At 50.7% G+C, this 123,505-nt stretch overlaps 4 protein-coding genes across 6 annotated transcripts; 2 read left to right on the forward strand and 2 right to left on the reverse strand.

The window, feature by feature from the left end:
* The first annotated feature begins 16,840 nt into the window (after positions 1–16,840).
* DELE1 (DAP3 binding cell death enhancer 1) lies at positions 16,841–81,953 on the forward strand. The gene is made up of 11 exons (XM_077786743.1): positions 16,841–16,916; positions 63,903–64,063; positions 64,151–64,292; positions 64,590–64,733; positions 70,995–71,050; positions 72,799–72,892; positions 73,609–73,751; positions 74,582–74,740; positions 75,553–75,645; positions 78,933–79,089; positions 79,922–81,953. The coding sequence occupies exons 1-11, from the start codon at positions 16,841–16,843 to the stop codon at positions 80,176–80,178; spliced, it is 1,482 nt and encodes a 493-aa protein (XP_077642869.1). The 3' UTR covers positions 80,179–81,953.
* A 1,290-nt stretch (positions 81,954–83,243) lies between these two features.
* Positions 83,244–92,929, reverse strand: PCDH12 (protocadherin 12). Its single transcript, XM_021543096.3, has 4 exons — positions 90,065–92,929; positions 89,569–89,663; positions 88,285–88,460; positions 83,244–83,608 (listed from the first exon to the last, which is right to left on the reverse strand). Exons 1-4 carry the CDS (start codon positions 92,927–92,929, stop codon positions 83,244–83,246), a joined length of 3,501 nt encoding a protein of 1,166 aa, XP_021398771.2.
* Positions 92,930–100,061: 7,132 nt separating this feature from the next.
* SMIM33 (small integral membrane protein 33) lies at positions 100,062–100,445 on the reverse strand. Its single transcript, XM_031505999.2, has one exon. It carries the CDS (start codon positions 100,443–100,445, stop codon positions 100,062–100,064), a length of 384 nt encoding a protein of 127 aa, XP_031361859.2.
* A 2,633-nt stretch (positions 100,446–103,078) lies between these two features.
* On the forward strand, positions 103,079–121,555 carry ECSCR (endothelial cell surface expressed chemotaxis and apoptosis regulator). Of its 3 annotated transcripts, XM_021543116.2 has the most exons (11): positions 103,079–103,226; positions 112,959–113,000; positions 113,835–113,885; positions 115,189–115,305; positions 115,761–115,814; positions 117,658–117,726; positions 118,211–118,309; positions 119,046–119,144; positions 119,683–119,719; positions 120,831–120,930; positions 121,453–121,555. In XM_021543116.2, the coding sequence occupies exons 1-11, from the start codon at positions 103,160–103,162 to the stop codon at positions 121,459–121,461; spliced, it is 744 nt and encodes a 247-aa protein (XP_021398791.2). In that variant the 5' UTR covers positions 103,079–103,159; the 3' UTR covers positions 121,462–121,555. The 3 variants fall into 3 exon arrangements, with proteins under 3 accessions (XP_021398791.2, XP_077642889.1, XP_031361874.2); XM_077786763.1 differs by lacking the exon at positions 121,453–121,555 and having other exon boundaries at positions 120,831–120,957; XM_031506014.2 differs by lacking the exon at positions 121,453–121,555 and having other exon boundaries at positions 103,079–103,211; positions 120,831–120,957.
* The last annotated feature ends 1,950 nt before the right edge of the window (positions 121,556–123,505 follow it).

Consider the following 123,505-nt stretch of genomic DNA (forward strand, 5'->3'; position numbering starts at 1 on the left):
CCTGCCCTATGTTGCCCAGGGCTCTTCACTCTGTAATTCCCAGAATTCACAACCCTGCAAGGACCTGTTGCCGTGATTCAGGTTTGGGAATCATCTCCACAAGGATAAAAGCAGCCCTGTGGCTTCACCTCTCTGTGCTCCTGTGGTGGAGCCTCTCACTTCCAGCTCCCAGTCTGCCTGGGATGCCACAGAGGAGATGGGACACAGAGGTGACAGGACAAGGTCCCTGGCAGGGGATGAATACAGACACTCTCAGCTGGGGCAGTTTGCAGTGCAAGCTGGAAAATTGGATTTATCCAGGGAGCTGGTTTGGGCATCCAAGGCCAGTATGACCAGAGAGTGGGGAGGTTCCTGTCCCAGATTCCCCTTTGCCTCTGGCAGAGGAGTTTTCCCTCCTGAAGGGCTGGGAGGGCAGAAAGCCCGGCTGACAAACAGCAGTGGGGTTGCAGGAGCACCACAGCTCCATGGCCATGCCCAGATGTCAAACCTGGAGTTTTCCACCTCTGCCAGGGCGTGACTTCCACAGGAGACCCCTCAGACCTATCCATGTCTGGGAATTAAGTGGGATTCCCAAAATGTCACCTCCTGGGGCACCACAGGCATGGCACCACCTCCTCTTTTGCCTGGCACTTGTGTCTGCAGGCTGCCCTAGGAGCTGCAGGACTGGAGTTATTTTGGGTGCTGTGCCTTGACACATTCCTGCAGGGAGCCTCCCCAGCACCCTGCCACTGGAGAGCTGTCGAAGAGGAGCTGTTAATTAGCCAGGATCCCGGGAGCTCCCAGCAGTGACAGCTCCAGCTTTGCTCTTCTGTCCTGCCTTGTTTTCATTGAAACTTCCTGGAGCCCTGGAAAACGCACAATTAGAGGCTGTTAGGTGATTGATTCCTGGGCGAAGGGGCCTTTCCTCCTTGCCTGGAAGGTCTGGATGGTATTATTTAAAGAGCTAATGAATGTTAATGGGCATATTATTTGCAAATCTTGAAGTGGAATATTAGATCAGGGCTCCTGTGTGTCATGGTAATCAGCTTTCCCTCGCCCGATCTGGCTCGGGGAGGAGGAGGAACACCCTGCAGTTGCTTTGTTGTGTGCTTTTCAGATTAATATCCTTTTTCCAATCCAGCAGCTTTTCTCGGGGTGCTGGAGTCGGAGAAGCAGATGGTTCACATGCTGCTGTTTGATGGCTGACCCAGGGATTGTCCTGCTCCAAACCGCCCTGCTGCGAGCACAGAGAGAACTCCTGGCTTTGGTCTCTGCCGAGAGGGGGAAAATATCTGCGAGGAGGCAGGGCTGGGCTGGACCCTGCACAGCAGCATCCTGGCATGGAGAGCAGGGCTGAGCTGCTCAGAGCCCACCCGCATCCTCCTCGATGGGCACCGAGGGCAGCTCACAGCAAGAGCCCCAAGCTGCCTTTTCTCCAGCGCTTCCCAAATTTCACTTGGCTGTTCCTCCTGCACTTCCATCCATGGTGATGCCTTGTGCAGGCTGACCTAGAACAGAGGCTGGACAGAGTTAAAGAATAAAACAGGGATTTATTAAAAGGATCTCCTCATGGATCCACCCTGGGCAGCACAAGAGCCCAGCCAGGGCTGCACCCAAATGAACCAAAATGGCCCCAAAATGCACGAGCGTTCCCGGGGGCTCTCCCTGGGATCAGTTCTGCTCCATTGGCACCTTGGAGTTCATTGTCCCATTCCAGCTTCAGCCCAGGCAGTCCCATCCTGCTTGTTTTTCTCTCTCCAGCCCACGGTGTTTGTGCTCCTGGGCTGAGATTTGGATCATTTGTCCTTGGTGCCCAGCTGGAGCAGGAATTGTTTTGTCTCCCTGCTCTGTGCAGAGAGCTCAGCATCCCATAAAAAGAAGCCCAGACCCACACACTAAAGTAGCACAGAATCTGAAACACAGAAAAGCTCAAACTTGAGGCATCCATGTCCTCCTCCAGATTCCCACATCCAGGCCAGCCCAGCCCTCATGCCCGGAGAAGTGGCTGCTCCTGGGTGCCAAAGGTGAGATCTGAGTCGTGTTTTCCACAAGAACTCGCTGAAAGGTTCATGCCCCACATCTGGATCAGGGAGCACAGCCTCTGCCAGTTGTGACCCAAAATGCCTGGCACACCTCTGGATAGCAAGCACGTGGTGTCCCTCAGGAGGCCAAATGAAAGGAAAGAAGAAGTCACAGGGGATTTTCCAAATGTTTGTGCTGGAACCTTTCCTGAGCATCGGGCAGGGAAGAGCTGCACAGAGAGCAGCACAGCCCTGCCCTGGCTCAGGAGGTGCCCAAAGTGAGCCACAAAAAGGGGAGTTGGGAGGCTGGGAAACCTGTGGGTGACAGGAAGTTGTGACTCAGGTGTTCCACCTGCTGAGTGCTGCTCCCAGGCAGGGGATCCCAGTGGGAAGATCCCAGCATCAGGAACTGTGTGGTAAAATTCCCCCAGATGCAGCACAGGTGAGGGATGGGGGAAGGCTCTATTCTGCCAAAATAAATGAACAAATTGAAGATGAAAAAAGATTCATCATCTGCTTCTGTATTTCCAGTCTCCTTCTGCATGAATCCAGCAAATTTCTGCCTCGCAAGGGGAAGATTCCTGCTCTGTCATGCACCTGCTCTGCTGCTCCAGACTCCTGAGCATCCACCCATCCTCCTCAGCTTGTGGTGCCAACCTACTTTGTATTAACAGTGATTCAAATGTTAACAGCTGCTGTCCATGTTCGTCAAAAAGCAGCTTAATACAAATATATGATTATTGTATGAGCATTGTATAAAAGATACTTGGTTGTGTCTTAAGCTAAAACAACAATATACACTTTTATCCAATCCTGATACGTTTATAAATATATTTAAATGGGTATAAATATTTATAAATAGTTTCTGTAATCTCCTGTAATTAGGCTCTAAGCTCTGTGACAGACAGCATCTGTTTGATCTGCGGGTGCTCTCCGTGTGTGTGTGTGGCAGGTCTCTCCAACAAAAGTGGTGGAGTCAGGAGATGCCTCTGAAGGGAGCCAGCTCCTTCCCCTAGGAGAAGGAAACCCAGACCTGGAGCAGCTTCAGGTGCAGGAAGAGCCGAGCCCAGCCGGGAGGGTGCAGCCAGAGCAGGGGGATGGAAGGATGAGCAGCCCAGGGCTGATGCTGGAAATGCTCCGTGAGTTATTGGCCGCTGGAAGCTGGGCTGGGAGGAAGGAGCCACAGCGAGGACGTGGTGGGTGGGAAAAGTGATCATAAACCCTTTTTTATTTCTCCTCATAACTCTCTTCATTTCCTCTCTGTCTGACTGTCGCTTTGAGCTATCTTTGTTCCAGAAGGAGAGGAAGTAGCCTAACACAGAGTCAAACAAAACGGGCCCTTTCTGCTCTAAAAGCCTTTTGGGAATGCTCCCGACACAGAGGAAATGGGGAGGATTTTCTCAGGACTTTGGCAGCAGCTGATGAGCTTGGTGGCAGCAGGACAGGACAATCCATGGTCACACAAAGCCACCAGGAGCTCCCACGGGTGGGATTCAGGTCCCAGAGCAGCTGCTGGGCCAGCTGGAGCCTGTCTGCACTGCTCCACACTCATCCTTTTCCAGCTCAGGGCAGACTGACGTGGCTCAGGGGGCTCCTGGGTACCCCTGAACCCCCCGTGGCACAGGGGGGTCCTCAGAGCATCCACCCCACACAGGGACCCCACAGGGGTCTGGCAGGACAGAGGGCACCGACCCTTGTGCCAAGGGCTGCCTGGGTGTGTTTGGTGAGAGAAACAGAGAGTGGGCACTGCAGAAGCTTTATGGGACAGCCTTCTTGGCTGGAGAATGGTTTTTGGGGTGATGGCACGGGTCACACTCTGGGGAGATGCTGCTCAGTGGGCACCAGTGAGATGGGCAGGAGGAGGAGAGGCAGAGTTTGCCTGCTCCAGTGGTGGGTCCTTGTTGGGGAAGATAAAACAAGAAAGCCTTATAAATATGATTGCCTGGCTAAAGATTTAAAAAATACAGAGACTGAGATGGTAACAAGTTTTGAGATACCAGACCTTAGTTACTGCACAACTAGAAAACAATAGTACAGCCAGGATGAGGACAATCCCCCTTCTGGTTGGACAATGCCCTTACCTACAGTAGGTCCAAGGGTCAGATGGACTGTTCTATCTCACCCCAATGTGTGCTTCATCCCACACCTGTAACCCTCCCCTGGAGCATCAGGAGTCTGTGACCCCACTGGCCCAAGTCTTGTTCCAGCCCACCTTGAAGCCCCTGACAAGGAGTCCCTGAGGAGCCAGACGCTCCCTTGGAACTTCTGTTCTCTTGGAGCTGCCCCTCTCCTGGAGCATCCTCTTATCTCCCCCTGCCCCTTGCCTCTCCCTGCCCCCACACCCTAGGGCCTGCCACGGGTCACGTCTGGTGACTCCAAGCAGGACCTTCCACCCTCTCTAACAAACCAGATATTCCAAGAGCAACCTTCAGAGATCTCTGGTCTCCATCCACCCAAACCGTCCTGGAGCCCAGCATCCCCGCAGATCCTGATCCAGTTCAGCTGCTCATGTGCCAGGCTGTGTCCCTGGCACTGCAGAGATGTCCTGGCTCCCATGGGCACCGCTCTGTGCCTGCACTGCCCACTCTGGGGGTGGTGGATGTGTTCCCTGCCCTTCGACCAACCATCCCCGCTATGTTCCTGCTTCAGGTGTGTGAGGAGAGCCTGTTGTGCCCGTGGGGCTGGGGGAGAACCTGCTGGAGGAGATGGAGGCACCTCTGCTTCCTGCAGGCTCGGGGGGAGGAGGTGGAGAGCCATGGAGAGAGGTTTGCTGTGTGGGATGGAGACAATTGCTGGGAACGGCAGGGAAAGGGAAAGTGGAGCAGAGCAGAACAAAGGCACACTGAAGCAGGAGCCTGGGGCTGTGCAGGGACTGGGAGAGAATCCAGCAGAGCTGGACTGGCTGTGCCAAAACCCTGGGAATTGCTCTGACTCCACTCTGGCTCTCCATGTTGAGCCCTGCTCCTGAGCTGGGCACTGTGCTGCTCTGTGGCAGATGATTGTCGTTCCCAATTTCTGTGTTTAAAAATGCAGGAGAACAGACTGAAAGAAAAATAATCGAATTGCCAAGTGCAAAGTTGCAGAGTGATCTTTGCTTTGCAGCTTTGACTTGGGCCCCGGCTGTGTATCTTTAATCTTCCAGAAGTCTTTAATCAGAAGAAAATCTGGCTTATCCCTAAAGCCCAGGGTCTGAGCCTGTGCAGTGCAAACAGAATCCTCGGGAGCCTCCAGGAGGGGATGGAGCAGAGACAAGTGGAGATGTGGCTGTGGCTGCCCCCTGATTCCAGCAGCACCCAGCAGCTCGAGGCAGGGCAGGAGAGGAGATGCTTGAGGCAAGAACAGGGGGAAAATGAAACTGTGACATCTGTGAATGAATAAACAGGCTGGGGGTTTAATAGGGAATCAGGGAAATGTTGGGAAATGTTGTCTGCACTCACCTGGAGTAAAACCTGCTGGGTTTTGTAAGCCTGGATTTATCACAGAATCACAGGTGGGAAGGGACATTAAAGCTCATCCCATTCCACCCCTGCCGTGGGCAGGGACACTCCCACTCTCCCAGGGTAATCCAGCCTGGCCTTGGACACTCCCAGGGATCCAGGGGCAGCCACAGCTGCTCTGGGCAAGCAGAGAAACCCCACTGACTTAGGGGTGATGCTGAGGATTTAGGGGTTTTTAGAAATAGGGCAGAGACTTCCTACCAGTTTACAACAGATTATTAAGAACCAAGAGGAAATAGGAGAATGCAGTGGAGCCTGTGCTGCTCCTGGGACAGGAGCAAAGCCAGCCCTGCCTTTCCTTTATCTATCTTGAACTTCAGGACAGATTTTTCTGGCATGGACAAGGCTTTTCCCACTGTCTTTAAGGACAGCAGACTCACTTTCCAAATGTCTCCAGGCAGACCCAGCCAGGGTGAGTGGCTGCTCCTGGATTTCCCTTTCCTCCTCTCCTGCCTTGTTGAGTGTTCCTGGCACTTTTCAGCTGTGCTAAAAGCCTCGGAGGAAATGATGGGGCTTGGGAACAATCCTGCTCTCAGGCTAGAACTTGTCAGAGGGAAAGGTGCTGGGATTGTCACCACCTTCCTCTGGCTGGTCACACATTCCTGGCTTTCCTGTGGTAAATGATGGGATAACCTCCTTCCCTGGGAAGAGCTCTGGGGGATGAGAGAGGCTGGGAGCGCTCCTTAAACTTTGTCATTATCATCATAAACTTCTCATTGCTAAAATGAGTTATTTGGTGCTGTTTTCTCATGAAGATTTATTTGGCACCACACACAAATCCAGGTAAAGTTGGATGTGTCCATTCTGAGGAGCAACAATCCCAGCTGGGGTGGGAAATTGTCCAGGAAAAGGGGTATCCTGGAAGTCCCTTTGGGCCAGGCTGGGATCTAGTGAGGTTTTATCCCAGCTTCTGGCTTTTCTGTGGAAATCAGAGGGACAAGGCCCCAACCCATGAGAGCCAGGACAGAAAGCAGCAGTGGGGCAAGTGCAGGGGAGGGTTGGGTGAATTAGTGCACTAATTAATTATTGCAATGATCAATTAATGAACAATTAATATTGGAAAATAACTCACTCTGTGAGTTGAAATTCAAAACCAAAGCAAAAGGTGGAGGCCACGTCAGCACCCACCTGCCCAGGTGACTCTTAACCATAAAAGTTATCAAGAATCTGGGGCCCAGGGGGTGCAAACCAGCCCAGAACTGGGGAGAATTCCAAAAACTCTATGGAAAAATGGATAGAGACAGCCCAGGAGAGAATTCCTCTTTGGGACAGCCAGGAGAAGCAGTGCCAGGTTTAATCCTGAGCAGGCCACAGAGCTGATTTTAAATGCTGTTATTGAAGGGTTGCTCTGTAAAAGTGTCTCAATGTTCTTAAACTCGGTAACATTGTAGGAATTTAAAAATAAACCCACAAAAGTTCATCACAACTTCATTTCAAAAAGGCTCTCCACATAAAAGGGGAGAGACTTGTTAAAAAGAAATTAAAAGCAGCCACCAGAAGGGTGACATTTTTCCAGGGGACACAGACATTGTTTAAAGATCTTCTATTAGAGGATGAGAGCAATCCTATACAATTATCAAAAGAGACCTTAAAAGGGCAAAAAATTAGCAATTCTCATTAAAGAGCAGACCAAAGGAGGTTGTCAGAGGTAAAACAGTATCCTTCAAAAAGTGGAAGTCATGTTCAAAGGAGAAAAATGAGAAAAGGAGTGTGAGAAGACAAAGCTGTGACAGCAGAGAAAAACCCTTTTTTGGAAGAGTTGTAAAAATTTAATATTAAACCCTAATAAATCTAAAACTAAACATTAATAAATCTAAAACCTTGGAGCAACCTGGGATAGTGTAAGGTGTCCCTGCCCGTGGGGTGGAATCAAATAATATTTAGGGTCCTTTCCAACCCAAACCATCCTGGGATTCTGGGATTTCAGCTGAACCAGTCACAAGCTTTAACCAAGCTATAACTGCTCAGGAAATGTTACTTTTTCCTTGCATGCCCACATTGCAGATACAGTTAGGGGAAAAAAAATCGCCTCAGTGATCTGTGATAGCCTAAAAGTAAATTGAGTGTGGAAATTTTTCGGGGGAAAAATGTTAAACAAAACAGAAGAGATCAATTTGTCATTGCACAGATCAATATTTCACCTGCTACTTAACTACTGTTTGCAGATCTGTTCCCTCCACTGGAGGAGAAAAAAAAAAAAGACAGGGAAAAAACAACCCTGGGAAGGAGAAAAGATGGAGAGAGAAGTGGGGAAGATAAGGGTTGAGGAATGTCTCTGCAGGCAGAGATTTGGTGGATTGAGACTCTTCACTCCGAGCAAAGTGTGAGTGATGGGCAGGGCTGGCACAGGGGAGATAATTCACACTTCCTGCAGCTCAGAAACTGGGATATCACACGGACCAGGACGTCCCACACGGGCAGGAAGAACCTGCCTTGTTCAGATTTTGTGTCCCTAAAGTTGTTCCCCACAGGATTTGGCCAGGTTGGTGTGGGCTGCAGGATGGCCAAAACCTGCAGGGAGAAGCAGAGAAGTTGGTCTGTGTTGAAGCCCACCCTGGGTCAGGGGTGGCTCCGTGTGGTGGAAAAGTCTCTCCTCCAACCCGAGCTTCCAAAGAAAGGCTCAGCAGTCTCTGTTGTTCGGTCTCAAGGCAGTTTATTGCAAGTTATCTAAAAGATTTTCTCCTTGAGCTGCTGTGGTTTGCTCAGAGCTCAGGCAGAGGCACACACACACCCTGACATCCTCTCTGACCCCGACTGCTTCTTCTCTCCCCGCCCAGGGCTGCTGCTGCTTTTATATGGTACATTACGTGTTACATGGTTACAGTTTTCCACAATGCCTATTACCTATATTAACTGGTGATTTTCTATCTTTTATATGGTACACTACGTGTTACATGTTTGCAGTTTTTCTCCATGCCTATTACCTATATTAAATGGTGATTTTCTATCTTTTATATGGGACATTACGTGTTACATGGTTACAGTTTTTCCCCAATGCCTATTACCTATATTAAATGGTGCTTTTCTACTCTAAACCGATCTGTGAGTGCCAACATCACCAAGAACACAGAGGTGAGGAAGAAGAAAGAGGGAGGACAGGGCAGGCCCAGATCCCAAATCCATCTTAAAACCTCTGACCCCCATGTACAAAACCAAAACCCCCCTGTACAGCACTCAGAAATTCTTCCCTTTACTTTGTGACTACTTCTACTCTAATATCTAAACTTTTGTGACTTCTTATTCTTCCTGCAAGGTTGGTAAATCATTCCATGGCTCAAACCCAAAATCACAGCTGTGTCCAGCTGCCTGCCAGGGTCTCAAACGCTTCTGACCAGGGCCTGGAACGTCCAGAAATGTCTGAGGGACATTTTGAATTCCAGCAGGTCTGGGCCTCCTTGGCCTCCCCACACCTGTCCACGTTTGCTTCCCTTCTTTCTCCTCCTTGTTTGGAAGCTTCAGCTGGGAATTCCTCAGGAATCTCCGGGAATGGGTGGGCTGAGCTCTCACTTGAGGATGAGGATGGGTCTCATGCAGAGCTCTGTGTTTGTCTAATTCCGACTGCAAACGGAGCCTGCCTCGGTCTGAGGGGGCAGAGTGGGCTTTCCTCATGGAGCAGACATTCAGCTGCTCCTCCAAGAGCGTTCCCCACCGCACATCAGCTCCCCTTCCTCTGCGGATCTCAGATTCAGTCAAAGAAAGAAACTGAGAGTTTCTGGACAGCCAGAAGCCTGGGAAAGAGCTGGAGAAGAATGTAAATAATTCTTTATCTCTCTTGTTTTTCACATTGTTTATAGTTAAGTTCTATCACTGTGCGTCAGGCACTTTGCACCAATGGTGGTGGGTTGTTTTCACTTCAGGACCAATAAAGTTGGTCCTCACAAAGCTCTGTATAAAAGAACAGTATATTTTGAATAAACCAGAGTTTTACTCTCAGGAGCTGGTCCTCACAAAGCCCTGTATAAAAGAGTGGTGTATTTTGAATAAACCAGAGTTTTACTCTCACAGCCTTCTGAGCCAGAGTCTCTTCATTCCCGTCCTGCCTCGACAGTGACATTCCACCACTGTGAGGGCATGGTCATGGCTTAAATTCTTCAACAGCCTTGGAGGAAAATGATTGAAGATTCACCTCACGCTCGGGGAGAGCTGCAGGGCTGAGCAGAGGAACACGGCTGGAGCTGCACCCACGGAGGCGTCTCTGGGATCACCACCATGGGATCCTGCATGGAGCAAAGGTCATCAAGCACAGCCAGGGCCAGCAGACAACAGGCCACGGCTTCAAAGAACATTTCTAAACCCCAGCAGGACTCAAAGCACATTTCCACTGCAGCACTGGGGGGAAAAAATAAATATATTTTGTATTTTGCTTTCAGTTCTGCCACGTTCAGGTTGAAACCACGGAGCAGTGGTGCAGAAAGGCAGAGGCAGAATTTGTCATTCCACTGTCCTGAAAATGGTTAAAGCAGCATTTGTTCAAGGTTAAACAACCCAGCGAAAGTTCCTCTTGTGCTGAGTAGAAATAGGCAGATTTTCTGCATGAAAAGGGAAATACATAAAGTTGTGAATGCCTCGCATTGGAATGGAAATGCTGAGATGCCAATGAGGTGCTGGGAATGGGGAATCAGCGCCGGGAGCGGCCCAGGCCCGAAAATAATTTATTTTCTCCAGTGAAATTTATTTCATGAAAAGTCATTATTCAAAAATCAATGTAAACAAACCAAGGGACAGCCAGAGCTGCACTGCAGCTGGGGATGGCACAGAGCTCCAGGGAAAAGGTCTGCCTGGCTCCTCCTGGCCTGGGGGACACTAAAAATCCCATTTTTCCCAGATTTCACCCACTGTCCTGAACCCCCACAATTCCAGCCCTGCTCCGGGCAGGGAGGTCATGAACAGCTGGGGATGGAAGGGACCTTGGAGCCACCCATGGGCAGGGACACCTTCCACCACCCCAGGCTGCTCCAGAGCCCAGCCTGGCCTTGGCACTGCCAGGGATCCAGGGGCAGCCTCAGCTTCCCGGGGAAATCCACTCCAGGGGCTCTCCATCCTCCCAGGGAGGAATTTCTTCTCAATATCCCCTCTGAATCTCTCTTTTTCCAGCTTAAAGCCATTAAAGATGTTGAGTCCTGTCATGCATCCACCCCTGCAGGACAATATGAATTCAGATTTATGGATTTCTAACCACTGTAAATCACGATTGAGGAAATTGAGGGGATTTTGGGGGCTGAGACCAGGGCAGGGTGCAGAGCAGCTCCTGCCATGTGCCACAGAGTTCCCAAAGATTAAAAACCCCATTTGGATGCAGGAATCAGGCTGAAGCCCACGGCAAAATCTGCTGGGCCATCCTCACACACACAGCAATTGTTAAAGCTCTCTTCCCTGGCTTCACTGGAAAGCAGAAATTTCTCAGATTCTCCCTGAAATAACTGGCTTTTGTTTCCCTTCCTTCTTGGCAGGAGTATTTATGGTGATCACAAAGGAAAGATCACAACACATCCTGGCAAAAAAAAAAAAAAAAAATAAGCCAGAGGAAAGAGCCAGCCTACAGATAAAAAGTAACAAATCAGGAAAGGGAGGAAGATAATGGCTGTGATTAAAAATTAGACACTGGGAAATAAAGAACAATGGATGTGAGAAGTAAAAGTATCCATTAAAAAGAAATCCATATCCAAATGTGTTATGGACAACAAGAAAACATTTTACATTAGGCTGGAACAAAAGAAATTCCAGCAAAATTGCCATGTTATAGATCCAGGTTTTGACAGGGCAGGAATGCCATCAATAACAACGCAGATGATGCAGAAAAGCCCAAAAATCTGCTCTGGGAAACAATAAGGGAACAGATTTCCAGCTCTCATCCCCCAACATTTTCCATCCCAACGGCAGCAGCTCCCAAATTGTTCACAGCTTAAAAATCTGTGAAGCTGCAAGCTTAATTAAGTGAAATAATTATTAATTTTTAAAAGCTTGCAATTAATTTTTAAACCAGTTTTCACCTGCAAGATCAGCCAAGTTGTTTGGAAATTTGTGGAGGGAAACCACTAAATATTTTAGAAGAATAAAGCTGGTGTTGAGGTGATGGTAAGAGGGCGAGAAATGGGGCTGAGATTTGTCACCTGCCCCCACTTGGAAGTGCCACTGTCCCCTAAAACTTCTCCTCCCTCCTGCTCTTTATCTTAGACTGGGCCTATCCTATAAACCCCATTCCTTTGTTTTCCCCTTGGCATCAAACATATTTTTTATAAACTGGGGAATAAAAATTGTTTCCAAAAGCATCTTGTGATCCTGGGGGTTCTCTCTGCTGCTGAAGTTGATTGTCCTTGTTATTCCAGGAAAAGTTTGGAGCTGTTTAATTTGTTGGCTCCCAGCAGGTGGAAGGTTTGATGCAGGATTTGTGGGATTAAGGATGATTTGGGACATTCAGGGGTTTGCTCTGAGTGAAATCACCACAGCTCCAGCAGAATATCAGCAAAATAAAGTTGCAGGGTCCTTAATTAAGTGCCCTTAATTTTATTATAAATCTTGAGGCCTTACAAGTGAATTGATGTTTAATCAGGGAAATGATGATTCTGCCTCTGGCTGTGAAACCAGCAGGAGCCAAAGGGAAATCCAGGGGATTTGGGTTCAAAACTACTGGTTTTAAGGAATAACTCCCTTGAGCCTTCATGGAACACCAGAATGGTCTGGGTTGGAAGGGACCATAAAAGTCATTGAGATCCACCCCTGCCATGGCAGGGACACCTCCCACTGTCCCAGGCTGCTCCAAGCCCTGTCCAGCCTGGCCTTGGGCACTGCCAGGGATCCAGGGGCAGCCACAGCTGCTCTGGGCACCTGTGCCAGGCCTGCCCACCCTCCCAGGGAACAATTCCTAATTCCCAATATCCCATCCATCCCTGCCCTCTGGCAGTGGGAGCCATTCCCTGTGTCCTGTCCCTCCATCCCTTGTCCCCAGTCCCTCTCCAGCTCTCCTGGATCCCCTTCAGGCCCTGGAAGGGCTCTGAGCTCTGCCTGGAGCTTCTCCTCTCCAAGGGAGCACCCCCAGCTCTGCCAGCCTGGCTCCAGGGCAGAGGGGCTCCAGCCCTGGGAGCAGCTCCGTGGCCTCTCAGGATTTGCTCCAGCAGCTCGAGGTCCTTCCTGTGCTGTTCCCCCCAGATCTGGAAGCAGCAATCCAGGTGGGATCTCTTTTCCAAGCATGTCCTTCCTCTTAGCACAGCACTTCCATCATTCCTTGGGCAGGCTGGGAACGCCTTGCTCCAGGAGAGAGGTGAGAAATTGCTGGCAGGATTTGCTTGGTTGGGAGCTTATTTGGGTGGGAAGAAACATTTTGCAATCCTGGACCTTCCTGTAACAACCTCAGCATGATCAGTGGAGTCCAGCTCCCAGAAGTTATTTAAGCTTTGCTGAATCCCAGCCTGACTGTGCAGTGACCTGGACTGGAAGGTCCCTGCTCTGCTGGAGGAGGGATTGTCCCTGCTGGCACCACACCCTGAGCTGGAGGATTTTGGCATTGCTGCCCTGTGTTCCCAGGGCTTTGCACAGCAGTGGCCTGGCAGGAATGGAATGGAATGGAATGGAATGGAATGGAATGGAATGGAATGGAATGGAATGGAATGGAATGGAACTGAACACCATGGAATGCTGGGAATGGCTAGAGGGACATCAAACACCCCCAGGGCAACTCCAGGGCTGCAGGAGGGAGCTTTAAGCTGGGAACGCTGTGCCCTCTGCTCCTGCTGCTCAGGAACCACGTGAAATCCCATGATTTTTGAGGTGTTTGGCAGCCTATTGTTGTAGAATGCCTTCAGATTTTTGGGAAAAGCTTAGTGCCTGATCCAGCCTGTGGCTGTGTTTCCCATTTGCTGGATTTGAAGCTCCCAAAGGAGGCAGATCTCAGGCTGTGGAACTGGGATGGGAAACTGCAGCTTCTGCCACAGCTGTGGATAAACCCCATGGCGAGAGGGGCTCTGCTCCAGGCTCGGATTTGGCAGAAGGAGCTTCAGTCCAGTGGAACCTCCAGCACCCCCCAGCCTGTGGGTTCGGGGTGCAGGTGGAGCCAGGGACAATCTGCCTGTCTGGAACTGCTGACAGCAGTCACAGGGTGGAGGCAGGAGGAATTTCAATTTATCCCCCCATTCCCAGGAGCTGCAGCTGCATCTCCCACCCCATGGCTCCAGGACACTCAAGGGCAGGATGAGGGATACATCCCAAAACTGTCAGTAACACTTGCTGGGGAGGGGAAAGGCAAAGGGTGAATTTGCTGTAGTCAGGGTTTAACAGAGAAGGGACTCAAGTTAGAGACAGGTATAAAGAAATACAAGGAATCAATTTTTTAATGGATTTGCCTGTGCTTTAGACTGGTTCCAAAAAGCATAGAGTAAGCCAGGGAACAAGGTAATAAATTGTTGATATATTTGCAGTGCTGAACAGGGCTGAGGTCTGGTGAAATCCTTGGCTTGGGAGGTGAGGAATCCTGCAGAGAAGCTTCCATTTCTTCCTTTGTGGTTATCATCAAACTCAGATTATTTTTTCCCCAAAGGTTTCCCATTATTTCTAACTCAGTGTTTATTCCCTAGGGTATCTGCCCTGCTCCAAAGGCAGTGAAGGCTTTTCCTTGGGGAGTTCCAAGATTGAAAACCAATCTGAGGGAAAGGACCATCCTGCTGAGAAAGATAATTTCTTTCTGTCTCACTCTGGATTTTCTGTAATTGATGAGGTTCAGGTGCTCTGATAACCCCAAACTCACAGTTCTGGGCTCTCCCCATGGGGTTTGCAGTTGGGAACAGGCACAGAAATCCTGGGAATGAAACATCTCTGGGACCTGCAGGCTGTGCTGCTCCTCCAGCCCTCCAAGGGAAATGGTTGCAGTGTCAATATTGAGCAGGAGCTGAATGAGAGCGTGGAGGCTGCAGTTCTCCAGAGGTCAGGTTTGATGGGATTTTGGCCAGCTGGAAGTTCTCTGTGTTTGCATCTTCCCCTGGAAGTCTGTGTTTTCCTGGTTTCTGTGCCAGTGCCTGAGGTTTCCTGGGATTTTGGCTGTTTGAGGAGGATCTTTCCCACCCCTCTGCCCAGGGCTGGAAACAGGAGACCCTGGACCCCCACCCAAGCCTTTCCCAGCCCCTCTGGCTTCCAGGCTGGAGAAACCTGGATCCAAACCTCAGATAGAACAAAACTATTTAAAACACACAGGAAAACCCCATTTTATGGACAGACCCTTGAGGGCAGCAGGAATTTCTCCCATCTCTCCTCTGTGGTGCCTGGCTGGTTGTGCATGTGCAGCCAAAGCCCCCAGGCACCTGGAGGAGGATTTTCAGCATCCACGATGGTCTTGCCTGTTTCCAGTGTACTTCCTGCCCTGGGAAATGCTGGATTTGTTCCTGAAACCCTGAAAACAACAGGTTTAGGTCCTGCCAGGGAAGTCAGTGCTCTGGATGACAGGAAAACACCACAAGGTGGTTTTCCATGTCCTCAAAAGTGATACCAGAGCTAAAACAGGTGGATCAGAAGTCTTCCCAGCTGAAGAGCTCCTTTTCCAAGCTTTGGATTTCAGATTTATTTTAAAAATCTCTGTCTGAGGGGAGGCAGGAGTATTTACAGTTCAGTATTGTCCAAATCAGGAATTCTTCATTTAAAATAACCACCACAGACCCTCTGGAGCAGCCCTGCTGTGCTCCCTCCTCACAGGAATTGCCAGGACACCTGGGAATCCAAACACTGGATTGGGAAACCAACTCTCCATCTCCACTGAGACTCTTTTCCCAGCTCAGGTTCCTGTCAGGCCCTGTTTGCTTCCCTTCTTTTCTGCCCAGTGATTGTTGCTGTCAGCTTGCTCTTATCCCATTTCTTATATAGGTTGCTTTATTTGGTTTTATTGCTTCTTTCACCTCTTATCTCATCAAGGTGCATTTCTTCATTGCTTCTGTGATCAGCGTGGTTTTCAGGAACACATTTAGGGCATCTTTTAAAAGAGTCTTCGACAACTCCAAATTAATCACCCCAATCATTCTGATGATTTTCCTGCCAGTCCCTAAATGTTTTCAGCAGGGCCTTTCCCCACAGATATCCCAACTCAGGCAGGGATTGTGTTTGGGCAGAGCAACAAATCAGGGCCTGGTGGATGAAAAAGGGGTTTGTTTGGTGATCAGTTCACCCTAATCTGTTGGAAAAGGGGCTGAACCGGCAAGATTGAGAAGGTAAAAAGTAGTTTGAGCTGGAAAGTAATCAGGGCGTGTTTGAAAAGCTTTGAGGATTGTGGTGAGGAGGCATCCACGATGCCCCAGGAGCTGTGCCTGGAGCCACCACAGCTGGAGTCTCCTTATCCCCCTCCAGCTACAGCAAAACTGGAGTCAATCCCTCTCCATCTCCTTGGGTACAGCTGGGATGAGGAGGGAAATCCTGCTCCTTTGGAAGAGGTCCCCAAAACCCCCAGCCCGTGGGTGGAGGCAGAGGAGCAGTGTCAGGAGCTGGGGGCTGGTCCTGTGCCTTTCTTGGAGGGCAAACAAACCCTGAATTCCCTTGTTTCCATTCCAAATAAAGCTTCAGGCTGGCTCTGATCTGCCACGGTGCCATGCTCCTGGGAGTGCGTGGAGCCTGGGAATGCTGGCTCTAGGCTCCAGGCTGACACTGCAGGGCTCTCTGGTTGTTTTCCTACCATTCCCTTGTGTTCTCAGAGCATCATCAAGAAGATAAACATGAAAGCAGGCAATTCATAATAATAAAAATAAATAAAAGGCATAATAATGTAAATTATGCACATCATTAACCCCAACTGTTGCTCTAAAATGGACAGAGATTCTGCAGGAAAATCATATTGAGGTTGTGCCATGACAATTTTCTCTGAGGGATGGGAATCTGTGGTGGACACAGGATGGTGGTGGACACGGACCTGTGATGGACATGGACCTGTGGTGGACATGGACCTGTGGTAGACACAGACTTGTGGTGGACATGGCCTTGTGGTGGACACGGACCTGTGGTGGACACGGACCTGTGGTGGACACAGACCTGTGGTGGACATGGATCTGTGGTGGACACATACATGTGGTGGATATAGACCTGTGGTGGACACGGACCTGTGGTGGACATGGACCTGTGGTGGACACGGACCTGTGGTGGACATGGACCTGTGTGGATGTGGACCTGTGGTGGACATGGACCTGTGTGGACGTGGACCTGTGGTGGACTCGGACCTGTGTGGACGTGGACCTGTGGTGGACTCGGACCTGTGGTGGACATGGACCTGTGGTGGACACAGACCTGTGGTGGACATGGACCTGTGGTGGACGTGGACCTGTGGTGGACATGGATATGTGGTAGACACATACATGTGGTGGACATGGACCTGTGGTGGACATGGATCTGCCACCCTCAGCTTGTCTGTTCGAGGCAGATGAACTCTTTGCAGTTCATCTCCTGCAGCAGGTGCCAGGTGAGGGCAGGGGAGCTCCAGTCCACCCCAGAGTGCCCCTTGTCCCCTCTGGCCATGGAGGAACCCCACAAGTCCAGCTCAGGTCCCTCACTTCACTGTTCAACATTTCCACAGGGAATCCCAGGGCCACATGAATTTTTTTATTCTTGATTTTTGAGGAATATAAAGGAGGGGATCGGGAGGGAACTGGTATTGGATGTCTCCTCCCTTCCAATTCCTCCCCTTGTCTCCTCCTCACTCTTTTCCCTTTTCAAAGAAGAAAGAGTCACTTTAAATTCTTTCATCAGCTCACCCTCATCAAAGGCAAGTGGGCTCAGCCTGAGTGGGATTTCCCAGCCCCCTCCCATCTCCCAGATTCCTAAAGCTGCTTTAAAGCGCCTTAAGCCCTTCCTGCGTAGAATTTTTCCTTGCAAAAATTAGACCTCATGAAAATAAATAATTCCCAGAGGAAATTTCAATTTGATTACAAATATTGACTTGCTTGAGGAAAGCTTTTTTTAAACAAAAATCCATTTGGAATCAACATTTTCAAATTAAACATGTATGTTCACTCTGTCAGAGTACTTAACTTGGAAAAATACCAATTTTCTTTCCAGTGGTTGGGGATTTTAGGAGTTTCTCCCACCCATAGTTTTTTCAGCAAGAGCCGAACAAAAGCGAGGCCTTGAAATTGGGAGAAGTCGGGAAAAGATTTGTTTTCATTTCAAGGGATTAAAAAAAATGCAATGTGAAATGTTGTAAATCATTTTCATGCTTCTAAAAAAAACCCCTACAAATGCAGAAATATGGGGATTAAAGCTGGAGCTCCAGGAGATGCCTGAGCTGAAGGAACACCAGGCAGAGCTGACACAGCGGGTGCTGCAATGTTGATGTCACTTGGATGGTCCCCATGAGCCCAGTGCTCCCAGTTCCAGAAGTTTGGGAGGGATTTTGCAGGAACTGGCAGACAGGAGATGTGGGAGAGGAGCAGACAGGTGGGAAGAATTTGGTGGTTTGGCAGCTGAGTGGTGCCATCAAGCTGTGCATTGGCTCTCCATCATTTTTGGGCTGAATCCAGAGGGTCCATCAGCATCGCACAGATGTTTGTGCAGAATCAGGGACTCCCAGACTGGTTTGGACTGGGAGGGACCTTTAAAATAATCTCATCCCACCCCAGCCAGGGCAGGGACCCCTCCCACTGTCCCAGGCTGCTCCAAGCCCCTTCCAGCCTGGCCTTGGACATTTCCAGGGATCCAGGGGCAGTCCCAGCTGCTCTGGGCACCCTGTGCCAGGGCCTGCCCACCCTCCCAGGGAGGAATTCCTTCCCATATATCCAACCTAATTTTCCCTTTTCATTTGAACCCCAAATTCCCAGTTCAGTGACCAGTATGACCAGTATGAGTCACTGAACCCAGCTTGGGCTCCACACCCCACCAAAGCAGCACTTCAGATGCCCCTTCTGGTGCCCAGCTCCGCCTAACAAAGCTAAACCCAACTGCTCACAATGTGAATCTTTGTGGTGCTCTCCCCCAGACTCTTCCTGTGCTTTCTGTGGTCGCTCTGCTCCTGGAAACAGCGGAGTTGAGCTGAAACATTTGGGGAACCTCCCCCAGTTCAGGACAGGGAGCACTCAGGTGTTAATGTGCTGCTTTTGCCACTTTGTGGATTTAAAAAAGGCATGAATAAATCAACTTAACTTTGTGCAATGTAGGAGCTGTCAGGGGAGAGGGTAAATTGTTTTTTGTGCAAGAACCCGGTGTCCTGCTGATTTTGGGAGGGGAAGGAAGAAGAAGGAGCTGGAGAAACAGCAACTTTCTGACGTAGACAAAATTTCCACACACTTGTCCTGGGAGAGGTACTGAGGGAGCTTAGCCTTCAGCCATCGTCCCTGAGAAAATAAGACACATCCATGAATTAAAATAAATCAACATCAGCATCGTAAGTGACCCTGGCAAGAGCTGGGGGCTCTCCTGGAGCCTGAATCAGGGGGCAGAGGGGGTCCCCAGCAGCTGCAGCTTCTCGGGACCCTGCTGAGGTGAGGCAGCTCCAGCAGAGACTCTGCTCACCGGAGGCATCCAGGCATCAGCCAGGCACGACTCCAGGCACTGGAGGGGCTTTTAAGGAGCACTTTGTTAATAAATGCACATGAGAAATGGCTGGTAACAAGTGCAGCAAGCCCTGGGACGCCAGGCCCAGGCAGTGGCCCCACAGCCATTAGGCCCAGCAGGAGCTCCAGGAGCAGCATTCCTGCCAGGAGAGCCACACGCCCACATTAAAACAGGGAAACAAATGCTGAACTGTTCTCTGTGCAACCCCAGCACCTTCCCAGCCACATCTCAGCAGGTCCAGCAGTGTCTGAGCCTGGTTTACCCCACAGGGGCCCAGCAAAGCCTGAGGACTGCTGTGACCCCCATGGCTGGTGCTGGCCCACCACTGTTTGCCCAGAGGTTCCTCGAGCCTTTTCCCAAATAATTGGGTTTAAACAACACAGGCAAACATGCTGAAGCTTCTCAGGACAATGGATGTTGCCAATGAGGACAACTTTTCTTAAGGTTAATTAATCATTTGTAAAGCGACCTTTGAGGGGATGAATTATTCATCAGTGCTTCTCAACCAACACAACACAGAACTTTCATCCAGCGTTTTTTGGTCAAAATTTTCCACTTTTCCATAACTGAGGGACAGGGAGAACTGTGCCCCTGGCTGTTACCTCTGTGTGGGATGCTCCTGCTTGTCCAGCATTTAAACCACAGCCAGGCTTAGGTTGGACCAAAGCCCAACCACTGCTGCTCTTCCCTACCTGTATTTCTTCCTTAAAGCCTGACTGACCTTAAATTCTCTCGAAGACTCCTCTCCAGGAGCTTGACATTTAAAAGTGCAGTGACAGAAAATAACTTCTTCTAAAAATATGTGTAACTTATTTACCAGCAACCAGGAGAGGAGGAGAGGAATTCAAATGCAGACATCACACTGCTGGTTGTGACTTCTCCTGGGGGCAAAGCTGCTCCCTGGGCATTCCAGGCCTTTCCACCACATCCAAACCTGGGAATGGCTGGGCAAGGATCAGGCAAAAAGGGATCCGTCCCCATTTACCTTTATCCCATTTCCAAACCTGGGAATGGCTGAGCAGGAGCCAGGGATCAGGAGAAAAGGCATTCATCTCCATTTACCTGTCCCCCACATCCAAACCTGGAAGTACCTGAGCAGAGATAATGAGAAAAGGGAGCCCCATTTGCCTTTCCCTGTCGTCGTCAAGGCAGGACGGGAATGAAGAAGACTCTGATTCAGAAGGCTGTGAGAGTAAAACTCCGTTTATTCAAAATGCCCCGCTCTTTTATACAGAGCTCCACAAGGACCAACTCCATTGGTTCTGAAGTGAAAACAACCCACCACCATTGGTTCAGAGTGCTTGACACACAGTGATAGAACTTAACTATAAACAATGTGAAAAACAAGAGAGATAAAGAATTATTTACATTCTTCTCCAGCTCTTCCCCAGGCTTCTGCCTGGCTAGAAACTCTCAGCTTCTTTCTTTGACTGAATCTGAGACCCACATTTCCCCACATCCAAACTTGGGACTGGCTGAGCAGGGGCAAGGAGAAAAGGGATCCATCCCCATATGCCTTTCCCCCATATCCAAACCTGGGAGTGCCTGAGCAGGAACAAGGATAAGGAGAAAAGGGACTCCTCTGTACCTTCCCAGGATGCAGGGAAGAGCAAGGCTCCAGTTTTGGGCAAGACAAGGAGCTGATATAAGATCCCACAGCCTCCAAAAGTGGGAAGCAGGAAAAGACAAGCCACTGTTTATTGGGAAAACATCCCATGCATCATTCTTTGTCAGGTTAGAGAAATGAAGGAATAAAAAAGAGAGAAAAAATAAATCAAAGACAAAACACAGCACAAATCTGGGAACTCAGTACTTGGAAAACTGCTCATTCCCATAGGGAAAAGCCTTCTTCACCCCATGTCCCCCAGGAGAAAGCAGCTCCTACCCAAACAGGCTCCTCACCCCCTTCCCCACCCAAAACTCCAGCACAACCCTGGGGGATTCTCCTGAACGTGAGGCGTTCATGTATCTTTAATTATTGTTTCAGCCACATAAATCCATGCAGAATTAAAATTCATGATGGTTCTAGGGTACAAGTGCAAACAATTTGTTCGGTAAACTTTGCTCTAATTGGCATTCTGAAAATTTCCTGTTAATCAAGCCCCCTGGGCTCGGTTTACCAGTGTAGCTGTGCCTGGGAACGTCGGTGCTCGGAGGGTGCACGCGCCAGTGCCGCTTTCAAGGGTCTTTAGATGATATTAACTCTCCCACTTTGTCCTCGCGTTAATTTGCAAGTAATTTTTTGACAACCTTCCGTGGCCCTGCCTTTTATCTCACTGCTTCGTTACTCGAGGCGAGCGAGCGGGAGGGAGAGCATTTGTTAAACCTGAGACTGAATCACACCTGGAGCCCAGCGTGGAACATCCCCAGGGCACCTGGGACTCCTCCCTCCAAGAGGCGCCTTTCCAGTGGCTCTTGACTCCAAGCGGCCACAGGAGACACAAAGAGATGTTTGGGCCAGTGTGGAAACCTCAGGAGTGTGAGGCAGAGACCCCAAAAACGGGGTATGGGGGTGGGGACACCTTGGGCCTCTTGAGCCGAGGATGTGAAGGTCCTGAAGATCCAGGGCATGGGCAGAGCTGCTTTTCCATCCCAGCCCACGTGCAGGGAGAACAACAGGAGATGCCAGGCTCTGGCACTACCCACACACAATCCAACATAGAAAAATCAGCCAATTTTGGATCTATTTCCCCCAGGGAACACTTTCCCCACTCAGGGTCGCCATCAGGATTTCAGGAGCTTTCAGCCATCCCCTCCCTTCAGTTTTGCAGCGATATCAGGCCAGTCCTTAACTCACATCCCAAGAGATTTGGGAATAGGAGAAGCGTTGGATCACCTGAGCGTCTCTTCGCAGCAGCACAGTCAGGTGGGATGATAGAAATAACAAAATAATGAGCAGCTGACAGAGATCAGGGCTGTGCTGGAGGAGCTCTCCTGGATGGGAATGTGCAAGAAGGAAACGCAGCAGCTCCCAGAAGACACCAAAGATGGTGCACAACAACAAACTGCTTCCCAGGAAAGCTGATAAGGAGCATAATTAGATGGAATTATGGCAGCAGCGGCATCTAGGAGCTGGAAAAAATCATGTGGGGAGTGGAAACAGGCACATTCCTGGGGGGAAAAAAGGGATAGTACAGGTTCACACAGTGGGAGCTGCTCACAAGGTTTTGGAGGCAACCAAAAGAGGCCACAAATAAATCAGATGTAAAACAAGAACAAGAAGATGTGGAGGGACCTGAAAGTTTGGGGAGAGAGAACAGACTGAGCATTCTAGGCAGGGATTTGTCCCATCTCCATTGCTTCAGTCTTTATCCAAAGGTTAATTGTAGATAAAACGTAATGAAACAGCTTTGAAGGGAATTGTGGGGAAGGCCACAGGAAGGGAAGGAGTTTGGAGCCATTTGGATGTGTCAGATGTATTCAAAATTATAGAATCTGATGAAAAACACCCTGGAACATTGAACCCTTGGTGGTTATCTTCAAAACTGATGAAGGTGCAGAGGTCCCTGGAGATAAGAGAAGCACCTCTCTTTGAAGAGGATACTTAAAATTAAAAAAAAAAAAGTTAGAAAAAAAAAATCTGAATAATCATCTTAGTCTAAATTCCCTGAAAGAGACTGGAGGAAAGGCTTAAATGAGCAACTTGTAAAAGGATGAATAAAATCAAAGAACATGGGTTTGTCAAGAGCCAGTCATGTCAACCCCACTTAATTTCCTTCTTTGATAAGGGAACAGGAGGACTTGATGATGGAGAGCAGCAAACACACAAGTGAGGAGGATTTTTGCATTTTCCCACTAAAAAACCACTCTCAAAATCCAATCAGAGCTCAGCTGGCTCTGAGAGACACCACTCCTGAAGAGGAGGGATCAGGGCACAAGGAGATTGTCCAGCCCCCACCTTGGCCCTAGAGGAGGGGCTGTCACCTTCCAACCTGACTTTCTCCAGCCTGGCAGTCCCCAGCTTTGCCCAGGAAAATTGAGACTTTGTTGTGCTGGTTTTTAGCCTCTCATGTTGGTTCATCCTTCATTTCCCCACAACATCAGCATTCCCATGAGCATTCCAGCAGAACCACCTTGATGTGGCATTATCCCATATTAACCTGGGACACTGGCAAACAGCAGGGAAGGTGCTTTTGGTGGAACTTCAGTAACTCCAATCCATTTGGAGAAGGTGCAAATCCCCACAAAAACAGCCTGGGAAACCTGAGTGGGAGTGTGGAGGCTCCAGAGCTCCACTCCTGGAGGGACAGATGGACTGAGGGATGGAGACTCCTGCCCACCCCAGCCAGGGACTTTGGGAGCTGCAGGAATGGCTGCTGCAGGAGTGGAAGCTTTTGATATAGTTTCAAACAATGTGTAATTATCAGGTAGCTGAAAATTAGCCCATCTGTGCCTCGGGAAAAGACAATGGGAAGTTGTGTGTTACTAATGGCTGAAAAGCGCTGGCAGCACAAGACAGGAAATTCTCAGGCAACTTTTTTCTGCAGGTAATGTAATTACACGGCATAATCCCCAAATCTCCTGACTTTTTGGTGGGGTTTGATAAAGCTTAGGAGGTCTTCATCTCCCTTTCTGTTTCCTCTCCTCGCTGCAGCAGCACAGCTCTGGGGATTGTGGGCCCTCCTGGGCAGCAGCAGATGTGGGTGACATAAAACTGCCTTTAAACAGCCAGCTAAAGACAATCTCAGCTTTTGCTAAAGCAGATTGTAAATTCCCACCTGCCTTTGCCACAGCTGAATGCAAAGCACAGAGCTTGTAACATTATTTTGGATAAAATTTCCTTGCTGGTAGTCGGTCAGAGCCTGATCCAGGTCATTGCACACACAGGCAGCAGCTTGGGTCACATTTAGGACCCCTTTTGTTTTCTCTGCTTTTGGGCCCTGCTGATGCAAAAAAAAAAAAAAAAATAATAATCCCCCAAGTCCCTTGATTTCTTGAAATGCCTCGAGGATCCGGTGATGAGGTCTTTGAGGGTCGGTGAAGCAAAGCTGGAATGGCACAAACCTCGTGCAAACAGTCCAGGCAGGGTAAATAGCCGATGATTTTTTATATTCATACTTTTGTCTGAGGAATAACTGGGAGCAAATTGCTTTTCCCTTGCCTAGTTGGAATTATTCAGAGCTGTTTTTTTCTGCTGATTTTTGCTATTCTCCCTTTCGAGAGGTTTGCTCCTGAAGATGGCTCAGCCCTGAATGGAAAGCAAACGTTGCCTTCACTTTCAGTGAACTTTGAAGCGATTGATTTTCACCGGGCATGAAAGAAAAGCTGAGAAGTGACAGCTCGTGGACTTTGGGAGGGTGAACGTTGCCATTTCACGCCTGTTGGTGCAGGAGGACTCGGGGCAGTGTCCCAGCACGCTTTGACTGATGCTCCTTGGGCTTCTCCAGCCCCAGCCTCTCCATACGGAGGGTCCTGGCCCAGCCCAGAGCAGGGAGGGCTCGGAGGAAAACCATTCTTGCTGGCTTTTGTCTGGTAATCTGAGGTCAGGAAAACAAAGTGCTTCCTCCCAGCTCTCCCCAGCGCCGTGGTGGGAAATGCAGCCAAGCTCCAGCGCCGAGAACAAAGCCAGAGCTGGCACAAACACAGCAGCTCCTTAAATGAGTTTGCCATTAGCCGGAAGGGCTGCAAATTGAAGCGAAGATAAGCCCCTTAGCATTTCCCTTCTTTAATCCCAGCCTCATAAAAGCAGAGATGTGTTCCTATTCAGTGGGCTTTATACAGAGGCAGGTATTTCATTTACCCAAAAAACCCCTGGATCGGATAAATTATTAATGTTATTTATAAAGGCAATTCTGCCATTCAGCAACTTCTTTTGGATCCCTCTGCTTAATCTCGCTGCTTAGCATAAGATACACTCCAGTTAAAAGGCAAAATCACATTCCCTTACAAGGCCTGCAAAATAAGGGAGCGCTGAGGTGCCTGGAAAAGGGTTGTAGTTGAAATTCTGCTCTAAAGATTAATACATTTATCAGTGGCAAACATAAGCCCTGATTTCCACTTGCTCGTACCCTCCCTGCGTGAGGACGGGGCCGCACTCACACGCAGCAAGAGCTGGTTAAGCTGCTCAGCAGCACCCTGGTGCTCCCAGAGCCTCTGGGAGGCTGCCTGGGGGCTGGGTGGAGCCCTAGGGGAGAATTTCAGAGTCACTGGGGTTGGAAAAGCTCTCCCAGACCATGGAGTCCCAGCTGTGCCTGATCCCCACCTTGTCCCCAGCCCAGAGCACTCAGTGCCACCTCCAGCCTTTCCCTGGACACCTCCAGGGATGGGCACTCCAAACCTCCCTGAGCAGCTCCTCCCAATCCCTGAGCCCCCTTTCCATGGGGAAATTCCTGCTGCTGCCCACCCTGAGCCTGCCCTGGCCCAGCCTGAGGCCGTTCCCTCTCCTCCTGTCCCTGTTCCCTGGGGCAGAGCCCGACCCCCCGGCTGTCCCCTCCTGTCAGGAGCTGTGCAGAGCCACAAGGTCCCCCTGAGCCTCCTTTGCTCCAGGCTGAGCCCCTTCCCAGCTCCCTCAGCCTCTCCTGGGGCTCCAGCCCCTTCCCAGCTCCCTCAGCCTCTCCTGGGGCTCCAGCCCCTTCCCAGCTCCGTTCCCTGCCCTGGACACACTCCAGCCCCTCCAGGACTCTCTGGCCATGCGGGGCCAGAACCGGGCACAGCCCTCAGGGTCCTCATCTGTGCCCAGCAATCATTTCCTGGTCCTGCTCCCAGCCCCTCTGCCCCAGCCCGAGAACTCCTGGGGTTGTGTGACCCAAGGGCAGGAGCCAGCAGAGCAGCTCTGTCCCCCCTGTGCTGTGTCCTGCAGCACGTCCCACTCTGGGACACCCAGAGCCACAAATCCAGCTCTGCAGGCTCAGCCCTGCACCCACCCCATGGGCCAGGCCGTGCCAAGGGCAGCCAGGCACCAGAAGAACCGTCCAGGAGGTGAGAGGATGCTCAGAGTCCCAAAAGAGGCCCAGGAGAGCTGCCAGCACGGTGGCACTGAGGATCTCAGCCCCAGCAGAAGCAGTGTGGCACAGAGCCCTGAGGAACAATGGGATAAACACAGGAAAATGGGGGCTCTGCTCAACACCCCCACTGCAGCTCCAGCAGTGGCACACGGTGGGGCAGTTCCTCCTCCCAGCAGCAGGCCAGCCATGGCTGTTTTGGGGTTAAACACCCACCCTGGGGAAGTGCAAAGCCAGCAGCTCCCATGGGAGATGTGCTCCACCCTCTGAGAGGGGAACAACAGCTCCTTGCTCCCACATCAGGTAATTGCACAGGAATGACCTCCATCCCCTCCATCACCCCAGGAACATTCTGGGAGCTGCCACAAGCCACCCCCCAGATCTGAGGGCAGCGCTCGTGGGGATGCAGGGAGCTCTGGAAAAATCCCTCATGGGCTGTTTCCTTCTCTGTCTGCTCCCCAAAATCCTTTTCCAGCACTTCCCTCTCCCAAGGGCACACAAGAAATGGAGCAGCCAGCGCTGGCTGAGGTTTTGTTGCAGCGCAATTTGAACCCAGGCAGAGCATTTCTGTTTGCTAAACTCACCCAGCCTTTCCACAGGAGGGTTCTGACAGCTGTGTGTGTTTTCCATGTGTTTTCCATGGATTTTCCATGCTGTTTCCCCAGCCCTGGGGATGTTCAAGGTGTGTTTTTCCTCCTGGGCTGGGTGTGGGGACAAGCAGGGGCTCACGGGTGGCACCTTTGATCATTCCCTGGCACCGAGGGCTCCTGCAGCTGCACTTGGAGCTGGAGATGTTTCAGCTCTGGGCACCACAGAGAAGCTCACTTTTATGTCAAAATGCCTCCTAATAAGATTTTAAGTTTGTTCAGGGAGCTGGAATGAAATATTTAACCACGGCATCACAGCAGCATTTTATTCTCATGAAAATGCTGAGATGCCATTTGCAAATCAGAAATGTTTTCAAATTTTGCTTTGAAATTGCAGCGTCTTTATACAACTGTTTTGTGTGGGGTTTTTTCCTTTTTTTTTTTTTTTTTTTTTTTTTCCAGGACAAAATAAATCATGGGGAAAAATAGCTGAGATCTTGAGCATTTGTTCACAAAGTGTCTGCTCTTGAGTCTGTCCTGGTGAGGCTCTTTGGAGCCATCATTCCCACTTGGAGCAGGGAGAGGCAGCCCCTGTTGTTGCATCCAGCATTCAAATTTCATTATCTTTGTTTCTTGCACTGACAACTAGACATTTAGGTTGGAGAACTCCACTGGGCATTAGTGCTGCTCTGAAGGGTTTGCATGATTTGAGATAAATGTCATAAAAGAAATAGCAAGTTCTGCTAGAAAAGCATAGCTGTCCTACTTTTATTATTATTATTATTATTATTGGGGCAGTTCTCCCTTTTTTTTTTTTTTTTTGGTACAGTTTATTCACTTGCAGTTCTTTATCTCCCTATATATAAATTATATCTTGTTAAGCACAAGAATCCAGCTTGGTTCAATCCCTCCTCAAGACTTGGATACTTTCTTATCCCACTCCTTTCCCTGCTCCAGGCAGGTACCCAGAGCCATCAAAAATCTCGGAGTCTGGGTGATGTTTGGTTGGTGAGTGGCTGAATTTTGAGACATTAATTAAACTATTTCCAAAAGGAAAAGCAGTTTTTTAGGTAGTTCTGTCCACACACAGTATTTGAGGCTCAAATTGTTCTTAAAAAAGGGTTATTCTACAATAGTGACCAAAATATTCTTGAAATTAGCATCTTAGGATCAAAAAGCCCCAAATCCTCTAAGATGTCGTCTGACTTAAAAAAAAAAGACCTTGTGATTTGTACACAGTTTATTCATGGGGGTTTTAATACAAAATTCAAAGAACAGCAAGGAGAAAATGTTGGCAAGCAGCATAAAAAACTGCTTAAAAATAACATATGAAAGTGTCAGAAAGAATGTGTATCATTTATTCAAAACATCGAGGATCCAAAATAGCTGAGAGGAGGGGAGCAGGAATCAGAAAAATCCTCCCCAAGCCAAGGCAGGTCTGAACACAGAGAGGAGCCAGGGCTTGTCCTGGCCAGTCACTGCACAGTGGGGATGCCAGCGTGGTGCAAGATTTTAAAGCACAAAAGGCATGGCAGGGACAGAGCTGGGAATGGTCTGGCTCTGGGAAAAGCTGTTGTGGTCCTGGAGGGTTCTCCTTGGATCCAGCTGATCCATGCAGAACCAACTTTAAGGATGGCAGCAAATCCACAGCCTGCAAACACTGCTCTTCGAAATCCTCCCTGAGATTTGGGCCAAACCAGGCATTGGGAAGTCTCTCAGGAGTTGGAGATGCACTGGAAAATCAGGAAATCAGCTCCTTTCAGCAGTGCCATGACCAGGAGCTCGTGTGGCTCCAGCTGATCCTGATTTCCCCTTTCACAGTTCCCTGGTGTTTCAGGTTCTGCTCTGCTGCTGCTGGAGCTCCCACAGCCCCTTCCAGCACCCACAGCTGCCCCAGCCCCTCCTGCTGCTTCTCCCAGAGCCACCCCAAATCAGAGGATGCAAGGGAAATCAGTCTGGAGAAAAGAAGGATTTGGGGAGACCTTGTAGCAGCATTTCAGTCCCTTGGGACTGAATTTGGGGAGACCTTGGGAAGCACTTCAGCTTCCCAAAAAGATGGAGAGGGTCTGGAGAGACAGGACACAGGGAATGGCTTCCCACTGCCAGAGGGCAGAGATGGATGGGATATTGGGAATTAGGAATTGTTCCCAGGGAGGGGGTGAGGCCCTGGAATGGATTTCCCAGAGCAGCTGTGGCTGCCCCTGGATCCCTGGCAGTGCCCAAGGCCAGGCTGGACACTGGGGCTTGGAGCAGCCTGGGACAATGGAAGATGTCCCTGCCCATGGGACTAATCTTTGATGTCCCTTCCAACCCAAATCATCCCATGATTCCATGAAATCTGGCTGGGATTTCTTCCACCCTAAAAGCAGATCCTGCTTCATGGTGTTCCCAGCATCCGGAGGGATCAGCACTTCCAAGGCAGCAATGCCAGGGGAGCTGTGCCCGCTGCTGCCTTCCCCCCTCAGCGGAGCCCTGCAGCTGCCAGCAGGGAGGCAGAGCCCCGGGAGCACCTGGCTCCCACCGCGCAGGGAATTGCAGCGCCGAGGCTGCAGCTCCTGCCCGGCTCCTGGGAAGCTGCCAGGGAAGGGAAGCACAGGCACCAAATGAATAGCAGAAGAGATTGCAGGTAATTATGTTTCTTAAGCTGTTAACAGGATTGGCCATTTGATAAATGAGAGGATTTGGGAATGTTTTGTCAGTGACAAGGCATTGTGAGATCCGGGTGGGAACGGGAGTGTTTCTCTCCCACAAGCAGGAAACTCTCCCGGGACGCTCACGCACCGTAAAATCCATCTGAAACCTGCATGCCAGCACATGGAGGAAAGAGGACAGATCCAGGACTCAAGTTGAAAAAACCCCACCAGGTCTCTCACATATGGAATTAATGTGGGTTTGGTGCTCCTCCCGTGTCCCTAGAGGCTTCTGCTCTTTCATGGCGATCCCCCATGTGCTTCCATATGGATTTTGGTGCCACCAGGGCCCCTCAAATCCCTCCACCTGCTTTTCAGTGCTCTCAATCCCTCTGGTTCCCTCTGCTTCCCTCAGCTCTTGGTTTGCTTTTGTGTTCCCTTGATGGAAAGGGAAGAGGAGAGGCAAGAGGGAGAGGCAAGAGGGACACCAGCCCTGCTCTGTTTGTCATGCTCCAACTGTGCCCCTCGGGAGGATTTGGATACCCCTGGAGTCCCTCTGTTTCTTTTGCAGTGCCCACAGAGACCTTGATGAGATTTTCAGGGTGTCCCAGTGCTCTCAAGCTGATTTTCCCTGGAAATCTGTGCTTTGGTGCCCTCAGGAGCTCTGTGTGTGTGCTCTGTGGGCTCTCAGGAGCCTCAGTCCCATCCCACAGCAGCGAGGCTGGGGCAGGGCCCAAAAGAGCAGAGTTTGTGCTCTCCCAAACCTCCCCCCCAGCTTTTTATTTCTTTGCTTTGGATGTCTTTTTAGGAGCCAGACTGCTGCAGGAGCTGTGGGACAGGCTGAGGATGAGGAGCAGGAGGGCAAGATCTGCTCCAGAGACCTGTTATGAGTGAACAATGCATTAAATAAAGCAAAAATCAGCTTGGTTCAGCCTGTGGCTCGCTCCACTTTTGATTTCCAAGAGGAAAACTATCCCAGCATGGTTGGCTCTGGCTCAGGCCTCTCTGTGTGTGACTCCCCAGCGAGGAGCTGCTTACAGGAGCCTTTCCCCCCGGGCAGCTCCTTCAGGGGGAGATGAAGGCAAAATCCAGCTCCTGCTCCTTCGAGCAAGCTCTCTGCAAAACAAGGTCACTGACTCTGTGCAGCTCCAGCTGAAGTCTGAAACGCTGGCCCCAAGCAGCTTGGAGGGTGGGCAGGAGGTGAACCAGCAGCTTGTTCTTAGCAATCAACACCTAGGAAATGAGAAATAGCAGCAAAGACACTCCAGGCACTTTTCCTTTACAAACAATAGGACTGAAAGCTCTGTTTTCACCCAGCCAGGGACAGATGTCAATGCTGATTTGTGGATTTGTGCCCCTCTGCTCCAGCCCAGCCCAGGCTTCCCTTCTTCAGCAGGACACAGAGCTCCAGCCCAGCTGGGCAAGGCCAAATCTCTGCCAAAGCTCAGCCCGAAGGCCAGGGCAGCCCAGGGCCACCATGGGCACCTTCAGTGGGCTGTGGCTCCAGCACAGAGAGGTTTGTTCCTGCCAGCACCCCCAGAAAAGGAGAGATGGGTTTTTAACCCACTGCTGTGGGTGGGTGAGAAGACTTCCCAGAGGCCTGAGCCCCAGAGGCAGCCTGAGCCCTTCATTAATTCCCCAGTTAATGGCTGTCCCAGGAGCTGGGCACCACATCAAAGGCAGCTCTGAGTGATGGGCAAGATCAGACAGGAGAGAATTACAATTTCATGGAATCATGGAATGCTCTGGCTTGGAAGAGAACTTACAGTCCATCCCATTCCATGGGCAGGGACACCTCCCACTGTCCCAGGCTGCTCCAACCTGGCCTTGGGCACTGCCAGGGATCCAGGGGCAGCCACAGCTGCTCTGGGCACCCTGTGCCAGGGCCTGCCCACCCTGCCAGGGAACAATTCCTAATTCCCAATATCCCATCCATCCCTGCCCTCTGGCAGTGGGAGCCATTCCCTGTGTCCTGTCCCTCCATCCCTTGTCCCCAGTCCCTCTCCAGCTCTCCTGGAGCCCCTTCAGGCCCTGGAAGGGCTCTGAGCTCTCCCTGGAGCTTCTCCTCTTCAGGTGAGCATCCCCAGCTCTCCCAGCCTGGCTCCACAGAAGAAGAGCTCTCCAAACTCCAGCCCCACTCTCCAGCCAAGGCTGGGAAGGACAGGACCATCCTTGGGCACCACAGCACTTGAGAGAACAACTGAGAATTCCTGGTTAATCTACTGGAAAGAATTTTGGAGCAAGGGGAAGGAAGGCACATGAATATGCAGCAAATGCAGTGGGAAGCTGCTGGCTGCTGCAATGGCTCATTAGAGCTGCACAGCCCCAGCCCAGCAGCGCTGCAGCTCCCTCTGAACGTGTCACCCCAGATGGGTTTGCCTGGAGAGGCTGTTTCACAGGATGGGCCTCACGTTTCCATGGAATTTCCATATTCCCCAGCAGCCACCTCGTGTGAACCAGCAGAATGCAGGGGACTCGCAATTAAAAATGGATTACAGAAAAATAATTGTGAAGTTCAGACTGGAGAAGAAGGATGTCTGAAATGTTCTCACTGGAATCAGGTTAGAGCATCTTAACTTTCCACGGGATGTTTTAATGGTGAATGTCACTCACAGAATAATTTTATGTACCTGAATAAAATTAATCAAAACCAGTGGAAGAAAAGCAGCGCAAGATTAAATATCCAGAAAATAAACCCAGAGACCTCTTGGCAGGAAGGATGGGAGGGAAGGACTGGGACTCACACTCCATCTGCTAAATAATGAAAATGAAGAGACACAGTGGTGGGAGAACAAGGAAAGGTTCACTAAGGAAAAGCCCTGCAGATTGGAAGTGCTGCAAGTGGAGCTGTAAGAAAAGAAAGCCGGGGGCTTTCAGGTGCAAAGAACACAAAAATCCTCCAGCTCAGACAAAGCAAAGGACCAGGGGCTCTTCCTGCTCACATCTTGTGGCCTGTAGTGAGTGCTGTGGGAAAGCCTAACAGAGAGGACAAATAAACACACTTTTCCTGGCTAATTGTCTGATTATCAGTTCCTGGCCACCAACATCTACAGCCCAAGGCAAACACCAGCGCAGCGAGGGAGAGGACACAGGGCTCTGTTGGCCATGGAGGAGCAGCTGCACACATGGATCTCTCTCCAGGCAGGAATTCTGCCCACCCACCCCAGGGACAGCACAGGGAATCAGCCAGGCCAGGGGGACACGGGCTTGGAGCACCCTGGGCTAGGGGAGGTCCTTCCCATGGCAGAGGGTGCCACTGGAGGAGCTTCAAGGTGCCTCCTGCCCAAACCTTTCTGGGACTCTGTGACTCCATGAGGAGGCTGCTGGGGAGAGGAGATAACAGCTCTGATAAAGGAATGAGATTTGATAAAGGATCTCTGACAGCTGGGGATGGAGCACAAGGCACTGGAGAGCATGGGGAGCATGGAAGGGTTTGGAAAGGGATCACCTGAACATCAGGGATGATCTCCTGTACCTGCAGCCCTGCTGGGGATGGATCAGGATGCCAGGGGCAGAGCACAGCCCTGAGCTCTTCCCCACACGCTGCTGAGAGGAAAACAGCATTGCAGTGTCCCCATCCCCTTCTGTGGCCTGGGATCTACCAATAAAGGGGGTTCTGAGACCAACAGGATGTTGTCACCCTCGATAAAGACTTTCATTTGGCCAAATCTGGAGGCACAGGGTGGTGCTGGGCTCCATCCCACATTGTCAACAGGCATCACATGTGGAAAAGCACCGATTTTCCATCTTTACACTGCAGATTCTCCCTGGTTCCACCTGTGCCTTTCCAGCTATTTGTGTGTTTCTTCCTACCTTACATCTGTTTATCTTCTAAATGCTCCCTCCTGCCTTGGCTGTGGGCTCTGCTGGCACATCCCAGCTCCTCTGCTCTGCCCTGCAGGGCAACGCTGCTCCTGCCTCCAGCCAGGAACGGGGATGGTGTTGCACAGGGGCTCTGTGGATCCAGAGCTGAACATCCACAGACTGGCAAGGAGAGAGCCTCAGAACATGGCAGATTTCAGAGGACAAGGGAAAAAATTGCACATTTTTTACTGGGGTTATTCCTTTTCTAAATTTCAAGCCTTTAAATGTTAAGACTGTGGCTTGGCAAATTTGGCATTGCTATTGGGGGGGGGGGGGGGGGGTTATTTACATAATAAATATAAATAAATCTATTAAAAATGGAATCACAGAATCACAGAATGGTTTGAGGTGGAGTGAACCTTAAAGCCTACCCAGTCCCACCCCTGCCATGGACAGGGACACCTTCCACTATCCCAGGCTGCTCCAAGCCCTATCCAGCCTGGTCTGGGGCACTGCCAGGGATGGGGCAGCCACAGCTCCTCTGTGTGAGGGCCTCCCCACCCTCACAGGGAACGATTTCTTCCATATATCCAACCTAAATTTCCCATCTTTTAGGCTGAGCCCTTGTCCTACCACTGCAGCTCCTGATGGATAATACATAATAACACATTATACAGAGATAGATATGTATCAAAAACACTGGGAAAATGGTGTCTTTTCCCTAATCCTCTTGCCATTTCACCTGACACTTTAAAAAATATCACAGAGTCAAACACTCGTCGTGAAACCTTAAAAAAATTGACTGGCGTGGTGAAAGTTTGGTGGTGACATCAGCAAAGGAAAACAAAGCCCCAAAATGTCAAACATGGCTATGACATCGAGCTGGTTGTAAATCAATCGCCAGGAAAAACTCCTGACCTACATGAACAGAAGCAGGAAACAAAGAAACCTCAGAATAAAATCCATGGCTGACAGAGCTTAGCACAGGGAAGTTGTGTTTGCAGAAGAAATCCTAGCAACAGTACGGGGTCACTGCTCGGTGCAGACAGGAGCATTGGGAAGGATTATGCAGAAAATGCAGAAGGGTTCAAACAGACTTTTAGTCGGTATTTGGAAAGAAGGATGATTTTCTTTCGTTGCTCGAAGATGATGAAATACTTTCCAGTCTGGGAGGAGCAGAGAGGGATGTTAGGATCTCTCAGCAATGAGGAGTTTGAAACCAGCACCGCTGGCAGAGGCGCTTGGGCCCCGCTGATGCTGAATGGGAACAGCAGCGGATCTGGAAATGCCCAACTTATCAAAATCTGTTCAAGCAGAAGGGAAGCAGCAGGAATCAATGAACCGTGGGAGGAAGGAGCAGCTCTGGGTCACAGCAAGGGAGGGTTTGTTCTAGCCTGTCTGTCATTAGCACGGGCAAGGGGAACTTGGAGCCACGTGGAATCAGGGAATCACAGGGTGGGGAAAGCAGGGAGGAACCTCAGGGCTCACCTGACCCCCCGCTCCAGCAGGGTCACCCCAGAGCTCAGGGCACACGACTGAGCTCAGAAGGTTCTGGAGTATCTCCAGTGAGGGTCCAGCTCTCCTGACAAACTGGAGCCACCCTCTTGCCCAGGCTGGTGGCTCTGAGGTACAGAGATGCCACCTGGCACTCACTCAGACCAAAGTTTTCTTCTCCATAACAAAACTTTGAATTCTTGGTCAGCTCACAACTTTCTGCTGGAGGTAAGAGTCAAACAAAAAAAGCTCTGGGCTCAAGCTGTGCTCTGTTCTTGCCCACATGCAGGAGCAGGATCTGTATCCAGGATTTTTGTGAAGCTGTTCTTGGCTGCACACTGGTCCCAGTGACTGTGCAAAGCTGGTTTGTGGCCATGAAATGTCCCAAAATGGGCACACAGAGAGCCAGGAACCCTGTGCTGTGGCTCTCAGAGCCAGGAGCCCTCCCTCTCCCAAACCCACACCTCTGCTGGCTCCAAGTGCCAGCTCCAGAGCTGCTCTAAACAAGTTTAACTCCTGTTTTCTCCAGCAAGAAGTGAAGTGAATTAAATCTCTGTTCACTTTACACCCCTCTGTAAGCTCCAAAGAGCTAAGGAGCTGGAAAGATTTAAGAGATCCCAGAAGCTTTTTCTGCTTCAGGGTAACACCAAAGACCACCCCAAACCCAAACATTTTGGGCGCAAAACTTCCACTTTGCAACTCCCTGATGTTTCCAATCCCCCCAAAATGCGTTGCCCTAAACAAGGTTGTGCAGAGTGGAAGTTGTAAAACACTGTTGGGTCTCCCATTAGCGTAATGAGGCTTCACCAAAAACAGAAGAGCAAGAAAAAAAGATTAATCAAAACCCTACGTGAATTTATTTATGGATCACAAAAAATGTTTCCAGAATATCCAAGACATAGTCGAGGGATAAAGTTAGATGAAGTTCGGATTTATCTCGATTACCTAACCTGGCATTAAAATCCTTTCCACTGATCAGCAAACAGAGGGATAAAAAGATTTTAGAGACATTATGTAGGTCTGGAATAATTCCCAGTACGAGTTCCTATAAGAAGAGGAATTGTGGGAGGAATACAAATATTAATCAGAAGAAAAGGTTCTAAATTGGGAAACTGCTCTGGCAATGAGACAAAAGTCTAAGTCATTAGTGTAACAACCTCTAATCCCTATCAGAGCAGCCAGTCTCATGACAGAGATGGACGTGAAATGGCTTTCTCCATAAATATTTCAGGTTTGATTAATTCTAACTTTCTATGTCTGGACGTAACAAATATGTTGTGAAAAATATCATGAAAAAGCAGAGACATTTGGCTGAACAATCCAAAACCGTGTAGAAACTTCATTTTCTAGGAAATGGAGAAACACATTTTAAAGCTGTTTTCCTCTTAACTCCATGCAGAAAATTCCCCAGTGTCCAACTCTTTAAAATAACTTCTCCCCAAAAGCAGCAGCCTATCTAATTAAGTCCAGAACCATGCTACCAGTTTGACCCCGATTTCAATTGGCAACTCCCTGGCAGGCACCAAACTACCTCTATTAATTTTTTTTTTTTTTTTTTTTTTTAGGGATAGCAGTTATGATTTATAGGAAAAGCAAAAAAAAGAAGTAAATATTTTCTAGGTCAGGCAAGGCGAGAAATGCCAGGCACGGTCCTGCGGTGCCAGGATTCACACGGAGCATCAGGCAGGAAGCTCAGAGTCCTGCTTTGGTGACAAGTCCTCATGTAAAGCAGATCATCCCCACCCAGAGACTGAAGCACATCCATATGCATAGCAAAGCTCCGAGATTACTCCCAGCGCTCCCTTTTTCCCAGTAATTACAAATCTTTTCCTTTCAGAGGCTGTAGAAGAAATATTCTTCAGCATAAGAAGCTCCCCAACACCCCCGCAGTTGTGACAGTTCTGCTGTGTTGGGGCTACACCAGATGAGGATGGATCCCACCCATTTTTGGGGGAAAAGGACTTTTTGGGCAGCTCTGTCTGTCCCAGGTTCCTGGGCAGCCTCGGCGTGGTCAAAGGGGAATGGGCACACAGTGAAAACTTGAATTTCACCCTGCAGTGGGAGAAAGGGACCTGTAATGGTGGTCTTTGGCTGATAAATAAAAAAGAAATAAGTAACTATTCCTTAATAAAGCAGGAATTTCCTGTTTTCCTGTGTGACAGGGAAGCTGCAGTGTTTTCCTACCAGGCTCGTAGCCATGAGGTGTCCTAGGAGAGGTTGGTACCTCCTCCATCAGCACCAGCACAATGTACAGGAACTTTACCTTTGAGCTGATGGATAGGATCCCAGAATCCCAGAATATCCTGAGTCAGAAAGGACCCACAAGGATCATCAAAGTCCAGCTCCTAGCCCTTCACAGGAAAACCCCAAGAATCCCACGATGAATAATTCCTGCCTTAAAAAAAAAATATATCCTCAAAGTACTGAAGGATTTTGGAAAAGCAGAGGGACAACTCTCAGCTCTGCTCTCTGGTACAGGGACAGCATCCAGGGAAGAGCTGGAGCTGGGCTAGGGCAGGGCCAGGCTGCATTTTGGGAGGTGGTTCTTCCCCCAGAGGGTGCTGGGCTCTCCCAGGCTCCCCAGGGGATGGACAAAGCCCCAGGGCTGCCAGAGCTCCAGGAGCCTTTGGACACTGCTCCAGAGATGCACAGGGGGATTGCTGGGCAGAGCCAGGGGCTGAACTGGATCATCCTTGGGGTTGGACTGGATCATGCTTGGGGTCCCTTCCAGCTGAGGACATTCCTTGATCCTGTGGGTTTAGCATGTTGCAGTTTGACCTACTTTACAATAAAGTTGCCATCCAATTTCCCTTCATGTAAAGGTTTCCACTTCTGATGTTATAATGGGCTCCTTATGTAACACTGGAGTGCAGTTTAAAGACAGCTGCATTAGATCCCAATTTTGCTTTTAAGTAGTGCTCCCAAACTAATTAAATCATCATTGCCTGAGTTTGCACCCTGCAGATGAGGAATTCTGCTTCCCAGAGCACTCTGTGTCCTTCCCAGCTCCCCGAGCCAAACCCGTGGCTGCCCAAGCACACAGCAAATACCTGCAAACACTTCGGAGCAGGTGGAAACACCCTGGGGACAGCTGGCACAGAAACTCCAAACAGAAACAAGTGCTCCTCTAAAGCATGAAATGAAGGATGAAAATACAGCTGAACAACATGGAAAATGAAAGCAGGATGGAAAGAGGGAAGTTTGGGATCACTAAACACAGTTTTAGACTAAACCAACTGAGCTACAGTGGCAGCCACATCCATAATTCAGGTCTCCCCCATGTGGAGGAGCTGGAGATGTTCTCCAGCCTTACTCTCCACAGCCCTGCACAACTTGTTAGCTGCTCCTCTGAGCCAATCCATCTAAAATCTCCATGTTTGGATCATTCTGGATTGTACTCAAGTTCTCTTCAGTGACAGGAGCTTTGGGACAGGGGTCACCATCCCTGGAAGTGTTCAAAGAATGAGAAAATGTGGCACTTGGTGATGTGGGCATGGGGAAGTTCAACCAAAGGCTGGGCTTGATGACCTTGGAGGTCTTTTCTGACCTTAATGATTGAGTGATTCTCTGATAATGAAACACTGCTCTCCAGAGAAACCAGGGAGTTTGGAGAGAGGGAGATAAACTGGGCTGAAGGTGGGTTTGAGCAATTTCAGTTTTCAAAAGGCACCTGGCAAAGCCCGGAGTCAGCAGGTGAGTTCCAGGGCCCGCATTCCCAGCTCCAGGCTGGGAATCCCTGGGAAGAGCTGCACTGCTCAGGGATGGTCTCAGCCCCAAGGTGCTGCAAACACTCCTGATTCCACGGTCTGGACATTCTGAATCCTGATTCCACGGTCTGGACATTCCCAAGGAATGTTGGTTTATGGCTGTCATTGGTCTTCCCTCCTTTTCTAAAACTTCTCCACAGGATTCCTCTCTGTGCTTTTCCCTCTCCTTCCCCAAAGTCTGTGCTGGAGCATCCCACACTTCCTGCTCCTGAGATCCAGCTCTGCTTCTCTCGTCCTGGTGCCCCACTGCTGGTGGGATGCTCCCCAGTTCCTCACTCACAGTGTCTGTTCTACCCCAAAAATTGCCTTTATTTTCATCCTCCTCACCTGCTTCAGGTCTTTCCCAGGTCCCTCTGCTTGGCTTTTGACAGCTGAAGGAGCCTCCCTAATTCTATTTGGCAGGACAGTGAGTCCCCATCAGCCTCCCGGGAATTCTTAATTCATTTCTACTTTTGACCTACACAGCAGCCCGAGGCAGTACAATTTATTAATCAGTTAAATGAGAACATCTGACTTTCTGATTTAGACCTGATGCCTCATAATTTCATGGGATATCCAGAACTTTTCCTATTCTTATTTTAACTTTTCCCATTTCCTCTTATTTTTTCCTAGCTAGGAGATCTCAAGGTTTCTGACCCATGCCTGACTATTTCCCATCCTGTTGCTAAAACCTTTCTGTCCTCACCTACTTTCTGTGGGTGGAATTCAGATTAAAAAGCTTTGATTTCCTCTTGGAGTTGCAATACCTCATAGATTGACACCTCCAGGTAGAAACCTAAATTTAGGAGTCTCAATCTCTGAGCTAAAGAACTCCCACCCATCCTTTTTAACTCTGTTTTATTCTTTATGGAGACAGGATGAAGAGAACTGCAGATATTAATCAATAGGTGGGTTTGCCAAACATTTATACAGTGACATGATCACATAATCGTGTTTTCCTTTTTTTTCCCCTTTGCTAAAAATTTCTTTCTCATTCAGCTGGAATATTTTAGTGCTGGGGCCACTGCTCCAATGTTTTCATGGAGTTTTCCTACAGGAGCTTTATTTATGAATGATAATCATACTCTTAAATTTAGTATAAAATAGAATTGAATAGACAAACTATTCTGCATTTCTTAGCTCTGACTTCCATCTGCTGCTCCTGACAGCCACAGGAACCATCTGCTTCTCTTCCCAGGGTCACACTGGACTATCCCATCTGATTTTGTGTCACCCCCAAACCTTGCCAGTGCCACCTTCACCCTCCTCCCAAATCACTGACGAGTTCCTGACCATGGCCAAGCTGCAGAGCTCCTTTCTCTGGGGAAACAGAGTTTTCCTCTCACTTTTTGCCCCATTTTATCTCAATCTTATTTCCCTACAGAGGACATCTGATTACCTCAGCTTAACCACTTGAAGAGTCTTTAGAGAAAGACTTACTGGCATTTGTTTGGGAGTCCATGTGCACTTTATCAGCTGCACCAGCCTTACCTACGAGCTGGGTGACATCTCCAAAGAGCTCCAAGAGATTGATGAGACACTGCCTCCTTCTGCAAGAACTGTAATGACTTCTTCCAAATAAATCACATTTATGAAATTGCCTCCTGGTTCTCTTCTTTATTATTGTAGTTTTTACCCACTTATTCAGGCTGAAGGGAGATTTACTGATCCCTGCTTTTCCCCATTTGTCCTGGAGACCTTTTCCTCAAGGCTGGAGACACATTTGCCACTGTCCATCCCTCTTGCAGTGTGGTCAACTCAAGTGACACTTTTCATGCTACATTTAGCTTTCTCTTAATCTACTGTTTGAGGTCTTTCAGAGCTCCTGATCGAGTATCATCTTATCTTGTTTCTTTCTGACTGCTCCTTTTATTGATTTGTTCCAAAATGTCCTCTGCTGGAACTTCATTTAGGGACAATTCCTCATGCCCTCCACTGCTTCACCACTAATGCACCCCTTCCCAGCCTTCCTCTGTAATTTGTTCCCTATTATTACTGTTTCCTATCCTTCTGCCAAGTTTCTGAGGCATTTATTATGTCAATAATTTCCTTTAAAATCAGTCCAGTTCACCTCTTTGGGGCTCCAGAGTTACAGCATTTGTATAGATATATTTTTACATTTTTTATTGATCTCATTGCCCATTTTTCATGGGACCTGCTTAGCTGGGACTTTAATTGCAGGGCCCATTCTTTGCTATTTCCTTCCTTGATGTTATTGATTTCAGCTCCTTCCATTTTTCTAAATCACGTGAATTTTCTTCTTTCTCTTGAAGAGGAGCTGTGATCTGGAGCCATGTGCAGTTGTTTATTTGGTGAGTTTCCACAACTGCCAGCTATAAAAAAAAAAATCCCTCCTTGCTCCGGAATGTTAAAACCTAGTTTGCAATGTTGATTTATATAGCTTATCTCTCCTGTAAAAACTACCTCACCAACGACTCAGAATCTGCCTGTCTGCTGCTGTGACAATTTATAACTCAGTGATTTCACTTCCAAGTCTCTTTCCTGCTCACTGCTGACGTTGGTACCCACATCACTCACACCACCAGCTCCCTCTAGTACCAAGTGTGGACACAAAAGTCCAGCAGAGCTCAAAGCACTGCAGAAAATGAAGCTTTTTTTCTCCCCATGTTTCAGTAATACATTTCATTAACACCTCCTGGTTTGAGACTTTGGTGATTGCTCACTCTTGTTAAATTTTTTATTTTCTCTAATTCCCATGTCTGTTCCTGGCACGCTTCAGGCAGGCAGTTGGATCTTTTTTTATATGTTTTGGTATCTGTTTCCTCTTTCATAAATGTGGTACAAAGCACTTGTTTCTATTTATCTGTTGATTTTTTGATCACTTTCTTCTCCAGCTTAGAAAATCTGATCCTGACCTTCAAGGTGCATCCTGCTTTTACCACAGCCTTTGAGCGAGCTCTTTGTAAGATCACATCGATGATTAATTAAACAACTGAACAGAACACCGGGACACACCAGCAGGGCTCCAGCCCAAACTCCAGCCTGACAGGGCACCCACATTACAATAAAACCCTCTGCGTGAGGAACTGCCGGCTCTGAGCTGCCAGGACAAGAAATTTGGCTGGATCCAGGGCTGCCAGAGGAGCTGCTGTGGGCAAGTGCAGCCCAGCCTTGCTGGGTGCCCACCCAGTGCCTCTGCTCATGGGCTGCCCTCCCAAAAGCAATAAATCCCTGGCCCAGGCCCGTTGCTGTGCCTGCACGAGGCTCTGACATCCATCAGAGCAGGGGCTGCAGCAGATGGGCTCTGCCTCACACAGAAACAAGGTAAGTGGCTGGCCCAGCCAGAAATGCTGGGCACACTGATCCAGACCATATTTCTTTAGTCTGCTTCTCAGAGAATCATGTGGAACAGTTTCAAAAGCTTTCCTAAAGCAAAATATGTCCCATCTGCTGCCTCCTCTTCATCTCCTAGACATTATTTTCTCAAGGAAAGAAATTACAGTGAGCTTGCATGATTAATTCTTGCTAAATCTTTGCTTTTCCATCTCTTATTTCCTTTAAATTGATCACGTAATATTTTTTTTTTTTGTCAGACCTTTTTCTGGGAAGAGTGGTCCCTCATTCCATGGTTTGTCTTTTTCAAAGGAGTGAACTGTGTTTGCCTTTGGACAGAGCTCAGTGATCTCACCTGCCTTGCAGGAGCTTCCAGGGCAGCCACTAATGCTTCAATAATTGCTTCAGCTCCTGCCTGCCCTGCCCACATGGCTCTGCCAGCACAGCCCCAGAGCAGTGTGAGGCCAGAGCTGCTAACCTGGAAAGACAAAGAGAGAACAAATCTAAAGCACAGCCCCGGAGTGAAAGGACGAGAGGGACGAGGCCTCGCTCACCCTCTTCCCTTCTCTCACAATAAATAGTTTAGCCCAGTGCACAATCATGCAATGGTTGGGTTGGGAGGACCTTGAAGTTCAGCTTGTTCCACTCCCTGCCACGGTTCCAACCCTTCCAGGCTGCTCCAAGCCCTGTCCAACCCTGGGCACTCCCAGGGACGGGGCAGCCACGGCACACGGTGTTAAATTAGCAGGAAGCTGCCTTCCAGCTGAGGAGAAGCAATCTGCCAGCTCCAGGAAGGCTCTGGCTGAAAATCCATTTGAAATTGAGAATTTTTTTGCCGACTGTGCTGCCGGGGATTGAAACACCGGGAGCACAGAGCAGCTGCACAAGTGCTGACAGATCTGCTGACTTCCAGGGAGAGCACAGAGGGGCCTCTCCTGAGACACCTGGCTGGGAAATGCTGGGGAGGAGCACCAGCTCCTGCTGCATGTCACGGATCCCAAAGGGAAATGCAAGTGAAGGATGCTGAGAGGCAAAGTCAGGCTGCTGGCTGCAGATTTAGCCCCAGGGTGCTGTTGGCAGTTTCTCTGAAACGCTCCCAGTTCCACACGCAGCTCCAATTAGGCACAGGGGGAGGAGATGCTCTCCGGAGGTGATGGGCTCCATCAGAACGTCACAGAAATCAGACTTGGGGAAATCAGGCTCAGGAAAACGTATAGGATGTGTTTAATTAAGTGGGAGCTGGGGGAAATCTGTCATGAGCTAAGGGTAAACAGATTGCTGAGGGTTGGTACAAGTACTCAGTGTATCGAGCCAGTGCAGAGAAATAGCTTAGTACAGATAATAGGTGAAATTTTACATCTCAAAATGGACTAAAAAAAACTAAACAAAGCTGCCCCCTTAATTAAGAACTATAAGTGCATTTATATAAAAATGGGGCAGTGTTAAATTAAAGGGGAAAAAAAAGCTAGATGAAATAAAACGCAAGTAATAAAATCAGCAGCAAACAGCAAATCCCAGTGACAAACCCAACAGAGTGCTAAAATATATGGCCATAAACTACAGAAAAGTGAGTATAAGTCATAAAAGTGAAAGATTCTTTTTTTATATCGAAGAGAATGTTTTAAGGAATCTAGTCAGACTGAAATTCTTACTGGAAAAGACCATACACTGAAAGTGTCTGGCAGTGAGAATGTAAATATATGAGCAGAGCTACCCCATCAGTCACCAGAGAAAGGAGACTGAGTGCTTAATGCTGAGAGGTGAAATACCAAACACGGGCCCCTCTATTATTCATAAAATAAATGGATATAATAGCACAAAGGGGGAAAAAGGTTAGAGAAGCAATTTCCAGGAGCAGAGGCTGCTGTGCAGAGCTCGAGCAGGCACCGAGGGGCTGCTCCTGCCTCATCTCCTGCAAAAGGAGCCAGGGGATGAAGCAGCAGAGAGCTTGGGCTGCCCTTGGAGCACAAAACTGCCCTCGGAGTGCACACCTCAGAGACCTCAGCAGGCACTGAGCTCCCCACAACTCCAGGTGAAGCGAGATGAAATGGCAGGAGAGGTCACAAATAAGGAATTCACTCCCCCCAGCAGCATTGGAAAAGAATTCCACAGAATCAGAGAATTCACTGGGCTGGGAAAAAAAACCTTCGAGACCATCGAGCCCAACAATGAAAGCCTCAGTACATCCAATTCTGGTGTTCCCGTCAAACACTGTGGGAAGATTGGATTGGGGGCAGAAAAGAGCCATAAAAAGGATATGAGGAGAGGAGAATGTGTAGCTGGGAAGCTTAAACAGCTCAATTGTGGGGCAATTCCATAAGAACTTTCACAAGGGGGAAATATCAACCAAGGCTTTTTAATCTCGCCGAGACAGAAGAAAGACTGAGGACTGAAAAATGAAAGTGATTCAAAGCAGAAATGAAACCCACATTTTTTAACAGCAGTGATGATTAAATTTGGGAACAAACTACCACCTGAAGTGATGGATTTTTCAACTCTTGACATCTGGAACATATGTTCCTGTGAAAAGTTCAAGTTTTGATAAATAAGGATTTTTTTCTTCCCTGAAAAATAATTTTGTCAGAAAATTCCTCGCCACTGTTCGGGTTTCTTGTCTACTTAAAAAAGATAAAAGATGAGACAGAGAAACAGCTTTGTACATTGAAAGTTGGTCAAAATGATAATAAAAGCAGAATAATGGAATTCCTAGATAAGGAGTATGATATGGCAGGAGTTAATTATCACAGCGACTGTAATGAAAATTTTGCATCACTAATATTCCAGAACTATTTGAACATTTCTTTATAATCATGATCAAAAGGGAACTGCTTGACATAATCTACTTGAGCACTCGAGAGCCTTCAGATAGCGTTTTTCAGGCAGGGCTAATCCCGAGGAATGCTGAAATTGTGGATGCTCCCAAATGCAAAGAGCAGACAGGGCACCAGGCAGAGCCCTGGTGTCACCAACTGGAATTTCCTCCCAGCCCGGGCTCCTCAGCAAAGGTGTTAAGTGGCATCGTTCCAAGGATCATTTTTAATTGCAATCAAGGCACCAAGAACTCTTGCACAAGTGCTTTTAATACACTACAGGAATGAAAAATGACACATGAGGCGCTGACAAGTTGTGGAGCATCATTAACCACACCACAGCCATTAACAAATGTGCCAAGGCAGGCTGGTACAGCTTCGTGGAATTCAGGAGCTGGGCTCCACATCCTTGGAATTTTTTTAGTCAAATACTTCAGAAGAGTGAAGCTCATCCTGAATCAATAGGATGTGAAGCATCACTGAAAAAAAAAAGAACCCACATCCTCTGGGGATTTTTTATTGGCCTGAGAATTGTGGCACTCCTCAGTAAATGTCAGGCTTATCAGCATTGTGAGTAAGCATCAGTTAGCTCTCAAACGAGCTGACTCTGTTCATTTTTCTCAGAACTGTGTGTAATATTCTCCTGGCAAGGAACAGCTCTTTTAGTAGACTGCAGCACAAATTTGTAAAAGGAGCTTGTCTCAGCTCTGATCCAAAAACCAAAAGAGATCCAGATTAGATGCCTGTGGAAAGAGCTGCTTTTTGACTACAAAGCCCAGATCATTTGGAGTTAAAGCGATGCAAGAAGTACAAATTTCTCCTTTTCAGATCACAACAGATGCGCCAACTGTAAGAAAACTTTCTTCCCTAGACTTGTTTACCTACTTCAAATTACATCAGTAGCTTCAAGTGTATTTTTGACCCGTGAGTGGTTAATGACATCAATCTCTCCAATACATATTCATCCCTTTCTAAAGACCCTCTCGTTATTTCTCCCGTGTAGCTTTCCTCTTTCTAGTGCTCGCTGAGCTCCAGCAGCCTCGTGGTGAGATCTTCATTAGCATTCAAATAAAAATTCATTGTTTGCCTGTGTAGTGGGGGAGAGGAGCCATCACAAGTGTTTACATTGCGAGCCGCGTTCCGTTTGCTCCTGACAGAACACAACAAAGCCCAGCAAAGGCTGCGCTGGGTCGGGGAAGGTTCCCCTGCTCCAGCAGCGGCTCTCCAGTCCAGATGCTCAGGGAAGGGGTTTGGGAGCGCACCAGGAATGCAGCAGCGCTTTCCTGGGATGTTATTGTGCTTCCCAACAACGTGTGCCTTGGGACTTTGCGAGTCACAATCCTTTGGTTTTACTGTCAAACAGGTTCTGCCTTTAACTTCCCTCCATTAACTTCTCCCGCTACCCCCGGAGCACAAGGAAACTCCGAGCATCCATAATATCCCATGGCAAGGGATTTTACAGCTCCACCACAAGGTTTGTCAAGAACCATCAACCACATTATGCTGATTTTCAGTTGTTGCTTTGCAAGAGACTCTAAAGGGGCTCCTCAGTTTGGAGAGAGTGAGGAGGATGTGAGTGAGACTTGTAAAATTATGGTGAGGCCACCACTCCTGTCCTGTGCCCAGGTCTGGGCAGCAACCTGCCAGAGAGCCCTGGAGGGGCTGGAGCGTGTCCAGGGCAGGGAACGGAGCTGGGAAGGGGCTGGAGCCCCAGGAGAGGCTGAGGGAGCTGGGAAGGGGCTGGAGCCCCAGGAGAGGCTGAGGGAGCTGGGAAGGGGCTCAGCCTGGAGCAAAGGAGGCTCAGGGGGACCTTGTGGCTCTGCACAGCTCCTGACAGGAGGGGACAGCCGGGGGGTCGGGCTCTGCCCCAGGGAACAGGGACAGGAGGAGAGGGAACGGCCTCAGGCTGGGCCAGGGCAGGCTCAGGGTGGGCAGCAGCAGGAATTTCCCCATGGAAAGGGGGCTCAGGGATTGGGAGGAGCTGCTCAGGGAGGTTTGGAGTGCCCATCCCTGGAGGTGTCCAGGGAAAGGCTGGAGGTGGCACTGAGTGCTCTGGGCTGGGGACAAGGTGGGGATCAGGCACAGCTGGGACTCGATGGGCTTGCAGGTCTCTTCCAGCCTCAGCAGTTCTGGGGTTCTCTGGTCATTTCTAGGACAGGTGGAGAGTGCAGGCAGAGGAATCATGGTCTCACCCATGAGAACATTTCTTGTGTAGCTCTGAGTAGGTCTTTTAGTGCCCTTTCAGGATCCTTTCATGAGCTTCAAACTTGTGAACTGTGGTTACTCACTAGAAAAAATTTCCCAAATATGTTGGTGTTTGTCTATTTATTCTGTTTCTTCCTTATCATTTCTCCTCCCTTGCTCAGCACAGCCTCCACTGTGCCCGTCTGCAGTTCTGCATTCACTCCTGGGGACCTTCTCCAGGATTGTTGTGACATCTCCCAACTTCCATCCCTCCTGCAGGGAAACTGATTTAAGTGACAGGTTACACACTATTGTAGCTCTATAATTGCATATTTGTTTTCCTCCAGAGCTCTTGAGTGATTACCAGATGGTCTTGGTAATTTCTGACTCTTCATCTTATCAATTAGTCCTAAAATGAATTTTATTGTCATTTAATTTGAGACGGTTCCTTACACTTGTCCCCATAAGTTTGGTTCTCATGGGAGAACAACCTCCCTCAACTACAGACAGCACCAACACAAAGCTCACTTTACTTTCCTCTCCTACAGGAAATCCTGTTAGAGACTGCTCATCTGTTTACCAAATCTCTGGAAAAATAGGATTCTGGCAATTTAGAATATATTTTTACACTATTTTTATGATTCCTTTAGTGAGTTTTCACCTTAAAATTTTGCCTTGCCTGCCCTACAGGTTTAGCTTCACAGTTAATGGTCTCTTTTATTTTTTCCCCCCATAGTTTCTTTATTTGCTCAGAAACCCCTGATTTTGAGTACTCTCTTTCCACTCTGCTGTTAGAATATTGCCTTTTTGGTCCCTTGTAGAATTATTTCACTTAGTGATATATTGCTCTGAGCTTCAGATAGGGTGGGTTTATCTCCTTTCTCATCTCCTGCATCCTTAGAGCAGCTGCTTTTAATTTCCTTTTAGGAAGCTCCTGCACTTTTGAATAGGTCTCATTTTTAAGTTAGGTGGTACTGTGAGAGTGTTGGGGGGGGGGGGGGGGAATCAAATATTCCTCAGATAACGTCACAAATCCCTCTGGAAAAAGAGAGGGGTTTTCACCAAAGCTTCCAAAGGAGGGAGGCTGGGGAGGAAAGGATGTGCAGCACCTCCAGCTGGAAAGGGAAGGATGGGGAGGACTCTGCCCTGGCACTGCAGGGAACAGGGACCTGGATGCTGGGAGAGGTGGGCAAAGGAACTTCCAGCACCAGCATCCAAAAGGGCCTGGTGAAAGACAGGGAGGGAATCCAGAGAAGCAATTCCCAAAGGAAAATTCCTGTTCAGAAGCAGGGATGCGCCTGTGTCAGCAGGATGATGTGAGCTCAGCGTTCAGCTGGAAGGATCTCCTGTAGCTCCAGGTTCCCTGCACTCACAGAGAGGTGTCTGGGGCAGAGCTGGCACATGTGGCCTTTCCTCAGCATTCCAGGTCTGCTTTAACAGCAGGATCTGGGGGGGCTGTGGGGAGCTTGGGGTGAGAGCCTGTGTGCACCCCCCACACCCCAGCACTCAGGAATTACGGTTTCACAGGGACTCAGAGGTGCTGCAAAAGCACCCCTGGATCTTTTCTGTGTGATAGGCATCCAGGAAAAAAACAATCTCCCAGCAACACAAGAGGATGCAGTGTGGACCACAGCCTGCTGTCCTGGTGCCTCGTGCCTGCCTGGATGTGACAGCAGCTGGCCACACTCAGAGTGCTTGGGACCCTGGCACTGCTGGAGTGTTTGATTCCTTGTGGGGAGGAAGTGTGTGTATATTTAAATGAAAGTACAATAAAAGATGTGTCCAGGCAGTTTTGCCCAGAGCTGCAGGTGCCCAGCCCTGGGGACAGGCTCCCTCCTCCTGCAGACAAAGTTCCAAGCTGCAGTGGCCATGGCATAGCAATTGAACAGCTGGCAGATCCCACAAACAAACCTGCCAGATGTTCAGCCCCACAAGGGAGCCACTCTCCTGTCCTGCTGCAGAGACTGTGCTGTGCCTCCTGGTGGGTTGGCTTCTTGCAAAGAACGCTGGAAAACAGGGCTGGCTTGACAGCTCCTCAAAATTGGTGCTACCACAGGTTTGTGGAGTGAGCAAACATCAACAAGGAATAAATCAGAGCTGGGAGAAAGGCTGCTCTCCACTCTCCCTCCAGCGTGGCTTGTTTACACTCTGCACTGCAATCTGAAAAATGCCATCTCTAATGAATACTAAATAGTGGGAGGCTTCTCCTCAGCAGCCTGGTGCTGAGGCTGATTGCTGTGCAGCAGAATGTGCTGCTGAGAGTGGGGGCTTGGCTGTGGCTCTGTTTCATGCAGTCATAGAAACTGTCAAGCTCAGGTGCCTCTGTGATCTGCAGGCAGCCTCTCTCCCTGCACCCTTTCCTGGCTACCCATTTATTTTTAAAACGTTCCATTGTTACTGTCGCTCAGGTCTTGCAGCCAATTTTCATATCATTATTATTTCTGTCGCTTTAAAATTTATCTACTTATGCAATTTTAATCCTTTTTTTTTTTTCCCTAAACCAATTCACAGTAATATGTTAACAGCTGCCTTGTAGTGGAAGTCACTGGGAGTTAATACTCCCGAGCCCTCTCTGGTAAGAACTGACTCACCTCAGTGTTATAAATCTATTCTACACTGCCTTGTACCCCTCTCCTCAGAACATTCACATGGATCTGCTTCATCACCAGCAACATTCCCGACCCTGACTGTGCAGGGGACATTAAAAAAAAAACATACCAGCAAGCAGGAACACTTCTTCACAAACAAATGGCATCTAAAATACTTCTGCAGCTCCTTAAGCTGTGAGGCTGAGGAAGCAGAAGGGGATCTCTATTGCAGAAGATGGGGAATACAAAAGGAAGCATCATAACTGAGCCCCTGTTCACATTTCAGTATTCCTGCAGGGAATATATCTGCCTCTGTTTTGGGAGTTGAATGACATTTTTGGTTTTTCTCCTCCGCCAGCAGTTCCATCTTTCCTGTGAGGGTGGGAGGTGCTGAGGTTGCCCAGAGCAGCTGGGGCTGCCCCTGGATCCCTGGCAGTGCCAAGGCCAGGCTGGCCAGGGCTGGGAGCAGCTGGGAGGTGTCCCTGCCATGGCAGGGGTGGCACTGGATGAGGTCCCTTCCACCCCACACCAGTCTGGCATTGTGGGGTTATTCCAAACAAGGCATTCCTGTGGTGATAATTCCACATAACAAAAATACAGCACAGGAAAAGCACTGACCCAAAGGCTTGTTAATGCACACATAGCTAAGAGTTTGTTGGGTGATATTTTTTTGTAAAATACTGAATTGAGGCAAGATCAGTGTTTCTGGTTAACAGCAAATTGTTCATCCCAACTGCAGTGGTTACTCTTTCTTCCTCCACTCATCTGCTGGAGTGTTCACATAAATATGCATGCACTTCCCACCCACACAGTATCAAACACTCCACAAGTGCTCCAGAGCCCAGGATAATCCGTTGTTTTGGAAGGATCAAACCTGCAGCCACGTGTGTGCAGTGAGCAGGAGATTCTAAAGCCCAGCACAGGGGCACTTCTCACTGAGCTGTGCAAAGGTCACCCTGTGCTGTGATTAAGCTCCTGTCAACACGGAGCCTGTAGGAGAGTTCAGAAAACACTCTGCAAGCAAGAGCCAGGTACTCTGGGTTAAAAGGTTATGAAATTTAGTCTAATCTCTAGTTCTATTTTCTTAGATGTTCACTATCAATCTATTATAGCAAAAAGCCAGTGCACCCCAAAATTTGGTTTCACAACTTCTTCTTTCACAGCTTCTTTCACATCACCCTGGCCATATTTATTGTAGGATCCCAGAGTGGTTTGGGTAGAAGGAGCCTTAAAAATCACTTCATTCCACCACCTGCCCCGGGCAGGGACACCCTCCACTAGCCCAGGTTGCTCCAAGCCCTGTCCAGCCTGGCCTTGGATACTTCCAGGGATCCAGGGGCAGCCACAGCTTCCCTGGGAAATCCATTCCAGAGTCTCACCACCCTCACTGGGAAGAATTTCTTCTCAAATTCCAATCTACCAGACAATTTCTACAAGGCTGCTCAGACTTGCAGTTCAAACTGTTCAGAATTCTCTCAAGACTCCCTTGAAATCTCTTTTTTAAGTCGTGCTGATTTGCATCATCATTTCCCAGACTGAAATGAAATAATTTCTTTTTGTCAAAACATTCCTTCCACCACTCTCTTGAAAACCACTTGTGACTCTGTGAATTATCACAGGAATTTCACATTTGGCACAGCATTTCTCCCAGTGAGAGGTTTGGATCTGTTGCCTTCCCAACTGTCCACAAAGTTCTCACACTTTCAAACACTGGGAGTTGTCCACAAATCAAACAGGACAAGTAAGATATCAAAAGATTTAACACCCGGGAGAAGTAAAACAGCAGAATAATCAGAATGTTTTCTAAGTGTACAGAAACTAACAGGGAGATGAGTCCTTGCCTCAGGAACAAAACAAGCTGATGCAATCCAATTCTGCTCTCCAGTGGATGAGACGTTGTGGATAAGGAAGAAGCAGCAGATCCCACACACCTGAGGCTCCTGACAGGGTCCCACCTGCATCCATAAGTGATGAATGCCTTGGCTGAAGTCCTGACACAAATCTGGTTGGAATCTGCAGTCTGAGAGCAGTTTCCAATGGCTCACTGTGAAATGCAAAGGACAAATTGAATGGTTACTCAGCTGCTCAGAAGATCCATTCAATATTTTATTGATAGCCTGGATGAGGGAATGGACTTTGTGTTTATTAAATCTGCCAAGATTAAATCTGAAGAGCGGCTACAAATACATGGGGGAAAGCAGTATTAAAAACTTTTGACAACTTGGACAAGTCTATAAATACAGAAGGCATCTCACTGCTAAAAAGCAGAGTGGTTTCACTTGGACAGGAGTAAAGTGCACAAATACAGGACAAGATACCAGCTGGCAGAAAGCAGTCTGGAAAAACAAACAATCAGAAGGTTCTGCTGGATCACAGGCTGTCCAGGGTTATTATCCTGAGCAGAGAGAAGGTTATTATCCTGAGCAGGTCTATTAGCAGAATTACCTGCCAGACATCTCACAGGTCCTCTGCTGTCTTCTGAAACACCTGAGCGCAGAGGCACGGCCAGGTTTGGGTGCTGCTCCTCGGGAAAGGCTGACAGGCGAAGCAGCAGGACAAGGAAAACATGGCCTGAATCAAGAGACTGAGAACAGGAGGTGCTCAACAGAGAGCAGAGCATGGAGAGGGGCAGGAACAGCCCTGACAGAGCAGGGCTGGTGCACAAACAGCCTGGTGTCAGGTCAAAGTCTGCTAAAAATGCAACTGAAACAACTGCTCTGCACAAGCAGCTCTGATTCTGCTGTGGAAGGAGGAGACGGACTGAGTGATCAGCTGAGTTCATCCAGCTTTACTTTTCAAGGGTTCTGTGCCCAGCTGAGGCTGATCAGAGTTTGTCTGTCCCCAGTTTGCCCAGATGTACCCCAGCAGCTTCGCACAGCATTTCTATCATTTCTGCATTAACATCATCATTAAGGTTAGTGGTTTATGCTCATCTTACCATCTTAGGGCTCCCTGTCTCACAAACACCTTATCAAAATGCTATTTGCCAGACCAGCATGACTCACAGCTCATCCATCAAAGGCCATTTTAATAATTAGTCCTCAAATACTAATTCAATAAAATCTTTGGACCTTGATTTTCCTTCCCAAGCAGAGCAATGGGCAAAAGGGCTCGTCATCCTTGGCACTGCTTCTCTCACACACACAGGATGCAGAGCAGAGCTGCTGGTGCCAGTCTGCCATCCCACTGACAGAATTTTAGAAACAACTACAATTTTAGCAAACATTTTAGACACTTGGGTGTCTCAGCTGCAGATTCACAGAGACACCAGGTCACTGCTGTTGCCTCCAATATCCAGACCAATCCCTGGCACAAAGGCAGGATCAGCTCTCCTTGTGTCTATTCTGACATCAGAAAAAATCTTCAAACACTTTAATCTTCCCCAGATTACCCATTTCAGTGATTCTACATCCTACATCAGCCATGTATCCCTGTTGTTAGTGCAGTTCAGCCTGTTTTCTCCAGCCATTTTCCCACAGAAAGCAGTTTAAGCTGCAGTGGCCAGGCTGACTAACATGACACCTTCTGAGCCAGATGAATTCTCAGGGTGTCAGGGAAAGCAGTCCTGGTTTATCAAACAATTATAATCAATTATCAATATTGATCAGAAGCAGCTACAGCTGAGCTTCCTGCAGGATCCATTGAATTAAATGGCTGTGCTGGAAGAAGAGCAAAGATCCCTGTGAAATTGTGCAGGTTCTGAGATTTATGAAAGCACAGCTCAATTTCATTGGCATTCAATCAGTTAAATCAACATTATATAAACCCTTATATATAGGGGTTCTTATATAAAAGAAATTGTGCAAGTCACAGACCTCGTTAGTTCTGTGTACCCTTCTACCACTGCTAAATTGAGTTGATATGTCAGAGAGTAGAAACCCAAAAGATTCCTGATTTATCATCTTAATTCTTTACATCTCCTCTCAAGAATTCACAGTGCTGTCATGCTCTCCTCCATTCCCATTACCTTCCTTGTAACATATTGGCCTTCTTACTTTTACTGAATAATTCCTGGTCTATTATATCTATAATTATACTAATAATTAAGCATGCCTTTTCATCAGCTAGCAGCTAATTACTTCTGTTCCTACCCAGCTTGCTCAGAAAACAGTCAATTCATCTGTATCCCCATCACTCTCCCCGTTGCTAAGCACTCAGTGCCACTCAGCAGTGCCACTGTCACGGTGTGGGGTGGCTCAAGGTGCTCTGCAGTCCCCGGGTGCTGCTGCCTTTCACCCTCACAGGGGCTCCTCACCTGAGAGAGGCTTTCCTCACCTGCCTGGCATTGATGCTGAGCCCAAACAGCTCTGGAGCTGTCCACGAGCAGCTCCTGCTTTCTGCAAGGAGCAGTCACTGCAGAGACAAAAAGAACTGGATTCCAAATCATCCTGTACCAGCTTGTGGGTCAGAGCATACCCAAGGCTGTGTTAGATGGCAACTGAAGTCATGAAGTCTAAACGCTTGATTATTTGGACTTATTCTGAGGAATGGAGCACTTCTCCCGTGAGGAAAGGCTGAGGGAATTTGGATTGTTCACCTGGAGAGGAGAAGCTTTGGGCTGAGCTCAGGGTGGCATTGCAGGGCCTGGAGGAGCCACAGGAAACCTGGAGAGAGAGAATGGACAAGGGATGGAGGGACAGGACACAGGGAATGGCTCCCAGTGCCAGAGGACAGGGATGGATGGGATATTGGGAATTGGGAATTGTTCCCTGTGAGGGTGGGCAGGCCCTGGCACAGGTGCCCAGAGCAGCTGTGGGTGCCCCTGGATCCCTGGCAGTGCCCAAGGCCAGGTTGGACACTGGGAGCAGCCTGGGATAGTGGGAGGTGTCCCTGCCACGGCAGGGCTGGGCTTTAGGGTCCCTTCAACCCAAAGCAGATTGGGCTTCCATGGTTCTGTGATCCTCTGGTGTGAAGAATCTCCTGCTCTCACCCTGGATCATTCCTGATCTGCTGATGTGACAGCTGGACATTGTCACTGTGTCTCTGCTCCTTGCTCTGCCTCCCGCCGACACCCTGCCCCAAATCACTCCCGCCAATTAGTATCAAACTTCAGTGACTTGGTGATAAATCAGCTCAGATTGGTTTTATTTCCCCAATTTTCTGTCATTTGGTACGTTGCAGGCTGCAGACAGAAGTGGACGTTCCAGGGCAGGAATTTTCACCATCGCCAGCTTTGGCAAGCTGCTTCCTTGCCTGCTCCTCAGGTAATGAAATCAGGGAAATTACCACTAGGGAAATGTTAATGGCTGGTATTTCCAGCCTTCCCAGAGACTGGGTTAGGCTAAACCCTTAATCCTTTTATCTGACTCATGACTGCATCCTCTGAAATGAAGCAATGCTGGCAAATGAAGTGGTTGTGCCTGATTCCAGCAAAATGAAAATTGGAAAATGAGTGAATTTGTTACAGAAAAGACTCAGAGTGGCAGCCAGAAAGGTAAAATGTTTTCAGATGGCAGGTAGACTATTTTCGGATTTTATATTGGAGGCTCAAAGCAAATGCATATAACCTGTCAAAAAAAAAAAAAGACTTGAGAGGAAAACAAAAAGCTTGCATCATAAAACAGCAGGATCAGGGAGGCTCTTGGAAGTTAAAAGGTATCCTGCAAAAAGCTGAAGTTGTGTCTGAAAAAGGAAATCTAAAAAGAACATAAATTCTGGCAGTCTAAATGTAAAAGCACAATAACATAGATGGAAGAAAGAGTTTAGAAGTATTTTGCTAAAGAAATAGAAAAGAATGTTATAAATCCTTCTTGAACACATGAGGAGCAAGGGGCTTGTAAGCGCCACACAGGTGTGGAAGGAGCATTCAGAAAACACGATGCAATCACAAAAAAATCCCAAAAATTCTTGGGGTGTTTTTCAAACATCTGTTCACCTGGAGAATCCTGAAAACTCAAGAACCAGGATCATGTTTATAACGCCTTCACAGAAGGCTTGTCTTTATTTAAGGGTGTAAAGTGGTGATTACAAAGCAGATAAAAAGAATAACAACATTTCACTGGATGCCCGATGGAATTCACACAAGGTTTTTATAGAATGTTAAATATGAATCATCACTGAGTTAATACCCTGAGTACGTAACCTTTTGCTGAAAATTGCTGTGATTATCAAAGGACTGGAAGATAACTAATAAGAAATCATTTTTTAAAAATAAATCCAGTGGCAATTCAAGAAGCCTCAGACCACTAAGCCCAATGTCCATATGGGTCATGTTGGCTGAAGCTCCAGTAAAGAACAGAATTAGTGAATACATTAATAAAAGTAACATGTTAAGGAAAAGTAAACATGACTTTTGTAAAAGGAATCCAAGCCTTCTAAATCTGCTGGAATTCTTTGAAGGAGTCAAAAGCATGTAAATAGCAGAGCTCCAGCTGAGAATTTTTCCCTGCATTTCCAACTCACCCCAAGCTTCCAGAAACCTCATGCATAGAAGGTCTCATCAAAGGCTTTTAAATAAACTAAAACAGCCAGTGACTACAGGTAAGGACCTCACAGAGTTACAATTTAGCATTGGAAAAAGAAGATTATCCTAAAGGATGAGTTTTCACAGTGGAAAATGATCAGCAGTGGAGTCCCATGGGGATTAAGGTCCACGGTGTTCAATGTGCTCAGAAATTATTTGAAAAGTTGGGGGAAAAGTGAAGACGTTTTCTGATAAAAACTAAATTAATTAGGATAGTATTTACTGCAAAAAGTTCAAGATGCCACAACACTGAGCAAGCCTCATGACAAGGTGGAAGATAAATTTCAGCCCTGACAACTAGTATCTGTTATCCACAAAAAGCAACACTTTACACGCAGAGTGATGGGCTCTGAGCTAGTTTGCACAATTTAGGAAATGCATCTCAAAATTATAACAGCTGTTCTATGAATATATGACCCCATTGCTCAAGAGCAAGCAAAAAAAAAAAAAAAATCCCAAAGTTCCTAGGAGAGAAAAGTACAGCCCTGCCCCTGTTTACATCCACGGTGGCTCTGCTTCTCCAACAGGCAGCACATCTCTGCTCCTCTCACCTGAGACAAAACGAAACTCTAACAGCAAAAAGAGAAGCTACATGGCAGGATGACAAACATGGGGAGTACGAAAGTGCTTTCATGTGAGACACAGAGTTAGCTTGAATGAGAGGCTGAGCAGGAAGGGATGGCTTGGCATTTGTCGTTGCCAATTGTGCCGAGCAGGCCAAGTGCCAGCAAGGGGAGACGGACACCGAACACGAGCTCTGTCGTGTGCCTCTTTGTTCAGCTGCTGAAGCCTTCATATCCTGTCAGGCAACAATTCCGAGGGTTCTGGGAGGACTGTGACAGCTCCGTTTCCTACATCATCCCAGCGTGCTTTCAGGGAGATGTGAGGGGAAAGGAGGAATGAAAGGCTTGCAGTGCTTTTTGTGCCCATTACCTCAAAATCGTTGCTCATTAGAGGTCTCCACTTCCTCTCCCAGCTGTCCTCCCCCACCCCAATTTCAGAATTAAAATAAATAAAAGTAATAAGCCCCTCACGCACACACTTAGGCTGTGTTTACTAACATCTGCCTACGGTGACCCAGCTGTTTCTTGCCAGCCTCTTCAGGGATGTGTTTTAACAAGGCTCCTCTCACCTTTTCACACTTCCCTCATTTCCCAGCTCCTCTGAGCACTGTGAGTTCAGGCTGTTAACTCAGCTCTGCCTTTCAGTCACTTGTGCACTGACTTGTACCAGTTGGTCCCAAACCTGGTAACAGCCTCAAACTCCTGGCGAGCCATTAATAATACACCAGCAATCATTTTAATTGCAGCCGGGTGTCTGGAATTTTGGAGCTGCAAGCAGAGTTCCTTCTCCCCACAATATTATTGTCCCATTGTGCATTTTGGAGTTTAGCTCTCATTAAAAGTAATAGAGGGAAATAGTCTGTGGCAAAGTGAATGTGTTTGTTTTCACAGTTCACCTCCTGCTCCTCTGCACTCAAACACACTCTCACTCAGTGACAAGACCACAGCTGCTGCCACCGTTTACTTACCTGAGGAGTGCAATATTTAGCTGGAGGGACACTGGAGTTTTCTGTTTGTTAGTTATCAGGTCAACAACTCTCACCTTATCACTTCAGTTTCCATTCTGTTGATAAAACCTGTCAGCCTTCCTTGAGTGCTTCCAGGCCCTCAGAAGAAATCACATTAAATTGGCACAACCAAGTAAATCTGTAAAGGATGTGCTCCTGCCTAACCAAAGGGAAGGGGGGAGGGCTTGGATTTCTTTCCCTCTTCCTCCTTGCACGGTTCCAATGTCCGAGTGCTCGGAGCTGTGTTGAAATCCTCCCTGAGGATTCGGCAGTTCAAGTCAGATCAGGTCTTTGACTATGGCCCAGAGGAGATGTCTGCGGAGCCGAAACTGATATGTTTAAGTGCAAGAGACAATAATCATTTCTTCAAGTAGAAACTAAAAATACCCACAAGAAAGTGGTATTCATAATGGAGATTTTAAAGATCTGTGACACACCAGAGCCTGCACAGGAGTTTTAATGAGAGAGAGGTCAATTTAATTGGTCAGGGCCGGCAGTGCTTGGCTGGGTGAGGGGCTCTGAGGTCTCACACTCGCCGTGAGCGCCCGGAGCGTCACTGGACGAGCCGGTGTCACAGCCAGGGACAGCCTCCATCACCAACAGCACACGGCCCAGCCACGAGGAGAGGGCACGAAAAAGAGGAGGCAGGAGCAGACAAAGGAACATTCCTAAAGGTAATTGCAGGGCTGACCATCTCCATGTGCGGTTTGTTTCATTATAGCTCTGGGAATGCAGCTAAAGCAGCCTGTTAAGTTTGAAAGTCTGTTAGGGCTGACTTAACAAGGACTTGCTGAGCACCTCCGTCTGAATTCACATCCCTCCCCTGTGAAAACTCTCCTGGAGTGCTTGTGGAAACCCAGAAATAACTTCCATGGACCATTCAATTACAGACAATCACCAGCCCGAGCTCGCTGTCCTCGTGGCACGGCTCATCAATCAGATTTGCTGTCACTGTGTCTCTTCTCATAGCAGTCACCAGAAGGCTCTGAGCTCCCTCCGAATCCATGTGACATTTACTGTCAGGGGCTGTCAACACCAAGAGATTCTCCCAGGGCCTCCGAGTTCATCACAAAGCAATGAGATCTATGCCCAAAGCTGCTCCCAGTCCCAGCTCTGGATTACAGTGACTGACTGAGGGGCTTTGCAGCACGCTAGGAACAGGGAAGCAGCAGAATGAGCCACACCTTATGCCCAAACACCTTTATTTTCTTATTATCTTCTCTTTTCTTATTGTACAACTGCTTAAGAGAGGTCTCAGGTGTGTGATTAATTAGCCTTCCTCAAAAATATCCCTTATAAACTTATTAAGAGAAAGCTGAGATTGTTTACTTGGAAATTTTGCCTGCCCATCTTTGGCATTGATCCTGCCTTCACTCTCTGTTTAACAACATAGTGACCTAGTGGAAAAAATTTATAAAACTTAATAAATTGCAGTTGGCAGTATTGACAGAGTGTGTATATGCACATTTGAGTTTGTAGGAGCGTATTATAAGAAATCTAATAAAGTAAAACAAACACATTTGCTTTGTCTGTGAGCTGTGAAACGAGATAGCCCCTGTAATTACACTGTTTGAAGTATATTTGGTCAAAGGGGGATGGCGAGATTTTTGGTCATAAATTTCTGGGTTTAACTTAAAATAACAACTATTATCTATCAAAGCTTACATGGTTTACATGGTCCACTAAGTTACTTTTCCCAAGATGTAGAAAAATAAATATGCAGATGAAACCTTAAGTTAGCAGGAGGTCACTATAAGACAAGAGGAACCAGCTCCAGAGAATAAAGTCCAAGTGCCAAATGTGCCTCTAAAAAAATAATCAAAACCTTGGAAATACATTCATTTTTTTCTGCACTTTGAGGGGGAATGGTCATTAGTGACTATCCAAACCAGTGACTGGAAGAGTGATTTCAACTGCAAAGGGTTTTAAATGAATTCATAATGTGTATAACCTTCTAGAACTATGTCTATTTTTAGCTTGCTTTCCACAACCAGCCTGGTTCCCTCTTCCAACCAAAATAAATATATTTCTTAAGGAGCACAGTATTTATTTCCCTCAGGAGCAAAGTATTTATTTTCCTAAAATTATCATGATAACAAGCAGAGTTTTCTCAGCCCCTTCTGGTACGCTCTGTGTGCTGCTAACCCAGTGCTGACCAGCAGCTGAGCCCAGCAATCCAGGCTACTTTCAATCCAATTTATAGCCCATTTACCCCATGCACACCTCACCCACAGGGCTGGTAAAATGGCATCTTTGTGGCAGGGTCCAGTAAACAACACCCATTGCTCTCCCCTTATGCTCTGAGCCAATCTCATCACAGAGGCAATCGGGTTCCTTTGCATCATTGTCCTTAAATCCATCCTGCCTGTTCCCAGTCACCATCTTGCTTTTTTCGTTTCCAGGAGAAAGTTCCCCATCACCTTCCCAAAAGTCAAGTTAAATCAAATGTTTTAGAATTGTCCAATCCTTCTTCTTACCCTTCTTGTAAAATGCCAGAATGGTTTGGGCCATAGCCACCCCTGCCATGGCAGGGTCACCTTCCACTGTCCCAGTTGCTCCAAGGCCTGTCCAGCCTGGCCTTGGACACTGCCAGGGATCCAGGGGCAGCCACAGCTTCTCCAGGGCCTCACCCCTTCCCAGGGAAGAATTCTTCACTGAGTGTATGCTGCTTGCCCTTTCTCAGTCAGCAGAATCCTCTCCTGATTGCTGTGACCTTGCCAAGGGGCCCTGCAGTGACATTGGCCACTTCCCCCACCACCCCTGGGTGCACAGAACAAAATCCCAGCACCAGCAGGCAGAAAAGCTGCAGCAACACACTGCACCTGCAGCAGCTCCTCAGGGCTGGTCACCTCCTGCTCCTCAATGTCCCTTCCACTCTGCCTTCAAGGACACGAACTGGCTGAGCTGGGCAAGCCCAGCAGCAGAACCTCAGGTGGAACTGTCTGAACATTCTCCTGCCTCAGCTTTGAGAGAGGTCACTCTGTCTTCAGCATTTCCTCCTTCAGCCACGCTCCTGCTCAGCAGCCCCCAGCTCTGAGCTCTGCCAGCTCCACCCTGCCTTGCTCTGGACAGGTCCCTGCACAGAATCCAGGGTGGGAGAGGCTGAGGGGCCACAGGGCTCACCTGGTGGCACCTCCCTGCTCCAGCAGGGCCATCCCAGAGCTCAGGGCACTCAGGCTGTGCTCACAGCTCTGCAATGGCCCCAGCAGGGACAGCCACAGCCTCTGCACCCTCTGCTCAGGGCTGGCACTGCCAGGGCAGGAGTTCTGCCTCCTGGGCAGGGGCAGCTCCTGGGCTCAGCCCTGCCCGGGGCTCCGGGGCCATCGCTGGGGCTGGAGCAGAGCCTGGGGCTGCTCTGAGTGCTGCACACAGGGACAGACTGGGACAGACTGGGACAGACTGGGACAGACTGGGACACAGGGACAGACTGGGACAGACTGGGACAGACTGGGACAGACTGGGACACAGGGACACACTGGGACACACTGGGACACACTGGGACAGACTGGGACAGACTGGGACAGGCTGGGACAGGCTGGGACACAGGGACAGACTGGGGAACATGGGGACACTGGGACAGACTGGGGAACATGGGGACAGACTGGGACAGACTGGGACAGACTGGGACAGACTGGGGCAGACTGGGACACAGGGACAGACTGGGGACACAGGGACAGACTAGGGGCACCCAGGGACACACAGAGACAGACAGGGAGAGACTAGGACACATGGGGATACCCAGGAACACTCACAGACATACAGGGACAGACTAGGGACAACACAGGGACACACAGGGACACAGGGACACACAGGGACAGCCAGGGACAGCCAGGGCTGAGGCCCCTCTCTCTGGGCTCCTCTCCAGGCTGAGCAGCCCCAGCTCCCTCAGCCTTTCCTGGGCACGGAGATGCTCCAGGCCCTTGCTCAGTTCCAGGAGCTCCTGGCCCTGCTGTGCTGAGGGTCCAGAGCTGGGCACAGCACCCAGAGGTGCCCCCAGGGACAGAATCACTGCCTGTCCTGCTGGAAAAGCACCTCAGGATCCCACTGGCCTCCTTGGCCACTTGGTCCTTCCCTGCAAAGCTGCTTCCTCATTTCTCAGCATGCCCTCACCTTCATCCTCTCACCTTCAGCCAGTGATTTTCCTTCTCCAGGGTCAGACACCAACCCACAACTGCACCATGAACACTGCAGGTCCTGGGGAATTCTCACAACAGGAATCCAAACAGAGCAGCTCTGCTGATGCCTTGCCAGGCACAGAAAAGTCAGAGTATCCCTCAGCACCTGGCTGGGGACTTGAAAGGAAACCAGGACCAAAGCATTAAAAATTCAGTGATCAGCTCAGAAGATGGTGGATGAACCAATACCAACACATACAGGTTCAGTTTTTGGAGCATTAATTAGTGGTATCAACCTGATAAGCAAGAAAATTAAGGCAATATTATAGAATGGAGATGCTGATATTTCTATTTTGCATGTAATTTTCATCCCCAAACAAACTGTAGTAGCTTAGCAAACACTAGTCTACTAACATGAGACAATTACAGACACATTTAGTGAAACAGGCAACTAAATGACTTTGTAATTACACTATTAAGCCAAATCTGGGGTGAAAAGGATAAAGGATTTGTGTCTCTTATGACACTACCAAAAAAAAAAAAAAAATCAGTGGAACACCAAGAGAAATTTGGTAGTTTAAAGCAAGTGTTTAGGCTGATGAAGGAGAGCAATTATGGATCTTCCACAGCTGGAATTAAACCTGCAGCCATTCAAGCATAAACCACAGCTAATACTGAACAAGAATTCGAGCTCATAACAGGAATTACCTGCACAGAAAACATCACATTCTCGAAAGAGAGATCAAGCTGGAATGACCAAGAATTTCTGTGCCTATAGAACAAAGAAATAAACAAAAGTGTTTAGCTGGAATGAGCAGGGCAATATTCCTACTCCTGGTGGAAACCCAGGGTGAGGAGGACATGAAGCTGTTTGGGTTTTTTTTTTTTTTTTTTTTTCAGGCTGGCATGGTATGGTCTCTGTTGGGTTCAACTCTGGGAAAGGAAAAGACACTTTATCCAGTTTATAGTGCAATAACAGGAATCCTTCAGCACTCCCCACTGTTGAGGTGGTTCCTATATTTTGTCACCCCCAGGGCTCAGGGAGCACTCACAGTCACCCCAAAGCTACAGGAACAACCTGGGTTTGAGAAGCCTGGGGCGTGTCCCTATCCATGCTTTTCCTAGGAGGAGTTATCCCCCACCCCACACAACAGCAGATCCCCAGGGACTCTCCCTGTTAGCCCAAAACAGGTTCTTTCCTCTGTGCAAGAGGCTCATCCACACGGAGCCGAGGTATTTGATTTATTTAGTTTACATTTTAGCAAACAAAGGCATCAGTGTTCACTGGCTACATGTCACCTAGTTCTCCTATTAATTAGGATTCTATCTTCTATTGGTTAATGAATCTCTCGCTTCTCATGCTAATTAGTCCCACACTCAGTCCTTCTCTTTTGGGTCAGTGGTTTCTTGGGCCATGGGTCATTGGTTGCGACCTGCCCCTGCTGGAATTACCTTCTACCCAATTGGAGCTGATTTCAGCCCGGCTGCTGAGTTGGCTTTATCACATTCTTCCTTACCTTGTGGGTTCTGCCAAATGTCCTTGTGTCTATAAATTCTGCCTTGTGTCCACCATCAGTGGCACATCCTTCTTTACAAGCTTCCTCATCCTCCCTGGGGTCTGAGGTAATTGAAACGTGTCCAGCCCTAAACCTTAGCAAGGCAATTCCAAGTAGTTTGTCCTTCTAACACCAGGACATCACTTAAAGCTTGTTAGGTGCTATTTGTTCCAGGGATTAAATCTCCCTTCTTGTTGATGTGGCTTGAAAGCATACAAAGATCAAGCATCAAAGAACATCCTTCCTTATTTTTAATCCATTCCACATTCTACAATAAGGCAGCACCCTGTTTCATAACCCCCTTCTCATTCCGTGTTACACTCTGGACAAGTTGGTAACTATTTCTAACTCATGAAATGTCAGCGTCATTAGCAAGGTCACTCTACCCAACAAGTCTTTCGAACACCTGGACATCACTTAGATCTTGTGAGGGGCTGTTTCACGGACACCATCACTTAGAGCTTGTGAGGGGCTGTTTCACGGACACCATCACTTAGAGCTTGTGAGGGGCTGTTTCACGGACACCATCACCCTTGCTGTTGATTAGGCTGGAAAGCAGAGATCCAACACCCTTGATCCAGAGATGTCTGACACGCCGCACGTTTGGCGGAGCAGCACCCGGCGCCGCGCGGACCTCCCGGCCGGGCGGCGCTCTGTGCGCGCTCCGTGGCGGCGCGGCCGCTCTGCCCGCGCTCTGTGGTGCTGCGGCCGCTCCGTCCTGGCCCCGCGCCGCCGTGTCCCCTCTGCGCGGCGATGCAGCCGCTCCGCCCGTGTCCCCGTAGCCGCCCGTGTCCCCGCCCGTGTCCCCGCCCGTGTCGCCGCCCGTGTCCCGCTGTCCCCTGTGTGCCCGCCGCCCCCGCCGTGCCCGCCCGTCTCTGTGGCCGCGCGTTCCGGCGGCGCGGGCGGCATGTGGCGGCTGCTGCTGCCGGGCCGCGGCCGCTGCGCGCCCGCCCCGGCCCGCGCCGCCTGCGCCCCCGGGCTGGGCGGCGGCCGCAGCCCCGAGCGGTGAGTGCGGCCCGCTGTGCCCCGCCCCGGGCCGGCGGCGGCCGCGGCCCCGAGCGGTGAGTGCGGCCCGCTGTGCCCCGGGCCGGCGGCGGCCGCGGCCCCGAGCGGTGAGTGCGGCCCGCTGTGCCCCGGGCCGGCGGCGCGGCCTCACGGCGCGGTGTGTGCGGTTGTTGCAGGGAGCCCGCGTGCCGGGATGGGCCGGAGCGAGGAGGCCGGCGGCGGGCGCTGCCCGGCCTGGTGCCGCGCTGCTCCGTGCGGGAGGCCGTCACCTGGGTGAGGAGCGGCGCGGGGACCCCCGAGCGGAGGCGGGGGAGGGCGGGCGGGAGCGGGGCCGCTCCTGACCGTGCCCGCTCTCCGCAGGGCGCGGCGGGCGCGCTGCTGCTGCAGCTGCTGCGGCAGATCGCGGGGCTCAGGTCGCTGCAGGACGCCCGGACAGAGCGGAGGCTTGCCCGGACAGAGCGGAGGCTTCCCCGGCGCTCCCCGCCGCCCCCCCAGCCCGCAGGTCAGCGGCCGGGCCCGGGGAGGCGGCGGGGCTGCGGGCCGGGCTGCCTGCCCCGGGGCGGGCTGGCTGAGCCCGGGAGAGCCCGAGGGCCGCTCCCGGGCCCTGCCGACAGTGGCGGGAGAATCTCTGCTTCTTAACGCTTTGCGGCAGCCCCACTCTGCGTGCCCTTACCTGTGTTCTGGGTTCTGCTGCGCGAACTTTCCTCCTGCCTGTCTGTGTGGTCAGAGGACGCTGAGGCCGTGCACAGACCGAAGTTGTCACCTGGAGCAGACACAGCCTTTGTGCTCTGTGTTACAGTGGTGACTGAAGCCTCAACCAGCTGTCCTGGCGAGCAGCTGGGCTCCCAGCTCCTGCAGAAAGCAAGTCCAGAGGCTGTAGCAGAGAATTCATCCTCAGGCATCCCCTCGGGGCTAGGAGACAGGCAGCCCTGGGCAGAAGCAGGTATGTGCCATGTGCTGTGGGGCAGGATACTCCTGCCAGAAGGGCCTGGGACTTCCTCCGAGGCAAGCTCGGAGCCACGGAGTGTGTAGCCATTTGTTGACATTAGAGGAGGCAGGTGAGAGTGGAAAGGCAGAATTTCAGAGAGATGAATCACAGTCCAGAGACAGGAGGAAAAAACCTCCTGAAGGCAGAGACAAGGCTGTGCTGTAGCTGCAGGTGACAACAGCTTTCCCAACAGTGCTCTGCCTTAGCAGACTGATTGCAGCATCCAGTCCTGTTCTTTTATTGTGGACAGATGTTTGCAGCCAGAAGGATTCAGGAGGATGCTGCACCATTGATCTGGGAGACTGGTGTACATGGTGTGAAACTGGAGGAATTATCATCCTGCAAGATGAGGATGCATTTCTGAGCTCTTATGCCATAGATAAGACAGTGGAAGGAGGTATCAAAGACATTATTAAAATGAGTTTTATAAAAATAGAAAGATAGACTCCAACAAAATTGAAGTCTCGCCCAGGAAAGCGTGTCCTACATAGGGAATTTAAAGTCACACCAAGGAAGATCAGATGAGGCCTACAGCTCGCTGGATATAGAAACCCTGATAATGGCCTCAGAAAAGCTGTTGGAAACAGGAAGCCTGCTGGAACAGGTGGTTAAGGGACAACATTCAGTAGTGGTGTAGAAGAGACACATCAGGAAACCAACCACAGATGTTGGCTAGATCACAAGATCACAGACTGGTTTGGGTTGAGAGAGACCTGAAAGCTCTTCTTGTTCCCTGCCAGGGGCAGGGACACCCTCCACTATCCCAGGCTGCTCCAAGCCCCGTCCAGCCTGGCCTTGGGCACTTCCAGGGATCCAAGAGCAGCCACAGTTTCTCTGTGCCAGGGCCTCAGCACCCTCACAGGGAAGAATTTAAAAAATGAAGGTGCTGCAGAAAAGGTCAGAGCTGTTCCCCATTTTCTGCTTTCTCTCAGAATTTTGGCTTCCTTCTGTGCTGATTTCAGCTACTGCCCATCACTGCTTATCAAACCTTTTCCTGCCAGAGGTTACCATTCCCATCAGTTGGCAAATAGAGCATTTTGTTTCCATGTCTCCTAATTAACTCCAGGAAAACAGCCAGGTTAATTTACCTAAACTGCCAATTAGACTGTTTAACCCATCTGCTTTAGCCTGGAGCATATTAAGAAGCACTCCAGCACTGGCAGGTGACTGGACATGGACCTCTGGGAGGAGTGGTGGGAAGGAGTGGAGACAGCAGTGCCTGCAGTTGGCACAGCTGAACGTCCTGGAGTGACTGTGTGTCTGACAAACAGCTCCTACTGAGAGTCAACAGGAAGAGCTTTTGGGCAAACTGATAAATTGAACAGTGACAAGTCACTAAGGCCACGTGGCCTTTGTTCAGATGTTCTTCAGAAGCTGGGAGATCGCTGAGCCTCTGAGGATGAGCTGTAATCCCATGCTCATACCTGCTTTGTGGCCAGGAGAATGAGCACTGACAGATTGCACAGCTTGAAAAAGGGGTGGGTGGCTGTTGGTTTGAGGCACAAAGCTGCAAAAAAGGTGATTCTAATTTGGTAGAAACTCTGTTACAGGAGAGAGGTGTCAGATGCTGGGATGAGTGGGCTGTATCAAAGGTCTTGGAAGGATTGAGGAAGCCATTTCTCAGGCCAGTTTGCTCCCTTGCAGAGACTTGAGAGAGCTGTAAATCTATTAAGACTTCTTTGGAGAAGTCAACAGGCATGTGGAGCAAGATAATCCAGCTTTTAGCTTCCTGAAAATCATCCAGACAGGACCTAAACCAAAGCTATCTAAAGAAGTAAAGCTGATGTGAGGGAACATGGAGGGGTTACTCTTGGGCTGGTAACCTCTTAAAGCACAAAAAAGTTTTAACAGTGGAGAGCCATTACTGTAAGATTCCCCTGTCCTTTGTTAAACCTGCTCTGTTCAGCACAGTCAGCGGTGATTTGGAAAAAAGAGGTGATGAACAAGGCAGCAGAAGCAGCAAATGGTACAAAATTCTCCAGGACAGTCAAATCTGAAAGTCACGGGCAAAGGCTGCACAAGAGCCAAAGCCAGGGTAATCCCCAGGTGGGTTAAACGAGTGTGCATGGGGGAGTGTGGCTGTAAATACACATGCAGAGTGAGGAGTGTCAAATTAATAATTGTCTTGCAGAGGGAACATTTGAAGTCACAGTGGATGTGCTTTTGATAAGGTTAAGTCAGTGCTCGGCAGCAGTGAGGCCAATTAAATGTTAATTATGGTGAAGGAAGGAGCTGAGGACAAGGCAGTGCCATGGGTTCATGTGAGTCTGGGATGCCTGAAAAACAGGGACAAAACTGCAGAGAAAAGATGACAGGGAGACAATTACATCCAAACACAGACTGACTCTTCAGCTTAAAAAAAATGAAGTGGCAAAGAATGTGCTGGTGCTCTGTGAAACTGAAAGTGTCGAGAGAAAGAGAATAAGGACACTCTTTTTCATAATGCTGATATTAAAAGGCAGCACAGAAGGGTCAGGTGGCAAGTTTGGAAAAAAGCAAAAGGCATTTTGTGTTTGGCCAGTGCCCAGGTAAATTGTGGAACTCACTGCTACAGGCCAGAAGTACAAGTGCGTTCCAAGAAGTGATTAGGTAAAATTACACATTGAAATGAGACTTAATTGGTCCAGCCAAGCTTCCTGCTCAGATCACAGAACAGCTGATTGCTGGAAAGTTCTGCCAGGGAGAGCGTGACTTTATAATCCCTGCTCCTCACCCTTTCTGCCCAAGCATCTCCAACTGTCACTTGTCAGAGATAATATATGTCAGAAATAATTTGATTTTGCTCCGTACATAAGTCCTCGGGTTACATTCCACATTTTGTTGTGCCTCCATTTTGTGGGAATTTATGGAGAAAAGTCAGGAGGAAGAGATTTGGTAATCTGCATTGAAAAGGGGTGAAAAAATGAAGGGTTTTGTCATGTGAGAAATCCTGGGAATCTTTCCATGGAAAGTGAAGCTTGATGATTGCTTTCTTTCACTACATTTTGCTTTCTACAGAAAAACCTGCCTGAGGTACAGGATTTTTTTTTCCCTGGTGTTTAGCTACTGAAGGAGGGTGAGGCTGGCAAAATGAGGATGCAGCAGGAAGCTGGGGAGAGCAGAAGGAGGGGAAGGGCAGACGCCTGGCAGATGATGCAGGGGAATCTGGTAGCAAAGCTTTGCCATGAGAGAGCAGAGCTCAGAGTGCAGCAGAATGTACCTTCCCTGCTCCAGTTTGCTGCTGCCAGCCATGGCAAGGGATCTTCTGGAGAGAATTCCATGTCCTTCCCCTTTCTCTGGGTGTTTCAGTTCATTTCCACACTTGCTGGTGCTGGTGTCCCTGCGCAGTGACAATCTGCTGTTGTTGTGGCAAAGATCTGTGGGATGGATCCCAACATCTCAGCTTTCCACGAGAGCCATCCCAATTTTATTGGAGCACAATAGGATCAAAAGCTATTCCTTTGTTTAAAAAGAAAACTTCAGGAAATTAACTTAAAACTTGCTTTAAGTAGCATTCTGGATATTGCTACCAGCAAGTCCTCAGCTCTGTGTTCACATCGTATTTTTTTCTATGCAATTTCTGCCTCACTCAGAGGCTTTTTGCTGGAAGTTAAAGGCACAGAGTGAGCAAGCAGGTGATTACAGCCAGTCTCAGTGTTACAGCAGCTGAATGATGCCCTGGGGAGTTGTATTTTACCCCTGGCAGAACTGTAAAATTCGTTATTTCAATTCTGAGATTACAGACATTGCAAAAGTGTGTTTTCATTTCAAAGCACAATGAAACCAATTGGAAACAGTGAAATTTTCCATGAGGCAGAAATGCTGGATTTTGGCCAGCTCTTGTTGTGACTTCGTTCTCGTGGATGTTTTGGGATGAGCAATCTAGGCTGTCTAGGAGAAGATTATTAATTCCTCATTTGGAGCTAGCTGTGAGCAACACTTGATTAGTCCAGGATGAACAGTGGAGAGAGACAAAAATATTTATTAACTGGTGAAGATGTGAGCATTGGGCATCCAGAACACTGAAAGCTGCAAGACTGCATGGAAAAAAGAATGTGCAGTCATGTTGCATCATAGCATGGGTTTGAAGAAGTAGAAATAAAGTTGCACAGAAAATTCCAGCTGTGATATTCCCATCTTTTAAACATAACCTGAAGAATAATTTAGCTTGCCCAGGCTCAAAGGTGATTCTAAGGGAATTCAGGTCTCCCAGAGCAGCTGTGGCTGCCTGTGGATCCCTGGAAGTGTCCAAAACCAGGTTGGACAGGGTTTGGAGCAGCCTGGGATGCTGGAAGGTGTCCCTGCCCATGGCAGGCGTGGCACTGGGTGAGCTTGAAGTCCCCTTCCAGCCCAAACCATTCTGGGACTCTGATCCTTCAGGTCTGGGGCTGCGTGTCGGGATAGCTTGGTCCCTGTGCTTTTTTCCAGATGTCCTCTGGGATTGGCCCCTGATCTGTGGAGATTGGAGGAGAGGTTTCCCATGGTAGAGGGGCACAAAGTGCTTCTGCAGGCTGACAGAATTCAGAATTAGTGGCTGTTTATTTTTCATGGTTCAGTGGTTTGTCCAAATTGCAACATTTTCACAGTAAACAAGGAGTCTCTGATTTAGGCATAGACACCCGTGCAAAATGTACAGTTCCTTTAAAGTGTGGATGTACTAATGCTGTTTAAACAAGTAGTGGGAGAATTCCTGATACAGACCATTTTTTTTTCCATGGGATTTGCAGTTGTTTGTGTGGCAAAAACCCAAATTACATCACAAGGGAGATACACGATAGAGCTTTACACTGAGAAATATCAGATAATTTGATGCCTGCTCTGCAAAGAAACAGAAAGCACAACTAATAAATTCACAGATTATACTACTTTAGGTGGAATGCTGCATAGGAGTCATGTTTGCCACAGTGATGTTGCTTGTTGGGTGAGTGGGGCCTGTTCAGATAACACACATTTGAATACAGCCAGGGGGGAATTGTTTGTCTGGGAATAATGAGGCTGCAGCTGGCACACAGGCCAGGGCTGGCTGCGTGCTGTGCAGTACAGGCACTGCAAGGAGCACTCCTGCCTGCTGCACACCTCGTTGCTGCTGCTCCTGGAGCCAGACAGGGCCAGCAGTCCAGGAATCAGGCCCTAAAAGGACATTTTGCTTCACTTGTGTTGGCTCTCACATAGCTTGAGAGGGACTCACAGCTCTGGAGGCTCCAGCACCTGGAGGTCAATGTCCAGTGGGATCCAGCTGCTTGTGGTGACCCAGGTTAAAAGTCCTTGGCCTCAGGCTGCCTCCTCTTTGTGGACATCATTGTCCTCTTACAGTGGCAGGAGTGAATGCCACTGTAACCACTGCCAGCACAATCCTGCTCTGAGCAAGGTGGCTTAGCTCGGGCTGGAGATGCTCTGTCAGACAATTCTGATTGAAACTGGTGACAAAGTGCTGAACATGTGGCTGTCCCAGTGTGCCTGAGAGGGCTGATCATCCCCTGGCAGAAGCAGGGCTGTACCCTGCAGAGGAATTACCTGGAGAAGGAGATGGGGAGGCAGCACCTCGGCTGAGGGTTGGGTGTGATGCCCTGGGCGAGCTGGGAGCTGCAGCAGTTCTGATCCAGGCAAACTGGGCATGAGGAGGCAATGGCACCCCTCCTGTGACACTGCTGAGAGGGGCTGCACCTCAGTAACCCTGTTGGAAATTCAGGAATAGTAGCAAAAAGTCATAAAATTAACCAAGGCTGGTAGAAAAGTGCTGCAGTTGAAAGATATGAATGGTGCAGTCTTTTTAGAATCACAGACAGGAATCAAAAGGGGCTGATTAGTCGTGTCAGGACTTTCAAAAGGAGGAATTGGCTTTTTAGTAAAGAAGAAAAAACCTAGAAGAGTCAGTGCCTGGGAGCAGAAACCCAGAGTAGAAGTACTTTAATTTGAAATGAAGCACAGGGGTTTAAAGCAGTGATTACAAGTTACTGGAACATTTAGGAAAAGCAGAAGATTCTCTGCTTCCAGTGTCTTCAGATCAAAACCAGAGGCCTTTCTGGAGGAGCTGCAGCCACAGGGCTGGATTCCAGAGCTTGCTTTTGCTCCAAAGCTCAGATTGGTTGGGATTCCTTCTGTTCCTGATGTCCCTGACTGAATGGGAGATCAGATCTTTAGAAAAGAGCTGTGGAATAGAGGCTAAGAAGAGGCAAAGACGCAGCACTGCTAAACTTTGCTTTTTTGTTGGATTTTTTTTTTTTTTTTTTAATGCAGGGGAGTTCCAAATCCCTGTGAGCTCCAGGGTGGGGCCAGTTCTCCACAGTGCAAAGGTAAGGTTTCATTTTCCACCTCCTCTGTCTGCACCTTCCCTGCAGGAACACATCCCAGAGCTACCCCAAGCACAGGCTGAGCAACACTCACACACAAGTGTGGGGGGAAAAAAAGGGAGATGGGATATAGTGACCTCTGCTATAGCCAGAAAATTCCAGGATTTACAAACTGTCATCCCCATCCTTTGATGTATCTCTGTAACAGGCTGCTGGCAAGGAAGCACTGAAAGAAAATGGTGAGAAACACCAAACCAAGCAACCAAACAAAAAAATAAATTCAGCAGCGCCAGTGTGTTGCTGTGTATATGCATTTTGATGCAATCTTTCACTAGGTGATTACATGCTGTTGCTATTTTGGTGTTTACCAGACAACCCATGACTGAGGAAGGTGGTGTCACTCCAAACGCTGCAAATCAGGGCTGGCTCTTGTCTGGTAAAGAGGGAAGCACTTGGGGCTTGAAGAGAGTGCATCAGCTCGAGAGTCACAAGGCCATAAATTATATTATTGTTCTTGTTGTGATTAAACCTGCCAATTTTTTGCAATTCACATCTTAGATGCAAATAATTCCCATTTTAAGATAATCACTCGGCTGAGCAATCGCTCAAGGACATTGTGAGCAGAGTGAGGTAAATTCAGTTTTTAGCAGTGAGTTCCTGCAAAAACACCAAGGATGAATTTGCTTGATCTGCTGAGGGGGTGAGCATGGATCTCTCCATCCTGGGAGGTGCTCCATGTGCAGGGCTGGAGGAAGAGCCTGCAGCTGGGTCTGGGGGGGGCCTTGGACCTGTCTTGGCCTCTTGGGAGCTCAGCAGTGGAGCTGTGGGTGCCAAGGGGCATTTTCCTGATTCCCTGTGTGCACTGAGCTCTGCTGCCACTCGATGGCACTCGGGGTGTGGAGCTGGGCTGGGCTGAGCCTCCTCCCACATCCCAGGCTGTTCATTGCCCAGGAGGAAAGGATTTGGCTGTGCCCTGCAAAGTTTCAGCAGCTCTGGGCAGCTCAGTCCAGCTGAGGGGCAGCTCCACTGGAACTGGGTAAAGCAAAGGCGTGAGGGTGTTTTGGCAGGGACTCTGCTCTGAGCATGATGTGGGAGAGGGAACAAGGGGTAATGTTATTTTTGGAGGGTATCTTAAGATATCTTATCTTAGAATCATGAAATACCCTGATTTGGAAGGGATCCATGAGGATCATCAGTCCCAGCCTTGCCCAGACCCCCAAAGAATCGCCCTGTGCATCCCTGGTATCCAAAGGCTCCTGGAGCTCTGGCAGCCTCGGGGCTGTGCCCATTCCCTGGGGAGCCTGGGCAGTGCCAGCACCCTCTGGAGGAAGAAACTTCTCCCAAAATCCAGCTTGGCCCTGCCCTGGCCCAGCTCCAGCCGTTCCCTGGGTGCTGTCCCTGTCCCAGAGCAGAGCTGGAGCTGTCCCTGCTCTGCCCCTCGGGAGGAGCTGCAGACTGCTCTGAGTAGGATCAAATGCAGACTGCTCTGAGTAGATTCAAGTATTTGCTGAATTCTGAGAGGTCTGCTGGTACCTGAAAGGCTGCACCAAGCTCCTGGCCAGAGGGCAGGGGAGCAGTGTCCATACAGCTTCCCCAGCAAGGTGGCTGTGTAGGACAGGGAGGGTTTTGTGTGTACACATGACCTCACCCTTCTAATGACTGAACTACCATACAAACAGGTCTCACTGCTTGGTTTCCAAGCAGTGATATGATTTAGCTGTTTTTAATAGCTTTTCTCTCTGACTCCTCAGGGTGACCCAGCTCAGCGAGGGCATTTGGAGGAAGCCGCTTTCCAGTTGCAGCAGATTTTCCGAATTGATATTTCCATTGCATTGAATATCCTTGGTAATGTGGAGTTGGTTTTGTTTTGCCCTTAAACCACAGGTTTCTCATTTTGGAGGACCTCCAAATGGTTGCAGGTCTTGTGAGAAGGCAGGGATGGCAAATACCCAAGCTGAAGCCTCCTTTCAGCAATTTTAACTGTGCTTGGAGAGATTTATTGCCCTTTGTCCCATCGTGCCACCTAATTTATCTCAGCATATTTCAATCCAGACTTGCTTGAAGCCTGCACTGTTGTCCTGACATCTGTAGCTGGAAATTAAGCCATCTCTGTCTTTTTTGCAACACAAGATGTCATATCCTTGTATCCTTCTTTTATTGTCTGAGCTCACAGTTTTCCTGGCAAGCTGAAAAAGCAATTGCAGGATTGCAACTCTAAGAAAAGCAGAAAGAAGATGCAATGAGCTAAGAAAAGTCCCTGCCCTATATACACCACTAGTTGCAGCACCGAAAAGCAAGTTGTTTCTGTGTGAGCCATACGTTGTGTTAGCCTGTGATCCCTCTCTGCCTTGAGCCCAGAAAAATCCCTAAAATGCAGTGTTGCCATTTTTCTTACGGAAACTGTGGAGGGAGGGTTGGTGAGCCAGCTGGAAGTGGCCCAGAGCACTTGGTGTGAGCCAAGGAAGGCCCAGTGGCTGTGGGGGAGGTTGCTGCATTGGAGGCTGGGTTGTGGCTGTGTGCTTTTCCCTGTTTTCCATGGTTTTAGGCTGTGTTTTCCTCAGGGATCGAGAGCATGAGGGCGGGGCACTGCCGGGCAGCCTTCACCTGCTTCAAGCTGGCAGCAGATCGGGGCTACAGCAAAGCCCAGTTCAACGTGGGGCTGTGCTACGAGCACGGCAGGGGCACGGAAAAGGACTTGGAGAAGGTATCCAGGGCCTGCCTGGGGGGTGGGTGTGGGCAGCACACATCAGGAGAGGGACCTGTGCTGGGTGCTTGGAGCTTTATTCCTTTACATGGCTGGGAAAGTCATGCAATGTCCTGAACTTTTGGAGGGGACCCCCAGGGATCATTGGTCCAGCTCCTGGCCCTGCCCAGACACCCCAACAATCCCACCCTGTGCATCCCTGGGAGTGGTGTCCAAAGGCTCCTGGAGCTCTGGCAGCCTCGGGGCCGTGCCCATTCCCTGGGGAGCCTGGGAGAGCCCAGGTTCTGAAGACTCAGTAGAAAATGCTGGAAATAATAAAAACTGCAGCTTTGCAGAGCTGCTTTCAGTGTCACCAATCCCCTCAGAGAGGTGTTCTGAGATCCCTTTCCCACAGCTTCTGAGGGTTCTCCAGGTGCACAGGCTGTGCTACCAGCACCCAGCGGGGTTCCAAGGAGAAACCTGTCATGTCGCTGTATTTAAGACACCACTGCACATCCCAGGGCTTCTCAGATCTCCAGTTTGGCTCCCGTAATTCCAGCCTGCCACCTAGTGCAAGCTGGCCAGCAGCTGCTGGAGCTGGGAAGAGCTGCAAAGGCAGCTTGGTTTGAGCCATGGTTGGCCCAGTGCCACCCCGTTCAGCTCGGGCAGGCTGGTGCCAGGGCTCTGGGGTACTCGCGGTCCACTGTCTCACCTGGCCTAGCTGATGTTCTGCTGTGGGAGGGCTCTGGGGTGGGATGCAGCTTGTGATGGGTCTAGCTGAGAGTTGAAGCTTGAAGGGAGCCATGTCATGCTGAGGGCATGCATCAGCTGGTTTTCTCTCTCTCTCTCAGGCAGGTTTTTATTACTGCCAGGCAGCCAGCAGCCGTCACGCCATGGCCCAGTACCGCTACGCCAGGTACCTGCTGCAGCACGGCCCTGGCAGCCTCCAGGACAGGCAGCACACGGCTGTGGCACTCCTGGAGCAAGCAGCAGGGGCTGGCATCACAGAGGTTGGTGTCCACAGGTCAGACAGCCCTGACTGAAGGGTTGGAGCCACATCCTAGGCAGCACTGGAAGGGAAAGCCTTCAAATGTATTTATGCCTGCTCACAGCACACAGATTGGAACTAGAGGATCTTTAAGGTCCCTTCTGACCCAAACCATTCTCTGATTCTCTGTTTATATTCCTGACAGTGTCTGGGAGACAGCCCTGCCCGCAGACAGAGCCACCGTGCCACACATTGGCTGGCTCTTGTCAGTGGGGCTCTTACATTAAACCTTTGGCTGGGAGAGCTGACCTGTGCTTGAAAACACAGCTCAGTTTTCATCTCCTCTCAATTCCAAGAGTACAGGTCGCTGTACTGGAGCAACTTCCAGTGCTTGAAGCAAGAACAGATTCCTCATTTTGTATCTGTGACTTTCTGAGATGACTCATCTGTGCAGATCTGTCTCCTGCCTTCCTTTCCCAGTCCAGGAGATGCATTTAGGCATGTGCCATCTCACCCTGGGAATGGCAGGCTGGCAGTGCCTGTGCCTCCTGGAGCTCACTGGCCAGTGGGTGCATCTGCTGGATCTTGGGTACAGGACATGAGTGGGAGCCATTCCCTGGCTCTGATTCTCAGAGGGAGTTTAAAATGATACTCTGGTCTCAAATGTGAATTCTTTGTGTTTATCCAGTCATGCTGATTTTTCTTAGGGCAGCTCTGCCTCTCCTAAAAGCCCCTGTCACAGTAACCCCAGCATTTGAGCAGCTTCAAAATCAGTTAAAAAAAAAAAGAATAATTAAAATCCTGACTGATCTGGACCATGTGGTTTTGTTGCAGGCACAGGCTTATCTTGGAGTGTTCTACATGAGGGGGCTGCAGCCTCAGGAGAAAAGAGGTCTGAAGTACCTGCTGCAGGCAGCAAACAGTGGGGTAAATAATCCTTCTGCCAGGGATTGTCCTCAGCTTGGGATCTGCAGGTGGAGGATTGCAGGGTTTCTAGGAAACGGGAGCGAGTGTCAGGATTTTACTGCTCAGTGTGGAGGGACAGAGTGGAGGGTGCCTCTTGGAGAGGAGATAGGCCCTGGGCACAGACCCTACAGAGAGAGCCCTGTTGGGCAGGAGAAGTTCCTACAGCACCAGTGCCTGCATCCAGCTTCCAGCATTGTACAGCTTTCCCATTATGGAGCATCTACACCCTCTTCAGTCAAAATCTTTCACTACTGCATCACTTGGAGAACTTCATTGTGTTTATCTCAATTCTGTTCTTCAAAATTGGCACTCTTCTTTTATAGAGAGGATGGAAAGACTGTTTCTGGATTTATTTTTAAATTCAGGCACCTTTAACGTATTTAAACACTTGAATCTCCATTCAGCCTTCCCCCAATGTTCCTGTTTCTCTTCACAGGTCATGTTAGATCCCCAAGAATCTTCTTGCATGCACTTTCCCCAAGTGGCCCAGGCTTCTCTTTCTTGAAGGGCAGTGCTACAGTGTGGGCACAACACTCTCCTGAACCCCCACCAGCATTTAGAGGAGCAGAAGTGTGGATCCCATGTCTTGCAGCCAGGTTTCTGCACCCCACAGTTCTGTTTCTTGCCATTGTCCTCTTGTTTTCAGCTGCATTGTAATGGCCAGGGCTTTTTTTTTTTTTTTTTTCTTCTTTTTTTTTTTTCCTGAAGAACTTGTTCATTTTAACTCCAGTTCCCACAGCTTTTGTGCAATGGAAAATAATGAATAGCTATTGCCTGTTCTGCTGGCTAATAGTTGTGGTTATGGTGCCCTTTAGTTTGTCCTCTCTGAGTCATTTCTTTTGCAGGCTGCAGAGTGCTGGTTTAGTTTGTGTCTCCGTGTAGTTAAGCTGTTCTACTTTGCTTGTCAGTCTTCTGTCTATTTTTCTAATTCTCCTTTGACCATTTTAAGATGCTTAGACTAAAAGTGGACTCAGGATGGAGGTATGCCATGGATCTCACATAATGAGCTCCTCTGCTTTGTTCTGCATTCCCTTCCAATAATTCCTAGCCCTGCTTGCCCTTTGCCTGACACTGAGCAGTGATGAGATGGTCTCAGGGAACTATCACAGCATGACACCCAAATTTCTTGCTATCAGCACTATTTTGCATCTGGAAATTCTGTTTCCTTTGTGATTGTGTTGTCCACTCCTTAGATGTGTGAGATCTTCTTTAATTAATTCTTTATAGTAAGTTTGACCATTTTGAATGGTCATTTTTACATCACTGTAAACTTTGCTGCTTGGGTTTTCCCCCTCTTTCCAACATGGAGACACTCTCAGTCTGGTGGGACAAGGCCTGACTTGCCACAGCAGCTCAGACATCACAGTACACAGTATTTCGTTCTAAATCTGCTTAAGATCTCTCCTAAGCTTCATCCTTGGCTTTGTTTTTCCAACCTGGAGTCAGCAGTTGATGCTGAACAGTATCACATTGAGCTATCCCATTAAGTAGATGATTGGCATGTACTGGTAGTGCCTTAACAACACAAAATCTGTCAGGTAACTGCAGGTCCTCAGGTGCACCCCTGGCATGTTTTGGTCAGAGTTCTCAGATCCTAGGCATCCTTCCCCATCTCTGCTGCTCAGCAGATGCAGTGGATGCTTCAGAGCCTCAGCCTTGGGGGCAGGCTGATGGTGGGCTGCCTGGGATGTCCCCATTTCTTAGGAGAAGGGCTCCATAGACAGGTTCCCTTCCCATTACCCTGCACTTGGAATTTATGTTTAGTTGGCTGAAAGAACACTGGGCATGGATGAAGCAAGGACAGCATAGCTTAGTACAAATCCAGAAAAAGGAAAACAGCACAAAAAGTCAGTTTCAGCGTTTCTCTGGTTGTTCTCTCTGCTAGAGCTGAACTGGGAACTCTGACAAGTGTTTTTCCAACACCAGAACTGTGTTCTGCTTTGTTTCCCACTTTTTATCCTCCCTGATTTCCTACATGCAGCCACAGAATATAAGCCCCTAATAAAGAGTTCTGTTGGAGAACTGAGCCTGACCTGCAGATTTCCAAGGGTGTCTCAGTCACTTCTGCCATGCTAATTTGGGGATCTTCCCTCGCTGCAGTCTTGGCTATGAGGTGTTCATCCTGTGAGAGATGGTGGTGCAGCTCTCCTGATTGAACCCTATCTCTTGTCACAGCTGAAGTGCCAATCCTTCAATGTGTTTATCTCATCTCTAAAGGAGTTTATTGCTGTCATAAGCTGAGACTTGCAACATTTTGCAAAGCACCCACTCACCAACTTCTTCACTTGCCTCTACCAGTTACATCCTAGACAGCAACACTTGCAATATGTTCTTTTCTAGTGCCTTTATTAAAACATGCTACTTAGTTGGGGTTTTTTTGGTTTTTTTTTTTTCCTTTTTCTTCCTTTTTTTTTTTTTTTTTTTTGCAAAGCCTTGTTTAGATAATGTTTCTAGCAGTTGCACTCTTCAGGCTTTGTTGTTGGAAAGGTCTGTGTGACCACAAGTCTTTTTAATGTCTTCAGGAGTGTCATCCTGCTTTCCTGCTCTCTGAGAACCTTTGCCTCCCATTGGATCTCAAGGATAAAATGCACAGCTGACACGTAAACATGTCATGGGTTTGCATTTGGCTTCACTGCAATGCCAATGTTTGCTTTCCAGTTCGTTCCCAGCAGCTACATACGTCTGAGTGGTTCAGGTGCTTTTTCTCTAGTGCGTATTTGCTTCATTTACTTCATTTCTGCTGCCTGAGATTTCTTCTGGAATAGAATGAGGTGATGCTGAGCAGAAGAGCGCTGCACTCTTGTGTTAAAGGGGAATTTGCCAACCCTTGGCAGCAAGTACCTCTGTGCCATTTGTGATGTTTTCACAAGACTTGGGCTTGAACTCTCTTAGGGCAGTCTCAGGGCGTGCTCAGAGTTTGGGTGGGATCAGGATGTGATGCAGTCAGGGCTGCCCAAGACATCTCATCTCTGACCTCTGAGACAACTGGGATGCTCTGCAGAGCCAGCTGCTCCTTTGTTCCCCCTCCACAGCCCTGGGTGTTGAAGGGAAATCAGTGAATTTAATTGGAAAGGGATGGGAAGGAGCAGAACCAGAGATTATGCTCCTCTCCGGGGGACTAAACTACTGGAGATACAGCCTGAGGGATGGAGCAGTAAACTTAGCAAGGTGACCAAAGATAGAGCGGTAAGCTCTGAAGAAGGTGCTGAAGACTCTGTGTTTCCTTTCCTGTGTGCTTGCTGTGCCAGGATGCCCAGAGCAGGTTCCACGTGGGCGTTTGCTACGAGCAGGGCCTGGGGGTGCAGCAGAGCCTGGCGGAAGCGCTGAGGCACTACCGGCAGTCGGCGGCCGCGGGGAGCAGGCAGGCCCGGGACAGGCTGCGGGCATGGCAGCAGCAGCTGCAAGGTACCAGCGCCAGCAGGGCACCAGGGGCTGGGGCACTGCACGGCGGGTGGGCCCCTGAAAGTGGGGCCTGTATTGCCAGAGGAGGGCTCGCACGGGGCCATGGCACAAGGGAGTTCTTTGTGCTGAAGGGAAGGCACCACTTCTCCTCAGTTCTTTCCAGTCCAGCTGGAGAAGCTGTTCCCATAGTATGATGTGTCACAGAATCATTTCTGTTGAAAAGACCAACTGGGCCAGGAGGGGGTTGTCCTCTGTTCTGCACTGTGGCAGCCTCACCTCCAGTCCTGTGGGCAGTTTTGGGCACACAGTATAAAAAAGGCATTAAGCCATTAGAGAGTGTCCAAAGGAGGCCACAAGGATGGGGAAGAGCCTGGAGGGGAAGCCTTGTGAGGAGCAGCTGAGGGCACTTGGTTTGTTCAGCTGGAGGAGACTGAGGGCAGGGCTCGTCAACATCCTCCTGAGAGGCAGCATAGGGCTACCTCCAGAATCTGCTCCTGTGCCCAGGGACAGGACCTGAGGGTATGGCTGGAGCTGTGTCAGGGGAGGTTCAAGCTGGATACCAGAAAAAGGTTTTTCACCCAGAGGGTGGTTGAGCAGTAGAACAAGCTCCCCAGGGCAGTGCGTACAGCACCAAACCTGGCCGAGTTCAATAAGCATTTAGACAACGCTCTCAGGCACAGGGTGGGATTGTTGGAGTGTCTCTGCAGGGCCAGGAGTTGGATTTGGTGATCTTTAGGGGTCCCTTCCAACTCAGGATATTTTGTGATTCTATGGTTGTGTGATCAAGTCCAGCCTTTGCCAATGTCATTAATACTGTGTTTTTCTGTACTTTCAGATGTGCACACAAAGCATCCATTCCCGTCAGGATTAAGAGCCTCCTCCTCCAGCCCTGATTTCTGGACTATTGAGCCTGTGTCTGCAAATCTCCACAGCAGCCAGCCAGGACAGTGTGGCCTAACGCTGCCCCACTGCTGGAGCACAGGCACACTGCACATGATGCTGCTCAGCAGTGCAGGGTGGAGCTGTGCCTTCAGAGCCAGGACAGTGCCAGTGGAGCTGCAGGGCTGGGAGGCCCAGCACTGCTGGCAGTAGAGCAGGCAGTGAGTGACACCAGCAGGCAGAGGGCAAGGCAGCCCTTGGTGTGGGCTGGAACCAGGCTGGCAGTAAAGGGAAAGAGAAAGCTCTCTGTTCATGGGACAGGAGGCATCTTTAAATACCTGAGCTTTGAGAATTAACCTTGTGATATCTCCTACACCACCAAGTCCTCTACCTTCCATACAAGGATGTTGCTTCTGCACCTGCATTTCTGTATTAGAGCCAAGCTGTGGCTGCCCTTGGATCCCTGGAAGTGTCCAAGCCCAGGCTGGGTGAGGCTTGGAGCAACCTGGGTTAGTGGAGGGTGTCCCTGCCATGGCAGGGGGTGGAATGAGGTGAGCTTTGAGCTTTTTTCCAGCTCAAGCTATTCTGTGTTTCTGCACCACAGTGGTTTGATCTGGGGTTCTAATTACAGAAACTTTGCATGTCTTGCTCATGGTCCCCCAGTGAGGTTTGCAAGCCACCATGTGGGAACATTGGCAGCTAACCCTGGGGTTGTCTTGGCTCTCACCCTCTGAGGCAATTTTCTCCAAGGCAAGTCCCCTCAGTGCCCCTGCTACCAGCACAGTGTAAGCTGGCTCTGTGTTGCATTATGGCAGACCTGGGCAAGCAGGAGAGTGAATTCTCATAATTGAGCAGATTTTTTTTATGGGGTGTGACAGATCCACCTGTAGCAGTGAGGTGACAGCTGTCCCCAGCCATCCTGCACTGTGTCCATGTCCTTCTGTCCCCACTCCCCCTCCTCCTGCAGCCCTGGCAGGGAGCTGCTCCCACGGGCACACCTCTCTGAGACACCATGAGCCAGGTTTGCTTCAAAATGCATCGTGTCCCTGTTTGCTGAGCACGCCAGCTCATTTTCAGCAGAGTGGATAAGGGATGCTCCCAGCGGGAAGGCACCACTGGCAGGCAGCAGCAGCAGGCAGCTGGTGTGATAATTTCTTCCACTGGGGCAGCTGAATCCGGAAAAAGGCATTTGTTCACACCAGTTTAAACTGGTTCAAGGGCATCTGTGCAAGCTGCCCAGCTTCCTGTGGCCCTGCTGCTCTGTGTAGATCAGGGTCTGCAAAACAAAGGCAATGGCCTCATCCTGAACTTCTCCATGCAACAAGGGAGGGGTGCAGCCATCCCTCAACACATCTGATTGTTCTTCTGGTCTGCTCTCTCCTTCTGCTCAGACCAAACTTTCTTAGACCATTTCCTTTATCAAGCAGGATACAAGGAGCAGGAAATTCCTGGGGTGGATTTCCTATGCTGTGATAATCCAGAGCCTGCTTACGCGTTGGTCAGGATGGGAGACGGGCTGGGGGGGCTGAAAGCAGTTTGCAGAATCAGGAAATTGAACCAAGAGGGAGGAATTTGTCTCCTTTTAAACCTGCTTGTTATAAGGTATTTTTGTGTAAGGATTTTCCTCTGACAGGAACATCAAAGCAAGTTTGCAGAGGGAGATGTGAGGTTGTGCTGGCTGTTTGTCCCTCTGCCTGTGCTCCCAAGGTGCAGAGGACTCCCACAGGGCTCAGTCACAAATGCCTCTCTCATGGTTTGCACAGCTGCATCTCAGTTAGAATTTGGCTCTCTGACTTTGTTTTGATGCAAGAACCTGTTTTGTTTGTACAACAAACCAGCAAGTGATTTGTGTTAGCAGAAGAGCAGCACGAGCAGGCCAGGCCAAACCCATCCGTGGATGGATGCCAGACATGGGTTCATGTGCACAAGCATTTTGGAAACTCAAAATAAAACAACATTTTGGATATTAAAAAGTCCACCTGGGGAAATCTCATTTTATTGCTCTTGTCATTTAGCCCCAAGAGCAACAGAAAGGGGTAACTTTCTCATTTACTCTGTTTTAAATGATCTGTGCGTTTGTCTGGTACTGTGGCTAGGGTGTGTACACACCTGAAGCTGGGAACTGTCACCTCCAAGTACGTGGAAAAGAACAGGGGTGGGATACCTGAGATGGTCCAGGACAGCCCAGAAACCCTTACCTGCCATCCCCACAATGCTGCATGAGCCCAGGGTCACACTACCCTTGCCTTCTCCAGGAGTGCAGAGGCACAGACACCTGTGTGCTTCTTCCTTTGCTCCAGTATCTTGGTTTTCCCCACCCATGCTATTATCCCAAAACTGTCTTACAGCTCCCAGACAGACAGATCAAAGTGAAAACCCATAAAAAGGGTGAAGCTTGTGACTGAATATTTCAAAACAGTGTTTTCACACTTCCTTTTTCCCAGGTTACCTTTGGCAGACTCCAGCCATCTGGTGTCTGCTTTTGGATAAGGACTGTGCTCCAAAATCCAGTGGCCTCAAAGGAGAGAACAGAATAGAATGGAATCATTAAGGTTGGAAAAGACTTCTGAGAACATCAAGTCCAGCCTGTGATTGATCCCCACCTTGTCACACAGCTCAGAGCACTGAGACATTATGGAGCACATCCAGTCATTATGGAGAAGGAAGTGGTGGGCACTTGGAGCAGCCATAGGAGAGATTCCAGTGCTGATTTTGGGGGCTTTTACAAAATTCCAGCTTCCCAGTGGCAGAACCACAGAAGCTGGAAAGACCCATGGGAGACAACAGGCTCATCTCTCTTTCCCCAGCTGCCACTTCAGGCTTTCTGCACATATATTATGTCAGCTACACTGCTGACAGAGAGGGTTGTGTTAGAAAAAAAATGTTTTATTTAAATAACTGAAACCCTGGAGCCCAGCTGCAGCAGTGTCCGTGACAGGTATTTTCACAGTCTGTGATCACATGGATGTATCTCGCCGTGCTGTGGTTGTTCTCACAACCCCCTTGCCTGGGCCTGTCCTGGGAGGAAAGGCCCTCCTGCTGCTGGGTGGGATGGGAGGCTGGCAGAGCACTGGGAGAGCAGGGTGGGAGAGGAGGAAGGCAAGGACAGGCAGGCAGAGGGGAGCTAAAGGTGAAATCGGTTGTGGAGAAATTTGATGGAGCAAGGCAAAGGAAGAAACACCTGTCTAGGCATGGATCATACAGTGATTCTGCTGGGGCTGGGGACAGGGCTGGGCGCCCCAAATCTCTTTTCTCTCCCTGCCACAGCCACCGAGCTGCTAGAGCCCTGGAGCAGCGTCCCCCAGGCCCAGGCTGTGCCCGCGGGCCGACAGCTGCCGCAGCAGCCCCGCGCCCGCCTCGCCGTGCGCCTGCACCTTCTGGGACAGGATCATCTCAAACAGGGTGCTCATCTCCGACAGGAAGGTGCTGGCCAGCCTCGTCCCACTGCCACCGGGGTCAGCAGCAGCACCTTTGCCAAAGGTCTCAAAGGTCCTCGGTTTCTCCTGCCTCGCAGCCTCCTCATCCTCGGGGGAGCACGGCGAGTCGGGGCAGAAGACGTTGTCCTTGTAGCTGCTGGTGAGGGGCAGGGACAGCCGGGCCACCCACGCTGGGTCTGCAGCCGTCAGCCTCTTGAGGGCCAGCTCTGGGGAGGGGCAGCACAGCAGAGAAGAGGGGGGTGGGGAAATAAATGGATAAAAATATTGATAAATGAACATGGGTAAAACCAGCTGAGAGGCATAATTGTAAACAGATCACCATGCAAACCAGCTGCTTAAAAAAGCCAAACAAAATAGAACTGGTTTGAAACTATTGGGGGTTTTGTTTTGTTTTTAATATAATAGCCATTAGAATCACTGTACAGTCTCATTTGTTCCAGTCTCAATTGGCACTTCACTAAATTGTTAGCAAAGCCTGAGAGAGGGAGGGTTTAGTACTGGCTGAAGGGGAGCAGACAATGAAAAGCTTTCCAGGGGGAAGTGTTGGACACAAAGATAGTGGACTTCCCTTCAGGGTCACTCCAGGGTGGGAATTTGCTGCTAAGGAGGCAGATTGAGACCGAAAAGAAATGGGTTACTGTGAAAACAATAATACCAGAATCAAATTCTGGATTATAAAATGCACAGCTGGATGGCTGGAGACTGGGACCAAAAAATTGAGCTCTAAAGTAGTTGTTCCTCGATTGGAAACAGCTGAGGAGCAGGGGGAACCTGGGCTGGGGGCTGGGGCAGGCTCGTTAGTGCACCAGTAATTTGATTGTGGCCCACAATGGGCGACTGGAATCATACAGAGGACTCGGGGCATTCCCTGCTGGTAGAAGGCACAGCCAGGGTGGATTGTTACTGGGTCTGATTAGGGTAATTACGCACAAATCTGATTATCCATCTCTGGAAGAGGGAGCTGAGACGACACCAGCAGGGAAAACTCTGGAGATGGAACCAGGAGTGATCCAGGCTGACACAATGGAGACCCCAAGAGCTGGGGGTTGCTGCTCCTAAGGAAGCAAGTGCTCTCCAGGGATCTGACTGCAACCTGTCATTATTTTGAGGAGATACGCACCAGCAGAGGAAATCTTTATGCTTAAAATAGTGTTGGCAAGAGAAGAAGTGATTATAGCTGTCCATGAATAAACATCTGGAAAATAAAGGAAGGACCCCATAGCAGGGAGAGCCTGGAATAGCTTCCTCGTCAGACAACAGGAAGGGGAACAGGGATTCTTGTTTTTTGAGGTAGCTGGTAAACAAGAGTCCGTGCTGTGGTGCACAGAGGCTGCATTCCAGCTCCTCATTGTTCCTTCCCAAAGCACATCCCAGAACCTCACAGGTGTTCAGAGCAACCAGCCAGTTTAGGAAAGGTGTTGGGAGCAGCAAAACCTCACTGGTAACAAAACCCAGCAGTCCCAGGGTGGCAAGGGCTGGTGTCACTGTAGTAATAATAATTGTGTGGCCCTGACTAAAAAGTGGCATCTGAAAGGAGGGTCCCCATTCCAATGCTCTTATCCTGCTAATTCCAGAGGGTGGTCAATACCCTGCCACAGCTGGGACCTGGGATCTGCAGTCAGTGACTGAGACAAGGCTCCTTCCTCAGCCAGCCAAGCAATTGCTCCTTCTTCTCTGGAAAACAACTGTCCTGGTATGGGCTGGGGGCAAGAGCTGGGACTCCAGCCTGGGAAGGAGAGAAGGGCAGGTACATCCCTTAGATTTTTGTTTCAGCTGGAGCCCCAAAATTATCTTTTGTTGCTTCACATCCAGGGTTTCTTTCTGCAATCTCAGTATTTGAGTTGCAGTGACTGTTCCGTGAGACATCACCCAAGTGTGCTGCAGGTTTTGCTGTAAAACATGCAGTTTTTTCCTCTCCAGTCTGCAAGAAGCCACCTCATTCCCTGAATATTTGGCTGCCTCAGCTCTGGAGCAGGGCACAACTGGTGTGCTCTCTGCAGGGAGAGCTGGGCTGATGCTCCCGTGGCCATGAAAACCTCATAATTAGGTATGTTTAATTTGACCAATAACTCTTTACTGCCTTGTTTTAATGGTGTTTGGGGAGCAGGGGTTGTTTTTATCATCCATAAAGTTCTATCTCTCATCTGCTGCTGGGAATGCTCTGCTGGGCTGCTGGGGGATCAGAGCTAACAGACGGTGCTGGGAGTTCATCCCACAACATCAACAATCCCAGAGCTGCCTGGGATTGCAGTCCCCCCGCTGGGAGCAGCACAAAGGCCCAGCCAGCCTCAGCCAGCTGTTAGGATGCTCCTGAGCACCAGCAGTGCTTCCTTCCTCCCTCTCAGGATGCAAGTCCACGGCTCTGTTTGTGTCTGGGAGAGGAGGAAGGAGCCCAGCAGCTCCGGCGGCTGCGCTCGGCCGCCTGTGTGGGCAGGTCTGGGCTCCTGGGGAAGGTTTGGCAGGTCTGGGCTCCTGGGGAAGGTTTGGCAGGTCTGGAACAGATCAGCCTCTGGGCATGGCCAGCAGGAATCCACAGAGCCTCAGCATTCCCTGCTGGCATGGAGCAGGCTGCCCAGGGAAGTGGAGGAATCATCACGCCGGGAATGGGGATGTGGCACTGGGGCATGGCAGTGCTGCGGAACAATGGTCTGGGAGGGCTTTTCCAGCCCTAATGATCCTATGGAATTCCAGGACTTTGGCCAAAAGGATTTTTTTCCTGTGAGATCCAAGGATCACGGGAGATGGCGTTTCATGGATCAGCCTCACCACAGCCCAGATTTTCTATCCTTGTGTGGGCAGGACTGGATCCAGAGCTGCTGGGCAGCTCCACCATTCCCTTTTCTGGGATCAGGGTGTGTCAGTGCACTGGGATGGAGCTGGGATCCCCTTTGCTCCCTGCTCTTGGCTGCAGGACCTCAGAATCCAAGGAAATTTTTATGTCTCAGCCTTTTCTTAATTTGCTTCTTACTGCAATAAAAGAGCAGGGAGGCAAAGGGGGAGAAGCAGCAGGTTCTGTCCGAAAAAAAGGGCACCAAAAATGCCCAGCTCTGGTATTCAAACCACTCCAGCAGCAAAGCTCATTGAGTTTCCCTTCTGTGGAGGAGCAGAGAGGCTCCACAATGAAATTTCTGCTACAGGACATGAGTCAGCCCAACTCTTTCAAATTGAAATGCCAAGAGAGGAGATTTTTAGAACAAATCAATAAAAGGAACATGTAGAAAATGTCAGGCCCAGATGGTATTCACCCCGGAGTGCCAGAGGAACTCAGTTATGAAATTGCCTGGTTTATTAGCTGCTGTTCATTAACTACTGCTTCAAATGAATGCAGGATCAGAGGGAGGGGAGGTGGAAATGGTGACAGGAGTTTTTAAGCATGTGAAGGTGAACCCAGCCCAGGCAGATTCAGAGAAATCCTTCAGTGCAATGCTCAGCACAGAGAGCCATGGAGCTGCTGCTCCCAGAGGAACCACCTGACATTGTCACATGGGGAATTGTGTTCTGGAAATTTGGAAGGGCTGCATGGAGTCCTGGATGACTTTGGACAAGGGTCTGGAGTGCCAGGACAAGGGAATGGCTTCCCAGAGCCAGAGGGCAGGGATAGGTGGGATATTGGGCAGGAACTGTTCCCTGGGAGGGTGGGCAGGCCCTGGCACAGGGTGCCCAGAGCAGCTGTGGCTGCCCCTGGGTCCCTGGCAGTGCCCAAGACCAGGCTGGACATCGGGGCTTGGAGCAGCCTGGGACAGTGGAAGGTGTCCCTGGCATGGCAGGGGTGGCATGGGATGGGCTTTAAGGTCCTTTTCAACCCAAACCATTCCAGAATTCAATTCTGTGAAGGCAAAGTCACCTGAGCTGATGGAACAGCACCAGCCAGGCTTGCAGAGGACTTGAGCCATGCCTGAATTTACAGCCAGGTTCTGTAGGGATTAATATGTGTTAAAAGCTGGGAAATGAGGGTAGGAATAATTAATCTTCCTCTCTAAGGGAGGTCATTAGCAGAGTCCCAGAGTATCTGCTCAACACAGTGAAAAATGATATGGCAAGGGGACAATGTTGGTGTTGACTCCACTGAAACACCCAAAAGCAGAGGGCAGAGCGTTGCTGAAGGACCTGATAATGCTGAGTGCCATGAGCAAAACATGGCTGGTGAATTTCTGTGTCACCAAGGTCAGATAATTGTCCCAGGCAACAACAACCTGTCATGTGTTGATGGCTCTTCCTCCATGCAGAGGAGGGATTTGGGAGTCCCAACAAACAGGGCTCAGAATGGAGCTTGGGCAGGACAGGAATGAGGAACACACCAGAAAACCTCCTTGTACCCCCAGTGGATCCTAAACACTGCGCACCATTCTGGTCACACATCTCAAAAAAGACAAAATTAGCAGCAGGTTGGTCACAGGAGATGAAGAGGAAGGAGGACCCAGTGGGACTCTGAGGGGTTTGACAAGGACAAGTGTCCACCTTTCTCACTCTGCATGGACCAGGAGACCATGAAGGAAGGGCTCAGGCCAGCGTGGGAAGCAGTTCACCAGCTGCAACGTGCAACTGGACCTCACCCCTCGGCAATGACAGAGGCCAAGCTCACACATCACTAAAGCCTAAACCTCAGCATACACATCCATGGCAGGGAAGAGCAGCCATAACCACATGGCAAAACCCGACGTGAAGCTCAGCAAGTCCCTTGGCCTGCTACCAAGAGCCTGGGATGTTCCAGACATGCTGCCCCAAGCAGTGCCCCTGCCAGAGCCGCTCTGGGAGGCGCGATGTGCCGTGGCTGCTGCAGGCCAGCAGGACCTCCTGGATGGGGTTAGTGTGGGTTACCTGAGGAGGAATCACTGCTGGAGCCCCCCAGCCCCACCCTGTCCCAGCAGCGAGGTCACCTCACCTGCCTGTGGCTCCAGGAGGGTCTCCAGCTCCTCTCCCACGAGCTGCTGCACGGAGAGCTCGAAGGCGCTGTCGGAGTCGCGGTCCCCGGCCTCGCTCTCGCCGTGCCCGCTGTCCTTGGTGCTCAGGCAGTCCGTGTCCAGCCCCGTGTCCAGCCCCGTGTCCAGCCCCGCAGCCCTGCCAGGGGTCACAACACCCAGGTCACTTCAGCCCCAGTGAGCCCTTGGAAGGGTCTGTATCTCCCCAAAATGCCCCAGAGATGGGCTCTGGGCACCCTCCCCATGCATCACTCACAACACCAAAGGCACTTCGAGTGCCCATCAATTAATGAGTTTTGGGAGGTGGCTCCACATTTCTTGCCTGAAAGGGTTTTTATCCTTCTGCAGCAAGATCAGAGAACCACAGAAGGGTTGGAAGGGACCTGAAATCCCATCTCATTCCAACCCCTGCCATGGGTATGGACATCCTCCATACCATCCCAGGTCATCCAAGCCCTGTCCAACCTGGTCTGGAACATTTCCAGGGATCTAGGGGCATATCCTGAGCAAACAGGGGCCTGCTGGCTCCTCCCCATTAATTCAGAGGAGCTTCCCCCTGCAGGACCAGGTGAGGAGCACCCCAGACACCCTGGAGCTGCTCTCCCTCCTTCTCCATCCTCTGCAGAAAGGTGCAGGAAGCTGTGTCTGCCCTTGGCCTGGCCAGGTGAGGACAGGGGGACGTGGCAAGGCAGTGATGAAGCCTCAGCATCCTCAGGAGTGTGCACCCAGAGCACACAGCATGATTTAATGGGAACACCATGAAGCTTGGGGATATCTTTGGCACACAGCTGGGATATCTCAGTGCCTCCAGCCCTGCTGCAGTTCCTCACTCATCTGCCCCCTGGCACAAGGTCAGGTGTCCCAAACTCGTGTTGTCCAGCACTAAGAAAGTGTCCAGAGCCATGAGAACACTCATCCTTGTGCTGCTGCCTCCAGACTGGGCCCCTCTGTGCTCCTGAGCACTCAGAACCATCCGAGTTCTTGGCAAGGGATGGTTCATGGCCATGGAGGAGATCAGGTAAGTATGGAGCGACCTGCCAAAGGTACCCCAGGAAGGAGGCAAAGAGCAGCTGGATACCACTGGGAGCCAGGACCAGAGGAGCACAACCTGCCCCTGAAGGGAGAACCTCCACTCTCAGGAGATGAGGCTTTTCCTCGTGTGTCTCTGCCCTTGGAAGTTTTGGCCTGGTGGGGCTGGGGCAGGGGAAGGGGGCGTGGGGAAGGGAAGTGCTGGGAGCCAGCCTTACCTGCTGCCGTTCTTGGCCGTGTACTTGTTTCCCCTGTAGTTTGTTTTGGGCTGGAACTGGCCCTGGTGCAGCAGGGAGAGCAGCTGGGAGATTTGCTGCAAGGCAGGAAAAGCCTGTTGAGCCCCGGGCTGGCCGCTCAAGCTGCTTCCTGCCAGGACGTCCCTCCAAGCCCCCCGGCCTTTTTATAGCGTTTCCTCCTGCTGCAGATGGCTCAGCATCCCCACACCGGGGGAAAAACAAACGCTGGGCAGCCCACCTGGGCTGAGCTTCCCCTGCACCCCTCCTGCTGCTCCCTGTCCCTGGGATTGTCCCCTTCCCCCTGTGACAGCCCCGCTCCCGCCTGTCCTGCCGGGGTGACCCTGCTGGCTGGGGGGCTGTTCATCCTACCCAGGCCTGGGGGAAGAGACCAAGCAAAGACCCTCGGGTTGCACATTCCCAGCACCCCAGGGATGGTGGGATGCCCACACTCGGCTGGGCACTGGGGAGCCGCTCCTACCTGCACTGGGGGCGACTCCATGGCGAACTCCCCGGTGGGGCTCTGCTCCGCCAGGGCCACCAGCGACAGCCGCACCAGGCTCCTGAGGATCTGCTGGTGGGGCTGGGGCTGCCCGGCTGCCCCCGCAGCCCCGGGCTGCTCGGCGGGCACCCGGGGCTCTCCCACGGGTGGCTTCGCCCAGCTCTGGCCATGCAGCGCTGCCTCCGGCGGGCCCACGGCCTCCTTCCCCGGGGGTTTGAGTCTGTGAGGCTGGCAGGGCCGGCGCTGCAGCACGGGCAGCTCGAAGGTGCCCTGCTGCTCCTCTGAGCCCTTTTGTGTCCTCTGATTCCTCAGCGTCCTGTAGAGAGTGGGGGTGAGGTGGAGGGAAGCCCGAGGGGACCCCCCGGCCGCAGGGCTGCCTGTGCCGGGCTGCTCCTCCAGGCAGGCCCGGGGGGGCTCGGGGTCCCGGGGGCGGCCCCGGAGCAGCGGCACCAGGTGGATGTCGGCCTTCTGGATCTGCCTGTGCGGCTTCTTGAGCTGCTGCTGCCGGCGGGCGTCCTCCGCCTCCCGGCAGTTGTAGGCCATGCCGTCCTTCTTGTCCTTCTTGCGCAGGGACAGGGTCAGCGCCAGCAGCGGCACGCAGCCGCCCAGGAGAGCGGCCAGGCAGATCAGCAGCACCACGGGGAGGCCGGGCCAGCCGGGATCCTGCGCTGACATCTTGGAGAAGGCCCCGTGCCGCCGGAACAGCAAGCGGAGCCGGGCCAGGGTGTGCAGGGGGGTGTCCCCCTGGTCACTCACCCGGACCAGCAGCTCCCGCTGGCTGCCGGCCAGGCTGCTGGCATTGCTGGCGTTGAGGGACACCTGCCCCAGGAGGGGGTCCAGGATGAAGAGCCCAGCATCATCCCCACCCACCAGGTCATACCGGAGAGCCCCATTAATGCCGGAGTCCACGTCCCTGGCCATGATTCTGAAGAGGAAGGGGTTGGCAGGGCACGAAATGAGTGTGGCATTGGTCACTGCCGCAGCCCCCTGGGTGCTCCCATTCCCGGGGACCACCCAGCAGCAGCCGGTGTCCACATTGACCAGGACAGACAGCGTGGCCACCCCTCCCACCAGCACTGGCATGGTGATGATGGGTGCGTTGTCATTCCGATCAAGCACAGCAAGCCTGATGGAGATGTTGGATGCCAGCTTGGGATGCCCTCCATCCTCTGCTGTCACCAGGAACTCCAGGCTCCTCAGCTGCTCATAATCAAAAGCTTGGAGGGCAAAAATGTCTCCAGTGATGGGATCGACTGAGACCAGCCCCAAAACAGAGGGGTCCAGGATCCTGTAGGTGACTTTCCCGTTGGAGCCCAGGTCAGGGTCGGTGGCACGAACGGTGAGCAGGAAGGAAGGTGCTTCACTGTTCTCATCAACAGCAGCCTCATAGACTGCCTTCTCGAAGGCTGGAGCGTTGTCGTTGACGTCGCTGATGCAGATGGTGAGGTGTTTCAGCACGGCCAGGGACAGGTCCCCCATGTCCCGCACCACCAGCGTCAGGTTGTACTCGGCGCGCCGCTCGCGGTCCAGCGAGGCGTTGGTCAGCAGCGCAAAGCTGTGGCTGTTGGTCCTCTTCAGCCTGAAGTGCTCGTAGCCCTGGCTGAGGGAGCAGAGCACTTGCCCGTTGGTTCCCGAGTCGGGGTCGCTGGCTGTCACCAGGGCCACAAAGCTGTCCTTGGGGAGGGCCTCGGACAGCACGGGCTCCCGCGCGGCCCAGGTGACGTGGACGTCAGGAGCGTTGTCGTTGACGTCCAGGACCCTGACCAGGACCTTGCAGTGCGCCGGGATGGGGTTGGCGCCCAGGTCCCGTGCCTGCACATCCAGCTCGTAGGTGTGGGTGTCCTCGTAGTCCAGAGGGAGCCTCAGGAGGATGCTGCCCGTGCGGGCGTCGATGCTGAAGGTGCTCAGCACCTCGGGGGGCGCGTGCCTGCTCAGGCTGTACTCGATCTCCCCGTTGGGACCCTGGTCAGGGTCAGTGGCTGTGACCGTCACAAGGAGGGTCCCGGGCTGGGCGTCCTCCCGAACCTCCACCATCAGGGAGCTGTCTGCAAACACAGGGCTGTTGTCATTGGAGTCGAGGACAATGACTTTAATCAAAGCAGTACCTGATTTTGGTGGCTCCCCGTGATCAGTGGCTGTCAGCACAAGGTCGAAGGAGGAGTGCAGCTCCCGGTCCACCTCCTTAACCACAACAAGCTCCGCGTGCCTCGTCCCATCGGAGCTGGGAACGACCTCCAGAGCAAAGTGCTCGCTGGGGGAGAGGGCGTAGGAGCAGAGGGCATTGGGGCCAGTGTCAGCATCCAGGGCTCGATCCAGCGGGATCCGCGTCCGCAGGGATGCGCTCTCCGAGATCTCCAGCTCCAGCTCGGGCGTGGGGAACTGCGGCGCGTTGTCGTTGACGTCCATCACCTGAACCTCCAGGTGGATCAGGGCCGGGTTCTGGGCGGCCAGCACGTTGAAGGACACCCAGCAGGGATCACTGTGGCGGCACAGCTGCTCCCTGTCCACCCGCCCGGCCGTGCTGAGCACCCCATCCCCACTGCCCACGTGCAGCGGGAACCTCCCGGGGGTCTCCATCAGCTGGAAGGTCTCCGCCGCCTCGCCGCTCTCGCCGCCCTCGAAGTGCTCGGCCAGGCTGCCTATGACAGTTCCCGGGGGCACCTCCTCCAGCACCCGGTACTGCACCGTGAACGTGGCCACCTCCTGGGCATCGGCGCTCAGGAACAGGTACCACCACCACAGCGCCGGCAGCCGCAGCGCCGAGCGGCTCAGCCCCAGCACGCTGCCGGCAGAGCCCCCGCGGCCCCGCCGCGCTGCCATGGGCTGTCCCGCCGCCCACCGCATCCCCGCAGAGTCCTCAGCGCCACCGCAGCGCCTCGGCATCCTCTCCCATCTCCGAGGGCCGTGGGCTCCGGCCAGAGCTTGGAAAGGAGGGGAAAGCACAAGCGGGGCTGGTGGCTGTGCCCCGCGCTGCCATCACCGGGAGCTCCCCGGGCCGGGACAGCCCGGAGCGGAGGGACCGTCCCCGGAGCAGCCACCGGCCGGCTGGCCGGGCTGGGATGGAGCGGCCGGCATCCTATGGAAACCCCACCTACAGGAAAAGGGAGGACCGGACTGGTACAATGCCGGGGCGGGGTGGGGGCAGCACGGCTGCGAGAGGGTGTGGAAGTGCCCTCCGATCCCCGCCGGGAAGGACCGTCACCGCTGTCACCTGCAGAGCACACTGCCCAGAAGGTGGGATTGATTCCTGCACGCCCTGACCCACCACAAACCTCTTGTGCTTCAGGAAGAGGTGATGGACTCCTGCTCCCGCATTGACCCAAAGCCTTGTTCCTCACACTTTTACATCTCGGACTTTGACATATTCTCATTTTGTCTAAATCCAAGTGCAATCCCTTCTCCTTGCTCTGCCTTTGGAGGGCGATGTGTCCAAGTCACCTTTCCCAGTACAAAGGTGATGATGTCACCAGTTCCAGCCGGACACACCAAAATGAGCTGATGAATCAGCAGGAGCGTGGCCACGCCGAACACTGCCGGGAGGGCACGAAGGAAGGAGGGAGGCGCTGGCAGACACAGCCTGCGTCCGTTCAGGCCTCTGCCCATCCCTGCATCCGTCTGTCCTGGCTGCTCCCTCTCTTGGCACGTGCTCCATCCCAGCTTGGCTCAGTACGGATTCCCCTGGCGTCACTCCTGCACCATCAAATCCCTTCTTGGCCTTATTTCAAACCCTGAGCCCTCACCTTCAGGCTGCCCAGATGTTGCATGGTATCACCACAGCTGGCCAGCTGTGCACACACAGGTAGCACAACCTGAAGGTGTTCCATGTATTCCTCCTGAGCCTGCAGAGCTCCCAGACCCCAGGCTGGGCTTGTTTTGGTCTCGAGGTGACTGAAGCCATTCAGGACAGGGAAGGTCATGTGGAATTTTCTTTGGCTGTTATGGAGTGTCCTCAAGGTGTGGTTGGAGCCCCACCAGCCACGTCATCTTTGTGTCTCCACACCTCCCGGGCAGCCTCCAGCAGCCTTTGGTGTCCTGTGCCCACCTCGCCCTCTCCTCCTGCTTTTCCAGCCTTGATGGGCACCCCTGTCTCCCCAGCCTATTCCCATCCCTCCCAGCTCCCCTCACCGCTCTGGTTTTCCCAGGTGAGGCTCTGCTGTCATCGCTTTTCTTTGTCATGGTGAATTTTGATGCCCCAAAGAGCCGCAAAGCCAAAGCCACCCCAGCGCCACGATCTGTGCCCTCGGCAGAGCGGGAGGAAGGGACGGTGCCGCGGGGGGTGGCGGAGCCCGGTGCTATTCCTGGGCTCGGCCCCAGCTCCAGGTGACCTTTGCCGAGTCATTTCCCTGCTTTGTGCTCGCCTTCCTCCTGCGCGGCCCGGGGCTCTCCCGGAGGGATGATCCCGCTCGCTCCCGATCGCTCCCGCTGCCCGCGGAGCTCCGGGTGGAGGAGCGGATGTCTCGCAGCCCGTGCCCGGTTTTGGGAGGGGAGGTGGGAAGGCCACTTCCTTCTGCTGGGACTGTTATCCCTCCACCTCGCGTTTTTTTAATGCTTTTCCTTTCCAGGAATGGAGCGGAACAGAAGAACCACGCTGGAACGTCACAAGGGAAAGGAAATAAATATGACAGCCCAGGATTGTGGGGGTCCCTCGAGGAGCCCTGCGTGGGGTTTCCTTCCCCCATCACCTCCCAGTCCCACTGCAGAACAAGCCACTCTCCCCAAGCGCCCCGTGTTTAACTCATCACTGACACCACAGCAGGTGAATTCCCCCTGGCTCTAGCACCCACGGGCCAGACCCCACTTGCTGCCATCCCCACCCTCAGCTGGGAGAATTCCAAACCTCCAAACCACTCATTTTCCTTCCCAAAGACAGGGACCAGGTGGGATTTTGAGTACCGGTTTGTTCAGGGAAAGGCTGGGAGGAGAAGTCACTGTCACAGGGCTGTGAGCCCCTTGAGCACTGTCCCCAGCACTGGTGACAGGTCTGGCCTGCTCAGGAGGAGCTGGAGGAGCTCCTGCATGAATTATTGATGATTCTTCATGAATAAACCCCTACAGACCAGGCCTGTGACCCCCAGCCATCAGAACATTCCCAGCTGGCGGGAGGATGCTGCAGAAGCATGGCTGAGCTGCAAATCAGTGCCGTGGAGGGAGATGGACAGAGTAAAGCTGCAAGAAAATAGGAAAGGAAAACGGGATCGAGCTGAGACTTGCCAGAAGCACAGGCAGGGAAATGAGATCTGGTGCTAAAAACAAAACATGTTTCCTCCTGTTTCCTGTTCACACCCCGGCAGGCTCCCGGCGTGCTTCAGGACCTCCATGGACAGTGTGGTGGCTACAAACACAAAATTCCCCCTCTAAGGTTTAGACTGCGCCCGAACCCTTTCATTTAAAGCTCAGGAATTCTTAACAGCAATGTGTGCACTGTTTCCTTCAGCTCCTTCCCGATGCTGTCCATGCCCAGAGCAGCTGGAAATGCCATTTTCAGGAGTGCAAACCTGGCTCCTCTGCAGCTCAGCTGCTCTCCAGGCTCCAGAGCAGGACACGGGCACACCCTGAGCTCCCAGGGGTGCAGAGCTGTGCTGGAGGCACCACTCTCCCTGTCCATCACCTGGCAGAGAGCAGCACCACCAGGTTATTTCGAGCTCCACTGCACAGCTGGAGCTCTTCAAACTTTGTCATTTTGGGCTGACACGGTGCTAGCCTGGGACCAGGAGCTGTGCCATAACACAGCAGGGAGCGGAGGGCAGCTTGAAATGAGAGTGAAGAGGCTTTTTCACATCTAATAATTTTCTATGATGAAGACAGGCTGAGAGCTGGGGCTGTTGGACAAGAGGAGGCTCCAGGCAGACCTTGAAGCCCCTTCCAGTGCCCAAGGCCTCCAGAGCTCCAGGAGGGTTTGGACACTGCTGCCAGGGATGCCCAGGGTTGGATTGTTGGGGTGTCTGTGCAGGGCCAGGAGCTGGCCAGGATGATCCTTGTGGCCCCTTCCAGCTGTGGATTGATTCTATGAATTCTGTTGTGATTCTATGCATTTTTAGCCCTTCAAAGACAGCCTTTGCTCCTCTAGAAGCACCACTCCCTTTTCAGTGGGCCAGCAATCCCTCCCTGAGCATGAGGCATGTGAGGTGCAGCTGCACAAGGGAGCCCAGAACCTTCCCCGTCCTCAGCTGCCTTCAGGGACCTGGGAGGCTCCTGGGGACCCTTTCTCAGGAGGAAGATTCCCCCTCTCACACCAGGTACGCAGCTCTGCAAGAGGTGGAGCGACCTTCCCTCGGGGTGGCACCGGCTGAAGGTGACCTCCCCGTGCCACCCGCTCCAGCCTGGGCTGCCCATCCTCCGCCACCATCGCCAGCCCCCCGGGTGTCCTTGCGGGCTGCTCCAGCGGTGCCCGCCCGGAGCCGCCGGTGCCCGCGGGGCCGGCCGGGCGGTGCCGGCGCTGTGCAGTTGGATCCCTCCACCACGAGAGCCCACTGCTGCTCCGCGCTGGGCTCCGCCGCTGTCCCCGCCTGTCCCCGGCGCCGCCCGAGGGGCTGGGGGTGCTGAGCCCCCCAAACTCCCCCACACAGGGGCTGCGACCTCCCTTCTCCCTCCGCCGCCGCCAGCCCCGCAGGGAGGGCGATGCTGCAGCCGCCTCCCCTCCATCCTCAGCGGGTGCTCTGGGTACCTCCCTCCTTTTAGCACGGCTTTCGGGTGCTTCCCTCGGTTTCGCACGATTTTAGGGTGTTTCCTCCGGTTTTGCACAGTTTCTGGGTGTTTCCCTCGCTTTTACACGAATATAGGGCGTTTCCCTGGGTTTTACACGATTTTAGGCAACTCTGCAGCATCACAAGCAGAGTCTCCCCCAAACCCCGCTGTACCCCCCACTAAACCCTCCTATGGGGGTTATAAAGGTGCCTCCCCTTCTGCAGGGCAACACCTTAATTAGGGGGAAATAGAAAGGGGTGCAGGCGATCACTGATGAGGACAGAGTTAATTGTTAATGTAGCAGCTCCTGAAAGCTTCCCCAGGCAAAAACCTGGTTTTGAGCAAAGCAGCTCCTGCCTGCCAGGTTCCAGGAGCTGCCCTGCACAGAGGGGACGATAAGGAGAGTTATTGTTGCTCCGTGCTCATAAAAGGATTATTATTAAGGAGGGAAGAAAGTTGTAAGTGAAGTAAATTGGGCCAGGCTGTGTGTTTGAATAGACAGGAATAATGTTATGGTAATTTCATGCACGGCTCTGCTGCTCCAGGACCCTGCCTGTTTTATAAAGCCCGGTGCTACAAAAAGCAATTCTGTGAGCGGAGAGAGGGAGAGCTGCCCAAAGAGAAATGAGGAGAAGCTGTAAAAATGATGTTTTATTGTGTGGGAGAAAGCAATGAGTTGAGATCTAACCCTTGATGTCCTTCTGGAGGAGAAAGCTGGCAGCATATTGTCACTCGCTTGTATGATTCAATTTGCTATTCTAAGTCTTACAGTAATTTCTTTCCTGTGCTCCAAAAGCTTGTATCTAAATTTCTGATTGCAAATTAAACACATGGAAGAGCTCCCCAAGGCTGGGGCTTCAGAGCTGGATCTTCCCAGAGTGCAGAGGCTGCTGACAGGGTGGGGGCAGGGGGCAGGCAGCAGCACCACCTTCCACTGCCACTTTGATTTGATTTTAGTGTGACAACCCAAAACACCTGAACAACAACCCGGGGTGGGCTCCCTGTGCTGCACAGGGTAAGTGATGGATCCAGTCCCAGCACACTGTGACATCAATCAGACCTTTACGAGTCCCCAGCGGCTGCAAATCAATAAGTGCCAGCAATAATTACCCATTTTGTCTTTCTCTTTATTAATATTTAGACGTTTTTAATCTTTTCTCTCTAAACATGACGTTTCCCCACTGTGGGTGTCCTTCAGAGGGAGCTGCCAGGAAAGCTCCTGTTCCTCTAATGGAAGGCTTTGTGCTGGATGGAGCTGCTCCCTGAGCTGGAATGGCACAGCCACCAAAGCTGGGGACGGCTCTGCTGCCTCAGCCTGGCAGGTGACACCAGCTGATGTCCCCAGGAGGAGGGTGCAGCCTCTCTGGGTGTCACAGTGCAGATCCCATGATGGTCACAAGGGGTTTATCCAGCTCCTGGGTGACCACAACCCACAGATGTCACTTAAAGAGATCATGGAATGGTTTGGGTTGGAAAGGGCCTTAAATCCCATCCAGTGTCACCCACCCCCTGCCACGGCAGGGACACCTCCCACTGTCCCAGGCTGCTCCCAGCCCTGTCCAACCTGGCCTTGGGCACTGCCAGGGATCCAGGGGCAGCCCCAGCTGCTCTGGGCACCCTGTGCCAGGGCCTCAGCACCCTCTTAGGGAGGATTTCTTAATTAGGAGAAGTCCCTAGAGGTGATTATCTCCTCAGGGGTGCTGTTAGGGATATAGGCATTGCAAACAAAGCCCTCTTTTGACATGGAAAGGGGAGCAGGACTCCAGGACTGTCAATGAAAATGACAGCCCTTATCTCCTCTAACATGAGTGTGGGAGAGCTGATAATGTCCTATCAGCCCTGGAAAGCAAATGGGAGCAAATTCAAAACAGAAAACAATCCTCCCAAAACGCAATATAAATTATGTTTGTTGTGGAGACAAAAAGTTTCCAGCAAGTCCAGCTTTAAAGCAAGGGCTGGAAGTAAGTGAGAGGAAGGATCCTGGAGCATCTGGCACATCGGGAATACCTCCAGCCCCTGGAGGAACAGGGGAATCCCATCTCTTGTCCAGCTGTGCCCACAGGGATCTGTGCCAGGGATCTGAGGGCAGACACAGACCTGGCTTTTCCTGAGTGGCAGAGGTGGAAGCTGTATCCTGACTTTGGGGCTGTCCTAGAATAAATCCTCGGGGGGATCTCAGAGGCTGCTTCCTCCCCAGGCAATGCAGACACCGAGGTCCTGCAGCCACCACGGGAGGAGAAACTGGCACTGTGGAGATCCCTGGGCTGAACAGGAACGGTGCTCTGACACCCCCAGGAGCCTGCAGGGCTCAGGTTTCACCTCTCCTGATCCCTCTGTGCCGCCTCAGCGAGGTTCTCCCAGCGTGACAGAGCCACCTCAGCATCACCCCACCGAGGGTGACAGTGCCAACGCCACCATCGCTCCTTCCTTGGGACAGCAGTCAGGGATGGGGACAGAGAGGTGACCACAGTGAGGGTGACCTCAGTGAGGGTGACCTCAGGTCTCCCCATCCCTTTGCACAGAGATGCTGCAGGCTCTACCCAGAGTCACTTGAGCACCTCCAGATGTTCAGCCAGCTGTGATGTGCCATTCTCACTTCCTGCCTCTGCTGTGTCACTGCTCTTCTCTCACCCACCTCCACTGGGGACAGGACACGTTGTCCCCTGTCACTGGCTCCACCCAACACTGAATCAGGAGCTGCTTCCTCTGCCCTCCTCTCCTCTGGCTGTTTGCCCGGGGGGCTGGGGGGGCTGGCAGGGGCAGGACCATGTTCCAGCCCCCCAGCGTGGGAAAAGGGGCTGTGCCATGAGGCAAAGAGCGGCTGGAAGCTTCTCATACAAACAGTGTAACGAGGACACCCTGAGTGTGGAAACATCTTTCACTGGAAAACAATTCCACATGATGCAACTTCCAGCTACTGCCAGGGGGCTGAGCACAGCCCCAGAGCTCCCCAGATGAGGCAAGGACCGAGGCAGCTCTGCTGGCCACTCCCAGGCAGCGTGGGACAGGTAAAACCAGGGCAGGTAAAACCAGAAGAGAGGCTAAAGCTGCCCCACGTAGGCTGAGCCAGCCCCAGAGCCCAGGCTGGGACCCAGCTCCTGCCTGGGGACAGTGGCACCCCTGGGCTGGACTTTTGGGGGCTGGAGATGGGTCTTGAACCTCCTGAGCATTCCTGGGGCCAGACACGGGTCTGGGGAGGTGCAGCCCCTGAGTGTGGGATACACGAACATCCCATCCCAGCCTTTCCAGTGGGACGCGTCCCTCGAGCCCTGCCCGGGTGGCCCGGGCCGTGTCACAGGTAGGTGATCTCGATGACATTGGGCTCAGCACTGCCGTGGGGAAGGTGGTGGTTGCAGGAGCAGTGGCAGGTCACTGCAGCCGAGTCCATCTTGCCGTGGGTGTCCAGGGGCCTCCAGTCCGTGAGGAGCACGCTGTCGGGGTGCTGCGCCGGGGGCCCGTGCTGCAGCGTGAGCTGCACGGTGCGCAGCTGCGGGCCGTAGTGCACCGCCAGCACGATGCACACGGCCAGCAGCACGAACAGCACCACGATCACCGAGATCACGGGCAGCGCGTCCGATTTCTTGGTCACGCTCTTGACGATGGAGACGGGGGTGAAGGCGGCCACGTCCTGGGGCTCGGCCTGTCTCAGCTGGCTGCCGGGCACCGAGGCGTTCATGGCTCAGCGGGGTGACCTGGCACGGGGACACGGGCGGTGACCACCGAGCCGAGCCCGTCCCTGTCCCCATCTGCCCTCGAGCCCGCAGCTCCTGCCCCATGTGCCGCTGCCAGGGAATGGGGCCGTCCCATCAGCGTCCCCTCCCTGGGCTCGCAGCTCAGGAGAAGTTTTGGTGTGGCAGTCTGGGGCTTGCGGGACCAGGCAATCCCTGCAGCCCCTTGTCGTGGGCACCTTTGGACACTACACGTGGCTCTTGTGGGGAGCCCTCTCCCCTCCACCCCCAGCCCCACGGTGCTGATCCACGACCAAACCCCACGGGAACCTCCCAGGGGGACCCAGCCCCGTCAGTCGTCCCAGAGCTAAGATCCCGTGGAGCCAGCGCGGGTGGGAGCAGGGGGGCAAGGGGAGGGGAAGGAAGGAGAGCCCTGCCAGCCCCACGGGGTACCTGGTTGTCCCTGCTGCCTGGGAATCATCCTCTCCGGCGGCGGGGCGGGGAGTGCCGGCGGGGCGAGCAGCACGGGCTGCGGTGGTTCTGCGGTGAAGGTGCAGCCGGGCTCACCTCGGAAGTTGCCACGTCACGGCCCGGCCCCGCCGCCGCCGGGGCTCCCGGGGCTCGCGGGGAGCGCCCGCTCGTCCCGGGGCCGCGCCGCTCCCGTCCCCGCTGCCACATCAGCGCTGCCACCCTCCTGCGCCCCGCCGCGGGACAAGGCCCTTTTGTCTGGGGAGAAGCACCCTTCCTCCCCCGTTCGGCCGCAGGAAACCTCCCTGCTGCCACCGGCGGGGCGTGAAAACCGAACGGGGTGAAGGAATGGGTGTAAAAAATCCCGTTCGGCATGTGAGCTGTTGGCACAGCCCGGCACGGTGTCCCCGCGCTGTGCCCCGGGCTGGGAGGGCCCTGTCCCCAGGGGTGGCGCCCCGGGGATGATGGTCCCTGCCGGGGGTCCCACTGCTGCAGAATTTGCCCATTTGCCAGCATGGCTGTGGGGTGAGTCCATGGGGGGCTCTGGATGCTTTGGGCCCCCAGTTCAGTGGTTGGACTCAAAGATTTTGGAGGCTTTTCTATCCTAAAGGATTGTGTGAGCTGCTGGGGGTCACAGGCAGGAGCTAGAGGCAGGTCAGGGCTGGCACATCCCTCCCCTCACACGTGTCATCCCCCTGCCCCAGGAGTGACCTTGAGCACATCGCAGAGCAGAAAACATGGATCCCTCGGAGTTCCAGCCAGTACAAAACTCATCTTCCCATCCTTCCACCCCAAAACACCCCTGCTCTTACCTGCAGGCTCTCAGCAGACAGGCTGGGGTGAATATCAAGGCTCTGTCCTTCCTGCATGTGGGGAGGACACAGTGGGAAATGCCTTTTCCCATCCAGCCGAGCATCCAGAAGAGATTCAGCTGCGGGTGAGCTTCTGGGTATTTGCACTCATTTCAGGATTCAGTAAAACCTTAATCTACAGCATAATCTCTGAGCATCACATCTGTGCAAGGGACAAAAGGATGGGGGGGCTGCTGGCAGGGGGTTTGTCCCAGCAAGGCTGCTGTGGAAGCCACCAGCCTTGGGCCTGGTGGTTTTCCCGAGGGTTTGGGGGGGTTAGAAGAGACCCACAGAATGTGAGGAGCTGTGCCATGCATGGGGGATCATTCCCTCCAGTGCTGCTGCTGTCTGCCAGCAGTGGGAACAAGGACTCTGCTGGCAGCATAGGACACCCTTAATGCTCTCCATGCAGTGAAGGAGAAGCTCCTCGGCCTTTGGCTGAGGCTCTGTGGTTTTTGGGGGCTGTGGGAGGGGGCTGGACCAGCCCCTCAGGCCAGCAGACAGAATCCTCTGGCTTTGCATCCTGAACACTCACACAGAGCCTCTGAGAAGGACACAGGAACCTTTCCTAGGTGGAGACACAAAATGCTTCTCCTCCTGCAAACCCCCACTGACATCCAGCACAGGATAAACCAGAACCTCTGGGGCTCACACTGTGACAGGCAGGACCTGCACGGAGCAGCACAACAAGGTCAGGGCCAAAAAACCAAATGCCTGAACCCCTCAGGCTGGACGGGGGCAGAACCAGCCCAGTTTTCCAGCTCCTGCCCTTCTCCAGGAACCAGGAATGGGGTAGGTCCAAGCCCAGTATGTGCTGTGTGTCCTGCAGGGTGCTGCCCGAAGAGGGACATCCCAAAGCCACCATCCCAAAGCTGGCATGTCCCAGCACCAGACTCGCTGGAGCTGCCCAGGGGGGCACAGGGCACAGGGCAGGCCCAGATGCTGAGCTACCCTGGCCCCACAAGGAGCACTTATTCCTAAATTCGTCATAGATGTGTAAGAAACCCCCTCTCAGGTGGCAGGGAGGCTCCTCCAGCAACTCTTACCCCAGGGAGGCTTACGTGGGGGGGATTGGACCTGGGTCACATCACACCACACACAAAACACCTTCCAAAAAAATCCCAGCGCCGTAAGGAAGCCGCTGATTCCCAGAGCAGGGCATCCCTCCGAGCGGGAGCCGAGCCCCGGCAAAGCCCGGCAAGGTTTCCTATGCCGCCGGTGAGCGATGTCTCACATCCTCCCCGGCCATAATGGGCTGAAAAACACAGTTCCCCTGTGGATTGAGCCCGTTTCCTCCTATTCTTTAACAGGAAGCGGTGCGAGTCAGCGCAGGCAGGGGCCTCGCGGCTCGCGGTCCCTCCCGGCATGGCCAGACGCTCGGCCAGCCGCGGGCCGGCGCGGAGATGCTGCTCCCGGCCCTCCCTCCGCTGCTCGGGCTCCTCCTGCTGCTCCCAGGTGAGCTGCTCCCAGGTGAGCTGCTCCGCGCCCCGGGGAGCAGGGCCGGGACGGGGGGATCTGGGGGGCTCCACGGGGGGCTCCGAAGGCAGCCGGGCAGAGGCTGGGAGCTGCCGCTGGAGAGCTCAGCCCTGCAGCTCAGGGGTGGCACAGCCGGGGAAAACGCGGCTCTGTCAGGTGTGTAATGAACAGCGTCTGTGCCTTCATTAATGTTCGGCTCTTTATTAAAAAGATCCGCTGGGCAGGGGGTTCGACACGGAGCTCGCCCCCGCTGTTGTAAGGGGGAGAAGGTGGCAGAGTCTGTCTCAGAGTCTGCCCCTGGGGTCTCCGTGGCACACTGGTTGGTAGCTGGAGGTGAAGAGGTGGCCAGTCTGTGTCTGCAGTCCCAGCAGACCGTCCTCTCTCCTTTCCTCCTGGCACAGTGGTACCCGCAGGGTAGGGGGATGTACAGAGCCTGCTGCCGAGGTCCAGCAGCAGCTATCCCTCTCCTGCCCTCCTGGTAACACCAGAAAGAGTTGTTCATTTATGCCTGCATCCCACAGCCCAGTCCAGTCTGGTCCTTTGCAGGTTATGGTGACAGGTTAAACACAGACCAGGGATGGGGTTCCCTTTTCCCCAACCAGCAAACCCATCCAGCCCCCTCCACAGTGCCCATCTTTTCCATGTAGGGGTGTTTTTCATCCCCAAAACCCCCTCCCATGATTCCACTGCTTTCCCATGATTAGACTGCTCTCTATCCCAGTCCTAGAATGGTATTTGGGGGGGGGGGGGGGGGGGGGGTAGGTGATTCCAAGGAGCAATTAGCTAATTAACATTTCAATGTCAGTACTTAGTTCGAGCCAAAGTGTCCCAGCAAGGCTGTTTTGTTCATAACAAGATGTACAGGGCTTGTTTGGACTGCTGGAATGCAAAGATTTGTTTGCAGGTTAATGAAAGGAGTGTTTCTGCTGAGGCGTTTGGAGTAAGTGACTTTTGTCAAATAAGAGTCAAGGTGGAATGTTTCAATGTACAGGACATTGTTTTCCTCAAAAAATAGTTTTTATTTTTACTTTTTGCTCTCATTAATATCAATGCAAAGCCCATGTGCAAGGCTCGTGCAGAGTACATCTCGTCCTTGCTGTAATAATTCTGCTGCTTTGGGGTAATTATTCTTTAACTTCTCTTTCCCATCTGAGTCGAGGTGTGGGATGAAGGAACTGGTTTCCTGCTCCAAAGGATGACAGGTTGCTTTTCCCTGCATTGTCAGGCCCCTCTTGCCTTGCTGACAGCTGTAGTAGCTGGGAGCTGGAATACATTCAAAGGAATATAAAATAATATGTCTCCAACTCCGAGGTTTTATCATTAAACCATAGAAGCTGCCTCGGGTTACAGCCACTGTGCTGGTAATAATGGGATTTTTAAAAGGCAGAGAATCATAGAATGGTCTGTGTTGGAAAGGAAAGATCATCTCATTCCATAGAATATAGCAAGCAATTCAATTTGTAGCTGTATAATTCTAAGAAACAAGAGCACAGGGATTGGAAATTTTCTCTCTTCATTAGAGGCCAACACTGCTGCCTTCAGCAGAGGGGGGATTTGTGCCTGGGATCAGAGCAAGGATCACATCAAGGGGCTTGGAGTTCCTTGGCCACCCCGTGGCACTCCTTAATGCCTACCCAGAACACTGCTTTCCCCTTTAAAACTGCTTGGAGGGGCTTTTATGGGACAGCAATGGCACAGAGGGGGTCAGGCCCCTTCCCTGGCTGGGCCGCACCACACCAAGATCCACCAAGATCCACGGAGTGAGAATCCCTGAGGCACTGCCCAGAATTCCAGAATTCCAGCTCCCAACAGCACCTGGTGCAAGAGATGCCATCCTCCATCCTTCAGTCTGGACAGCATCACTCTGTCCTCTCAGTCCACCTGTCTAAAATCAGGGCCAGGGACTGTCCCCCTCCATGGTCACACCTCTCCCACCAAACCTGCCTTCCCTGGAATGTCCTGCCTCCCTCTTCTGCGTTGATCCCACAGCCCCAGAATGGCTTTTTAATTGTATTTTTAATTTTACAGCAAGTCCCAAAGGTGGCGCAGCCCCTGGGGGAAGCTTCTGCACAAGGCAAAGCAGCAGCTTAGTGAGAGGGGCAGCTGGGCTCCGTGGTGCCGCTGCTTTCCCGGCACACCAGCAGCTGGAAAAGGGAATTAGGGGCTCTGGAACAAGACTGCCTGCTCTGGGGGAGGTGGATGTAACCTTGAGGAGACAGAGAATCAGCTTTGGCTGGACACTCACACAGGCCTTTCTCGCTTTTGCTTGGTGCAAATTCAGTATTTTATTAATTTATCATTTCCTAAATTAAATTTCTTAATTCTCATGGTTATTTCTGAAGGGAGATTTGAATAAGGGAAGTTCAAACTGTTATTTTGAAATTGCTGAATTGAGAAGGTCTGGCACATTTCCAATGTGGTTTTCCTCCCCCTAGAAACACTTAGCAGAAAATTTGTCCAAACAAACCTCTTCCTATAGACCCTTTCCATTACAATGGGCTGGCGTTTTCCAGACAAAAGATTTCCACTGAAAAATTCCTCCTCAAAGCTGATGAAAACCCAGCAGGATTTCCCACTGTTGTTGTTCCATCCACTGCTCTCCTTATCAGTGCCACAGCCGTGGGTGGATAATGCCACGAGAAATGTGGCATTTCAAAAGCAGACATGTGTTTTGAGATAGATTTTTCGTATAATCAGAAAGATGGGGTGCAGCTAAAGGACAGGCACCCGGATTCCAGACCTGCATCCTCAAAGCAGGGCATCCTGAAGCAGATTTCTCAGCCAAGGGTGAGGCCAGCCCAGCCCTGAGGTGGTGAACAAGGAAGAGAAAGCAGGAGGTGGTTTGGAGAAATGTTTGCTCACACAACAAACTGCTCCCTTCGGTAACACGAAACCCCTCAGCGACTCTGCAGATCTGACTGCAGCAGCTTCCAGGAATTCTGTCCCATTTACAATAGGTGAGTCAACAACAGGTGTCCTTGCAGGAGGTGCTGCTGGTGTCCCAAAGCCAGGAGCGTTCCTGGAAGCCAGGCTGGAGAAGGGAGCTGGGGCTTCTGCAGCACCAGCAAAGTCCCAGCTGGGAGCTCTCCCAGCCCCAGTTCCCAGAGGAGCCCACCCAGCACAACCCAACCACCTCAACAAGGAAAAAGCTGAAGTTGGAGTCCAGAGCAGGCACCAGGATGGTCAGAGGGATGGAGCAGCTCTGCCCTGGAGCCAGGCTGGGAGAGCTGGGGGTGCTCCCCTGGAGAAGGGAAGGCTCCAGGGAGAGCTCAGAGCCTTGCCAGGAGAGCTGGAGAGGGACTGGGGACAAGGGATGGAGGGACGGGACAAGGGGGAATGTCCTTAAGCTGAAGGAGGGCAGCTCTGCAGGTGAGGTCTCACCTGAGTGAGGCAGAGAGGCAGAACCCCCCCCGCCCTGCTGCCCACACTGTGGGGATAGGAGATGTGGGGGGTACATGAAGAGTTAGGAAATGTGGGAGTAAAACCTGGGTCATTCACCCAAAATCTGGACTCAGATGAATTGTCAGGCCAAAATGCTTTATGTAGCTGTTGCTTCTGTGAGACTGGAACCTTGTCCAGGCAGGTTTATCCTTCAAGTGCTCCCCTGGGACTCAAGCCAGGGCACTCAAGAAAAGCAGGTGGAAAGAACAGGATTTCTATGAAATCTTTTAGCCACCAGCCCAGCCCCTTTCACACCTTGTCTCCTGAACCAGTCCCAGCAGATCACATTCCTGCTTGGTGGTTCATAAACACCACAGAGCAGCACTCAAACAAACCTGGGGAATCTCAGAATCACTGGAAAGAATATTCAGTTTGGGAACACACTTGGAAAGTCTCCTCTGTAAACTGCTTTGAGCTCTGCTAATAAATAATATTATTAAAAAACTGTAGGTAGGCAAAAAGCACTGGATGGGCTCCAGGTCCCAGCGAGCCTGGACTGGTGGTGTCCCCATTTTTCATTTGCACTGGGCATGGAGTGATTTCCCCTCCAAAATCCCAGACCCAGCTCCAAACCTGAGGAGCAGCACGGGCAGGGGAAGAACAGGACCCACATCACCAGGAGCAAACCCGGAGCTGTAAAATAAGCAGGGCAGGAGAAAACTGGAACCAGCAAGTTGCTGTGAGGGCGATGGAGCAGCAGGCTGGTGGAGCAGTGGGGGCGCAGCCAGGAGAAAAGTCAGGTTGCTTTTTCTTCCAGGAACAACCCCTTCACATGGAAAAACCAGCCCTGGGCAGCACAGGGGTGCAGCAGAGCCACTCTGTGCTCGCAGCTTCCCCACATTGTTTTTCTCCTGGGCTGTTTCTACATCCAAGTGGGTTTTCATTGCCTCCCACTAAGATCTGCTTCCAGACCAGCTCACCAGAGAGGAGCAGAGAATGTTGTGCATGGAGAGGATGCCCAGGCCCAGCCCTTGAGGACAGGCAGAGGAAGGCAGTGATTAATTTTAATTGCTGATGAGATCCGGGATTAATTCCCGGCTCTCTAAACTTTCCATAACTCTTTGACTGAGTCATTACAATTCAGAGCAACTTGGCAGCCACTTGCCAACCCCCCATGCCATTTGGGAATTAGGCACTTGAACACTTCTGTGGATCTGGCCCTGATTTGGGCTGTCAGTTATCCACCGTGCAGAACAACACTTTTCCTCTCTCTCCTCCACAATTCCCACCCCATGTGTTCTGCTGTGAGACCCCCAAGGCAGAGACACCTTATTTAGGCACTTAATAAAACAGGACCTAGGCTTTGGTAGAACTCTCTGCTTTCCAGGTTTCCTAAAAGAGAATTTCTTTCCATGTGGATGTCCTAAGAATTGGATGTTTCTCACTGCTGCTGTGTTTTACCCAGGAAACAGCTGCATCTGTGTAAAGTGGTTGTTTTTGTTTTTTTTTTTTTCTTGGGTCATCTGACAGAAGTGCCAATATCTGAGTTGCAAAGCGTATTTTTAGCTTGATGGATCTCTTTTCTGAAAGCACAGGGTGACACAGAGGTGCAGCACTGCCCCGTGGGCTCTGCAGGTGGGACATCCCCCAAAACTGCCAGGAAAGGACGAGTCCAGGGTTCCTTGTCACTGGGAATAGATGCTCCCTCCCCTTCAGCAGTGCTGAGTGGACAGGAGCACTCCTTGTGACCCACACCAGTGCCAGAGGTCCTCCCCAGTGACTCCAGCCCTCCATGAACACAGGCTGGACACCACAAGCCTGTCTTAAGCCTGATCTAAACTCTGCTGAAATCTTTCCAACAGCTAGCTCAGGTCTCTACAGCAAAGTTTGGGGGTTTAAAGTAGTCCCTCTCTTTGGTCAGCAGCTGGAAAAACCACGCTTTAAATGTCTACAATTGCCAAAAATAATACCAAAGCAGAAATACCTAAAATTCACCCATCTTTGGTTGACATCACCCTCTTTGTGCTGAGAAGTGAGTGGGGTGAGCTGCTGGCTTTGGGAACATCTTAGCTGCCATGACAGAAGGCTCCAGGTCAGTCTAGACACACCTAACTCCACAGAAAAACGACTGCCAAAAACAGGAATGCACAATTCTCCTGTTTACCCTTTGGAAAAGGGAAAGCAGCGAGCACGGAGCGCGAAATGCAGCTGCAGCCCCGACGTGCTGCTCCGCAGCCGCGCAGCTCTGGTGGCTAACTGGGACTTTCCCATGACAGCAGGAGCACAAAGCCGTATTTCCCATCGTAAATCCCTCAGCCAGCTCCCAGTCTCCACCCAGGACTGCACAATCCAGCTGTAAATCCTTTGCACCCAAACACGCAACGAACTCCTTGGCAGAGCCTGCCCTTGTGGAAGGGCTTTGATGTTTATTGCAATTCCAGCTGCGCCAGCCGTGTCCTGATTATTGCTGGGAGCTGTTTATACAGCCAGGGCTCTCTGTGCTGGCAGCAGCCTGGGAGGGAATGGTTTCCAACTCCAGAATCCCCTGGGATATCTGCAGGGGGCCGTGACACGTGGCGCGTTGTGTTCACCCCATCCTGTGCCCAACCCCACAATGGGAGCTTGGTCTCATTCTGCCTTGCACGGATCCAGCCTTCTCCTGTGGGACTGGGGATGCTGAGCACCTTCCCCAAAAGAAAACACCCAATAGAACAGGGTTTTTGCTTATTTGAGTTGGCAGGGAAGGCACTACAAGCAGCAGCAGCCAGAAGCTGGAGCCAGGCCTGCTGCACTTGGAAATGAAGTGTGGATGTGTTTAGAGAAGCAGGGCCGTTTATTCCGGAGCAGAATGCCAGAAGGGATCTCCAGCCCTCAGCCTCTCCAGAGCAGGGCAAGCATCAGCCCAGCCACAGGAGTTCTGGGAACTGAGCAGTAGGAAAAAACTGCTTTTTTATCTTTTTTACAATAACCACAATGTTTAGGTTTGCAAACAGAGAACTTCAGAAGGTCTCCAGTGTGACTCTCAGTGACAGGATGAGCTGCAGTGAAGAAAGTGTTGAGTACAATCCTCCTGTCCAAGGGACGCTGGAGCTGTCCCATGGATGGTCCCATCAGAGATGGCAGAGCAGGGCAATGCCATCTCCCTCGCCCTCAACTTCCTCCCATCCCCAGAGGCTCTGTTCAAGCTCTCGGATTTCTCCTCATCTGCACCAAAAATGGTGCAATAAATGTCCAGCTCAGCACCTTCATTTCCCCTCTTCCTTTGGCAAAGGCTAGGTGCAGACAGCAGTTCTATCCCCAGCAATTCTGGGTGCTTCCACCATGTCCATGAAAAAGTAACTGGGAGCATTTCCATAAGTGTGCCACAGCTACTTCTCCCCTCATGAAAACATGACAATGGGTCCTGCAAGGGAAGTTTGGAGAAAGGGGAGCTGTTTGAGTCTGGCAGCTGCTGGAGGATATTGACCCTCATGATGATCTCAGCACTTTATTTTTTGTGCTGAATGTAGAGAGTATCATAAGACATTTTCAAAACAAATCCAGAATCATACCCTTTCCTCAAAAGAAGCATCTCTACCTCTTGAGGAAGGGCAAACATATGCTTAAAACATTCTTTTTTCCCATTATATTAATTGATTCAGTAGGTGATGGTACAGATGCCCATAACCCTGTCTGTTACTACCCTTGATGCCTTGTGCAGGCTGACCTAGAACAGAGACTGGACAGAGTTAAAGAATAAAGCAGGGATTTATTCAAAGGATCTCCTCATGGATCCACCTTGGGCAGCACCAGAGCCCAGCCAGGGCTGCACCCAAATGAACCAAAATGGTCCCAAAATGCACGAGCGCTCCCGGGGCTCTCCCTGGGATCAGTTCTGCTCCATTGGCACCTTGGAGTTCATTGTCCCATTCCAGCTTCAGCCCAGGCAGTCCCACCCTGCTTGTTTTTCTCTCTCCAGCCCACGCTGTTTGTGCTCCTGGGCTGAGGTTTGGATCATTTGTCCTTGGTGCCCAGCTGGAGCAGGAATTGTTTTGTCTCCCTGCTCTGTGCAGAGAGCTCAGCATCACCTCATGTGAAGCTCAGACCCACACACTAAAGCAGCACAGAATCTGAAAAATAGAAAAGCTCAAACCTGAGGCATCACCCTGATGCTCCTTTAAGTTGCTCTTCAAAACCCCCAGGGAAGGATATCCCATAAATTCTCCAACACAATCACTCCTAGCACCTCACTAGCCCTGTGCTAAGGCTGGTTCCTATTTCCCAGCCTCCCCTTTCCTTGCTGCACATAAAGGTCCTTATTTCCTGATCCTGCTCCAAACAGAGTTAGAAAATAAACCAGTCCCTTTCTCTTTGCATGATTAAAGACCTGATCTTGTCTCCTCTTTCCTGGACTAAACAGGACAGTTTTCCCAGCCTGCTGCCCAGTGAATTAGAAGAGAAAAACATAGAAAAGGTCTGAAAAGTCCAGTCTGATTTTCACAACCAAGCCATGTCTGGGAATAAACCACATTTTATTATGTATTCACCATGGTTTACACACTTCCTGTCTGGCTGGGATCATTGTCATAAAGCCTCAGACATGAAAACAATTGTGGCTCCAGAGCAATTCCATGAGGAAAATGAGATCAATCAGGAACTCGCTACACCCAGAGGGTGCTGAGGGTGAGCTCTGAGCCAGAACCACACTCGGGGCTCAGGGTCTCCTTCCAGACACCCCTCCCTGCCCAGGCCCTCAGCCTCCCCCAGGCACCAGCAGCTCATGGACCTCCCCCAGAGTTCATCTACACCACCCCTACAGCTCCTGGCGTGAAATCCTGGAATCACAGAATGGTTTGGGCTGGGAAGGACCCTTCAGCTCATCTCATCACACCCCTGCCATGCCAGGGACACCTTCCACTGTCCCAGGTTGCTCCAATCCCTGTCCAGCCTGGCCTGGGACACTTCAGGGATCCAGGGACAGCCACAGCTGCTCTGGGCACCCCGTGCCAGGGCCTGCCCACCCTGCCAGGGAGAATTTCCTTCCAGGAGAGCAGGTTCTGGCTGAAAACAGGCACTGCTGTGCCCTGGCTGGTGCTGCCCTGGCTGGACCCTCCCCTGCACCCCCTGCAAAGGCACTGCTCCCATCACAGAGCCCTGAGGCATCATGAAGGGACAGTGTGCTGGAAGAATTCAACCTTCCCTGTTGTCCCTTTCTGCCCAAATCTTTTTTCTCCCATGGGACTCTGGTGAGATGGATCACCAGGGCAGTCAGATTCAGCTGCTTTCTGTACGTGTAGTGTAATTTCTGTCATTAAACTTAACCACAGAGAGCACCAGGGTCACAAGCAATAACCATTTCAAAATCCCAATTAGGATGTATATTCCAGCAATGACAGACTCAAAGTCACCTTCCCAAAGTTAAACCAGCTGGGTTGGATTTGAGCATTAAAAGGGTATTTACAGTTTCCAAGTCTTGTCCTCAAGTGTGGGACGTTTCTCCCATTTTCATGGGCAGTATTTTTAATTGGCATCTCATCTAACCCTCGGGGTTGGACTAGACAACCTTGAAAGTTCCCTTCCAAACCAAAATACTCTGCTCTGTGACTTCATGAGCCATGGACTCCGGGACCTGGGGCTTAAAGAAAACATCACAGATGCTGAGAGTGGAAATGTGAGGGATTGGGACAGGGATGCTTTGTCATGAATCCAAAAGAAAAGCAAACAAATAAACCAAACAAAGCCACCTTTCAGTTGAGGATCTGGGGAGCCAGTGAACACCTACAACCTTATATGGACCTGCAGGACTACCCAGTCCTACAGGGAAGGCAGCTCCTGAGGGCTGCAGCTCCCTCCAGACCCACAGCCCCAGGCTTCAGTTTCCCAGGACACTCGGGACAGGAAGGAGAACAGTCTCATCAGCTCCTGGAAGCCTTTGCAAACCTCATCCATCCATTCTTTAAGGTCTCAAGGGAACAAAGTGTTCAGATGTGTGTCTTACCTCTGAACAGCTCCACAACACAGATCACAGATCACAGATCACACACCCTTCTGTGCCAGGGCTGGGCTGAGGCAAACAGCTCACGGAGAGGGAATGACCCCATGGATTTCTTTGTCCCCCAAAGGGGAGAAGGACATTTATCCTGGCTGGATAAACTCCACTGCTAGTTTACTCAGAGCCTGATAGTTTTGCACTCAGCAAAACTTCTTTGCTATTACTTCTCTGCTAATGCTTTTGGGGCAATCCCATATTTCAAAGTCATTCCAACAGAAGATAAGGAAAACCCAAACCCCACAAGGAACAAGAACAGCAGTATGTTAGTGGCCACCACAGATCAGTACCACTCATATTCTGCTCTTTCCTTTCAGGTTCTACAACTTCCACAAACTCCTCCACCCCCGCTGGAACAGGTACCTCTGCCTTATGATGTGCTTTATGTGTCTGGATGTGGATGCACGTGGAAATGAGGGATGCAAATCTGGGGAGAAACCCCAAATGGGACCTGATTCAAAATTCCCATCTGTTGAGGGATCTCCCAGGATCCTGTCTCTGCCCAGATCTCCAGGGGACATGGAGGGCACTGTGCCCCAGGGGGTGACCTGGCTTGGCTCCCTTTTGTCCAGAAGGGAGCGAGTCTGTGTTCCAGGGAGCCTGGGGAAAGCAGAGGGATCCTGCCTCATCTTTGCTCCCTGCTTCCCCAGCTGTTCCCTAGCAGCAGTGGATCCGTGCAGCTGGTCTCTACACCACACCAGGGACAAACCCTCTCCTCGGTGTCTCTTGTTCCCCTCACCCTTTCTGCCCTCAATGGCTACCGTGGCCCCTTTCTGGCCCATCCTCCAACCCTCCTGACATTTCTCCTCTCTCTCAGCCCCTAAATGATCAGGCTAGCCCAGAGATTCGAGGCCTTGAGGGGAGGAACATCAGGAGATGGGCAAAGATTTCCACAAGAGGCTCTCACCCCGATGTAGTTGTCCAGCTCTTTTTATTGCATGGTCCAAGGGAAGAGCAGGGGAAAAGAGGGTGAACAGGAAGGGTCAGGGGTTTATCTGGGCTCTGGACAGGGGGGGCTTCTCTGGCTCTCTCCAGCCCTGTTGGGGCTGGAAGGAGGGGTCCAGGTTTATCTGATCAGTGTCACAGGGGTCCTGGGAAATGGGGAAAACGTGGCCTGAGCGCAATGCAACACCCTCTCTGTGGGATCCCCCCAGCCTGGAAATGTCACTTATGTGTCTCTGCTTGTGCTCCAGGTCCATCCCAACCAACAGCACCCAGCCCTGAAGCCAAGAACCACAGCTCAGGTAATGCTCAGCTGGAGACCGAGGAGGCTTGGGGACATCCCAGCAGGGAACTGCTCTGACCTCAGTCCAGCTGGGCCACCCCACAGTAACTGGGGCTGTGCAGAGGACAGTGCTGAGGAGGAAGGAAATGTTGTGGTGTCAGGGCTTCTGATCCAGCTAACTCACCCCACAGGGATCAAGGCACAGGTGTGAGCAAAACCAGGGGGAAAAATCACTAAGTTGAATAGGGAGAATGAGATGATCATAGAGTGGAACCCCAGAATGGTTTGGCTTGGAAGAGACCCTAAAGCTCATCCCATTCCCCATGGGCAGGGACACCTTCCACTATCCCAGGTTGCTCCCAGCCCTGTCCAACCTGGCTGATCTTTAAGATCCTTCCAACCCAAGCCTTCCTATGATTTTTGACATGTACAGAAAACAAATTACACAAGAAGTTATCTCTCCAGCTCCATATCTGTTAGCGTCCACTTGAATCTTTGGAAACAGATCTCCTGCAACATTTGTGGAAAAAAATAAATCTAAGCATAGATACCCTTCCAGAAGGACCCCAGAAATATCAAGGAATAAGATCTCAAAAAGATCTCTGCTTCTGCTTCCAAGATTTGGGAAGGAAAAAAAAAAAAAAAAAAAAAGGAGAAACTTAAATTAAATCCTAAATTCTAATATTTCAGTGAAACATTCGGACAAAGGGGGAAAAACCCATCACACTAACCTTGAAACCATTTTGCCATTTTCTCAATTTATTGGAAAGCCAAGAGCAGTCTAGACAAGGAAGTTGCCTATAAATTCCCAGCTGGTGATCCACTGTTCCTTGCAGAGGGATTATTGAAAGCTTTTCCCCTCACATCTTGCTCTGGATCAGGTGCAGTTTGGAGCAGGGTGAGGCATCCAGACGACTTCAAGAGCTGAATTATTTGTGCTTGGAGACTCTCAGTGAAATGAAAGGTGAAAGCTGCATTTCAGAACACACAGAAATGATCATGTGGTGCCAGGCAGGTCAAGTGTCTGGTGACAAAAACACCTTCACTTTTCACAGCAGGGAAAGAAGCAGTGGCAAACCCTGACTTTCTCCACGTGTTTGCTGAGCTCTGCCAGTTCAGCATCTCCTCACAGTGAAAAGAGCAAAAGGAAATTCCAGAGTACAAGAGCTCCTTGACTCTGAGCAGGATGAAGGCTATTTCCATGCTTTCCCTAGCAGATTATTCCTAACTCTTGAGAAATTTGAGGGCTCTGCAATCCCTGTGCCCTCTTCAAGTGGTTTCTGAGCTGAACCTTTTAAAGTAACCTCACAATTTCCCTACAGAGCCATCAGTAAAGCCAACACCACTGACCAACCTGAGCCTCACCTCTGTGGGTCAAACTACTACAGTCAAACCCTCTCCCACCACTACAAGAAACCTGACAGCAGCCACTGACCGAGGTAAGGATGGAAAACTCAAATATTTGCTCAGGCAGGACCTGTTTGTGCTTCCCTCCTTATCCAAGCCAAACTGCAGGTACCAGAATACTTGACCTAGTCCACACTGTGCTTCTTCTTCAGCAATTCTGCAAATATTGAATTTCTCAGTTTTTGCTGAAAGAGCAGCTCACTCCAGATGGACACAGCCAGGCCAAGCCCATATGAAAAAATCCAGGTCAGGCTTTATCAAATATTGGAGCTGCTCCAGTCTCCCCAGGCTCCCTCTCCCAAGCTCACCTGTCAGGTACACTCTGAGCTGACTCCACACCTGGCTAACTGGGCACCCTGATGTCTGCCTGCAAGGAAAATATCATGAAAATAAAGATTTTTGCTCCATGGACACCCAGCAGCTCTCCACAGTGAAATTTGTAGTGGCTTCCAAGTTAATTGTCCTTTCCCATGTTTTCTTTATCTAGATGAAAAGTCCAGTGGAAACAGAAGCACGGCAGCTCCTTCTCCAACACCTCGAGGTACTTTGTCCTTTTGGAGACTAACAATAAGATCACATAATTTGATGGCAATCAATGGCACAGGTTCTTTAAGCATGAGTCTTTTCTGGGTGGTGAACCAGCCAAAATCACATCTGGTGTCTTTATAAGCAGTGATAAAAGATGAGATAAATGCTCTTAACATCCTCTGCTGGCTTGAACTTTAGCAGCCAAACAAGGGATCTGTGTTTGGGAGAGGGGAGCCCTTTTAAAATCTTTTAAAATAAATATAATTTTGCTTTTGACATTTTGCTTAACCCAACCTGTAAATACAAATTGGAGAATTCAGTAAGCATTTTCTCAGAATAAGGGCAGAATCCATGTGACTGGAAAACTGAAATCTGACAATTGAGCTGATTCTCCATTAAAAATTCAGCCTCAAAAATCTGCAATGGTCAAGAAACTGCTCTGCCTCTCCAAGTATCTCTCAGATGTCTCACACAAGCAAGGTGAGGAAGCTGTGGTCAGCTGTGCCCACACAGATGCCCACCCAGCAGGGCTGTGCCCAGCTAAGCCAGGAGCCCTTTGCTCAGAGCAGATTGCAGACTGTTCATTCCAGCCCTGATTTACCACTGAGAAGCTCCACACATCTTTAAATAAAGATGCTGATGCTTCCAAAAGCCAGTTCTCCCATTGTGTGAGACCCAGCACTTCCCAGGGATGGGGTATCTGTGCCAGACTCGGCAAACCACAGCTTCTGCCTGTGGCTAGAAAAACAATTTCATAATTAAACAAAGAATTTGATGATTGGGGAAAAAATTTTACAGCAGAAGACCCTGCTTCTCCAGACTTGTTCTGTTCCTTGTGGCTTCTGAAATGGCTAGATTTATTATTTCATGCCTTTTCCCCATTTTCTTCTGGCTTTTGGCAAAATGCCATTCCAAATCAGGGATGTTTGGTGTGGGACAGGACCTGGGTTCAGCTGCTCCCTGGGCAGTGCCAGGAGCTGTGCACACCTCTCCAGGCACCACATCCCCTTGGCCAGCGCTGCTGCTGGGAACCTGGGCATGGGAAAGCAGGGAAGAAGATCCTACTTGACCTACAGATGATCTTGTGAAGCTCTGAAGTATCACTTTGAGCCTCCTGACAGGGCCTGTAGCTGCTCATTAAGGTTGATGTAGACACTCCGGTTGTTCAACAACAGCCTGGAGGCAGCAAAGGATGTTTTTTCTCTGTAAAAGTGAAACACAAGGGCTGGCTTTACCTTTCCTTGCACAGGCACTGGGAGCAGCTGTCATAAACCAAGCAGCTTCACACAAGGCAGTTTATCCCACTGAGAACAGGAGTCCCTGCTTGGACAATCCTCTGTGCTGCCACAGCTAGACTACACATGGTGTACAAGTTAGTTCAGCTCAAACAGGTTTAATTACTTCTAGATAACCCAGCATAGCAACTCCACTCATTTCAAGTCCAGGGACAAGCCAAACAATCAATCCACACCCACATTCTGCAATATTTTTTCCCCTAATCAGACTTTATTTTAAAGTCTTGATGTTTATGACCTACAACACATCTATAACCTTCCCAGCTCAGCCTGCCAGCCTTGCCTTGTTGTTTCTGCCCCAAACCTGTGCCTGGAACTGCAGACCCTAAAGAGTTCACAAAAGGGTATTTGAATTTTGGTTCCCTAGGTTTCCATTTGGACATGGAAAATAGGACAAAGTATGTTTGGTGGGAAGCTTTTAGTATGGAGGTAGGAGTATTAATTGCATATTTCCCTAGCTATCACTGGCTCTACTGTGAATCCATTCTCCTCTCCATCAATTCCTTTGGTTCTTGAATGTCACTGGAGGTCAAGACTCACATTTTGTGTCTCTCTGTGCAGGTCAGGATCCCATGAGGAACGAGAGCACCACAGCATCAGCGACTCAAGGTGCTTCCTCCTCACAGAGAGGTGATTCCTGCTCCATATTTTATATTCCTCTGCACAGCCAGCAGCAAGGTCATCACACAGCTGTCTTCACGGCAGCATGGACACCAAGCATTTCCTGAGGGGTGCTGAACATCCCATCCAGCCCTTGAAAAGCCTCTGCAGAAACAGCGCTTCAGGGCAACCTCTTGAGCCTGGGAACAGGTTGCAAAAGCAGGAAGGCAGGACAAATTCCCTCCTCAAACGCAGTGCCAGCACTGACTTTGACTTTTTCCCACTGGGGTCCCAGTAAGAAACCCTGTGGGTGCTCTCAGCTTGTCCATAAAAGGGGCCCCACCAAGGCAATGACTCCACACAGGTCTCGCTTTGCTGTTAATACTGATGGGCCTGACCAGGATCCAAACTTGGTCTCTTCAGGGAAGTGGGAGTTAGGGCCTTTAGGATTGAGAGGAATCTTCTCCCAGCCGTGGAAGAATGACTTTTATGTAAATCTTTTTCCCCTCTGTAGGTGCCTCAGAACCCATCACCCCAACACCCAACTCCTCCAGCCAATTGCCCGAGCCCACCCCGACAGACGAGAAATCACCACTGACGGTGGCAGCTTTTGGTAAGGTCTTGTGCCACCTGGGGACAGGAGGGGGTTCTCTTTCATGCTGGTTTGGACACTCAACTTTGTGAGGCCCTGGCATGGGGTGCCCAGAGCAGCTGTGGCTGCCCCTGGATCCCTGCAATTGTCCAAGACCAGGCTGGACAGGGCTTGGAGCAGCCTGGGACAGTGGGAGGTGTCCCTGCCATGGCAGGGGTGGAATGGGATGGGTTTAAAGTCCCTCCCAACCCAAACCATTCCAGGATTCTAAGTCCGAGGGATTCTTAGCAGGACAAATTTCCTGTGCAAAGAATTGTTTGATTTATTGAGGCCTGATGTCAGTATCAAATCTACACTTGATTTAAAGTGGCTAAAGATAGTTTATGGGACGGATAACATCACCCTCAGCTCTAGCTTGTCTCTCCCTGTTACATTACTTATTTATCTGGCTTTACACACTTTCGGGATAAGATTTACCAACTGCAGCAGGAACATACGGACTCTTATCAATCCCCAGTGTAATCAGCTGACTTCTGCCTTCCTGGCACTGCCTTACCAATTAATTATTTATTGATGCAGTATTCATAGAAGCCCTTTGAGGTGAAAACACAGGAGGATAAAGCTATTTGTTCCAACAATTGTTTACTTCTTTGCCTATTACGAACCATGCTCACATTAATGAAAATATTGACTTCCTAGCCAAGTTTTGATGTCAGAGTCTCTCTGCTACTCAGAGAGTTCTTTCCTCTCTCCCCAGGTGTCATCAGCTTTGTCGTTATCCTGATAGTGGTGGTCATCATCCTGGTCAGCGTGGTCAGCCTGAGGTTCAAGTGCAACCACTCCAAGGACTCGGAAGGTATTTGTCTGTGCTTCCTTAACCAACAAGTCACCAGTTTCCATGTGGATCTGGCAATTCCTAAAAGATGCATCTGAAAAGCTTACACCTTGGTGGGGAGGTTTGGAAGCCAGACTGGAACATGGATTGAGCAGTCAGGAATGCAGTGTGACCTCCTCGCTAGAGCCTCAGCCGAGCCTCATCTGGCTGCGGTCTCAAATTCCCTACAGTTCAAATTCCAAGAGGTGGGCAGCTCTTCCAGCAAAAATCATGGAGTTTGACACTCCTTTTCCTTAGGAATCCCATTTCCCACGATACAGTGCCCCAGCAGAGGGCAAGGCTGCTCTGCAGCAAGGCAGAATCCTTCCTAAAGCCCAGCAGTACGAGCAGGTCCTGCTTGTACGTCCCATTAGCTGAAGGGTTTTCTCTAATCAGCTCCCAAGTTTCCCCCACAGTGTCTCCAATTTCATTTATATCGCTGCATGAAGTAATTCAGAATAGAGCTGACTTATTTTATGACTTCTAACCTCTACATCACCACGTGCTTTTCTCCCCCCAGACAAACAGAAACCAGGAACCTCCATGGTATCAGAGAGGTAAGGCTGTTCCTGCCACCCACATCTGATTGAGAGTGCCTGTTTTATCCCAGAGATAATTTTAGCAAGGAAAAGAGTCTGCTTTGATTATTTCAGGTGGAAGGAAGCTTGTCAAGACATCTTTGAGAGAGTTAGAAAAGCAAAATCAGCTTTGATAATACCTCATGCTCTGATAGAGACATAGCTAGAAAGTCAATATTTAGGGGGCTCATCTCAAAGCTGCACTGAGGGAAGACTCCCCACCTTCCCCAAGAAGATTGATTGTCTTTCTTGCCTAGATAGAGTCTTGGGGTCTAAACTCTAGTTTCTGGATCTCAGTTATCTTCCAAGATGCCCATTACTGTTTCCCAGTGAGAGCAGGACAAAGGAGCCCCACTTCAGAGACTTCTGGAAGAGAAGCATCAAGCAGAGAATGGTCCATCAGAACCCCATGGTCCATCACTGCTATTCCAGAGGAGAGGCTGAATGTGGGAAAACAGCAGGAAACAAGAGCTGGAAGGGACCAAAACATACTGCTGCTATTTTTCCATCTGATAGTTTCCTAAACCCTGCTTTGGAAAGGGACCAGGGACATAGGGAGCAAAGTCTGTGATTATTTAGGTACCAAATCTGCATCAGTGTCAGTGGTCACTAAATGTCCTGAATGATCATGATCCAAGAGATCTGAAGCCACCAAGGCAGAACATGCCAGAAAATAGGACAGAGCCTAAGGTTCCCTGACCCCAAAGTCATCCAGCTCCCACTGGCAAGGAATGCACGTCCCAGCCCTCAAGGTAGGAAAAAAGGGGAATTCCACTTTCCAAAGCCTTGTAACTTCCTATAGATGGGCCTGAATCTGAACGGCAGCTCAGTGGATGGTGGAAACCAAACCTGGTCCCCCACACCAGCCTTAGCCTTGCCTGTCTCCAGCTCTCTGCAAAGAAATTTTGTCCTTGGAGCTGTCCAAGGAGCACCTGGACATGGCACTCAGTGCTCTGTTCTGCTTGATCAAGTGGTGATTGTTCAAAGGTTGGACTCAATGATCTTGGAGGTCTTTTCCAACATCAGTGACTCTGAGATTCTGTGATCCCCTCTCTTGTTTCCTACAGTAATTATCTCCTTTCCTTGGCAGCTGCTCAGCAGACACGAGCCAGAAGGGGAACAGCATCACTCTGATCTCCATGAAGAACATCAACACCAACAACAGCATGAACTACCCCCCATCAGAAAAGGTTTCCCTTTTCAGCCTTGCTTTTTAGGGCATCAGCTGGGGATCATTTCTCTGGCTGGATAAGAGCATGTCTTGAGGTATTTCTTTGCTCTTTAATTCCTTTAGAAATATCACAAAAATCAGCTGCCACCAAACTTCTAAAGGTCCAAACTAATTCCAGTGAGCCTGCTGAAAAGTTTGAGTCCCCATCTCAGGTTTACCTGGGCTGTCTGAACTTGAGGTGCCAAGTTTACCTCATGTACACAGGTGACATCCCCTGTGGCCAGCTGCAAAGCTGGAGGGGTTTGCCATTAAATGGAGAGGTCTATGAGAAATTGAGATCTCACCCTCCAGCCCAGCTTAGCTGCTCCTGCCCTACAAGTGGTTGAAGCACATCTCCGTCAGGTCCATCCCACATGAGGAATTCTTATCATTTTCAGTTGTTTTAAAGCTGGGACTGAGTTTGGGAGAACACATTGCTCTACTGCCTTTGTCAGCCCAGACAGGCCACTGAGGAACTGATGAAGTTTTGTTCTTTTGGCAGGTGCTTTGAAGCCAAGAGCACAGAGCTTGAAGCTGACGTGTGACAACCAGCAGTGGCTTTCTAGGTTATTTTTATTTTTCCTTCAGGGAAAGAGCAAGGGTGGACTTCATATATAAATTATTATGTCTTTTCTGATCAGTACATTTACACTAGTGTCCTACATAGCTTCCCCACCTGGGGCCTAAGGGCTTTCTCCAGTTACAGCCTGCCACTCTCGGTGGTTGATATCTAACTCTATTTTTGATATGCCTTCAAAAACTCGGATAATTCCAGCAGCAAGAAGCACCAAGGCACCATCCACTCCACTAATAAATCTCTGCCTTAGATGGCCTTTATAGTCTGTGCCAGGCAGTCACGGGCTCATTAATCAGCATAGCCCCACGTGGAGCCAGACCTGTGTGTTGGGAAAGCCTGAACTGAAGCTGAAGATCTGATGGGACTTAAATGCCCAAGTTCTGGGTCAAATCCCAGCACGACTGCTCCAAGCCCCTTATGCCCAGTGCCCTCATTGTCCCCACAGCAGTGGGATGGTCACATCCCCCTACCTCACAGGGTTGTTGTGAGACCTCGTTAATCCCTGGCTGTAAAGCATTTGGAGAGCTGTGAATTAAAGCTGCTGCTGAAATTCAAATTGCCATCTTAAACACTTTATTATTATTATTATTAATAATAACAACAGAGCTTCGGGAAGGCAGATTGTGATCTCTCCACGTGCTCAGCTGAAGTGTAAGGAACAAAGTCCCTGCATAGACCAGGGTTTATCTCAGTGTAAAATGAATGGCCACAAGCAAAATGCTGAGCTCCTTCAGCTCCTGGGGTGTGGCAGCCCATGTTTGCCAGGAGAGCTTTCAAGGGAAATATAGGTTGGATATTAGGAAAATGTTTTTTACAGAAAGAGTGATAAAGTTCTGGAATGTCTGCCCGGGGAGGTGGTGGAGTCCCCATCCCTGGGTGTGTTTAACAAAGCCTGGATGTGGCACTGGGTGCCAGGGTTTGGTTGAGGTGTTGGGGCTGGGTTGGACTCAATGATCTTAAAGGTCCTGTCCAGCCTGGCAATTCTGTGTGATTCTGTGTGATCTCCACCACTGCTTCCCCAAAGTTTCCTGGGACCAGGAAGAGCAGCATGCCCTTGTGCAATGCAAGAGGTAGCTGTGCTTTGCAGCTGGCAAGGAAATGTTCAGGGAAAAAAAAAAAAAAGCAACATTTTCAAAACTCCGTGTAAGAGCCAACACACTTTTAACCTCTGACATCTGCACTGGAAGTTTGACACGTTCTTTCTTAATAAATGAAGTTTTTCTGGTAACATTCATGAAAAGTAAAATGTTGTCACCCAGCCAAGCTCCACCAAACTGGTGAATTTCCTTAAAACAGAGTCCCAGATAATTCCCAGATAGATGGACCTAGACAGCTCCAGTTCCCAGAGACCTGTGATTCCACACATCGAGCACAACAAGTAGATTTTTAGTGGAAGTAAAGCTTTAACAAATCTCCCCAGACCTCTGAAATTCCATAGGATCTCACCACTGCTTTAGTTTTCCTTCCTTGACCTCATTCTTCCCACAGGCCCTTGAAGGTCTTAAAATGAGGGTGGGCAGGCCCTGGCACAGGGAGCCCAGAGATGCTGGGCTGCCCCTGGATCCCTGGCAGTGCCCAAGGCCAGGCTGGACACCGGGGCTTGGAGGAGCCTGGGATCGGGGGAAACAACCAACAGCATTAGCAGTGATGAGGGCAAGAGGAAATGTCTTGTAGTGAGGGGCCAGAACAGGACACAGCGCTCGAGGTGCCCCAGCAGGGCCAGCACAGGGGATGGGCACGGCTCTGCCCTGCTGCCACCCCAGGGCTGGCACGGCCCAGGGGCCATTGGCCTCCTGCCTGCCTTGGGCTCACGTCCAGCTGCTGTCACCAGCGCCACCAAGGCCTTTCTGAGGCTGCTCCAGGGTGTCCAGAGGAGGGGCCGGGGCTGGGGAAGGCTCTGCAGCCCCACCCGGGCAGGGCTGAGGGCACCGGGCTGGTTCAGCTGCAGCAGAGGAGCCGAGGGCAGAGCTCAGGGAAG

The sequence above is a fragment of the Lonchura striata genome, chromosome 15 (genome assembly GCF_046129695.1).
Source record: "Lonchura striata isolate bLonStr1 chromosome 15, bLonStr1.mat, whole genome shotgun sequence".
Lineage (NCBI taxonomy): Eukaryota > Metazoa > Chordata > Aves > Passeriformes > Estrildidae > Lonchura > Lonchura striata.

Coding starts and splice junctions, on each gene's coding strand:
- DELE1 (XM_077786743.1), top strand. CDS start 16,841: ATGGATCTGCCACCCTCAGCTTGTCTGTTCGAGGCAGATGAACTCTTT. Junction 72,893..73,608: donor CATTGCATTGAATATCCTTG/GTAATGTGGAGT, acceptor TGTTTTCCTCAG/GGATCGAGAGCATGAGGGCG. Junction 75,646..78,932: donor TGCAGGCAGCAAACAGTGGG/GTAAATAATCCT, acceptor TTGCTGTGCCAG/GATGCCCAGAGCAGGTTCCA.
- PCDH12 (XM_021543096.3), bottom strand. CDS start 92,929: ATGCGGTGGGCGGCGGGACAGCCCATGGCAGCGCGGCGGGGCCGCGGG. Junction 89,664..90,064: donor TGGAGTCGCCCCCAGTGCAG/GTAGGAGCGGCT, acceptor CCTGCCTTGCAG/CAAATCTCCCAGCTGCTCTC. Junction 83,609..88,284: donor CCTCCTGGAGCCACAGGCAG/GTGAGGTGACCT, acceptor GCCCCTCCCCAG/AGCTGGCCCTCAAGAGGCTG.
- SMIM33 (XM_031505999.2), bottom strand. CDS start 100,445: ATGAACGCCTCGGTGCCCGGCAGCCAGCTGAGACAGGCCGAGCCCCAG.
- ECSCR (XM_077786763.1), top strand. CDS start 103,160: ATGCTGCTCCCGGCCCTCCCTCCGCTGCTCGGGCTCCTCCTGCTGCTC. Junction 113,001..113,834: donor CTCCACCCCCGCTGGAACAG/GTACCTCTGCCT, acceptor CTTGTGCTCCAG/GTCCATCCCAACCAACAGCA. Junction 118,310..119,045: donor ACTGACGGTGGCAGCTTTTG/GTAAGGTCTTGT, acceptor CTCTCTCCCCAG/GTGTCATCAGCTTTGTCGTT.